This window comes from Micropterus salmoides, unplaced genomic scaffold, assembly GCF_014851395.1.
Source record: "Micropterus salmoides isolate LMB-PRFRI ecotype aquatic unplaced genomic scaffold, ASM1485139v1 Ms_hic_scaffold_17, whole genome shotgun sequence".
Classification (NCBI taxonomy): Eukaryota; Metazoa; Chordata; class Actinopteri; order Centrarchiformes; family Centrarchidae; genus Micropterus; species Micropterus salmoides.
Genome location: NW_024040817.1, coordinates 20,484,669 through 20,600,377, shown reverse-complemented (window position 1 = coordinate 20,600,377; position 115,709 = coordinate 20,484,669). Strand labels below are relative to the sequence as shown.

General features: G+C 40.8%; 7 protein-coding genes and 3 long non-coding RNA genes across 17 annotated transcripts in view; 3 read left to right on the top strand and 7 right to left on the bottom strand.

The window, feature by feature from the left end:
• Nucleotides 1-14,218: 14,218 nt before the first annotated feature.
• On the bottom strand, nt 14,219-16,376 carry si:ch73-345f18.3. 3 transcript variants are annotated; one of them, XM_038725283.1, is made up of 4 exons: nt 16,223-16,376; nt 15,700-15,778; nt 15,332-15,553; nt 14,219-15,224 (listed from the first exon to the last, which is right to left on the bottom strand). In XM_038725283.1, exons 1-4 carry the CDS (start codon nt 16,274-16,276, stop codon nt 14,827-14,829), a joined length of 753 nt encoding a protein of 250 aa, XP_038581211.1. In that variant the 5' UTR covers nt 16,277-16,376; the 3' UTR covers nt 14,219-14,826. The 3 variants fall into 3 exon arrangements, with proteins under 3 accessions (XP_038581211.1, XP_038581212.1, XP_038581213.1); XM_038725284.1 differs by having other exon boundaries at nt 15,703-15,778; XM_038725285.1 differs by having other exon boundaries at nt 15,681-15,778; nt 16,223-16,368.
• A 225-nt stretch (nt 16,377-16,601) lies between these two features.
• klhl7 (kelch-like family member 7) lies at nt 16,602-24,806 on the top strand. 2 transcript variants are annotated; one of them, XM_038725281.1, is made up of 12 exons: nt 16,602-17,180; nt 17,355-17,457; nt 18,200-18,293; nt 18,528-18,652; nt 18,929-19,104; nt 19,406-19,580; nt 19,878-20,020; nt 20,227-20,467; nt 20,663-20,864; nt 21,222-21,319; nt 21,490-21,673; nt 24,122-24,806. In XM_038725281.1, the coding sequence occupies exons 1-12, from the start codon at nt 17,052-17,054 to the stop codon at nt 24,285-24,287; spliced, it is 1,836 nt and encodes a 611-aa protein (XP_038581209.1). In that variant the 5' UTR covers nt 16,602-17,051; the 3' UTR covers nt 24,288-24,806. The 2 variants fall into 2 exon arrangements, with proteins under 2 accessions (XP_038581209.1, XP_038581210.1); XM_038725282.1 differs by lacking the exon at nt 24,122-24,806 and having other exon boundaries at nt 21,222-21,377; nt 21,490-21,663.
• Nucleotides 24,807-25,058: 252 nt separating this feature from the next.
• Nucleotides 25,059-29,759, bottom strand: aste1b (asteroid homolog 1b). 3 transcript variants are annotated; one of them, XM_038724794.1, is made up of 7 exons: nt 29,622-29,759; nt 28,622-28,872; nt 27,999-28,265; nt 26,898-27,883; nt 26,550-26,760; nt 26,255-26,447; nt 25,059-25,912 (listed from the first exon to the last, which is right to left on the bottom strand). In XM_038724794.1, the coding sequence occupies exons 2-7, from the start codon at nt 28,857-28,859 to the stop codon at nt 25,603-25,605; spliced, it is 2,205 nt and encodes a 734-aa protein (XP_038580722.1). In that variant the 5' UTR covers nt 28,860-28,872; nt 29,622-29,759; the 3' UTR covers nt 25,059-25,602. The 3 variants fall into 3 exon arrangements, with proteins under 3 accessions (XP_038580722.1, XP_038580721.1, XP_038580723.1); XM_038724793.1 differs by lacking the exon at nt 29,622-29,759 and adding an exon at nt 29,249-29,326; XM_038724795.1 differs by lacking the exon at nt 29,622-29,759 and adding an exon at nt 28,962-29,242.
• Nucleotides 29,515-38,963, top strand: smarcc1b (SWI/SNF related, matrix associated, actin dependent regulator of chromatin, subfamily c, member 1b). Its single transcript, XM_038724792.1, has 28 exons — nt 29,515-29,771; nt 30,108-30,227; nt 30,535-30,620; nt 31,429-31,510; nt 31,599-31,691; nt 31,888-31,957; nt 32,060-32,129; nt 32,217-32,292; nt 32,912-33,037; nt 33,228-33,310; nt 33,398-33,504; nt 33,597-33,656; nt 33,797-33,825; nt 33,923-34,038; nt 34,132-34,203; nt 34,297-34,410; nt 34,671-34,824; nt 34,939-35,049; nt 35,255-35,314; nt 35,491-35,749; nt 36,327-36,398; nt 36,475-36,521; nt 36,630-36,738; nt 36,823-36,962; nt 37,776-37,910; nt 38,091-38,223; nt 38,411-38,515; nt 38,614-38,963. Exons 1-28 carry the CDS (start codon nt 29,595-29,597, stop codon nt 38,679-38,681), a joined length of 2,874 nt encoding a protein of 957 aa, XP_038580720.1. The 5' UTR covers nt 29,515-29,594; the 3' UTR covers nt 38,682-38,963.
• Nucleotides 38,964-45,318: 6,355 nt separating this feature from the next.
• LOC119906662 lies at nt 45,319-46,914 on the bottom strand. Its single transcript, XR_005445007.1, has 3 exons — nt 46,516-46,914; nt 45,860-45,951; nt 45,319-45,739 (listed from the first exon to the last, which is right to left on the bottom strand). It is a non-coding gene; the product is annotated as an uncharacterized LOC119906662 (long non-coding RNA).
• Nucleotides 46,915-52,388: 5,474 nt separating this feature from the next.
• Nucleotides 52,389-54,409, bottom strand: LOC119906707. The gene is made up of 3 exons (XR_005445010.1): nt 54,270-54,409; nt 53,665-53,854; nt 52,389-53,527 (listed from the first exon to the last, which is right to left on the bottom strand). It is a non-coding gene; the product is annotated as an uncharacterized LOC119906707 (long non-coding RNA).
• Nucleotides 54,410-62,773: 8,364 nt separating this feature from the next.
• LOC119907783 lies at nt 62,774-67,837 on the bottom strand. The gene is made up of 3 exons (XR_005445133.1): nt 67,702-67,837; nt 66,643-66,769; nt 62,774-65,722 (listed from the first exon to the last, which is right to left on the bottom strand). It is a non-coding gene; the product is annotated as an uncharacterized LOC119907783 (long non-coding RNA).
• Nucleotides 67,838-72,153: 4,316 nt separating this feature from the next.
• Nucleotides 72,154-87,892, top strand: LOC119907782 (chondroitin sulfate proteoglycan 5-like). Of its 2 annotated transcripts, none has more exons than XM_038725467.1 (6): nt 72,154-72,843; nt 78,273-79,050; nt 80,125-80,313; nt 80,812-80,890; nt 84,182-84,346; nt 86,666-87,892. In XM_038725467.1, the coding sequence occupies exons 1-6, from the start codon at nt 72,762-72,764 to the stop codon at nt 87,293-87,295; spliced, it is 1,923 nt and encodes a 640-aa protein (XP_038581395.1). In that variant the 5' UTR covers nt 72,154-72,761; the 3' UTR covers nt 87,296-87,892. The 2 variants fall into 2 exon arrangements, with proteins under 2 accessions (XP_038581395.1, XP_038581394.1); XM_038725466.1 differs by having other exon boundaries at nt 72,156-72,843; nt 80,812-80,974.
• A 13,088-nt stretch (nt 87,893-100,980) lies between these two features.
• Nucleotides 100,981-109,648, bottom strand: mrpl3 (mitochondrial ribosomal protein L3). The gene is made up of 10 exons (XM_038725468.1): nt 109,438-109,648; nt 108,055-108,236; nt 107,875-107,966; nt 106,240-106,338; nt 103,950-104,049; nt 103,743-103,803; nt 103,390-103,501; nt 103,183-103,260; nt 102,988-103,065; nt 100,981-101,206 (listed from the first exon to the last, which is right to left on the bottom strand). The coding sequence occupies exons 1-10, from the start codon at nt 109,530-109,532 to the stop codon at nt 101,057-101,059; spliced, it is 1,047 nt and encodes a 348-aa protein (XP_038581396.1). The 5' UTR covers nt 109,533-109,648; the 3' UTR covers nt 100,981-101,056.
• A 2,579-nt stretch (nt 109,649-112,227) lies between these two features.
• The window catches only part of cpne4b (copine IVb), a 20,559-nt gene continuing 17,077 nt past the window's right edge, over nt 112,228-115,709 (bottom strand). For both annotated transcript variants that reach the window (XM_038725170.1, XM_038725169.1), the window contains one exon: nt 112,228-113,179. In XM_038725170.1, coding sequence (XP_038581098.1) covers nt 113,048-113,179 — 132 coding nt within the window. In that variant the 3' untranslated portion in view covers nt 112,228-113,047. The remainder of the gene's footprint in view (nt 113,180-115,709) is intronic.

Sequence of the window (115,709 nt, the reverse complement as noted above, 5' to 3'; positions counted from 1 at the left end):
CCCTCAGATAAATAATGCATGACCACTTGACAGTGACCTCTGGAGCAATGGCTTTTCCAAAATTAATTATCAAGATGGCATTTGACCATGTGTTTATTTGCTTTCATGTTAATAGCAGATGGGAAGCTGGGGTTTTAATCAGTTAATAAATTCCGGGGCTTCTGTGGATATTAAGCAGAAAATCCCCCTCTGAATGTTACAATAACAAAACACTACGTGCACAGTCATAACAAACCTTCGGTCCAATTCCCATTGCTGCTATAGGAAACTGTGCCCAGTCCTCTACTGTATTATAGAAGAAATGTATTATGCATGGCAGTTCACAAACAGAATACTGCATTTGGCACTCCTAAAACCAAAGGACAGTCTTTCCTTGTGTAAAATTTTGCAGAATATTAATCAGGTACATTCTTAAAAAAGATATATATAGAACGACATTTATTATTTTGATACTTAATTCTGGGATTTAGGGATTCTTTATGTAGCTTAGTGCAATTTCTGAGTAACAGACTGAATCTGAGGACTATAAATTGAAGAGCTGTTGTAAAGTGAGCCTGCAATGCCCCCTAATGTTAGCTGGCACAATTACACCCATCCAGGTAAATAAGTTACAAAAGTCTTTACCAGACAGTACACGAACAGATGAGCCATAACATTATGACCACTGACAGCCAGAGGGCTGTTTCACAAAGCCAAGATAGCTCATTAAGCCGGGATTTTCCAGTTGTCCTGGCTGAATTAAGCCTTGACTTGGTTTCATGAAAGCAGTGGCACATAAATTACCATGGTGATGTATTCTGTGCAACCAGGCTTAATCCTGGTGCCTTATCTGTTCAGACAGTGGTCACTCCAATCAGAAAGCAATGTGTTTTTTCAGTTATTCTGTTTTCTTATCTATGTGTTTTGAGTAATTTTTATGAGCCTGCATTACAATACCAAAGGTAGCCTACATACCGGCAATATGTAGGCTACATATTTTATTTATTTCACTTAAGTAAAGCCAGTATGTATCGCTTCATTACAATATACTGTATGGCATTGAAAGGATTTTCTCACATATTCATTACCTTCCCTGGCCACGGAAGAATATGCTACATTACAGAAGAATTCTACCAAATTGCAGGTAACATGAATTACATATTACAAAAACAATTAAGCTACATTTTGCATTCTCAGGTGAATTCTCTTGCACTCCTTGCGTGGCTTTGCAGATGGACTAGGACAATGCTGCAATATTTCCTGATAACATCAATGACTGGTCAGAGACGACATGTCATTATTTTTTAGGTAGATCAATTGCTTTTCGATGTACAGTATTTTTTAACAATAAAGGAGCATTTGTTCCTATCCATGTGTATATATTTTATTTGGCATCGGTGGCACAAAGTTTGTGGTTATTAGGTTTTATAGTTGTATAATCATTCGAAGTTATAGTACCAGTTCACTGGACCAAGTATATAGTGTACTGTTCATTCATGAAACAACAGGGAGAGGACACCACAATGTTTTGACCTTTTTATTTTTCCAGGGAGCACTCATCTAGAAAGAGAAAAAAAAAGAAAAATGTTTAATACATTGTGTGACAGTCATGCTTCCAGTGTGCATTGAAATTATCACTTCTCTTTCAAGTTTCTAGATTTCCAAGTCAGTTTCCTCAGAATCTCTTTTTATCTGCATATCTAGGTACAAGTCTGATTGGAGTTTTGGATTAATTTTTTAAAAGTGTGTATTGTACAGACATATGACAGTTTGTAAAACACATATCAATTATCACAGCAGGAACTTATGAGAAGCCACCTAGGCCAAAATTGAATACTTCGCTTGCACATACATACAGTACAAACTGTCATGCACATACATACACACACACTGTCTGAACATACATACACATACACTAGCACATAAATACTGTCATTCGTAAGTATGCACTTTTATCCCCCGCCAAAAATGTTTAGTAACTTGTCATGACTGTGATTTGAACCTGAAACGTAATGCATGAAAAACAATCTCACAGCCACTGAACCACCAAATGAGAAGAGTTAATCTGCCTTTACCCATTTTGCTGTCAGCACATTACATTGGCATTTACTGATTTAGTTGATGCTTTTATTTGATCAGCTCCCCATCTGTGAGTGGCAGATTCTCCTCACTCACTACAGTGGGCTGTCACAGGAGGTATAGTTGGTCTTTCTGGAACTGAAAATACAGTATTTCCCTCTTCTCAGGGTTAACAAAGTCAGTTGCCAGTAAACCCGCTTTCTGGACTACATCTGCCTAGAGCATCTTCACCTCCACAGAAGCAGCTCCTGTGGAGCTGAGAGGCTGACCTATTAATGTTGAAAGGTCTCCTTACAAGGGTACAGTTTAGGTTACATTCATCTGAAAATATAAAGACACTGAACATCATTAATAATTTGGCAATCACACAGAAATAAGAGTTAGATAGCTAACATCGTTTCAACAACTTATCAAACGGGCAAAAACTTTCCTCTTCCATGTGCATTTAGTCATTTGGCAGTCACTTTTATCTCCCCAAAAATTAATTCATGTCCCCATAATCCCCAGACCTTCTACATTAAGAGCAATGACACAGGAACTGATCGCGGGTCTCTCATGGCAAAGGCAAGAACATTAACCACTGTACTACAGATCTCACCCTCACACTCCTCAAACATATATAATTACTCTTACACACACACATACATACTCACCTCGCGCATATATACATACATACTCAGTTTGCACACAGATACATGCTCACCTTACGCATACATACATACTTACGAATATCAGAATGTATTTATGTGTAAGCATGTACAGTATCTCACAAAAGTGAGACCCCTCACATTTTGTAAATATTTGAGAATATCTTTTCATGTGACAACACTGAAGAAATGACACTTTGCTGCAATGTAAAGTGGTGAGTGTGCAGCTTGTATAACAGTGTAAATTTGACACCCCTAAGTGAAAATGCCCAAATTGGCCCCAGTTAGCCATTTTCCCTCCCAGGTGTCATGTGAGTTGTTAGTGTTACAAGGTCTCAGGTGTGAATGGGGAGCAGGTGTGTTAAATTTGGTTTTATCGCTCTCACACTCCCTCATACTGGTCACTGGAAGGTTCAACATGGCACCTCTTGGCAAATAACTCTGAGGCTCTAAAAAAAGAAAGACCCTGAAACTGAGCTGCAGCACCATGGCCAAGACCATACAGCGGTTCAACAGTACAAGTTCCACTCAGAACAGGCCTCGCCATGGTCGACCAAAGAAGTTAAGTGCACGTGCTCAGCGTCATATCCAGAGGTTGTCTTTGGGAAGTGCTGCCAGCATTACTGCAGAGATTGAAGGGCTGACCGTGTTATGGTCCTGTTACAAATATATGATACAGTATTTTCAATGAACACCACATCCCTGACTTTTTATCTATCCATATGAACAAGAATATTTCTACAAAATTGACATAGGCCTTTCTCCTGCCTCTCTCTCTCCTTCTGACTAGGCCAATAATATACTGTATAGCCAATATTTTCATTTCACTCTTTTCCTGAGTGACATTAACGTTCACCGCTCAATTTAAAGTGTACATCTGTTAATTTGTGAAATTAATAAGAAACCTAACTCTTTCAATGGTAACGTTATAATGATAGTTTCAGTTAACAGCAGTGATATTTCCAGTTTATGCGTTCAGTCTGTCAGAATGCACTGTCCACACTAGGTCAAGCCTGAGTCTTTCTGTTATCCTGGATTTCTAAATTCTGCTTTTGTGAAACAGCCCTCATTTGAAGTGAATAACACTGATTATCTCATTACCATGGCACCTGTCAGTTGGTGTAATGTATTGGTTTAACATATTAGGAAGGGTCTGGGTATCACTGTTCATTTGTAATTCAAAAACAAAAACAAAAAAATGTTATTTGTTTAAAAACAAAATAGGCCTAACCATTTTTGGTGTCAGGCCCTTTTATCGTTTTTCGAACATTCAGCTCAATCTTTGCCACCCCACACCATTACTGACCCGCCGCCAAACCAGTCAGGCTGGAGGATGATGCAGGCAGCAGAACGTTCTCCACGGCGTCTCCAGACTCTGTCACGTCTGTCACATGTGCTCAGTGTGAACCTGCTTTCATCTGTGAAGAGCACAGGGCGCCAGTGGCGAATTTGCCAATCTTGGTGTTCTCTGGCAAACGTCCTGCACGGTGTTGGGCTGTAAGCACAACCCCCACCTGTGGACGTCGGGCCCTCATACCACGCTCATGGAGTCCGTTTCTGACCGTTAGAGCAGACACATGCACATTTGTGGCCTGCTGGAGGTCATTTTGCAGGGCTCTGGCAGTGCTCCTCCTGCTCCTCCTTGCACAAAGGCGGAGCTAGCGGTCCTGCTGCTGGGTTGTTGCCTTCCTATGGCCTCCTCCACGTCTCCTGATGTACTGGCCTGTCTCCTGGTAACGCCTCCATGCTCTGGACACTACGCTGACAGACCCAGCAAACCCTCTTGCCACAGCTCACATTGATGTGCCATCCTGGATGAGCGGCACTATCTGAGCCACTTGTGTGGGTTGTAGACTCCGTCTCATGCTACCACTAGAGTGAAAGCACCGCCAGCATTCAAAAGTGACCAAAACATCAGCCAGGAAGCATAGGAACTGAGAAGTAGTCTGTGGTCACCACCTGCAGAACCACTCCTTTATTGGGGGTGTCTTGCTAATTGCCTATAATTTCCACCTGTTGTCTATTCCATTTGCACAACAGCATGTGAAATTGATTGTCAATCAGTGTTGCTTCCTAAGTGGACAGTTTGATCACAGGAGTGTGATTGACTTGGAGTTACATTGTGATGTTTAAGTGAAGTCTTTTATTTTTTTCAGCAGTGTATTAGCACAGTGGCATCCTGCCTCTACATCTGTCCACTGCAGAGGCAGTATCCACAAACTGGAGAAGTAATTGGTATAAATGAAGTGTTTTAGTATAATGTTATACAATGTTAATGTTAATACATATTTAGGTTGCACTTTATTTGGATAGTCTGCCTACAGATAATTTATAGACTATTTGTAAAATTTCAAATTCAATTTTCTTATTATTCAAGATAAAATTATTTGTCTATTTTCACAAATAAAACCGTGTTATGATCATAATACAACACTGTGGCTAAGGTTTAAGGCTAAGTTCTTTAATCTCTTAGAAACAAACACCTATTTCTGTGAAAAATGCCTAAAATAACATATCCAAAATGAATCAAGAATAACCCCTCAACCATTAGGCATACCCTGGGGCCTAAGCCTACCTGTCTTTCAATCCAAGTGATGTCCCTGGTTTGATTTGAGACAACACAACACTAACACACTAAGCAAGTTAAGTACATAGTGGACGTAGTTTGCATGTTGGTTTACTAAAGGAAGTACCTGAATCGAGATACAGCACGTGTTTAGCGGCTTCTCTTTACTCTGCTTCTGATTGGCTAGTAGTCCATAACTAGGTACCGGGCATGTACACCTCCCAACAAAGATCTCGTAGAAGTGAGATTCATCACTCCATGGCTAAAACGGAGCGTTCAACACACAGGGTGAAAAGACATGCTGCAGCAATGTGCAGTATGACAAAAAACAAACAAGTGGCAAACTTCCGGTCTCCGGGCTGAAGCCAACACGGATGTAGCTGAAACTACAATTAATCGAATGTCCATTTGAGGCTGGCTGCAGAAGGGAGTCAATCTCCATTGCCTCCTGTGTTAAAATGCCCAACTTTATAGCAGAATAAAACATGTTTATAGCCTGGTTTAAAAAATGGTTTTAGTGTATATAGCTTAATTCCCCCTTCATGTCTGCGTTTGGGTCCAATCCCCATTACCTCTGCAAGCCCATACAATTTTTTTATTTTGGATTACTTGGACTCAGCCACTCTCTGTAAGTGTGCTCACTTTTGGTTTATTAAATCATTGAACTGTACCTGTCCAGCCTTTGTGTCCTGCATTTGGGTCCTAAACCTCGTTCATGCATCACCCACCCTAATGAAATCATTTGTTTTATTGCACTTTGTCCATTAGTATATTATTTTGGTTGCATGTCACAATTGAGAAAACACCATAATTAATGATTAAGTGCCCCAGGATGTAATTGTTTATTGTCAACAGTTCAGCTCTGTTTTCAAGCACTGTAACCTGTAGGGAACCTGCATTTTCAGTTTAATACTTACATATTGCAAACCAAAAGGAGAGAACATAATCAAACAGTTGTATTTGTAAACGTAAATAGTTTTATTTATTGGACATTATCAGCCCCAATGCCACAGCTCTTTATTCTGGATTTGCTGTACCTAGCTGACCGTGTTCTCACGAACAACGGCTCACTTTACCGTACACTGTTTCCATGTATGTCTCTAACTGAAACACTTTCTGTGAGAGCGTCCACACAATAAAGAAGGAAGACACGGGTGGTAGTGTTTTCAAAAAGAGTTGCTAAACGCCTTAGTTCACTGATCACTTCACTGAAGGAAGCCATCTCAGTTGTGAGAGGCCCCCCTCATTTGCATAATGAGGCAGAAATGCGTACTACAATGTAAAAAGGGGAGACAAAATTAAATACCTTTTGGGGAAATAAATAGGGTATATGTGTATATTCTAAATTTCAGCATACATATGAAGAAAGAAATGTGTAAAGAGTTTAATGTATGTTTACCTCCACTCAATAAAGTTACTGCTTTAACCCAAACATAAAATACGAGGTAAATCACTCAAAATAACACAGCAGACCTTCTTGTGTTTTTGAAAGAGCACCAGGGTGTTCTCTTTCATTCTGTGTGACTTTGCATAAGATTCACTGTGTGAGATGATTATATGGGGGCATCAGTCTGCTAGATACAGAAAATATACTGGTGCTTTTATAAAGGGAGCAGTACTGCCACTAGGTGATGTGTGTCTTACTTTTCCTTCTGCACTGGTGAAGGTAATCAGCCATCTGACACATTCTGTGTTGTTTCCTGTATAAATGGTGGAATACACACAAACATGCTTTACAAACCAAGGAAATGAAGCAGATCACTGAGCACAAATACAGCTTGCGGAGCATTTTGTGGTCAATCATTATATGGCACATCTGGATCATTCTAAGAAACTATTGTCTGCATGATAAGTACTATAATCAGATGATGATAATAACACTATGTTTGATAAGTTTTCTGTTGATTTTATGTTTAGTTTTTGAATTGTAGTTACTGGTAAATTAGATTTACCAATACATTTTTGCAAGGTAACTGTTAGGATTTGGTTTTGTGCTGTTGCTTTTCCTGTGTTTATTTGATATTGTCATGGTTTGGAGTTTTGTAGTCTAGTTTATTATTTTATTCATTCACTTTAAGTTTTCTTAGTAACTGTCTTTTTGCTCATCCTAGTTCTTAGTCCTGTGCTTAAGTTCATGTTTAGTATTTTCCTGATCTGTGTACTTCTGTGTTTTATCATTATGGTCTGTCTTAGTCCTTAGTCTTATATCTCCATGTTTTAGTGTAGTCTTGTCTCCTGTTTGGTCCCGTCTCTGTCCGTGTCCTGATTTTGCTGTCTTTCCATGTTTTGTGTTTTACTTTGGTAGATCTGTCCTTGTGTGTTCCTGTGAACTTTACTTCCTGTTTTATTTTGGTAATTTTCAGTACCTGGTGTCCTTGTCTAGCTTAGTTTGATTACCTGATGTATCTCAGCTGTGCTTCCCTCCCTGCTTTTTACCAGTATAGGCTATATATTGTCCTCAGTTGTCTTCAGTCTTTATCACATCCTTGTGTTGTCTGTGTTGAGTGTTCTGTCCTGTACCTGTGGATTAATCTGTGGTTTGTACCTTATTCCTTTGTTTTGGATTTTTCCCTATGGATTATGTTTTTTGTTTGGACAATTGCCACTGAGCTCCCAGTGTAAGCCTGTTTAGTTTTGTTAATAAATCTTTGTTGGACTGCAATTCCCTCGCCTCTGTCTGCATTTGGGTCCACCCCTGTTTCCTGCCGCTGCACTCTAATACCCATGACAGTAACAGTGTTTAGAGTGGTGACTTATTTGCATATAAGGTGTCACAAACAATAAAACTAGTTAGTTATTGGCCTTTTGATAGCATTTGATGAAGATGATCATGAGCAAGAATGAAACTCAGTCATTGCATATCAGTTTGCATACCAAGGCACAGAAATTGCACACTGCAAGCTTACAGCATTGTACAAGAATTATATCTTATATCAAAAAGAAATATGTAGATTGTACAGAGCTAATGTATATTTTTGTTAATTAAAAACCTATAAACATTCAGGTAAGCTAATCTTACAGATTCTTGATTTAAACGCCTCTCTATGAGCCATCACTGTGAACTGGCTGGCAACACACTTCAGCCTTAAGGAAGACTAATTCTGCCTTAGGACCACTGCACCTGGAACGGTCGTGGTCTGTGCACAGAGAAACACAGAAAAATGAGTCCCCATTAGTTGTAAAGATCAACTGAATTGCACATGCACACTGAGGAATGAGAGCCAACCAGTTTTGATGCATGTGATGCGACACAAGTAGACCACACAGTGCAAGTGCTCAGACAGCTGATTTCCATCAGGTGGCTCATTGGCTCACAGCAAATGTGAAGTCACTTTACTATGTGAGCAAACTTGAACACCAACATACTTTATACTTTACAGCAACTATAAAGTCAACAACACTGAACTGATGTACGAAAACTGCAACGAGATGAAAAGGGGAAAGACAGTGTCAGGGCGAGAGAGAGAGAGATCACCAGTTCATCATAGTTTATAATAATGGATAAAAACGTTTCATAGAGGACAGCTATATGACGTGGATCTGTCTGTTTGTCACTGTTAACAGACAGTGACACTGCAGTGTAGTTCATAAACTTCACAGCTGCAGCAGAACACTGTTTGAGTGTCTGTCAGTCTGGGCCAAACCAGAAGCCTATTTTCATTCGAGCGGCCTCTCCCAACTTGGACTTATTCTCATTTTTGCTGAAATCTGATTGGCGCAACAGCGCCAATCAAATGAGTTCACCTTCCATCTGTATGAGTTTAATCTCCAAATGTTTTGTCGGGGCTGAAGGTTTGTTTGACAAGTGCAACAGAGACAGGGGCGAAAGAATGTCTATCTCCCTCATTCTCCATTCTTCCTTTTACTTTACTTTACTTTAGCTTTGTTGACAGCTGACTTGAACAACATAAGGTCCAGTGCAGCAGACCTTCCCCCCAGTCGGGCATTCACGCCAAGGATGGTGCATTCAGTACCACAGCCTTACTTGGATTAGTAACTGTAATAATATTACAGTAATCCCTTACACTACTAGCTACTGGGGAAATTAGTAAATGTAAAATGAGTAAAGTAATATTAGTAGGCCTACAGTTCCTGCCGAACTCAGCTAACAGTAGACCTAGCTATGAAATTAGTTTTAATTTAATGTTAGAATATTATACTAATAGAAATATTTATACTCCACAGATTTTGTGCAACTATAATAAAGATTTTTATTAACATATTAAACTCAATCAGCAACAGAAAACTACTTCCTTAAAAGAGAAAACTTGAAACAAGATTTAACTGAAAACACAAGACTGAACACTTATTAGGGAAACCTTTTTAACACCCTCCCTCCTCTGATGGAGTAAACACTAGCCTACAGCTCCACACTGCTATCTGACCCTAACTGGTCCACTGACCCCATAGGTTTCATTTACACTGGGGATGCTGGGGACATGTCCCCACCACATTTTGAAATGGCTGATTTTGTCCCCATCACTTTTTGAAAGCATTTTTTTTTTGCTTTGAAAAAGGTTGCTGACACTTTGCTGTGCCACAAACCAGATTTTGGATGACTATGTGGCCAAGGAACAATCACTGAATAGATTTTCTTATTAGGGATTTTCTCAGATAAATTCATATTGAATGGTGAAATTCCTAAGAGGATTTTATATTCAACACACATTTAACAATAAAGAATTTTCAAGATAATACATTATGATATAGGCCAACACATTAATAAATGAAAGATACAAAAAAAAAGTTTATCTTTATATGAGTGCCATCAAATGCGCCTAGTGCTCCTGTATTGCCGGCTATTTGAATGAACTGTGTTTGCTTCTGTGGGATTACGGGGTGGTGTTTGGAAGTCATGAAACGCGTGACAATGTGTGGAGCTGTAGCATAAGTGCTATAATTGTTTCCATGACTAATCGGCTTATTGATGGTTGTGACGGCCACAATCATCAGCATTGCTGCGTTTGTCCTGTGGCAAATAAACGACGCGCCATCACCACCTTCATTTTAACTGAAAACACATTACTGAGTAAAGTCAGTGGTGAGATGACGTCCCTGACCAACTCGCTGACAAAGATTATGCCTGAGCTGTCCAACCCCGTTTTATAAACTGCGCCTCGTCCAATAATTCAGAAACATTCTTCCTCTCCTGAAAGACCTGTGCATGTCTCTGTCTCCACAGTGCCATCACAAGCCCTACTGGCAGCTCCTAACCGCTTGAGAGACCTCTCGAGCTGTCTTAAATAACTGGGAGAGTTAGCTTTGAGAAATTTGACAACTTGCTTTTATTTTTAATTTTAAAAGTAGGAGTAATAATAATTATCAGCACTTAAGACTAAAATGGCACTTTGAGAAGCTTGATAAATACCGGCCCTGATCCTAGAAAGGCCCCTGCCAAAAGGACTCTGTCACTTCATTACTCAGTGACCTCCACTGACTACCCATGGCCTCCGGAATTAAATTCAAGTCACTAAAATACAGAGGGTAGGGGTTAATAAACTGAGAAAAAAATCATAGATGAAAGTGGCAAAAATCATAGAAGTGGGAACAAAACTCAGAAATTCCTTGAAATTAAAGTCACAAAATATCTTCTGAATACGCCCAATTCACGGCAAAGTCTCGAAGATGCATGATAACAGGAGTGTGGGCTAAATTTATGAGTAAATTTCCTCAATGCTAAATCGGATTGTGAAGTCTAATAGGCTATAACCTTCCACGGCATGCTAAGTACACAGCAGAGGTGTGTGTGTTGCAGCCTTACAAAGTGAAGTTTCTCTCATAAAAGTATGACTATAATATCAGAGAATATTCAAGTTTTTTACTAGATTCATCTTGTATTTTTTTTATTTTAACCCCTCTCCATTTTTTTTTATTACAATAGACCTTATGTGCAGTTGTAGCCTATCTTTACATCTTATTCATACTACACAACATGTTATTCACCGTCGTAGTACCGTTTAACACCAGCAAGGTGGTCAGAGTTTGTGAACCCTGAGTTTGCTTGATGACCCTGAGTTAACTCTGAGTAGGTTCTCTTCGTAGTACAGGCCAGTGGTCCATGATATAAAATATCCACCGTCTCCGCTTCTTTAACGTGATACAAGAACGCCTCTCTTTCTGTGTAAATTGTGAAGATGTAAATTGTGAGCATTATGTCTTCTTCACACAGTGAATAGCTTCCACACCATGTTTTAGCACGTGTGGTTGTGACTATAGCCGGTTAGGCTACTGACTGTGCCACTGTGCACTGACGTGAAACACCGTGAAAGTTTGACGCTGCACAGCCCCGGTCACCGGTCATGGTCAATTGAGCTGAAAACCGGTGTTATAACGATATATGCTGCCTTGTTGAAAAATGCTACCAATATCCCCCTATCAAATAATGCTCCCACTACAGAATAATTTTATATTGCACCCCGCTGCAATGCGCCTCTGGTTTACACAGACATATTTTTAAGTATTTTATTCATTAGCAAGATTGCCCTTACTTATTACTTCAAAAACACCAAAGTACTAAGATGACATAGCGGAAACCAGGCAAGATTTTATTTTGAAGCGCGTGGAGGGCACCAGGCAGTAGGGCATGAGATGGGAGGCTCCAGGCTGCAGCTATACAGTCTTGCCAACGTCACCAACACTAGAGACCCACAAGGTTGTGTCCAGAGTCCATTCCTGTTCACACTATACACCAATGACTGCATTAGAACTCACATGTTACAATATATATCAAGTAGGCTACTCTGATGACGCCATCCTTGGACTTCTCTGTAACAATAACTATTAAGCTATCAAGACAGTTATTTTAATACATAGGCCTAAGTGTTTTTGTTGTATAAATGAATCAGATTATGCTGTAGACCTTCAAGAAACTTTAGGATGACACCTGCCTACTCAGTGTATATAAGGCACCACTATTCTGTACAAGACCAGGTCAGGCAAGCCTGAGTCAGTCAGAGTGACAGAATACTTAAATAAATGAAAAAATCCAATCTCTCATTTTCGGCTCTGAGTAGGCCTATCCCTGGCTCAGCTTCCCCTATGCTGGACCTTCTGCTTGTATTGATAGTACAGCTATACACATGAGAAGAACATCAGCAATAAATATGATTTACATCAATCCATTTTCTAATTCTATGCATAATGTGATTGCCTACCCAGCCCTGCACAAACCCCTGTACCTGTCACTGTTTTCTCTGGTTACATTGACGTTTTCCTCCTGCTGCTCCTTCTGCTTCTCCTGCTGCTTCTGTTATTTCTCCTTCTCCCGCTGCTCCTCCTGTTCATCTTCCTCTTCCTTCTCTCCCTCCTCAGGATGATACATGGCAGGGTCATCATCACGCTGTCTCTCTGCATCCCCACTGACCCTAACAGCTTATGTACAGATACACAGTTTCCTTGCCTATAGAAGGATGTTGTCTTTGTGTGCAAACTGTTGTTTATAAAGAGCATAATAGAGTATAATTTCTCATAGTTGCAACAGTAAAATGTATATATTTCTACCAGTGATAGTAGATGACACTATGAAGGAGATGATATGACAATGGTGATGTCACCTATTAAGGAATTGTTTTGGTGAAAGGTCAAAGTTCAGTCAAAATGTTAACTGTTTAGTTTTCACTGTTGATTTGGGATTTGAGGGAGTGTGATTTCTCATAGTTCTGGATAGACTAGTGAAGATGATGATCTATAGCCTGCAAAGTGTAAAGTATAAAGTATGTTGGTGTTCCAGCTTGCTCACATAGAAAAATGACTTCACCTTTGCTGTGAGCCAATGTGCCACCTGATTGAAATCAGTTGTCTGAGCACTTGCACTGTGTGGTCTACTTATGTCGCACCACATGCATCAAAACTGTCTGGCTCTCATTCCTCTGTGTGCGTGAGATTCAGTTGATCTCTACAACTAAAGGGGACTCATTCTTCTGTGTTTCTCTTCTCTCATTCTTCTGTTGCCAGCCAGTTCATGAGAGGGACGTTTAAAGTTGTCAACAGACTGTGAGGAAGCAAACAACCTGCGGTGCAGCTGGCCTTTGGCCTTGGACTGTTTCCTGCTAATCAGAAATTAGAGTGTTGCCAGAAGTCCAGATTTTCCCTTTGACTTTAGTACATTTATATTAAATAATAAACCAAGCCTTTAAACCTTTTCTGTGATGTGCTATGTTGCCTGTTGCTGAGAATGGTTAGTCAAATCAAGAATCTGTAAGCCCACTGCAAAGTACTGCAATGGCTGTGTTACACTATGTCTGCCATAGTCCAATTTTGTGGATGAAAAGATTGGATCTTTTACTTATGTAGCATTACCATAGTTTAGATACGACCTACTGAATACAAGTAAAACTCTGAAGAATCTATAGCTCTTGTTTTCCTGTTTTTTTTTATGTTGTCCAATGTTTTGAGAATATGAAAGTTTACAGCTCACACAAAAATATACTTTAGTTCTGTACAATCTACATTTTTCTTTTGGTATAATTTAGGATTTATTTCTTGTATAATGCTGTAAGCTTACAGTTTGCAATTTCTGTACCTTGGTGGAAAAAGACTGATATGCAATGACTCTTTTAGTCAGATTTTTGCTCATTCAAGTTTTAAATAATTACCTCCATTAAATGGCATCTTTAGGACAATATGGACTAACTAGTTTTACTGTTCATGACACCTTATTTGTAAATAATATGAAGTCACCATTCTGTAAACACTGTTGCCTTGCAAAAATGTACCGTAATTTGAACTACAAATCAAAAAGTTTACATTCTCTTCATGCTACACACAGAGAACTTAACAGATGTGAAATGTGGTAACATATAAAATAAATAAAGTAAAATACAACACTATATTGGCTAGAGTTATTTATATACACAGAGGCCTAAAGGCTACATACACGTATACAGACACAACATTCAGTAGTACATTTTTTCGGGGGAGAATATAAACAGGAGCAATAAGATGATAATATGGTTTTAATATAAAATTATTTTATTACATAAAAAAGTCTGATATTTGGGAAACACTGTCCTTGACAGCTCGGACACGGTTCAATCCTCCAAGTGCTTGATCCAGAATGAATGTTGATAAGCAGGTGTCTGTTAAGATGTGGGCACAGCAGTCTTTGATTTCAGTTGTTTGGAAAACGTGAGTCCCATTTTGTCCAGACCGAACCTTAAGTAGCAGCCTTAAGTTCAAGATGGGCCAGCATGGCTCCTATCCTGGCTCTCTTTTCTCCCCTCCCCACCCGTTGTGGTGTCTTGTCGGGTTAATCTGGCTGGTGGATCGAGATCTGCTGCTTTTGATCTAAAAATGTTGTCTTCCTTTTCCAATGACTGTATTTCTGTCACAGCTAATTTGTGTTTCAGCAATAAAGCCGAGGGGGAAAAAAATAAATATAAAAGTGTAGTGTTGCCTTGGTTCAGTTTAATTCATATTTAGTTGACAAACTGTTAAAAGGTTTTTATTCAATGTATAGGCTAAATGTTTTTACAGTTGAATAATTTTAGGATGGCTTTAGGCCTACAACATTGACAAAAATTAGGTAGGCTATTCATTTCCTAAAATGTGCATAAACTAGAGTAAAGCGCCTGCTATCTGTGCAACCTCAGTGAGGACTTCCCCTGCCTGATGTCTGTATCTCATCGACAGATCCTTCGCCCTCTTCACTTCCTTTATGTTCTCCTCCAGGTTCTGAGTCAGTCTTCCTTGCTCCTGGTAAGTTGCTGCAACCTCCTTCACTTGCTCAGCCATTTGACCCTTGCTACGGAGCAGCCAGCCAATCAGCTCTTGTAGCGTGGTACCCTTTGAGATGGTGGCCTTGGCACTCTCAGAAGTGCCCTTCACTTCATCCTGAGCTAACTGCAGATGTGGAGGCAGTGGCTCCTCCTCACTTTCCCCCTGTGACCCCACAGGAACCACATTGAGGGAGAAGTCATAACCCTTTATTTTAAGGGAGACCCGGTACTGGGCCTCTGGGGAGAGAGATGGAGATTGAAACAGAGAAACAAAGGAAACTTGATGCAAGGAAAACCTGCTATCACATTGCCCACACTGGCAGGGAGCTGAGTATGTCACTTACCATGCTCATCTCTGATCGTCCCCAAACATTCGGCTAAAGCCAGGGAATCATCGTGGTTACAGCCGTATGTCTGTCGCAGGTTGCGGATGTGTCGGACCATGGCCTCGTAGCGCTCTTGCTGTTCGTTGAAGGCCTCTGCCATGTCAGAAAACCTCTGGTCCAACTCTGGCACACACACTCGTCTCATCACTAGCCTGCCTTTCCGCTTCACAGTATGTACATCTTGGGGTAGACAAAAAATAGTATCACACAACATGCACACACACTGACACACAAAAAAGAATGCATGTAGTTCAACTTCATTCATCATTGTGTCCATTAGACGTGTACACATTTAAGAAACAGACACATTTAGAGAGATGATGTACTACTGTGCGCTGGCCGGTTCTGCCTGGCTGATCCAGCTCTATTCAAGTCAAATGGTCCAGGGTGCAGGAGAGGCTGCCTCTGAAATAGCAGAGTTATTTTCTTTACATAGATATATATATATATATATATATATATATATATATATATATATATATATATATATATATATATATGCCACTTTTCAGAAGACATGAAGTACTAATAAGACGCATGTAATTACTTGGTCATAAACACAAATGTGTCATGTGGTCATTCTGCCTGGCGATCTTATTATTGACCACGCTTTGTATTTGTAAAAGACAATCAAACAATTATCTTAACAAAAGACTGTTACAGGAACTTATTTGTGAGACAACTGCATAGCATGATTCATACATTAACGAGTAGCCTATAGTCCTCTAAGTTTAATTAATAATAGGTTTATCCAGTAATCTCACTGAAGCAGAACCAAGCTTCTCGTCTGAACTCGAGTGAAGCCACTTTATAATCTCATTAACATTTACCTAAAAACTCAAGTCATACCTCGTTGCCGGAGTTTTCACCGGAGAAGCAGCAACAGCAGAGAAAACGTAGCATTTTCTGCAGCTCCGGTGCCTCTCGGTTTTTTTCAGGTCAGTTATTTTTGACAATGAATGTAGTCCGCATTCCACATTACGTCAACGTCATGCGACTGCTGAAAAACCTGTCTTCCTGGTTTATTGCTTTAGGGATTACTGTAAAGAGATATGAGCGTGACAGACGGACAGGTGCACCTACAGGTGAGCCACAGGTAGGTAAACAAAACGCTGCTGTTTTGATTGGAGAAATTCCTTGATATAATAAAATCTGAAATCTGCTCTATAAAGTGATACAAATTACTAAAGTGTTTTGGTCCGAATACCAAAACGTTTTCTCTAAAATCGGTCTAAATGGCATAGGTTAATAAAGGTGTTATGCACTGGAGGTTTATGTGTAATGTGTCAAGTTTGCCGGCCGGCAGAGGGTGAACGCGAGTGTGTCCAACCAGAGGAGGAGCCGTAGAAGAAGAGGGAAACCACAACCCTCTCAGCTAAAGACTTCAGGGTTTCAAAACACACTACCCTAACTTGTTTTAGTACCATTTTAACGCCTGACAGTAAGCTAATTTTTATGAGTTTCTCTGTGAGAGTTTTCAAAGAGAAGCTACCGTCAAACTGGCTAGTTTTTATTTCATAAAGCCACAACAAGCTGCCGGCTGCCGCTGCTACTAGCAAGCCAACTGTCAGTTGCTGAGCGACAACAAAGAGACTGCGGCTGCACACTGCTGTACACTGGCGGAGCTGCAGGTGTTGTGATTTAATTTAACGGAACAGATTACATTAATCGGGCTGACATGACCGGGGTGGCCTCTCCAGAGAAGGCGTCAAGCTCCAAGAAGAAGAGCGAGAGGAAGTGTGCCACTAAAGAGGAGTACAGACAGCTGTCCAGCATCATGGGAGTCATGAACAACCTGAGGAAACAGGTGTGCGTGCGTGCGTGAGTGAGTGAGTGAGAAAACGAATGACAGAATGAAAGAGTGTAACTTCGATGTAAAACAGGGTTTAGCAAGAGGCAGTTACTGTACGTGTGTGTGTGTGTGTGTGTGTGTGTGTGTGTCCCTCTGTCTAGATACTTTCTAACTGTGTGTTTCCTTCAGGGTACTCTCTGTGATGTGACCCTGGTAGTTCAGGGGAAACACTTTCCTGCCCACAGAGTAGTGTTGGCTGCTGCCAGCCACTTCTTCAGCCTCATGTTCACCAGTAAGTGTGGACACCAAAACACATAATCATGGACAGGGCAGACAGCTTGTTTTGTTGTTGTTGTTTTTTTGAGATTTTATTGCTCCCAATGTGTTGCACTTATGTGTGCCTTTCAGAACAAAGATAAATTTAGATACAGCAACATGACACTAAAAAACATAAATAATGGTGTGTTCATGTGATTAGTGAGCTATGGCAGAGGGGAAAAACTTCTTCTAAAACTTGCCCTTTTCTCTCTTGAGTGTCTTGTATCTGAGTTCAGATGGGAGTAGAGTGAAAAATGGGTTGAGCCCAGGTGGACCACTACAGTGAGAACATTGCCTCTGCTGCGATAGTGCTAGTGTGATTTGTAATGGAACTTTATATTTTGGGAGGTCACAGATGCAGAGATGCCAATAAATGACTACCTTTTATTGAAAAGTATCAAAATCTGTACTGCTTTTTAGTACTGAAAGTTGAATAAGAAGCAAAAGGAAACAAGTCAACTGTAATGTAGGACTACAGGTAAAATCTCAGTCCTGTCTTTAAATATTGTGATCATTAATAATTATTATAAGCCAGTATACCATGATTATTTAGTTCGTGAACCAAATTCATGATATATAGGATTACACATGATTGATTGTGCAATGCTCCCTAAACTGTTGCCAGGCACAGCAAGAAAAATGTTTAATTCTGCCATGTGTTGTTTGTATGTTTAGTATTTTCTGTAAAGTCTACCTCTGTTTTTCCTCACCTCCAGCCAGAATGATGGAGTCGATGTCCCATGAGGTGGAGCTCAGGAGTGCTGAGCCTGAGATCATTGAGCTGTTGATTGAATTTATCTACACAGCTCGGTAAGAATCTTGGATAAAAGTAGAGCATAGATCGGGACACAAAAGAGTGGTCATTTATAGGTACAGTGCATCTTAAAGTTTACATATAACACTGTGACCTTCTGGTAATCATGATTGCTTAGAAAAGTTCCTAAACTTTCGATTTAACCATTCTCTTCTAAGTGTTACTTTCACCTAATTTCATCAGAAACACCTCCTTAGTGGTAAAAGTGTGTGTGTATATGTGTGTGCCAGGATCTCGGTGAACAGCAGTAATGTCCAGTCTTTGCTGGATGCAGCCAACCAGTACCAGATTGAGCCTGTGAAGAAGATGTGTGTGGAGTTCCTCAAAGGACAAATTGATGCAACGAACTGCCTCGGTAAGAACAGAAATACAATCAAGTCTATCTCATTTGCTTTTACCCTACAATTTGGTGAGCCCTTTGATCCTATATTTATTGAATCATCACCAACAATTATGAAACAGCCAGAGGGGCTAAACAATTCCAGCTCAGTGAGTTGAACTGGTTCTACCAAAATAAAGAGTTTTTTTGTTTATTTAAGTATTAAAGTCATTTTCCCACCTACAATGTGTTTAGGTCAGGCCTGCCAATCAGTCATTAGATTAAGTGACCCATGTCCTGTCCCCCCTGCAGGTATTTCTGCCCTGTCAGACTGTATGGACTGTCCTGAGCTGAAGGCAGCAGCAGAGGACTTCTTCCAGCTCCACTTCACCGAAGTCTACAAACTGGACGAGTTTCTGCAACTGGACGTTACGGAGCTCACACATCTACTGCACCAGGACAAACTCACTGTCCGTGCAGAGGCCCAGGTACACACGCACACGTTCTTTGAATTTACGCTTCATTTCCTTTCTGCTATAATTTTTAAGAATTGGCTCAAGAAACTGTTGGTAATTTGGAGACACTTTGATGCCTAAATTTGGGGACGTAGCAAAACACCATAGAGACCCTAACAATTTATTAAACATTATGATAAATACTTCTTTTTACATCTTGGATTACCAAATGAATGGGGTTTCATCACATCAGGACAAAGCTTGATTGATGGCTTTGGCTAAAAACAATACCCCCTATAACCTGAATGTTTCCACCTGTTGCCTTTGTGCTTAGATTTATGATGCAGCAGTGCGCTGGCTGAAGTACGATGTGTGTAACAGAAAGCAATATATGGTGGAGGTGTTGGGGTGCGTTCGCTTTCCTCTGGTCTCCAAAACCTTCCTCTCCAAGACTGTGCAGGCTGAGCCCCTCATCCAGGACAACCCACAGTGCCTCAAGATGGTCATCAGTAAGTAGAAGAAGGTAGAGAGGAACACACACAATACTGAGTATATTGTATTCATGTGAAGGAACATTGTTATATTAGTAAAATTTTAAATATTAATAAATAAAAAATGTCCTGTAGATGTGTAACATATGAGCCACCACCACAAAAACTCTTACTTATATATTGTAGATAATTCAGATTCATAAGAGCAAGTTGACATTAAAACTGAATTAGGCTAAGGTCTGCTGGGTTGACATGAGCTCACACATTCACACACACACAAAACAAAAATAAAAACAGCCTGTGCTTTTGTCCCAGGTGGGATGCGCTACCACCTGCTGTCTCTGGAGGATCGTGAGGATCTGGGAGAGAGCAGCCGACCGCGACGCAAGAAGCACGACTACCGCATTGCTCTATTTGGAGGCTCCCAGCCTCAATCCTGCCGCTACTTCAACCCCAAGGTACTAGGCTCCACATGCAAACAGATTTTACCCACAGGGGCAGTAAGCCAGTAAATAGATACTGTACATACTTGTGTTCAATTTTTAAGTGTGAAACTTGTTTATTTGAGGCTCTACAGTATTTTGAACTGCACAGTTCATATTAATTGGATCAGATATTGCACAAACAATGAAATGTTTAAGTGTCAGTCTGGCTTTCCATGCAGGACTCCACCTGGACAGACATCCGCTGCCCCTTCGAGAAGCGCCGAGACGCCACAGCTGTCTTCTGGGACAATGTAGTCTACATCCTGGGTGGCTCCCAGTTATTCCCCATCAAGCGCATGGACTGCTACAACGTCCTGAAGGACAGCTGGTACTCCAAGCTGGGCCCGCCGACGCCTCGCGACAGCCTGGCTGCCTGCGCCGCCCAGGGCAAGATCTACACATCCGGCGGGTCGGAAGTAGGTGAGCACAGCAAGCTGGAAGGGGTGAACTTGCCACCTGGGATTGGAAGAGTTTGTGTATCTACTGACTGGGATGGTTAAATTAAGTTTGGTGTGGTTATTACTTCCATTATGATTTACATGTCAGGAAAGTTATACATCCCACCTCTGACAACATGTAATCACAGTGTTGCGTATTCCACATGTATGCCTGCAGGCAGCTCTGCCCTCGACCTTTTTGAATGCTACGACACAAGAACAGAGTCGTGGCAGGTGAAAACGAGCATGCTGATGGCCCGCTGCAGCCACGGCTCAGTGGAGGCCAACGGGCTCATCTACGTCTGCGGAGGGACGGTGGGCAACAATGTGTCTGGCAGGGTTCTCAACAACTGTGAGGTTTACGACCCCAGCACACAACAGTGAGTTACATAAACATACAGCTCAGAAATGTAATATGAAGGGAAAGACAGTTTCCTTATTGATATGTACTGGCTGACACAGAAGGAACTGCAAAGATGATGTAAAGAAATGTCCTTGTTTACCACTCTGTATATTCATATTGATGTAATAAAGTCACCAGTAAGCTTTTATCAGATTAAGAGGTCAGAGAAATTTCTCTACAAAGGAGCAGGGAGATTTTCATCAACACAGAGGTCACAACTGGAGTTTCAATATCTTTTACCTGACAGTAATCATATGCACATACACAAAAGTGGAACATCACATAATGTTGGTGTCGGTGTTCTCGGTTACACTGGCCATCTTCCTGTCCTCAGATGGAGGGAGCTGTGTGGGATGAGAGAGTCCAGGAAGAACCATGGGCTGGTGGTGGTCAACAACCGGATCTATGCTGTTGGAGGGCAGGGGGCACTGGGTACAAAAAAAATTGATCTTACTATAACCCCTACAGTGATGAAGAATGAGAATGTAATGTAAGAATGAAATAATACAATTGAACATCGTAGCTGTAGCATGTAATAGTAGCAAGAGTGTCCCATATTGCCACAGTATGATACTGTGTTTGTGTTGTTTTTCTTTTTCTAGGTGGACTGGACTCGGTGGAGTACTACGACATTGCCGGTAACGAGTGGCGTGCTGCTTCAGCAATGCCGTGGCGGGGTGTAACGGTGAAGTGTGCAGCGGTCGGCGATGTCATCTATGTGCTGGCGGGGTTCCAAGGTGTGGGGCGGCTCGGACACGTCCTGGAGTACCACACTGATACTGACAGGTTGGTATTGACTAAATATTGCCAAAATAAAACAAATATAGCTGATGTGTTTGTCACTGATATGTAGTCACTGGTGTGAAAAACTGAACCACTGCTTTGACGTTTCGTTAACTTTGTTTGGTCAATACAAATTATTTTGCTCCACTACATCATTAATTGTTGCGGGTGGTTTATTTTGCCAGGTAATCATTACTATTAAATATAATTAGTGCTTGAACCACCAGGATCCTTACTAGTACATTTATTGCTAAAGACAATTGTATGCACCATTTAAGTTGTAGTTCTCTACAGATTCATTAAATAGGACTTCTTGATACAATCCCCGAAGATTCAGCAATGTAGCAGCATGGAGTCTGTCTTGAATATGACCACCAGGTAGAGCCACCATTGCGACACATCATCAGTTGTGAACCCCAACGTCATTGGGTGTTTCGGCCTTTTATCACAAGACACCCTCTGTTGAGGCAGGCCCACCACAGGATATCAGCCCTGGGTGTGTGTCTCATAGATGGCATGTGGTCATTTAGTAGGTACAGTCATTTCAATAAGATTTTGACCAGAGGACCAGAACTGGTCTCAAGTTGGTAGTTACGATCTCGGATGGAACTATGAGTCTCTGACCCAAGTCAGCACGTATTTCCCAGTCCTTGGCTCCATACAGTGGGCCAGGTGTATCTGCCTAGCGTCAGACTGGTCTTACACCCTACCAAGATGTGCTTTAGGTTTGCCGGAGCAGAACACAAAGGGCAGGCTGGGTCCTCTCCCAACCAAAGATTTAGGTTGGTGGGCAGCTGATGTAGCCTTTTGCCACATAGGTTTCTTTACTCCCAGGCCAACCCCCCCTCTACCTTGCTGGACTTGGCCCACAATGTCCCGGTGCTGGAGGGCAGATATTTCCTCAGCTACTGCAGTAGCTGGAGTCCATTTTGGCATGAGTCAGACTGACCTCGTAAATGGTAGTAGGCCACATAAGTCGGGACAGCAGGCCAAACTGGAATCACCATGGGTTTCTCCATGATCGTTGGTATTAACTCACCATTTACTTTAGTCATGTCATCCATATATGCTCTAATTGGAGGAAGCCGCAGTCCACTGTTCAGTTGTTCCCCTCCGACTACCCATTTCGAACGTCAAATGATGAGCTCCATTGCCATGGTGAAGGCCAATGGAGAAATGGTACAGCCTGCCATTATGCCTTACTTCAGGTGCAGCCAGCCGGTGGTGTTATCACCTGTAGTTACGCAGAACTGGAGGTCCTGAAAATTTGCCTTGACCAACTTTGTTAAACACCCTGGGACTTGGAAGAAATTGAATGCTGCCCACAGGGTCTCATGTGGCACTGATCCAAAAGCGTTAGCTAGATCCAGGAATACCACATGGAGGTTTTCCTTCTGCTTCATAGTAGTCTGCATTTGATGCCAGATGATGCTGGCATGTTCCAGATGTCCTGAGAAGCCATGTATTCCTGCTTTCTGCACGGTCGTGTCGATTTATTCATTCCACATCAGAAATGTTGACAGTCTTTGGGCCATGATGCCAAAAAAAGATCTTTCCTTCAACGTTAAGAAAACTGATCTGGCGGAACTGACTAATGGTTGAAGAGTCCTTTTCTCTGGGGATTACTATTCCTCCTGCCCACCGCCATGCTTTAGGTACAATTCCCTTTTCCCAAGCCACCCGTAGCAACCTCCAGATGTGGAACATCTTGGATTGTTCTTGTACACTTTATATAGCATCCCATTGGGTGCTGGGGCTGATGCTGTTCTTGCCTGCTTTCCAATGTTTAACACCTCATTCCAGGTAGGGGGCCTTATATCTATCTGATGCTTTAGTGGGTGGATTGGTGGCATGTCATCAGGAACTGTGACTGGCTTCTGCCTTCGGGCATCGGAATAGGTGTTCCTCAGGTATTCTTCCAGTTCCTTTATTGCCACCCTAAGGAACCCACCCCTCTCCTTATCGAAAAGGCTTTTGACAAGCCTGTATGGATCCGGTGCTGCTGCTGTGTTATATTCTGTTCTGGTCTTCTGAGTCATAGTCATTTCCATTCCTGAGTCCAATACCATGTGGTCTGTCCGTGAGTCTTCTTGCACCCCTGCTCTTGCTGACTCTGGGGGTATACTTCTTGATGTTTTCATAGCATTTGTTGGGTGGGCCCAAATCACTAACTTGTGATGGATCGTGCTGGTATGAGTAGCTAGCCCATGCCAGCCCCGGTGGGGTCTTTTTCTCCTGTAAGCAGTCTCTTCAGGCTGTCACTAAGTCTTTCCCTTGTTGTCAGGTGCCCTTTCATAGCAGTCACTGGTTTCCCAGGTATACAGAAAAATAACAAATTAATGTTGAATTCTGTCAGTAATAAGCACAATGGGAATCCATTAAAAAATTGCTTGTTAAAACTCTGTTCCTGTTCCATGCCGTCTCTAAATCAATTTTCTTCTGTGCGTCCAGATGGGTGACTTGCAACAAGGTGCGAGCGTTTCCTGTCACCAGCTGCTTGATCTGCGTGGTTGACACGTGCGGAGTCAATGAAGACGAAGACATGGACCTCATAGACTCCCACTCACACGCTGCAGCCACTGCCTCTTCATCTGCCTCCACCTCATCATCCTCGTAGGACAAGAGGAAGATTCGGTGCATAGTGAATTGTGACGTTTGATGAGAGAGGTGTGCGTCCTGTGGACTGTGGAGCTGATTTACATGAGTCAAGGCCCGGACAGCTCATACTCATGAATATTCATGTCTGTATTTAGGCAGCAAACTGATTATGTTCTTTAATTATGTGCAGTAGCCAAATTCCTCTTTAACTTTTAGCTGTGCCAGAATTGTAGGTCCTAATGTTCAAGTGCCAGTGGGACGCTGTCCACAAATGATCTGGCAAGGACACTTTTAATGAGAGAGTGTTGTTAGGTTGGATATAAGAAATCCAAACCCCTCCTCCTAAAAAAGTCTAGTCTAATTATTTTATTTAAATTTCTTTGTCCTTATCCTTCTTTCTTTTAAACTTTGTAATGTTGTTTTTGTAGCTTGTGAATTACTTGCTGGTACAGACTGTAGATATACTGCATTTATGCAGTTGGAAGACTTGATTGTGGTGTGTGTGTGTGTGTGTGTGTGTATATATATATATATATATATATATATATATATATATATATATATATATATATATATATATATATATATATATATATATATATATATATATATATATATATATATATATATATATATATATATATATATATATATATATATATATATATAGTGTAAGAGTGCTTTGGTAATGCACTGTAACACAAAGCTGACTTTATAAAGGATGAGTAAACATTTTATTCTCAGATTACAATAAAAACTAGCTGAATGTGATAATAAAAAAAAACATGTCTGTTTGATTCATGAATTTTTTTAATATAGAAAGGCAAGTAAAATCGAGCACCAAATACATAAGCAGTAAGGCAAATATAAAAATTACATAATCATACGTTTGTCATCAAGGTGCCATTAGCTGCCATACATCTCGCTGGTCAACAGAGATGATAAAATAAGACATCTCTACATTCACTGTTTAAATCTTGTGTTGATGTAACAGAATAAAACTGTCAGGCTGAAAACAGTTGCATTAATTACAGTGATCTTAATTTAATAAAAGCTTTCATATATGCTAAAATATGGCAAGCGTGTGCTTTGGGAAAACTGATCTCTGATGTCTTGACATCACTTGACTTGAGACGGCCAGTTAATAATAGTGAGGAAGGTTAAATAGTGTAATACAATTATAAAGGCAGAAGAAGTGGTAAACGTTAAAAGATGTAGTTCTTTACTTCACAATGACTGCAGCATCCCCTGAGGGTGTTTACTAAAACACTGGAATGTCCCCTCTCATTTGGCCCTAAGCAAGTTCTGTATATCGATCTATTCATTTTGCCTCCTCACCAATCATCAAACTCTTCATTGACCATCAGGAAAGCAAACCTGTTGTTTATCTCCCCAGTCCCTCTCCCCCCTCCCCTTGCTCCTCTCCCACCTCCCCCTCTTCCTCTCCTTCCCCGGCCTCCACCTCTCTTCCTCCTCCCTGCTGCTGAAGAGGAGTGATGGGTTTTGGAGCTGCAGTTCCACACGGCTTCCAGCAGCGAGACGTAGAGTTGTCCGGACAAAGAACCCCCGGCCAGGAGGGATTCAGCAGCTCGACCCCCTTTCAGATACTTGATGAGGCCATGCACCAAGGTGCCGCTGTACAACCTGAGACACGCACAGAGAGGGAGGAAGCCAAATTACAAAAATTAAAGAAATTCCACTTATCCACAATGATATCTGCATATACTTTTCAACTTTGGAAACAATTCACTCTCAAACTAAATTCCATCAACGTCTATTGTATTGGACTGGCAGCAGAAATTCTCAAAAGACAGTTGTCTCAAAAGCTCTGCAAATAGAACTAAAACTATCTGCATGATCAGATCCCACTAGGTGAGAAAAGTTGTTACCAAGTGATCGGGAACATGGGTCCCGATCATATAAAGCAAAAAGGCCAAACATTTGTCGGTTCCAGACTCTCTACTCTTTCATGTCCCTGTGCCTTACCACGATAGCTGGGGTTCAGGTAGAGGCAGCAGCAATAGTTGATTGAGACACAGGGTGCTCCAGAGGCAGGCCTGCCATTGGCTGAAACTGTGAGCCACTCCGACATCCAAGCCCCGTCTCTCTCCTGGCCTCACACGTTGTCTATCCAACCCTGCCAACACATGGCGCTCTGCGGCCCAGTTTAGCTGCGGGACTGGGATGATATGCAGCAGTCACAGGTTACTGAGATGCCAAGTATACCTTGTGGAACAAAACAAAAGGTACAACACAACTGTTGTATGTTAGTAGTGGGTACCTCCAGGCTGGTTGTTCCAGGACATCTCTCCATAAACCATGCCCAGCACCAAAGCTTGGAGCTGGGGCCGTGAGGGTGTTGGTATGGCCTCTCGCAGCCAGAAACCTGTCACTGCTACTGCCAGCCTCAGGTGGAGAGGAACAGAAGTCAGGGTGGACTCCTTCATCCCCAAGACTTCGAACAGGACACCAAGACGAACTGCCACAGGAGCCTCGGTAAAATTAAAAGACAACTTGGGGCAAACCTAACCACATGAACTATTTCTTTTAGAAACCATACATTCCTAAATGATATGAACCAAAATTGATGCTATTAGAGACATACTGCATACTTTGTTGTCATGTTTACCTGGCTGAGTGTATCCAGACGTAGGGGGGTTCTGGGGGGATGTGCCTCTACCTGGTTTTTCTTCAAGTTCACATCCAGACGGTCATACTCCTCTACACACACGAGGGCACCTGAGCCCTGAGCCTGCACTGTACCTGCGACGGCTGCGTGTTCAATGTTAAATCCTACATTTACACCCCTACCTCCACCAACCTGAGCACCTCTGTACCCCCTTCCCCCTCGCCCTCTCCCACCTCTCGTACCCTGGCTGATGTTTTCTTGTACCCTCACATCCCGTGCTTGGACATCTTGGCCTCTCTGCAGTAATATTCCATATACAGCCTGGCGTATGAATCTGGCGATGTAGTGGCTGCTGGCTAGCTTGCTGTTCTCCACCTGTGGGAGGAGCAGAACTCTGCGCATCACCATAGCATCTACCACCAAGGGAGCTAACTGTCCCTGCGCTGCAGCCTGCGACAGGCACTCTGGCAGCTGTGCGAGCCCAGAGGTCCACCCTCCAGGAGCTACCTTATCTCCAGAGAACCAGCGAGCCAGAGAGCTTTGAGGGGTGATGTGGTACTCCTGCATACCTGCCCACAGCTGTGAACTGAGCCCACCTATCTGTCCTTTCTTGCCCCTACCGCCTCCACCTCTGCGTTCCTCCCCCATTAGCCTGCTCACCTCCTCCAGGGCCTCCGCTGGACTTGAAAAAGAGGACAGCCAGAGGAGGAGACCCTCAATCCGGGACATGGGTGCTTTCCCTTTACCCCTGCCACCACCTCTCCCTAATGCACTCACATCTAACAGACCCAGAAGTGTGTCAGCATCTTTTGGAGCGCCATAATCATTACCGGTCAGGACGGCACATAAGGGTAGCAACTCCTGGTTCATGCCCCCAAACCAGCGACACAGCCCGTTAGTGGTGTAACACCGAGCCGAGATATAGCGGTGAGAGGCTTTACCGTTAAGGTTGGTCCACTGGAAAAAACTGAGTGGCAGGTAACCACCTAAGATAAGAAAACAAAGCACAAAAACAGTATGTAAAAGACGGCAAAATCAAGCGAGACACTATCACTACCATTCATTACAAAGGTCTTTTTAGATCCTTGCTACTACCCACACCTGGCAGGTCAAAGATATAAAAGTCACTGTCATTGGTCAGAACTGGGCAGTTCCACTGATGAGCTAAACATGCTATTTCCCAATCAGCCTCAGCTGGACACTGGACCAGCGGGACTCCTCTCTGGCTGAGGACCTGAATGAAAACGTCCCTTGTGAGGATGGGGAGAACAGAGCCATTGCAGCCGCGAGACAGACTGTCCGCCTCCCTTATCTTGGACTGCAGACGCTGCCGCAGGGTGGGAAACTTCTTGTCACTGGGATCAATCCCTTTTAACCACACACAAAAGAAAGACAGAAATTAAATGTTTGTGCAGGCTTAAATGAACTTGTTGATCCAAACAAAAAACTTTTTTGTTTAATCTAATTCATTCATCAAAGAACTGTCTACAATGACCAAAATATCTGACTACATTATGTAATAGTTAGAAATCTATGTTATAACATTGAAAAACAAAATTATAAAACAGAGAGAAGAGTCTTGCTTTATAAATAAAAAATTTGGAAGATTTCCTTCTTTGAATTGTATTTTGTATATAAAAGTAAATACTTGGATTAACATCATGAAATTAAGTTTCCTAAAATAAAGGAGCTGAGAGGGCATTCAAATTCTAAAGCATCCTTACCTCCATCCAGTACCACATATGGCTGGATGTTACAGGCTGCCAACGCAGAGAGGAACTGGTTGAGCAGGCAAGTGAAAGCATCATAGTCCCCTCCATGCTGCTGGTCCAAACCGTGGGTAAAATAGAGACGGAAATACAGACTGCAGCCATCAATAACCAGGCGACTGTCCCTGAACTTCACATCTTGTAGAAAGTTTCTGTTCCCCTCCACATAGGTGGTCAGACCCTGGACACCCATAGGATCTCAGAGCCTAAAAAAACATGGAGTGAGAAGATGAATGAGTTACGAGTCACTCACAGAGGTGCTGGTGGAGTTTCAGAGCTTCAGAGTAGTTTATACTGCCTGGTTGGTCGTCTGAGGGTGTGTGGAGTCCAATTATAGAATGCGACGGAAAAGAATCGTAACAAACTCTCAGCCATTGCTGAGTAGACAGTCAGCTGGACTTTGTTTTCCCTTACTGACAGTGTGACTCTGTTAAAAGGTATGTCACAACGGAAATTACTGAAACAAAAAATTCATCTAAACCAAAGGCAAGTGATTGACCGTATTTTAAGTGCATTTTAAAACAATTATTCGAAAGGTAGTTCAGGATTAGAGCATGCAGATATAAATAGTCTGCTACCAACCTATGTCACTTTACTTTATTTCTGTTTTCAGGTCTTGCGCAGTTATTTCCTTGTAATGCTATACTTCAATGTAAAAGTCCTGGTTTGTAAGAAAGGTGTATATTCAATTGTGCAAATAAATAACATTGTTTGGTATTTTAAACATATATTACTGATTTTAAAAAGCACACAACTAAATTAAAAAAAACACATGAAAATGACAGACAGTTAAACATTAAAAAATAGAAAACTCTTATGCTGAAATACTATAATCGCGTTTCTTCTCGCGAGAGAGCAAGAACGCAAACGCTAGCGAGCGCGCTAGCCAGATTTGTTCTCCCGTTTGAGATTAATTTCTTGTTTTATTATGGCTACAATGTCCGGAGGAACAAACCTCGGGATTCTCGGGGCAAGCCAAGCAAACTCCGGAACATCCGCACAACGTAAAAAAGACAGCAGTCCGTCCGCTAGGTTCTGGGAGAGTCCGGATACTTTAGCCCAGCTGGAGGTGGTGCGACAGTGGATCGGAAAGCACTACAAAAAGGTAGTTAGCTGGCTAGGAAGCTAGCTAAGAAGCTAGCCGCCCCCTGCTAACGTTAGCAATCCTGCGGCTCAGACTGTAAACAAACGTCTCATGTTCGATACCGTTACCTTTACATTGGCAAGCAAGATTTGTGTGAAGTTGAGGAGTGCCGTATCTATCTTAATTAAAGATTTAAAAAAGACGAAGTGCAAATGTAGCCAGATCCTAGAGGTTAAAATCCGACCAAATACAATAACGTTATAGTTAAGTTGGTGAGACTGTCGGTAAAATGCATTAGGTTGCATGAAAGTATGATAAAGAATTATGTTCCTCAAAAAATGTGTCTGTGTCTGTCAGTTTGTGCTGGTGGATGCTCCATCATGTCAGGCTCTGGCTGCAGTGACGCTGCAGCTTCTCAAGTTTCAGGAGGAAACCTTTGGCAGACAAGCTGCCAGTCCTGCGCTCACCAAACTGCCTGTGAGTCTTTCTTTTATAAATGTCGTGTATTAATATCTCATCATTTGATTGGTAAAAGTCTATAGAATCTCAAAATGTTCTGATTTATGTGTATTTAGTCTTCTTGTGTTTTGTTTGACAGTGTTATAAATACAATACTACATCACCCAGTTGTGACGTAATTTGAATAATATTCAAATATAATAAATCTCAAGGCTTCTTGTTGTGGTCCTCGTTTGAAAGGGAAAACATTTTTAGGTGAAAATCTGGCAACATGGGTTAAAACATGCAAAACAAACTAAGTGTTGAATTTACAATTTTTCTGCAGGCACAGTGCTTCCTGGATCTGCGACCAGGGGGTGGACTCTGCCACATTCTTGGCACTGCCTACAAGTTCAAAGCTGAGCAAGGCTGGTGAGTTTCAGGCATCTGATGACTTTGGGCCCCATCTTGCACCCGGTGCAAAGCAGCATAAAGTGTCATTTGTGCCTATGGGAGTGTTGGTCTTAAAATGATTTGCATTGCGCATTGCATTGCTATCTTAAAGTCATTTAAACTTAAAGTGATTGCACCATTGACCCCAAAAAAACAGGTCTAAAGTCAACGGTGCAGTATTTCACTGTTTTTTTGTTATATTAGGGGTGCGTTACTCCAATGGTAAGAGAGACGCTGTGCACATCTACGCACCAGGCACAGCAGCGTAAATTCATTTATTTAAAAAATCTCTTGGCATGCCGACAGGATCGGTCAGGATCTAATGCTATTTCATGTTCTGTGTTCTACACATTCAAAAGGTCTCACACACACAGTCCAGGTTCATACAGTGAAACAGTTTGGCGTAAAGCAGCTGTCCTCCTGAAAATCCTGAGCTCCATCAGAGAGTTTAAATTATTTCAGAAGCTAAAAATTGAATTATGTTTTCATTGGTGAATTTCCTCTGTCTCGTCTTGTCACGCTTATACAGGTTTTTTTGTTTTGCTGATTAAATGCCATTCAATCGGTCAATTAATGGTTTTTACAGTATAATGCGCCATTCATTTGTTATTATAATTGCAAAGCGCCAAGGTGCAAGTGCAACTGGCTTTTAAAAGGAATGGGAGATGACACTCTGAATGGTGTTGTGCGTGTTATGTCCAAAACACACCCACGACTAATTCACAGACTAAGTACCCTTTTGAACCATGCGCCTGGCGCACTGATCATTGTTTCCCTCTTTTTAAAGGCGGCGGTTTGACTTGCAGAATCCATCAAGAACTGAAAGGAATGTCGAGATGTTTGGTACCATTGAAAGAGCGCTGATCCAGGTGACAGAGACACACACATTAATACACACACACACATCAGCCCACCAAGAACACACAACTGATGAACTTGTGTTTTGTGTGTCTACAGAACAGCTGTATGTCACAGCCTGTAGTGTATCTGGACGCTACGCTGGATCAGGAGCTGGCTAGCAGACTTACCGATGTTATCACCAAACACCAGGTAAAGTGCTGCAGAATAGAGTTAGAGATGTGCAGACAGAGGGTTAGATGGACTGATGAAAGATAATGAAAGAATACGTTGAAGTATATTGAGACAGATGTGGCTGATTTAGAAAGTAGCAAAAATGAAACCCAGTGCAGCTCTGAAAATGCAGTTACATTTTAGTGCCACCTGTTCATGGTTTGTCGTACCATAGGGTACACTCACTGACGATCGAACGCTCGCCAGTCACCACATCTACCCGTCACCTGCTTCTACAGAGGAAGGTCAGTTAAAGTTTGTGCATTGTGTGTTTGTTATCTTTTTAAATGTCTGGTACTTATTTAACTTGACACCATTTTTTCATACATGTCTTTTTTCTTCTTCAGATGAATGGATGCGTCCTGTCATGCGGAAAGACAAACATGTCTTGGTACACTGGGGCTTGCACCCTGACAGGTAATGCACAAGCACATGCATGCACACATAGATGTTCATACCAAAACATAATGTGTACCTATTGTGTCGTTTCTCACTTTTCAACAGTTATGACAGTTGGCTGTCCTCGAGTGATGTTGAAGGAGAGGTTGAAGAGCCACCACATTCAGAAAAGCCGTGGCGGGTTAGTACAGCAGCATGCATTCAAAGAACAACCACCTATGTATGCTATAACAGTCAACACTTTTTTTTCCAGCTACATTTACTATATTAAGCTACGCATCAATATTTTACACTTCAAAATGTTAGAGTACGCCGATTTAAACATAGTGTCAAATTAACGTTTTTGCTCACCTGCCAAGGTAGCCTGGTAGGAGTCAATTTACTGCAGAGCAGTGCAGTCTCTCACAGTGAGAGAGCTTATTTATCTATCTTATTTTACTTTTTACTTTTTTTAATAGCGCAATTCTTCTGTTTATGTACATGTTTTTATTTCACACTTGCTTTGGCAAGAACGTGAGTTTCCCATGCCAATAAAGCCCCATTAAACTGAATTGAACTGAATTGTATGGTAGTCAGCAGTTTCAGAACAGCAACAGACCATACTCTATATACATTATGGAGGCATTTATATGATATTTCAAACATTCAACAGGTAACTTGACAGGTAAAGCCTTTTGATTGAAGTCAATTTAACTTGCAATTGGTCATATAATGTGGTATGTGGGTGTGTCTGTCCATTTTGGACACTTGATGAAATGAACCACATTAATACTTACTTTGTGTGGGGGTGTGTGCTCCAGGTCCATGCTGGCTGGGTTCTGGACACGGATGTTTTCAACGAGTGGATGAACGAGGAAGATTACTGTGTGGATGAGAGGAATGTACCAATCATTCTCCGCCAGCGTATTCACCTCAGAGACGAACAGGTTTGTTCCAAGCTGTGGGCGACCTTGAGGGCTTGTGAGGGGAAAGGTGTTCTCAATTATAATTACATAGATCTTACCGTTTCCTAGTGGAACATGGAGGCAACCAGGAACCTTTAATTTTTAAAATTTGAAGAGTCTTTATCTGTGATGTTTCAGTTTATGATGCGGAAACTCTACCCTCTTGTTGCAGGACTCCAAATCGACCCCTGCCAAAAAGAGACGACGCTCCCCCTCTCCTCCCTCATCTGAAGGCAGGAAGAAAGGAAAGAAGGGGTAAGAAACAAAAGTTTTAACCTAACAGGAGGGTATACTTTGGCCCTTCAGTGTGCAGTCTCAGCATGGATTCTTGTGTGTGCACAGGAGAAGGCGTGGACAACAGGAGGAAGAGCCAGAAGAGGACTTGACCAAAGACATGGAGGACCCTACCCCTGTTCCTAACATGGAGGAGGTCATACTACCTAAGATTGGTAAAAACACAAAAAAACAGTGACTAGGAAATTGGCACATAAAAGTATATTACCCGTAAACCGTTCTTAATTTCATCTTTTTGCTCTTGTAGTCAACCTGAAGAAAGACAGTGAGAATACTCCTGTCAAAGGAGGGACCATGGCAGATCTGGGTAGGTTTACATGTGCTATATCTAATGTTTAAGAAGAAACGGAGCATGTGTAAATGTTCATTAGAAATTATGAAATACGATTGGTCTTGTGTGTGAATGAACCTGGAGTTTTCTCCGTTCTTTCATTTTTACTTGTTCAGATGAACAGGAGGATGACTTCCCTGGAAGGGTAAATATGATAATTACAGGAGGGTTGGGTAGTCTATATCAATTAGTGTCTTTAGTTTCAGTGTTATTAAATTTACTGTATTTACGTGTGTGTCTAGGAAGATGAGGAGGGGAGAGGGGAGATATCTCGCCTGTCAGAAGGAGAGGATAACATCACAGAACAAACCCATCATATCATAATACCAAGCTACACATCATGGTTCAATTACAACAGGTAAATAAAAAAAACACACACACACATAAACACAAACATACCCAACTTTATAGCCTAACCCCAAAAAAAAACCTTTCAATCCATGCATCCCAGCATTCACTCGATAGAGAAACGTTCATTGCCTGAGTTCTTCAATGGAAAGAATAAGTCCAAATCTCCAGAAATGTGAGTACTGCAGCCATTCAGACTTTACTATTCAATTCTTATCAGATGATGGAGATATCATCTCTAAAAGCATGATCTTTCTCTGCGCTGCAGCTACCTGGCGTACCGTAACTTCATGATCGACACGTACCGGCTCAACCCCCAGGAATACCTCAGTTCAACGTCCTGCAGGCGCAACCTGACTGGAGACGTCTGTGCTGTCATGAGGTATGCATCAGTGTGTGGGTGTTTGTGATCATGCAGTGGCTTCTGCATCTGCTAAATTAGGTGTAGTATGTGGGTGTTCTGATATGAACACGTTAACAAATTAAATCTGTAATGTTGTGAGGGACATGTGGTATGTGGTACTTAATGGGTCTGCAGTTCAAAAGAAGCTTTTATTTAACATGACACATGCTGATTTGTGTGTGTATTAGCGTATTTCCATCTGTAGTATAAGTATAATGAAAAATGTTCCGTGTTTTCAGAGTTCATGCGTTTTTGGAGCAGTGGGGTTTGATTAACTACCAGGTGGATGCAGAGAGCAGACCCCTCCCCATGGGACCCCCGCCCACCCCTCATTTCAACGTATTGGCTGATACACCGACCGGGCTAGCCCCCCTACAACACAAACCCCTGCAGGTAAAACACACACACATAGCACATGATCACAGGTGTATTTGAAATACATGTTTGTATCATCTGGAAAGCCTCCTAATATCTGGAAAGCCTCCTAATGAACTTTTACTCTTGCAGGTGTCAGCCTCACAGCACATGTTGAATTTTCCAGAAAAGAGCAGAGACAAGCCTTCAGACTGCCAGAACTTCGGTCTGCGCAGCGACATCTACGCTAGGAAACATCCTAAGGTCTCACATCGTAACAGTACAAACATACTGAAAACTACATCTTCATTTAAACACCCAATAGTTTGAATCTTGTTTCGTATACATCCTGATTCATTTTTGACATATTTATTTTACTAGTCTCTCATTTTAACAATTTCTGTAATTACACATTTAAAAAGTTGTAAATAGAATTTTTCTAAGATTGTTCTCATGACATCTGTCTCAGGCTAAAGGAGCAAGTGCAGGAAGGGAATGGACAGAGCAGGAGACGCTCTTGCTATTAGAGGTAAGACAGTCACTTCTGTTTTTGGCTTCCTTTCATAGATCTTACACATGAATCATTGCCTTCCTAAAAGGGAAATTGTTTGACTGATTTATGAGAATCTTTTACATAAGTTTTGCAACTTGTTCTGAACCTTCCCTGCTTCCTCTCTGTCTCCTCTTCTCCTGCGTCTCTCTCAGGCCTTAGAAGTCTACAGAGATGACTGGAACAAAGTGTCCGAGCATGTGGGCTCCAGGACGCAGGACGAATGCATCCTACACTTCCTTCGTCTGCCGATTGAAGACCCTTACCTAGAAGACTCTTCAGCCTCCCTCGGCCCACTGGCGTACCAGCCCGTGCCTTTCAGCCAATCAGAAAACCCTGTCATGAGCACCGTAGCCTTTCTGGCATCCGTGGTGGATCCACGGGTAGCATCATCCGCAGCTAAGGCAGCACTGGGTGAGAGGACAGAGAGAGGAGCGTTAATGTATGTGTAGTCTATAGCTGTGTCTCAATTTGGATACTTCAATTAGTATACTAAAAATGGAGTACACTACATGTCAAACTATGTGCTCAAATCAAACATGATCCGTTGAGCAAGTACCGAACCCAACATTTGACGGCTGCTGCTGCTGCTTTTTTAATGGTGAATTGTAACCGGGCGGATCATTTACACCATCATTTGTTTGTTCACTTGACTTCAATTCAATTAAATTAAAAGTGAATAAAAATGAACATACTTTCACAATCGCAACCTCTGCAGCTTCCTCGGCTGCCATTTTCACAAGTTTAGAAATGGGTTTGTGGTCCCTCCCCTTTCACTACGTAGCCAAGATGGCGACCGTTAAGTGTGAGAAGTGTCCAGCATTCTTCACTCAACTTTTGGACCACTATCAGTGTGCCATTCGGGTGCTTAATGCACTCAAAATAGCAAGTGTAAGTAAGGAAGGCTGTGAATTGAGACACGGCTTAGGTTATGGTTCTGAGATAGTAGTGTTTGTGTGTGTGTATAGTGATTCTACATCTTTGTCTTCAGAGGAGTTTTCCCGAGTACAGGAGGACTCCGTGGATAAGATCTCAGAAATGTCCAACCAGCCTGACAAAATAGGTAAGACACACAAATTAATCTAGTTCTCTGTGCTTTGTACAGTGCATCCCTAATTCTGTCTTCCTGTGTCCTTCAGAATCAATGGATTTAGAAAAAATTGAGACAAACTCCACCTCCCTTCAGGTGAAAAAGCAATAAGAGCATAGCGACAGTTTTATTGTATCTACTGGTGCTTTTTGTGGCTTACCCTGTGTGTGTGTGTGTGTGTGTGTGTGTGTGGATCTGTTTTAGGTCCCTGTAAGGATGGATGGACTCAAGGTGGAATCCACTGGAGCCACACTGGAGGGAGAACGAGTCAAAAGAGAAAATGCTGAAATGATGCTAGCAGAGGAGAGAGACGGTATGTAAACATGTACACTATACATATTTGTATGCATCTGGTATGTGATCTGTCCACATTAAAGAAGTTCTCTCTCTGATCCAGGAAGGGGAGATGACGACGAGAGCTTAGGGCGGCGGGAGGGAGACGGGGATGATGGGAGAGTGATGGAGCAGGATCTGGTGGAGGGCAGCGTTACCACGGCAGCAGCAGCCGCTCTAGCCTCAGCTGCCACAAAGGCCAAGGTAAATCCCGCCTTTCCACTCCAAAACGGACCAATCACTGGGATAAAGACAATTCACATGTTATTTTAAATAGAAGAGACTTTTTTTTCTGTTTTTTGTAGGGCTGCAGCTAACGATGATTTTAGTATTCGAAGCTTCGATAGATTATTTCAACGATTCATCGATGCGTCATTTATGAAATAGGCTACTTTTGCTTGGATGTGGCGGCGGCGGCTCGTGCAGACTACACGTCTTTCAGCGTCGGGCGATGGCCGTGCCGTTCCTGGACTTGTTGTTGTTCTCCTACAAAAGAACAAACGCACGAATGTCCATTTTCCACTGCTGGATGTAACCTTATATGTACCGGGAGGACATAACAGTGTTATGAATCTTCTCATCAACTCTTGGCAAGAAAGTATGTAGCAATGAAGTAAATCAGCTGTATCTAAGGTCTCGAGTCTCTGCTTTTCCTAGGAGATGTTCCCGCCCACAATCATAGCCAGCTGCTGTGATGAAAATAGTTCTTGCAACAATATAAACCTGTGGCGAGCATTTCAAATGTGTTTCTATTATGATGTGTAGTTAGGTGAATTGTCGTCCCACCCCTAGTTGCTGATCATTGATAAGTTGGTAGTTTTCATCCATTTAGTCTCTCCATGTCCCTCTTTGCCACGCTCTGTCACACCCAATCTAATCTACCATCCTCTCACCTCCTTTTCTCATCTTCTTCAATGTTTACCTTCTTTTATCTTTACCTCCACTCAATTTCTTCTTATCTATCTCATAGACTTACACCCAGTGCTTTTTGTACTTCTTTGCCTCACTTATTTGTAGCATTTGGCAGCAGTAGAAGAGAGGAAGATCAAGTCCCTGGTGGCTCTGCTGGTAGAGACCCAGATGAAGAAGCTGGAGATCAAGCTGAGGCACTTTGAGGAGCTGGAGACCATCATGGACCGTGAGAAGGAGGCTGTGAGTGAACATAGTATCTGCCCTAAAAAAAGAATAATGAAACCTCTTCATCATCAAACCCATGCGCTGCATAGCTAGTTTTTGCATTTATTCATTTCATTTATATCCAGAAGCAACAGTAACATGCTCAAAAACCAGTCGGTATCATTAATACTTTGTGTCTGTGTGGGTAATGTGCAGCTGGAGCAGCAGCGGCAGCAGCTCCTGTCAGAGAGACAGACCTTTCACACAGAGCAGCTGAAACAGGCAGAGATGAAGGTTCGCCAGCAGAGGGAGCAGCAGGGGCAGCTGGGATACACAGTGCAGCATTCAGGTCTGCATTCATTCTTGCAACTCACTGTACTGAATTAATCCAGTGACATCCATCCATCCATCGTCAACCGCTTATCCTGCGTCCAGGGTCGCGGGAATCCAGTGCCACTCAGTTCTTAATTTCTTTTCTGTTAAATCATTGTTTGTACCTACCCTTTAACATCTATAGTTTTCTTGTTATATTTTAGCCCCGCCTCCTCCTTCAGGCCAGTCCATGCCCAATCGGATGATGCCTGGTGGAGGAAATGCCCAGGCAATGGCCGCTCGACACCCTGGCGCTCCCAATGGCATGTGTGAGTATTCTTTACTGTTTCCATTGGTTACTGATATGTGCTATGTTAGTCTCATTATGTGTGTGTGGTGAAACAAACATCCTGTGTTTCTGCCTCAGACCCGTCCTCGCAGCCTGATGGGATAACACCAGCTCAGCCGGGTGCTCCAGCATCGAGTCACAGCTGAACTGACCAGAAAACAAGACACACAAACATACACACCAGTCCTCCATCAACCAGAACACACAGATAACGATATTCAGGAAGAACTGTTAAGAAAATGAAGTCTGAAAGTCTTCAGTAGCGACATGTTTATAGACTGAAAGACACACAAGCACATAGACACAGTTGATTTGTATTTGGTCAATGGCTCAGTCCGTCTTATATCTGTGAAATATTTGTGCTCTGACGTCAGAGTTGAGAAATCTGAAGATTGAACTCAACTCATTAAAGTTGTTTTACATGAAACTAAAACGTGTCGTATTTTCTAGTTCAGACCTTTTGTATTGTGTCTCTGCATGCTTCTGTCTGTGTGTTTGTTTTGCTTCCAGTAATGGGTGTTTCTTCATGGAACATTTACAATTGCTCAGCAGTTGCACAACAACATTCAACTTAACTTTTCATTTCCCCGTGCCCCTCTGAGAGTGTGAAAACTTTGGAATACCTGGAAGTTCATTGAGGGAATCCAGTTACATTCATTTCTGTTTTCAATTAAATAATTCATATTCACTCAACAACTTTTCTAAAAGCAAATGACATTTGTCTAAGATATGTTGTGTTGCGATACCTCCAAATGTAAAAGTTACATTGTTCCTGGGAAATGACAACAACAAGAAAGATCACTACAAGATTGTCCTCAACGTTACTTGACATCTAAAAGAAATCTCACTGATATAATTTCCTCACATATACAATGGAGTCCTAAGTCGAGAGAGTTAACATAACCCATAACTGTTTATGCTCCAAAAAGGTGCACTTTCTCTTGTTTCTGGCAAGACAAACTTACTTTGAATCTGATAAAGTTAAGGTTGGGAAACGATCTATTAAGCAGAAGCAGAGACACTATACAGGCTGTCTAGTGATAAACATGATGTCACAACTCAAAGTGTGCCCTGCCAAAATGGTAAAGAAGACCATTAAACAGGCTCTGACAAACTCAAAGGTTTAGAGGTATCCTGTTTACACACCTCCAGAATGTTGTCTGTCAGCCTGAGGTGTCATCTGTGAGCACCAACTCCCATTTGCATTTACACTGTCTCAGTAGGCTACCATAGCTTCAATGATGTCTTCAAAATGTTTTAAATGCAGCCGACAGTAAGGATTGTAGATGTATTGCATAGTTATGATTCCACAGATGCTTTAACTCCAAAGGAATGAACTTTTCAGTCACTCTCGTCAGTCACGCTTTTTTCCCCCCTTAAAAAATAATTATTGATTCTTGAAACTGATATTGTGGAAGTGGAACATATTCCGTAGTGACATATAAATATGGATATAAATAGCTTAACTGTATATGTTTGTTTTATTTTATGTTGCCCCATCCTAAAACGTTACGTTCTGCGTGTGTAGCATAAAGGCACTAAGAACTTTTATTTCACAACCTCTGTTGTATAACGATAAATAAATCGCCTTGATCCTTGATGATTGATCTTTAGGCTATGTCCCGTAAGGTCCTGTGTTGGGGTAGTGTTTGCGGTCCGTGTGTTCTCTCCGTCATTCTGTCTCTCGCGGTTGGAGAGGTGTCGGGGAAGGGTGCACCAGTTCCTGCAGTGACAGCCGCTGCAGAACAGTGCAGCTGATTAGCCCCAGTTGGACTCCGGTGAGCTAGACCAATCAGTAATACTGTCTCGTTTTAAGGGTAGGGGATTTTTCAGGGCCCTGTTTCAGAAAGCGGGTTTAGTGAAAACTCTTGAGTAAGTTGAGCCCGAGATGAGGGAAACTCTGGGTTTTCGGTTTCAGAGAGCGAGATCAGATAATCTAGGTCTGTAACCCTGCGAACTTAACCTGCTCGGGAGGAGGATACTTCAACTAACGCTGAGTTTCTTTCTGACTCCTCCCCTCCTGCTGAGCCTGAAGCGGCCGTCTGACATTTCCTCATCCAAAGTGTCGATATCAAAGCCTAGCACATAGCCTATATGAACGCAATGGCGTTTTTAGAAACATCGAAATCACGGTTAAATAGTTTAGGCCTATTAGTTGTTTTTTTTGTTTTTTAACCCAAACATGATCTTGAACATGACAGCTTTTATGATCAATCTGTCATCGATGTATGGACAGAGAGTTATCGTTGGACATCGGAAATTTATCCTCAGCACAGAATAAAATCTATAAGCTACACTGTCCTTTATAACTCAGTGACTCTGGGGACATTAAGGCGGCTGTCAGGTTGGCAACAGTTGCACAAAAACACTTACCATGCGCTGCAGTACTGTTTAAACTGATCTGTATAAAACTGATCAATGAACGGTAACCTTTCATAATGTGGTCGCACAGATTGAACATTCTTATTGTAGTTATCAACTGGATGTGAATATTTCTGAGTGAGGATGACTGGTGCAGCTGAAACAAATAGGCTAGTTTAAAAGTGAGTTTTTCATATCTGCTGATAGTCTGAATGTGTTTTGACAGCATTTCATTTTTTTTTTTTTTTATTTAGAAGGGACCATGTGCAATTAATAACATAAATGTAAACATTTGATGCATTACACCAGAGTTAGCCTTAGGCTAATTTACATCTGCAGTCCCCAAATACAAATAAATACAAATAAATACAAATACATACAATATAAATATCAACATTATTCAAAAGTACACGACATATCAAACATAAAACATCAGACATTGTTTAAGAGCATATATCATGTACTTAATGCCCTTCACTGGCGCACACACACACACACACACACACACACACACACCACAATCACAACATACAATGGTACGCCAACACCCAACCCCTTCTCAACCCTTACGTCAACCCTACAATAAGAAGGTGAATGTGAGTGAAGGAAAAAATTATATTACCCACTGACAAAATGGTGGGTGCATTGTTGTGAAAGTTTTAGATGTTTTTTTAAGTTATCTTTAAAGACCCCAAACAAGTCACAAGTTTTTAAATCATCAAATCATGATCAAGATTTTATTTATGTAACATAGATGTCTAAAACTTCAGTCAGTTTGAACTTAGACACATTTTCCACTGCAAAAAAAATCATTGATAGCCATATAGGCCTAGGCTACTGAGTCGGACTGTCACTTTACAATCACAGGTCCATGAGTAGCCTAAACTATGTAGTAATCTGTTCGATTAATATTTTCATCTTCAGTTATTGCCACGGGCATTTATTCCTGTCAGGTTACAGCTGAATAAACAGGCCTGTAACTATTTAAAATGAATAACAGGCTGTAGGAGAATCCCAGCACTTTATCATTCATTAAGAAAATTCCAGTCTGCTAAATGATGAATGAGCAACGCTGTATAAAATGTAATCGATCCTTCCTCCACTCCTGCGTTTAGAGCCAATCATGGTCCGCGTTGACACGCATTCATATTTCTAGCTACACCCGATTAAAATGGAGGCTCTGCCTTTATTTAGGCTACCCGTTGCCATGGTGAATCGTAGTATCGGAGCTCCATTGATGATGGCTTTTTTTCATCCCCACGCACGCGCTTCCAGCAGGTTCAACATACTCAGAGCTGACTGAACTAATTCTAAACACCTGTTCTGAAACCGGAAACTCGGAGTTTGACAGCTCAGAGTTCAGGTTTATACTCAGAGTTTTGAACCTGCTTTCTGAAACGGGGCCCAGGTGGGCTCTTGCCACAGACAATTGATTGACGTGTAGGCTACTAATCTTGTCTCTTTTTGTTATTTCACAGACGCCCCTTTTTTGTAATAATGATTAGTACCCTACTTTGCCTATCCCCTAATCATCTCCATTGAAGGTCATTTTCCGTTTTGCTGTCTGATCATGATAAATTTCTGTTAAACTTTAACCTGTGTCACCTGCTTGACTTTCCACCCCAGCAATTTAAATCTAACTGTTAGTCCTACATCCACTGAAAGTCCTCAGTAGGCTATCATTCGCCCCAAACACAAAGAAGTCTCTTCAGAAAAGGAGAGGGAAACGGTCAGCATCTCAGTCATGACAATATTTCATGTTATTATATTTCATGTATAATTGTAATAACTTTGGTAATCTTCTGACTTTTTTTATTTAATGCCATCATCAGGTCATACTTTTCATTTGTGCTATAGTGTACACACTGAATACCTGCAAACCATATGACTCAATGTACATGTGCAGCCTCACAGAGCCAATATCTGACTCAAATACTGAAAAAGCTTGAACCTCATGAGAATGTTACTTTGTTTGAATATGCAATGTAAGCACTGTTTTTTTATTGTATTTTTAATGGCAACGCAACCATTAATGCAGCTCAAAAAACAACTTACCTACACACAGAACCCTATATCACCTTGAAGGTAAAATTACTTACGCAATCAAATCCATCCTCAGTTATTTCTCCTAACAATAGTATTCCAGGGCCAGTATCATTCAGATGTGAAGTTTGGTGTTTACCTTTGGCTTTGACTGTCTCAGCTCTTCCTGTTTGGCTGCCTGAAGGGGTGTGGTTCAGCACATTCCAGCAATTCAAAAACAATAACTGAATATCCTAAGTCTGCCATTATCCTGTTTTTACAGTATTGGAGGAAGTACTTACATCCTTTAGCCCACTTATGTAAAAATAGCTGTAGCCAAGTAAAAGTCAGGAATTAACTCTTTAGTAAAAGTACACATGTATTAGCAAAAGAAATTACCCATATTAAAACACTCACATTTCAGAACGATATTATGTAATGTCTCTTTGGATTGTAATTAATGATGAAAAAAGCTGTATGTTTCTTTACATTTCTTTGTTTCTTTAGACAACAAAAGTAAAACGTTTTCTTTTTTTTTTTTCAACAGACCAAAATTTTCTTTTGTGCATCTGCTAAAATACTGGACCTGAACTTTACATGCAAGAATTTATTAATTCACCCACTTTTATATATATTACTTATTTAGCCTATATTCATAAAACAATTGATAAGTGTGATGCAGACTCACAGGACAAAGAGAGAGATTTTATTTTTTTTATTTCATTTATTTGATGAACTATATGAATTTAATTGATTTTTAAAACACAAACGCACACTTTTACTATTTTATTTATTTGATGGGCTGTATGAATTTTATTCATACTGTTAAACACACACACTCATTTACTGGTTTTATTGTTTATTGATTTTTATTTAGACACATTTACTGTTTTATTTATTTAATAAACTGTATGACTTTAATTGTTCTTTTGTATTTTCCTTGATGCTTTGACAATACTGTTCTGATATAAACAAGGGTGTCACTTTGTGTTGAAAAGTGGTGGGGACATGGGGTACAATCAGTAACTTGTTTTTGTTTTTTAGCTTAAGCTTTTTTTGGACAATGCACATTTCTTCTGTATTTCCATTGCATGTTTTCTTAATGTGCAAATAAACCTTTCTAAAGGCATTTTTATTTGTTATTTAACTGCAAGCTATTTCATAATTTCAGAAAGTTTTTTCACAAATTATGCTTTGTGGTGTGGACATGTCCCCAGCATGCCCAGTGTAAATGACACCTGAACTACACTGCAGAAGCCACTTAACAGTGACAGATCTGTGTTATATATGCTCATCTCCTCTAAACGTCTGTATCTGCACTGCATTATAATAAATTATGATGAACTTGTCGTGGGTCACATCTCTCTCTCGTCCAGGTGCTGTCTCTCCCTCTTCATCTCCTTGCAGTTTTCATGCATTAGTTCTGTATTGCTGTAAAGTATGTTGATGTTCAGGTTTACCCACATAGTAGAGAGACTCCAAGTTTGCTGTAAGTAAGAATCTGATTGAAGGCAGGTCTCTGAGTGTGCTTGCATTGCGTGGTCTGTATGTGTGCAGGTATGCTTATGAGATCCAATTGATCTTCAAATGATGGAGACCTTTTCCCTGCTTTTACTAAAATGACTGACGCTAGATACAGATTATTATAGAATTAAAGATGTCTGTGTAGTGTGTGAGTGTATGGTGAAGTTGGTATAGGAAACGTAAAGCAAGGTCTATAAGATCCTGGATACAGCAGGAACCAACAGTGAACTTTCATTCAACAGTCGTGTTCTTGGACTTCAGTCTTGATAGAGCGCAGTTGTTGACCTCACACACCGTGTCAGCGGTGGGGCACTGATATAAAATGAAACACACATCAATAACCAAGACAAGGGTGTCTATATATCCCACAAAATGAAGCTTCAGGTTACAAGTACTGGAACTCAACTGTACTGAATGGCAGAGAGGGCTTTATCAGGTTGAGTCATTTTTAAACAAGATATCACTCAACTCAAAATATGCCCCACTAATACAGAAGACTATTTACTGTAATAGTAACTGAATGTTGGATGTCAGCCCGAGGAAACTGAGGCTAAAACTGTGACAAAGTGGAGATTCATCTGTGAGCTCCAACTCCAGTTTGCATTTAGGCTAAACTTTATCAGCACCACCATAGCTCCATTTATGTATTCAAAATATTTTATATTTTAAGTATCTATGAACTTTTAGTTAAAATAAATATTGTTAATGTCAAAAATGCACTTCAAAACCACAGCCATCTTTGTTTTATTTGCAGAGTGATGACTCCATTGAGGCTTTTGCAGTTAACTCCAGAGGAATAACGTCGTCTGTCAGTTCTGAAATTCTTTGTTCTACAAAAAAGACAAAAAGATGTATGGACACTTGAAACTCGTATTGTGGAATGTAACATGTTTTAATATTTAAATTGATCATTAAATAACAGCTTCAGATTGCTCAGATTGAGTGTGAAGTTTGGTGTTTACTTTCAGTTTGATGTATTTCAACCCTTCCTGTGTGGCTGCCTGAAGGGCTGTGGTTTAGCACATTGCAGCAACTCAAAAACAATAACTGCATATGCTATGTTTGCTATTTAGTGTTCATGGTGTCCTGTTGGTAAATACAGTATAAAGTCACTACTCTGTGAACACTGCTGCCTTGCATAATTTTGCGAGTTAATCTAATTTTACCTCAAATTCAAAAACCAAACTTTCAAAATCAGGGGGAAAAAACATTGTTTTGATTGTAGATTTATGATTCAAGGGTGCTTTTGTGCCGTCATGTCCAGGGGAATGAACCATCAGTTATTTCCTATAAAAAACTAAACAAAAAAAGTACAATAAACCAGATATTGTGGAAGAGTAACATGCTTAAATATTTAAATTCACATTTTAATGTAGTGCATTTTATTTCTTGTTTTAAAGATTGCTGAGCCACTTACTAGCATAGACACACACGGCCACTGCCACGATGAAAAGTGCTATTATCCATAAACCATCTATCACAACGTTTCCAAAAGGTGATAGATATTTTCTGAAAAAGAAGAGAGAAACAATCATCTATACTCAATCAGTATATAATACAATATTTAATTTTATTTATGCCATAACATTTGGTACAGACAGTTCCCCCTTACTTGATATAACTTTAGTGATCATTTGATTTTTCATTTAACACCATCCGGTCGTATTTTCTATTTGTACTTTAGTCAACGACAAAATATCTGCAAAACTAATGACATTTACATCAGTCTCAACATCATTGGTCTTTTGTGTTTTGTACTAATTAGCAAATGTTAGCATGCTAAGACACTGAGCACAGGAAGTTAAACATTATACCTGTAGACTCAGACACGTCTAAATCAGTTTAAATGAGACCATGAAATTACATTCAGTTACATCACTAAACTTATGTGACAGTAATTGAATCGAAGCATGTATGAGTATTGTATACTGCTGTTTGTCTGAATATCCAATGTCATGTAAGTACATTTCCCATTAATGCTGCTTAAAAATAACCTTATTAGTGTCTTTATCACTCAGCTGCCTACAAAAAGAACTAGGTCAATAACACTTAGTTAAAGGTAAAATTACTTACGCAGTCAAAGACGGTGTCTGTTTTGTGTTTTGTTCCCATTTTGTTTTCATCTTTGCCAGGAAATTTGAGTTATCAAGTTGTTCAATAATGCTCCTGATTTTTGAGTTCTCACGGTTGACGTGTATCCTTTGGGGTTTCTGTCTTTCCTGTGTGGCTATAGGCCTACTTGTCAACCCTCCCGATTTTCCTGGGAGACTCGAGTTAGGCATTGCCATCTCCTGGTTTCCTCTCGAGGCAGACAAACTAAGTTGTTCAATAATGCTCCTGATTTGTGAGGCCTCACCAATGTTTTCATGTTTCTGTCTTTCCGGTGCAGCTGTCTGAAAACCTTTGTTATGTGACATTGCAGTGATTCAAAAGCAACTAGCAGACTGCACTCACAGAGTGTAGATCTCAGCCAGATGTGCCTGGAGGCATGTGGGTGGGAAAGAGGGAGTGCAGGTCCCGCCTTTGTAAGGACCCAGAATTACATAGGCTACAAGAATTTAATAATCCACCCACCTTTGAAGTAAATGACTTAGACCATATGGCTAAAAACATTGATAAGTGTGATGCAAACTCAGAGACAGATACATCTATATATTTAGAGAGATGGGTGCGAATATGGACAGAAGCATCAATTGTTTGATCATGAAGCCTAATATTACAATGCAGTTCTGTTTTTTTTTAGTTAGACTTGAATATCTCTTAATAGTGACCAGTGTTGGGCAAGTTACTCAGGAACTGTAATAAGTTACTTTTTACTTATTACTGGGTTATGACCCAGCTCTAAGGCCGCAACAAGGAATGAAGATGCTAGTGTAACTTAAGCATAATCAAATTTATTAAAGCAGTCAACAAAAAGAGTAAAGATTTGGCGTGGAAATCAGAATCAGTAGTGTAGGGAGATGCCTGTGTGCAATGTTTGATACAGTGCATGTTGTCTGTGTGAAAACAAAACAAAGCAGAGCAGCAATGCAGCAGAGCTGGGAGGAAGGTAGAGGAACAAACACCGGCGTCTGGGTTGGCAGGCTTTAATACACGTCACTTCCTGTGTCCTCAAGGTGGCTCTAGAGAACACCTGCTAACTATATGTTGTATACCAGTACATAAAATCTGGACCACAATGAAAAAAAGTCATGTAAATCAAATGATCATTGTCACACATGGCTTACTTCGTGTTGCCAGTAGGTGGCACTATCACTATAACTGAATATTGGCACATGGAAGTGTTCAGGGCAGGACACATCGATGAACACCTTCTAGACAAATCCAACAAAGGTTAAAATGAAGGGCAACTGGACTTGGTTTGAAGCTACTGGAAGACGTTTCGTCCCTTATCCAAAGGACTTCTTTAGTTCTGACTGACTGGCAGGGAAACTCAGCTATTTAACCTCAGTGGGATCGTTGGCCCGGGTCATCGATACCGCTGGTTCGTTAGTGTTCCTTGTTGCTGTGACGACAGTCGTTACATTCGTTAAGACTACCTGTGGCCAAGACTGAACGACCATCGTTGGTATCTTCACCTGAGGCCAATAGGTTACGTTTGTTGAGTTTCCTGGGATAAGTGGTGGCGTAGACCCCCTCCCCTGTTCAATGACGGCTTCTCGACCCTGGTGCAGATGGCTTCCTTGACACCTCTTTCAAACCATCCATCTTCTCTGTCTAAAATGTGCACCTGGTGGTCCTCAAACGAGTGTCCTCTGTCCTTCAGATGTAAGTAGACAGCAGAGTCTTGACCTGAGGAGTTGGCCCTTCTGTGTTGAGCCATGCGTTTGTGTAGTGGTTGTTTAGTCTCCCCAATATACAGGTCTGTGCATTCCTCACTGCATTGGACCGCATACACTAGATTGCTTTTCTTGTGTTTGGGTGTGCGGTCTTTGGGGCGTTTGAGGACCACCAGGTGCACATTTTAGACAGAGAAGATGGATGGTTTGAAAGAGGTGTCAAGGAAGCCATCTACACCAGGGTTGAGAAGCCGTCATTGAACAGGGGAGGGGGTCTACGCCACCACTTATCCCCCACTTACAATGCTGTCCTTTCATCACTTCCCAGGAAACTCAACAAACGTAACCTATTGGCCTCAGGTGAAGATACCAACGATGGTCGTTCAGTCTTGGCCACAGGTAGTCTTAACGACTGTAACGACTGTCGTCACAGCAACAAGGAACACTAACGAACCAGCGGTATCGATGACCCGGGCCAACGATCCCACTGAGGTTAAATAGCTGAGTTTCCCTGCCAGTCAGTCAGAACTGAAGAAGTCCTTTGGATAAGGGACGAAACGTCTTCCAGTAGCTTCAAACCAAGTCCAGTTGCCCTTCATTTTAACCTTTGTTGGATAACTATGACCTGGATGACTGAGAATCTTCATAGACACTTCTAGACAAATGTGATCAACATCAGTTTTTTGCTGTGCAATCTAAAGGCAGTGATGATGAATAGTTGTGCTAAGGGTTGTCCATGGCGTGAAACAGAAAGTTATTGTAATTTTCAGTGTACATGCTCACATCTGTACCAAACTTTACAGTCCCGCCCTGAATAAATCTACAAGCCAATATTCACCCAAAGTCATAGCGCCACCTACTGACGGGGACCTTAGTGGACACAGGAAGTGATGTTCAAGTCCTCTGTGCGCAGTCCCAAGCATGTGACAATTCTGTCTGTGGCTTCTCGTGCAAGAGCCCGTTGCTTGCAGCTTTAATTTATGAATTGAATCCACTTTCCTGGAACAATAATTAACCTTAGGAGTCAACAAACAGCCAAACTGAAAACATTGCAGCCTGTCAAACCAGATGAAGCTATACAGTTAGTATAGGCTATGGATAGGCCTATACAGTATTAAAAAAATAAAAAACAATGAAGGCTCTTACAACTTTTTAACTAATAGCATAGGCTATTCATTCAACAGCAGCAAGGAGTAGGCCTAGCTTATGTTTTTTTCAAAACTTACAGCCTAACAACTGGCTGAAATAAAAAATAAAGCACTCCAGACTTTTTATTAACTAATGTTTTTCTGCACATGCATTTATAATTGCAGTATGCAGTGTTTACTACTTAAGGTCAATCTCTCCCAACAAGTGCACGCATCACTGGCAATAATGGCACCTGCACCAGAGTTTCCATAGCCTAACATTGCTGTGCTGCTTTAGTAGATGCTTCAATTAATTAGATGTAGATTTTTTTTGTGGTTGAAAGCTTTTTGCTGGTCGCACAAAGTTTACGACGTATGTCAATGTTAAAACTGTGACACAATAATGGCAGTACTTACAACTCCCTTGTTCTCCATTCTTCCTTTCGTTTTTTTGGACACTCGACTTGAACAACATAAGGTCCGGCTTCTCGAACTGCCCGTGACCTGCTGCACAATCACACACAACAAGGACAAGAAAACAAGTGACTTCTGGTAACGCAGTAAGGCAGTGTTAGTTGGATTAGTAACTGTATTACTAGTGTTTTGGAAGAAGTAGTACTTTGCAAAGTTATTGGGAAAATAAATAATACATAAAATATGTAATAAATAATATTACACTAATTTGTTACTGTAACTTGTCCTGGTGCTGTTTCTCCTTTTTTCGTTATGGTGAGTGCACTGGGATTCAGAAGCATACAGTGGACAGGTTACACAGGGATGTTTATTGAACAAGAAACAATGTGCTAGTGATGTTTCAAGGGGCAGAGGATGAGAGCTGGCAAGCAGGTGAGACCCAAATCCAAAAAATGATCACTGGACACAGTGTCAGACAGATTTACCCAAGGCAAAAGCGATGACCTGAGGCGGGACAAAAAATCAACATCACACACACAACAACCTGTGTGTGCAGGTACATGTGCGATTAAACTGATCATTACAATGAAAGGGGGCTCGTTCTGTTGTGTTTCTCTGTGCAGTCTGCTGTCCGCTCCAGGCTCAGTGCTCCAGCATATAAAAAGTAATAGGCCTAATTTTTCCAAGCTTTGTCTGAGGGAGACTTTAACTTCTGGTGAATCACATTCTTCATATTTACACTGCTGAACTGATGCTTCTGATGAAGCAGATGCTTGTGCGTAAGTGGGTCAGAAATGTACTTGCTCAAAGTAAGTTTTTTCTTGCCCCTAAACAAAATGTTTTATTAGTATTCTTCAAATAATAAGACTAAATTTAATTGTTGTATTTAATCTTTATAAATAATAGGGTAAATTAATCAGAAATTAAACAAAAAGATGGGATGTGTTAATTAGAATGTTATAGAGGTGGTAGTAAGTGGATTTTGTTATCTTTGGACAGAGCTAAGCTTCCCCGTTTCCAGTTATTGTGCAGAATTAAGCTAACCCACTGCTGGATGTAACCTGTACTGGGTGGACATGAGAGTAGTACCAATCTTGTCATCAACTCTTGGCATTAAAGAAAATGAATATATTTCACCTAAACAGAAAATCATCATCATCATCAATGATCATTGATAAGTTGGTAGTTTTCATCCATTTAGTCTCTCCATGTCTCTCTTTGCCACGCTCTGTCACACCCAATCTAATCTACCCTCCTCTCACCTCCTTATCTTTTTCTCTTTCTCAGTGTTTACCTTCTTTTTATCTTACCTCCATTTATTTTCTTCCTTCTTAACTGTCACATGCACTTAGCACCCAGTTCCTTACTCATTTATGGTGTCTCTTTTATTCTAACTTCCTCCATCTTTGCCTTACGTACTTGCAGCACTTGGCTGCATGTAGAAGAGAGGAAGATCAAGTCCCTGGTGGCTCTGCTGGTGGAGACCCAGATGAAGAAGCTGGAGATCAAGCTGAGGCACTTTGAAGGAGGAAATGCCCAGGCAATGGGCCCTTGCCAACCTCCCAATGGCATGTGTGAGTATTCTTACACATGCCATTACTGCTTCCAGTAATGGGTGTTTCTTCATGGAATTTCAAATTGCCCAGCAGTTCCACATTCCACGTTCCACAACATTAAACTTAAAACGTTTCATTTCCGTGCCCCTCTGAGAGTGTGGAAACCTTGGAATACTTGCCCTATCATTTGGGAATCCAGTTACATTCATTTCTGTTTTTAATTAAATAATTTATATTCACTCAACAACTTTTCTAAAAGCAAATGACACAGGTAGCATTTGTCTAAGATGTGTTGTGTTGCGATATCTCCAAATGTAAAAGCTATGTTGTTCCTGGGAAATGACGACAACAACAGAAAAGATAAACACAAGATGTCCTCAATGTGACTGTAATTTATTGAAAACATCTGAAAGAGATCTCACTGAGATAATAATTTCCTCACATATACAATGGCATATCATTCTACTTCTAACTTGAGGGAGTTATAGTGAGTATAACTGTTTATGCTCCAAAAGGTGGACTTTCTCTTGTTTCTGGCGAGACAAACTTACTTTGAATCTGATAAGGTTAAGGTTGGGAAACGATCTATTAAGCAGAAGCAGTCTTGTTCAGTAGAGGAGGGAATGCTTGTGACCATCCTGAATGATATTAAAGATACATTCAAGGGGTTTTGCATAATTTTTTTTCATCAGCATGTTCCCCAACTGATGAAGCCATTACCTCTTCTTGATGAGGCAGAGTTATCCAATCTAATAAAGGCATTACCTTCCTTTAAATCACCTGGATGGCTTTACAGCAGAGTTCTTGAAATGCTACATGGCTGAACTTATGCACCTGATAATGCAGATGCTCGCAGGAACTTTAAGAGAAGGAAAACTGACACCTTCTTTATCACAGGCCATCATTCCCTTTATTTTTGAAGGATGAGGGTCGATGTGACTGTAAAAGATTCAGACCAATGTAGCCCCTTAAGGATTTATATTCTTGAAATGAAACTATTTGCTTAGACTGTGGTGGAAAATTGTGTATTTTCTTAGAGAAAAATTAACAAATAAAAAAACATTAAAACAAACAGTTGCCTTTGTTATTTATTAAAATGAGAAACGCAAAGCAAGTGCTCCAGGCTAAAGGACACAGCTATGTATATGACAAAGAATGATACATTTACAGCAATGTTTGGGCTTTCACCACACATTAAATTGAACTGAAGTTCAGCCGTTACAATATGCTTGAGCTTTAGATATCGGCACAACCACGAGACCTTCTTCTTAACTAACAGTAACTGAAACTAGACATAGTCTCCTGTCTGGTGGTTACCTTGCAGCTATAGGCACACCTGTTCTCCCCAACAATAAAACAGATTACCAGACTCTGTCATGTGCTTCAGTGGATGTTATACAAGTCATATAGAAAACTTGAAAAATGGGTAATACAAACCGTGCAAATTATATAATAAAATTTGTACAAAATTCCAAACTCTTAGATCATTTGGGGGCAGATGTTTATGACATGGATAGAGTTTCTCTATAATGAACCAGGCAAAAAAGAATACTTCCTTCCTGTTTCACATTTAGGCAGAGACACTAGACAAGTGATATTAGATTAGATTAGATTCATTATTTTCCTTTTCATGAAATTTGTTTCCACCATCTATACCTACATTACCTCACATGAACATACCTAACAACATACTGTGTATCAGTACATTTCATACACAAATTGACAATAAACCAAATATACTTTTTACTTAGCTTATACTTATACTTTTGTTAAATAGTGCTATTGCAGAGGGGATAAAGCTCCTGCTATAGTGAGCCTGTTTCTATGCCAGGGATCTATATCTACAACCTGATGGTAGAGTCAAGAATGTATATACATGATATCACATATCAAAGTGTGCCCTGCCAAAATGGTAAAGAAGACCATTAAACAGGCTCTGACAAACTCAAAGGTTTAGAGGTATCCTGTTTACACACCTCCAGGAATGTTGTCTGTCAGCCTGAGGTGTCATCTGTGAGCACCAACTCCTGTTTGCATTTACACTGTCTCAGTAGGCTACCATAGTTTCAATGATGTCTTCAAAATGTTTTAAATGCAGCCGACAGTAAGGATTGTAGATGTATTGCATAGTTATGATTCCACAGATGCTTTAACTCCAAAGGAATGAACTTTTCAGTCACTCTCGTCGGTCACGCTTTTCTTTTTCCCCCTAAAAAAATAATTATTGATTCTTGAAACTGATATTGTGGAAGTGGAACATGCTTTGATATTTGAACTTGACATTAAAATATAGTGCAGCTTATTAATTTCATAGACAAAGCTGTTGTATAACGATAAATAAATCACCTTGATTCTTGAGCCTTGATCCATGATACATGGTGATTGATCTTTGATACCTGATTTTTTATTCTTGAAATGAGTGTACACTACCGTGCCTATTCCCACCAGCACTGCAGTATTTAATAAAGCAAGAATGGATGTACTCCCACTGAAAGTCCTCAGTATCATTCCCCCCAAACACAAAAAGAACCCTTTTCTGAAAAGGAGAGAGAAACAGTCAGCATCTCAGACATGACAATATTTCATGTTATTCGTATCGTGATGAATTGTAATAACTTGGGTAATCTTCTTTTTATTTAACTCCATCGTCATACTTTTCATTTGTACTATAGTGTACACACAAAACATATGACACATACTAATCAATGTACATGTGCAGCCTCACAGAGCCAATATCTGGCTGTGAGGCTGCACACAGCCTCATATTTTCTGCATATTTTCTAACAATTCTTAAAGCTTGAACCTCATGAGAATGTTACTTTGTTTGAATATCCAATTTAAGCACTGTTTTTTTATTGTATTTTTAATGGCAACGCAACCATTAATGCAGCTCAAAAAACAACTTACCTACACACAGAACCCTATATCACCTTGAAGGTAAAATTACTTACGCAATCAAATCCATCCTCAGTTATTTCTCCTAACAATAGTATTCCAGGGCCAGTATCATTCAGATGTGAAGTTTGGTGTTTACCTTTGGCTTTGACTTTCTCAGCTCTTCCTGTTTGGCTGCCTGAAGGGGTGTGGTTCAGCACATTCCAGCAATTCAAAAACAATAACTGAATATCCTAAGTCTGCCATTAGCCTGTTTTTACAGTGATGGAGGAGGTACTTGCTGTACACCCTTTAACCCACTTACAGTTTTTCTCAGATGTTTTAGTACATTTGTCAGCTCAGAAATGAAATTCTCAAAAATAATTGTTCAACCTCCACATAATCTTGTCACTTGTGCACATCATAAAAGCAATATGTACAATTGTAAGCTGTTTCCTACATTAACAATTGCTTATGTCATGTTGATTGCAAATTATTACAGCCTACTTTATGTAGAATTGGCAGACCCCCATTTAAGTTTATTGCATAAGTCATTACATGTATAATGGTTGAACATGTTGTCAAAGTCAAGGGATAGATAGATAGATAGATAGATAGATAGATAATCTGTCAATCACATTTTCTATACATGTCTATTAGACTTTTTTTGTAAATGTCTCCTGAATTGATGAAGATATGTGTTGTCATGTGGATGAGAATCTGTGACCCGACAGACAGAAACATCATTCAAAGGGGTGTTTCCCATGTTTAAATTTTAATTTTGTAATTTCTACAGTTGTGCTACGCAGTGCTGTAAAACAGTGTTGTCTTCTTTTTTTCTGCATCACAATGACATGCTCTGTCAACAAATTACAGAACAAACACTAAAGGCGTAACTGTAATTCTTGCAATGTATAACTTTATATTGTTGAAATTGATATGCCATATTGATAGTACAGCCTTGTGTATTTTCAATCACTGCCAAAAAAACCTTAGCCATAGTGTACATCAGAAAATATTTACAGACTACAGTGTTACGTTGATAACATGACTAAACATTTTGACTATCTTGTTCGTAAACAATGACACAAGGACTTGTCATTCTGATGGCACTGACAAATTCACTGACCTAAATATTTACTTTTGAGAGATAGACTATGTACTTTGAGCAAGTTAGGGGCTTTAGCAGGTAATCCACTGTGTAGTGCTGTGTGTATGAATTGTTTCAAGAAAAACACTTACTGTTTTGCAAATGTTCAGGATGATTTGAGAAATGTACCAAAGCGACTGAAAAAACTGTAAGTAAAAAATAGCAGTAGCCAATCACGATGTAGAAATGGGTGGCCCATTTCAGAACAATATTATGTAATGTCTTTTTGGATTATAATTAGTGATGCAAAATCAATGTTTCTTTACATTTCAGTTTATTTAGGCAACAAAACTAAAATGTGTTTTTGATTTGACTAAAATATTGGGACCTAACTTACATGCCAGAATTTAGAGAGAGAGAGAGAGAGAGAGAGAGAGAGAGAGAGAGCGGGAGTGTGAATATGGACAGAAGTGTGCGTGTGATATAAAAACTTTCCTAATGTTACTCTGCAGTTCTGCGGTTTATCAGTGATGTGAACTACACTGCAGAAGTCACTTAAAAGTGACAGACAGATAGATAGATCTGTATTATATGTGCTTGTCTCCTCTAAACGTCTCTATTCACATTGCGCTGCATTATAATAAACTATACTGAACTGTCACGTGGGTCACATCTCTCTCTCGTCCAGGTGCTGTCTCTCCTTCTTCAACTCCTTGCAGTTTTCATGCATTAGTTCTGTGTTGCTGTGAAGTATGTTGATGTTCAGGTTTGCCCACATAGTAGAGGGACTTCCAGGCTGCTGTGAGCCAATATCTGTAAGTGAAAATCTTATTGAAGGCCGTATCTGAGTGTGCTTGCACTGCGTGGTTGACATGCAACATTACATGCATCCAAACCGGTTAAGTCTCATTCTTCAAATGGGGGAGACTTTCTCTCTGCTTTTACCAAAATAGAGACTACATATTATTATACAATTACAGATGTCCTTGTAGTGTGTGAGCATATGTCGAGGTTAGTATAGGAAAGGAGAAAGGAAAACGGAAGAAGAGAGAACGTAAAGCAAGGTCTCTGAAATCCTGGATACCACAGGAACCAACAGTGAACTTTCATTCAACAGTTGTGTTCTTGGACTGAAGTCTTTATACAGTGCAGTTATTGGCTCACACAGTATCAGGAATAAAACAATTAAAGGTCCACCAGCGGGGCACCAATACAAATGAAACACACAGCAATGACCAAGACAAGTGGTCCATTAACAGTGGTAGAGAAAATAATGATATGCAATGACTCCTACAGTTTCATTCTTACTCATTTAAGATCAAAATAATCACCTCCATTAAATGGCATCTTTAGGCCAATGTTGACTAACTAGTTCTAATGGCATGATGCCCTACTCTGTGAACACCAGCATCATATTACTGGTTAATTTTGCCAAGAATAAAAACAAAAAAATTTCAAAATCAGAAGAAAATAATAGTTTTGATTGCAGATTTATGTTTCAAGTGATGCTTTTGCCGTCAACTCCAGGGGAATGAACCATCAGTCAGGTATCAGTTATTTCCTATTAAAAACTAAACAAAAAAGTACAGTTAAACTAGATATTGTGGAAGTGTAACATGTTTAAACATTTTTAACATTTTTAACAATTTAATATAGCGCATTCTTTCCTTCTTTTTTTTTTTAAAGATTGTTGAGCCACTTACTAGCGTAGACACACACGGCCACTGCCACAATGAGAAGTGTATTATCCATAAACCGTCTTTAGATACAGAAGGGTTCTCAATCACAACCTTTCCAAAAGGTGATGGCAAATCAAGACTAAGATTTCTTCTAAATGAGAAGAGAAACAGTGATCATCTGTACTCACACAATATATACAGTATATAATACACTATTTCATTTTATTTAAGCCATGACATTTGGTAAAGACAGCTCCCCTGAATTGACATAACTTTATCATTTACCATTGACTTTTCATTTAATACCATCAGGTCATATTTTTTATTTGTCATTTAGTCAAAACTGATAAACACCAGTATGTTATGGTCCTTCTGAGCTTATGTTAGCAAAGAACCACAATGTCCATGTAAAGCCTCACAGAGCCAATAGTGTGGCTGTAGACTCAGACACGTCTAAATCAGTTTAAGACCATGACATGACATTCAGTTACATCACTAAACTTATGTAACAGTAATTGAATCAAAGCATGTATGAGTATTGTATACTGCTGTTTGTTTGAATATCCAATGTCATGTAAGCACTGTTGGCAACCCCCGCATTTCCCATTAATACTGCTTAAAAGTAGCATAACCCCAACCCTAACAATAGCTAACCTTAACCCCTAACCCATATTAGTCTTTTTATCACCTAACCACCTACAATAAGAACTATGTCTATATCAATTAGTTGAAAGTAAAATTACTTACGCAGTCAAAGCTGGTTTTTCAGGCTCATCTTTCATAGCAGTAGTATTCACCTCTGGTTTTGTGTTTTGTTCCCATTTTGTTTTCATCTTTGCCAGGAAATTTGAGTTATCAAGTTGTTCAATAATGCTCCTGATTTTTGAGTTCTCACGGTTGACACATATCTTTTGGGGTTTCTGTCTTTCCTGTGTGGCTATAGGCCTACTTGTCAACCCTCCCGATTTTCCTGGGAGACTCGAGTTAGGCATTGCCATCTCCTGGTTTCCTCTCGAGGCAGACAAACTAAGTTGTTCAATAATGCTCCTGATTTGTGAGGCCTCACCAATGTTTTCATGTTTCTGTCTTTCCGGTGCAGCTGTCTGAAAACCTTTGTTATGTGACATTGCAGTGATTCAAAAGCAACTAGCAGACTGCACTCACAGAGTGTAGATCTCAGCCAGATGTGCCTGGAGGCATGTGGGTGGGAAAGAGGGAGTGCAGGTCCTGCCTTTGTAAGGACCCTGCCCACTTTCTGTCTTTCTTTAGATAGATTCTTTAGATAGATAGATAGATAGATAGATAGATAGATAGATAGATAGATAGATAGATAGATAGATAGATAGGTGCAGGGATTGCTTGTTTTGATACTCTGCAGCAGACACCTGCAGAGGGGGGTTTTCAAACGCAAAGTTCCTTCCTTTTTATTTATTTTAAAAGTTGTAAAGACCCTTTTGTGAAGGTCTACCCGATCAAACTATCAGTAAAATTAATTAATAATAATTTCGCAATTATGTGATCATGAAAAGATGTAAAGATTGTTGAGTGCTTGCGACTGCCTCACAGTGACTGACCTGCTGTAATGCTGCAGCATCTGCCAAGGCTGACTGCAAGGGAGACGCTCACAGAGCTGCACACTGAGAGTTGCAGGTAGAGGAAATAAGATACCAGAATCAAAAACATTTCATGCATTTTTCTGAAATCTAATAGGGCCGTTTATTCTTCACTCTTTACTTTGATGTCAGGAATATTAGAAAAGATTAATGCTAGTTTATTTATTTAGATATATGATTAGATTCTGTTGTGTTTCTCTGTGTGCGAGCTGCTGTCCTAATATTTTTTCCAAGCTTTGTTTGAGGGAGACATTAACTTCTGGTGAATCACATTCTTCAAATGCTACACCGCTGAACTGATGCTTCTGATGATGCAGATGCTTGTGTGCAGGTGGGTCAGAAATCTACTTGCCCAAAGTAAGTTTTTACTTGCTCTTATACAAATTGTTTTATTTATTATTCATGCAGCACACCTGGACACACCACCGGTCACTGAACAGATTTCTGCCTCACTGCCACAAACAACTGTCTCCACCTGCTCGCATATAAAGCTGTCTGCTCCCAGCGCTGTTCCAAAGACTTCTATTCCTGTCATCATCACGCATAGACCAGTAAACCGAAACGTGCACATCCCACACAGAAATAATAGTAATCTTATAAGGATTAGGACAACTGCACCAACTCCAGCACCCAAAACAAACTCATTTAAAATGGCTCTGTTCAATGTGAGATCACATTCAAGTAAGACTTTTATCTTAAATGAAAATCTTGTCTGCAAATCTAGATTTTATGTTTTTAACTGAATCCTGGTTGCAAATGAATGACTATAGCCAGCTAGCTGAACTGTGTCCGCCTCAATATGATTGTTTTAGTCAACCGAGGGTCAGTGGTCGTGGTGGTGGGTTAGTGAGCGTGTATAGGAAAAATTTTAAATGTCATCAAGTACACTGTGATGAATTGAACTCCTTTGAAGTTCTCACTCTTAAACTTGGAGGGCTGCAACCTATCATATTTGTTATAATTTATCGCCCCCCAAAACCGCCTGGAGGATTTTTATCAGAACTTCCTGAATTTTTATCTACTCTCGTTTTAAATTATGACAGAATTGTTCTTTGTGGTGATTTTAATATTCATGTTGATGACCCCAACAATGTTAATGCAACTGACTTTTTAAATATGGCCACTTCTTTCAACTTCAAACAACATGTCAAAGGGCAAACCCATAACTGTGGTCATACACTGGACTTTTTACCCTGGGTGTCAGCATTTCCTCTGTGGAATTGGTGGACATGACCATATCTGACCACAGATGTATTTTTTTAGCTGCGATTCGCCTGTTACTCATGCCGCCTCACCAAGCTCCGTGTGTTCTCGCATCTTTAATGAACAAAGTGTTTCAAAGTTTTGCGCATTCTTTCAGAGCCAAAGCCAACACCTGTCTGATTCCAACACCAACAATCTGGTCGATCACTTCATCATATCTGCTTATCGTCACTAAATATTACTGCTCCTCTAAAGGTTAGGCCTACGTCTAAAGCTAGTAAGCCACCCTGGATAAATGACAGCATTCGCAGCCTAAAAAGGGAATGCAGGAAAGCAGAGCGCAGATGGAAAAAATCCAGTCTCCAAGTCCATTACCTCAGTCTGAAGGATTTATTAATTAACTACAATAACATGGTTAAGGATGCGAGAACACACTATTTTTCTAAACTCATTACTACACATAAACACAATCCCAGGTTTCTGTTTAAGACTGTGGATCAGCTGGTAAACCCCTCCTTGTGCCTCAGCTGGAAGTAATGATGACTGTGAATTGTTTTTATCTTATTTTACCAATAAGGTGGTTTCAATCAGAGCCTCTATTACCCCCGTGGCCTCTTACTTAAAAGTCCCCCTTAACAGCAACAAGAGAATTTTAACCAGTTTTATCCCATTGACTTGTCTGAGCTTTTAAAAACAGTATCACAAATGAGAGTGTCCTCCAGCCCACTTGATGTAATACCTACTTACTGAAAGTAATGGATTGTATTGGGCCCCATTTGATCTCTGTTTTTAACAGCTCCCTATCTACTGGTTGTGTCCCTGATTATTTTAAAACGGCTTGCGTGAACCCACTTTTAAAGAAACCTGGTTTAGATCCCTCCCTCCCCCAAATTTTTAGACCAATTTCAAAACTGCCTTTTATTGCAAAGATTCTTGAAAGAATTGTGTCCAAACAGCTGCTCACTGTACTGGAAAATAACAAAATATTTGAAAAGTTTCAGTCTGGTTTCAGGAAGCACCACAGCACTGAGACTGCCCTGCTTAAAGTCACTAATGACCTATTAATGTCTGCTGATGATGGTATGTGCTCAGTCCTGGTACTCCTGGACCTTAGTGCTGCTTTTGACACCATTCATCACAACATCATGTTAGACAGACTGAGGCACTGGGTGTGAGGTTGCTTTCTTTTTTACAATGGCTAAAATAAAAATTGCTGATTAAAATGATTATCTTGATGTCGTCAGGGAATGCATATAGGAGACATCCTTACAAGGAAGTTACAAGTTTTTAAGTTTACCAAAAATATATAAAATATATACTTTTATCTCTGTCTGCTTGTTTCTGTTTAGTTGTTCCTTCACTGGTATTTTTGTATCTTGTTTCAACCTGCAAATGTCAGCTTGCTATTTCAACAGCTGGAAAACTCCAAGTTCTTCTTTCTTCAGCTGTTTAAGCAAAGATCACCACCAAACTCCTGCAGGTCCTAGTGAAAATGTGTGGTCAGTATTTAGCTTAGTCTGTGTGCTACAAATGTTTTTAAAAGGCACATTTATTTGATTAGATCAGGTCTCTTCAAAGGTTTCGTTAGGTAAAGTTTATTCTTTCCCCTTGTTTGTGGGCCTCTCCAAAATGCATTAGTATGTATTTTATTTGAGAATGGATTCGCCCCATACAAAACATCCCTACCTGAAAGATTTATCAGCTTAAGGCAAACCAATGTCCTGATAACAGTGTGTTTGCAGTGTAGATGGGTGGAAGGTATACATAGATAAGCCTCAGCAGGTTTGTGACACTGCAGACAGCGGGACATGTATGGCCCTTGTGTTGTGTCTATTTTTCATATGGAGCCATTGCCTAAACCCAACAAGTCGGCCATTTTGGATTTAATGGCAATTTACACAATAAGTAGTGGTTCAGAAAATAGTATTTGCATTGATTTGGGTGGAATATGTGGTGTCCGAACAATAATGCTGCGATGATGTGTTGAGAAGAAATCCGCTTGACACTGTTCTTGAACATAAAAGTTTATTAAATCAAGGAGTTCAGCATCAATTACAAGCTCTGCAGCAGCTTGGAGAGTGACCCAGCCCGATGGCCACTCTGTCTCTCTGTACATCAAACATAGCTTATATAGGATGTGTTTAGGTATCTGTTAGGTACCATAGAAGGGTTTGAGTCTGCAAAGTAAAAGGTCAAACCCATAGAAGGGTACAGTACTATTCTGAGGTAACAAAACAAGGGGTTAGAGGTCAAATTCTATAGAAGGGTTCAGTCCCTACATAACCACCAATCACTGCTCTCCCCTTAGGAGGTCACGGACCCTCTGTCCTGCTGCTTCAGTGCTATTTTAAACTGTTATGAGTATATTGGACACCACAAATAAATCTTTAAAACTATTACTACTTGGACAGAAAGTAGTGGCTATTTTGGTGGATTTAGCCACGGAGCAGAGAGAGATAGCTAATATGGACGAGCGGGAGAGGGCGTGAATGTGGATATGAAGTGCATTGCTGACACAGGCTAGCTGTCCCCCCCCTCTCCAGTAATTGTGTTAAATTAAGCTAACCAGCTGCTGGATATAGCCTCATATGCATTTACTGGCAGATGAAAGAGTGGTATCAATCTTCTCATTGACTCTTGGCGAGAAAGCAAATAAGAATATTTTTCCTAAACAGACAAAGGCTACCATATACTGTATGTAGCCATGATGTGAATCAGTTGTATCTAAGGTCTACATACAAGTCTCTGCTTTTTCTGAGAGATTTTCTTGCCCACAATCACCATGATGTGTAACTAGATCAATTGTCTTCCCAAGCTAGTTGCTGATGATTGATTTGGTAGTTTTCTCCCTCCTAGCTATGCTCACCTATATTCTAACCTCCTCTCACCTCATCTTTTTCTCTTCCTCAATATTTTCCTTCTTTTTAGCTTTAAGTAACACCCCCACACTAGTTCCCAATTGACCAACCAGTGTATAAAATAAGCGTACAACAATGTACAAAATATAACCTCCAAATTTATTTGTATAAAATAGACATGCAAAGGGTTAAAACAAGACTGAGGCTAAGATAGTTAAAAAGAGAGTTCAAATGGGGGAAACTGTTAGTTAAACGGAACTGCAGTTCGTCATGGCTGGGTGTGCTCAACTTCGTCTTCCTGCGTGGGCGAAGCTAAACACAACAGGAACGGGTCTGCTGTTGGTCACAGGCTGGTTGGTTGTAGCCTCACTGCTTGGGCCTCTGGTAACTCTACTAAGTAGCGGTGGCGCTACACTGGCAGCTCCCCAGACCACGACCCAGCCGTGTACCACACTCTTGCAAAGAATCAGCAGCCTCAGCACACCCGCACACTGCACACAGGAAACAAACAGAAGACTGTGAACAACATTAGACACATCAGACACTACCACCAGCCCACATAACAAAAGCTACCCCCCAGGGAAGAAGACAGTCAAAATCACTCTGTACCTGCACACAGGAGACAAACAGAAGACTCTTGAGCCCAGTGGGTGGCTGGTTAAATTGTTTGCAGATGGTTGTCATGCCCAAGCACACCTGTCTGCCATTAGTCCATACCCATGCAATTAACCCAAGTGCAAAACCACAACCACCAAATGCACACTCGCTCTAAGTGCTCACCCCTCACACTACCACTGCACTCAAAATTGGCTGATACAGGTCTACCCCGTTACATTTACCTCCAATTTCCTTCCTTCTGAACTGTCCCATGCACTTACTCTCATTTCTTCTAACTTCTTCCATCTTAGCCACATGTATTTGCAGCACTTGGCGGCAGTAGAAGAGAGGAAGATCAAGTCCCTGGTGGCTCTGCTGGTGCAGACCCAGATGAAGAAGCTGGAGATCAAGTTGAAGCACTTTGAGGAGCAGGAGACCATCATTGACCGTGAGAAGGAGGCAGTGAGTGAACATTGCCCAAACCAAGAATAATGAAACCTCTTCATCATCTACTGACTCTGTGTTTGCACATTAAAGTCCCTCTGTGGTATTCACTTAAATTCCTAAACCTAAATTGTCAAAAAGCTTTGATGCTCTAGCTTTTGACATTTGTTTATTTGGTCTATATCCAGAAGCATCCAGAAGTGACACACACACACACACACACACACACACACACACACACACACACACAAAAATCAAACACATTCTAAGAAATGACACACCCACAAATCAGATTAATTTTTTTAGGACACAAAAACAAATGTTTACATGCAATGAAATCTATGCTTTAACACCTAGAGTTTTCTCATTACATTTTAGCCCTGCCCCCTCCTTCAGGCCAGTCCATGCCCAACCGGATGATGTGTGCTGAACCACACCCCTTTAGGCAGACTCTTTCAGATTCATTGTTACTCTCCACCTTATTTCAGTGGTTCAGAATGACATCTGCACTGGTGTGTTCACTGTTCACCGTTACTTTACCTGGTCCGTGCTTGGTCTGTGTCTGTGTTTTGTAACAGAAAACATCTCTCTCTGTGTTTCTCAGCAAAATACTAAAATGGGTTGCCAAATGTACCTGGGCAGCCCGCCCAAGTAAAGTCTATATGTGGGAAACACTGAAGTTGTTTTTTTAGCTGTAAGCCATTTTGGTATGAGTACCATGGTGGTGTTATGATAATCATACTATGAGACTACTATGGTACTGGTTCCATGGTTTCTTTGACAGTACCATAGTACATGTAAGGTTCTGTAGTTTTTTGACAGTAGGCCTACCATGGTGCAAACTAATATGCACATGTGATAAAATAAAGTATAATTCTTTGACTAGGAGGATTTTTTGTGTATACTTAAAGTATCAAAAGTAAAACTACTTGTTAGCTAACACAATGGGCCATGCGCCCCCTTCAGTCAGTTACTATACTTGTGTGGGTACAGTGTACAATACCAATGGGAATAATTATCATGATCCCATAGTTATATTTGAGGAACCAAGGTAAAATCTGAGGTACTGCAGAATGTACCATGGTTATCTCTGAGGTACTGCAGAATGTACCATGGTTGTATCTAAGGTACTGTGGTATGTATCATGGTTATATCTGAGGTACCATGGTACAACTACGGTATACCATTGTATTGAACTATAGTATATAGTGTATGGTAAAGTTTCTTATGACACCACAAGTTTTGATGAGCATCTACTGAAATATTGAGATGTCAATTTGACTGTAATTTATTTAACATCTAAAAAACATTTTCCAAGCTTTAAGGAGAGGGTGGGAAAATATAATAAAGATATTAGCTTCTGGTAAATTGCCAGGGGTTCTTTAAATGCTACATGGCTGAACTTATACACCTGATGATGCAGATGTTTACGGAAGCTTTAAGAAAAGGAGAACTGCTCCCTTCTTTATCACAAGCCATCCATCCATCCATTATCTACTGCTCATCCTGCGTACAGGGTCGCGGGGGTTGGAGCCAATCCCAGCTGACATTGTGCGAAAGGCAGGGTGCACGCTGAACAGGTCGCCAGTTCATCGCAGATCACAAGCCATTATTACCTTATTTTTAGGAAGGATAAGGATCCATATGACTGTTCACATCAATCAGCTTGACATAAATCAGCTTAGATCTATAGAATAGACAAAGTGTTCACATCTCTTATTCGTCCTGATCTGATGGGATTTATTAGTAAAATATCTCATCAGATAACATAAGGTGTCTACTTGATATATTTTGTTCTCTTCAGTAATTGTATACTTCAATTGCATATATTTTATTGGATGCTGAAAAAGCATAAGATTGTGTGCTATAAACATCTATAGGTTACTTTCCAACAGAAGGTGTAGGATGGGAGTCAACACAAAAATGTACTTCAAAACCACAGATTATCAGCCATCTTTGTTTTTATTGTGGAGTTACGATTCCATTGATCTTTTGCAGTCAACTCCAGGGGAATGAACTCATCAGTCAGTTCTTATTTTTCTTGTTCTACAAAGAAAAATAGAAAAGGGGGGGATTATTGACACTTGATACTGATATTGTGAAAGGATATTATGCTTTAAAGGTCATATTATGCTAATCTCCAGGTTCAAAATCTTATTTAGGGGTTGTACCAGAACAGGTTTATAAGGTTTCATTTTCAAAAAACACCATATTTTTTGTCATACTGCGCATTGCTGCAGCTCCTCTTTTCACCCTGTGTGTTGAATGCTTTGTTTTAGCTATGGAGTGATGCATCTTGCCTCTACAAGATCTTTGTTGGAAGGTGCACATGCGCAGTACCGAGTTAAGGACTATTAGCCAGTCCGTAGGAGACACGGCTAATGGTTGAGCTGTATATGTTCCCCTCACCCGCTTAGCAACATAGACAGAAACTCTTGTTTCAGAGTGGTGAGTTATTAATCTGTAAAAGATGCATCTTTCATCCATAAAGTTTTAACTGTGCACTGTCTCTACATCACGGTAACTACTTTATGTCCATTGACTGCCTGGAGGGCAGCTAATGTTTGGAAGGGAAAGGAGAGGCAGCAGGCAGACGTCTTGTCATTGTGTGCTGCAGAGTGTTTTTCGACCAGTGTTTCTGAGGGCATGTCGGACTAGTCACTAGGCAAGCATTATGACGCGCATTTTGCTGTGACGTCACAGAGAACAAAGGGAAAAGGCTGGACTACAAACGAGCTGTATTCAGGCAATTTAGAGCAGTGTTTACTGTGGGAGATGGGAACTCCCTTTGGGCTGGACTTTCACTTTGCAAATCTATTACATGCACAAAAAAGGTATATAACTCATTAAAGGAGAGGGGAAAATCCAAAAAGCATATTATGACCTCTTTAATGTTTAAATTTAACATTTAAATATAGGGCAGTTTATTCCTTACTTTCTTTTGGAGAGACTGGTGAATCACTTACCTTATGTGCAAAGTACAAGGACAATCCCACTATCACCACTGCTGCAGCTGCTACTATGAGTAAACCAGTTGGGGTTAAAGCCAGGCTCGTACATCCGAAACCAGCAGCTGTGCAATAAAGTCCTTCCCTAAAAAAGGTAATGAGAACCAGTCAGCATCTGTACTTAGTGTAGCGTGTCCCCTGAAATTGTTATAACTTTAGTAATCCTCTGACTTTTCATCTTACATCATCATCAGGTTATAGTTTTTATTTGTACTTTAGTAAATGAACAAATATCCCAAAACTAATGACATCTACCTGAACTGTACTTTGTGTTTTGTACTAATCAGCAAATCTTAGTAAGTTGAACATCTTACCTGCTGTAGGTATAATATTACACTGTGGCTGTAGACTAAATCAGTTAAACGAGGCCATGAAATGAAATAAAATAAAATTACAGCACTAAAATGATATAACAACTATTAAAGCTTTAACCTCATGGGAATGTAACTTAGTTTGTTTAAATATCTAATGTATGCACTGTTGGCAACCCACCCTTCTCGGCCACTACGCTCCTTCAACGAACGCCGCCTGGCTCTGCCATCCCTTCACACAAAGCAATCCCAGTCCCGGCATTTCTTATCTGTGACACCACGATGGTGGAACGAGCTACCACACACCATCAGAACAGGCTGTCCCCCTCTAACTTCAAGAAGCTCTTGAAAACTCATCTCTTCTGAGAACACTTCAACACCTCTAACTCTTAACCTCTAACATGCACTTCCAAAGCTCTTCTTCTTTTGTCCCTTTACAGTTATCTTGTATTGATAGCACTTTTTTGTTAACTCTTACTTCTTTCCCTAGGTATTTACACCATTGATGTGATATGTGCTATTAGCTCTTACTAGTATGTATTGTCAATTGTAGATCGTGCTGTATTTGATACTCTGTTGATGCTTGTATGTTATATATGTTTGGATAAAAGCAAATGTAATGCTGCTTAAAAATAAACTCATTGTCTCTTTATCACTCAACCACCTAAAAACAGAACCACCTATTGTTAAAGGTAAAATTACTTACACAACCAAAGCCATCCTCAATTTCTTGTCTCTCGACAGCGGTCAGAACAGTTGTTCAGATTTAATGTGTGTGTGTGTGAGTGATTTTTAAGCTGAAGGCTTGTGTTTGGTTTCAGTTGTGGGCTCACGCCTACCGGAAAGTGTAATTTGTCTGATTACATTCACCAGTGGACCAGGAACGTTAAGACACATTCATAAGCTTTGTCACCACCTAGTGACAACACTGTTGTCTTTCTCAAAGCACCTTAAGTTTATTTGCTGTAGCAGACAAATGCCCCCTATTATCGCCTTACACAGAATAAGGTTCTGGTCAATTAACAGTCTCTAAACTCACAAACTGATGTCTAGGATTCAAAGGTTTTTCCCCTCTGCTGTCTCTGCTGTCCTAACTCTCAGCACGATGCATCAACATAACATTTTAGTTAAAATTACGGCAGAAGATTAAATTGTTATTATAGGAAAAGTAGGATAAAAAAACATTTTTTCAACTGACCTTTTTTGAGCCTCTACTAAAATGTTGAGATTTCAACATGACTGTAATTGAAAACATCTATATTAACAAAAAAGCACACTGAGAATTTCCCCAAATATACAATAATAGTTATCTTCCTCACTACCTCACCTGTGTATTCTGGGAACAGGTGTATCATTCAGAAGTTTTAGTGTTTACTTTCAGTTTTATGTGTCTTAGCCTTTCCTGTACGGCTGCCTGAAGGGGTGCGGTTCAGCACATAGCAACAATTCAAAAACAATAACTGAATGCTGACATTTTTCAGTTTTTAACAGTGGTGGAGGAAGTAAATCCTTTACTTTAGTAAAATAGCAATAGCCTATGACAGTGTAGAAATACTTCATACAAGTAAAAGTAGGACATTTAAAATGTTACTTAAGTAAAAGTACACAACAACTAGCATCAAAATATTACCACAAAGTAAAAGCCTACTCATACATTCATGATATTATGTAACATATTTTTGGATTATAATTATTGATGCATAAATGTGTCGGCAGCTCCGGTTGCCGGCATAACTTTAATGTTGCAGCTGGTAAAGACAGGCCCAATTTCAAATACTTGATATACTGCAGATTAGCTTAATTTAAAGTCATCTCAAGTCAAATCATAAATTATTTGTTAATTGTGTTGATTTTGTTTTGATTATCAGATTCTGCAAAGTAACTAGTAAGTGAAGCTGTCAAATACATGTAGCGGAGTAGAAACATTTTCCTCCAAAAATGTATTTTCGGAGTAGAAGTATAAAGTATCATAAAATGGAATTACTCAAGTTAAGTACCTCAACATTAAGACAGTACTTCAAATGTATTTATATAATATATATATCATTTCCATTGCCAGTTTTTAATCACAAAAGTGCTGACGAGTGGCTCTCCTTATATACATAAGGAGCATAATATAGTATAATTTAGTATAAAGTATAATAATAATAAGTAAAGTATAATACAGTGTTTTATATAAGATGCAGGTTTTGAATACACAAAATATACATTTGTTATGCAAATGCTGTAAGCTTATACGCACTTAATGTGCCTTGGTGGAAAAACCTCACCTCTATTAAATTGCATCTTCAGGTCAGTTTTGACTTACTAGTTATATTGTTCATGATGCCCTATTTGTAAATATAATATAAAGTCAGCATTCTATGTACACTGTTGCTTTGCTGGTAAATATCATTTTAACTAGAATTCAAAAACTAAACATCAACATTCAGGAAAACATTTTTAACATCCTCTGATTATAGTACCTTTCATGAAGTCATGCTCCAGTGGTACCTTATAAAGTGGAATGACCACCACTTCACATAAAGTGATCAGCCAGCTTTGTTTTTGTTAGGTGCTCATGCTTGTGGTTATTTCACCATTTGCACAGGAAATGACGCAGGATGTGCCATTTGTCTGATGACCTTCAGCAGTGCAGTAGGAAAGGTAAGAAACACTTTGTCACCACCCAGTGGCAGCACTGCTCCCTTTGTTAAAGCACCCTGAGTTTGTTTTCTGCATCTATGCAGATTGACGCCCCCTATTGTTATCATCACACCGAAGCTTTTGGTCTATGTTCAACTCTAAACTCTAATAGTGACATGTAGAATTCATAGATTTTTCAACTCCGGTGTCTCCGTTCTCCCAACTCTCAGCAGCATGCAGCAACATAACATCTGAGTTAAAATGAGGACAAGAACAAGATTCTGTTGTTAGCATGTAAAATAAGAGCAGGATATAAATCCTGCCCTAAAACTGAGAGATGTGGGTAGGAAAAGCAAACATGGAGGGGTCTTCAGGGAAAGAGAGAGACTCCAACTAACCAGCCTCAGCTGCAGAACCACCCAGTCAGAGTTATAACCACCCTACCACTGAGGACACCAGCCTCCAGAAGCTCTTCAACGGGGCTCACATGGCAGTCACCCTGCTATATTACCCGCAGTTCCAGGTTCTGCTTCCCTTGCAATTTCATTACATTGAAATTACAGAGCTAAGAATCTGTTTCTAAAACATAACTCTTTGGTGATCTTTTAATAACACAAGAATAGTTTAATAACAGGAAGAAGAACTTTTCCTATCATGGCATTTGAGAGAATTTTGAACATGCAAGTAATTTACTTTGTCTTTACACAGCTAGATGTGAGGTGGTGACACGTCCCGACAGCAGTAACTTCAGTGAGTGGAGGTAAACACACAGATTCACATATTTCTAGTATGCTAAAAATTTGAAATACACAATACACATTCTCTGTCAAGTGCCATCCAGGACTCAAACTGAAATAATCAGAACTTTCATAACATGTAAACATTGTTCTACAAGTAAGCAAATCAATTTTATTTTATTTTTTTACACATTAAGCATTTAGTCTATGCTGATCTTCAGAACTACATACAGAGTGCAACAGTAGGAAATAGTTTGATTCAAGAGATTTCATCATCCAGGCTACAGTAGATGATGAAAAGCTGCTGCTCTGAGAAGACTACACTCTGCTACCTGCTCATCGTTTGCCACACATATTGTATAGACTTTCTGGATGCAGATACAGTTTAATGAGCACCTTTTTCTTTGCCCAAGAGTGGATGCTGCAACATTGGACACACACTCACTGACACACACAGGGAATACACTGGAGGGGATTTGGACATCCTGTCCACCCCTCGCTGTTCAACGCAGGAACAGGATGGAAAAACCGACGTGGCCTGAGCACAACATGCACAAACACATGCACACACAGAACCTGGCGTCGACTACGGTGTGCTATTCTTCCATTCTGGTTCTCAGTAAGATCCATCTGTTCATCCTGCACAAAAAGAAAACAATTCTCCTTTGCTCCCACACAGTCTGAAAACTAACCCAACCTGCCTGCGAAAAAATACCAAATACTGGAATTAAATCAATCGCTATATAGGATGAGCGAGAGTTTAAAGACAGGACATATGTACTGGTGTGTTTTTATCATGCCAGATATGTGTGTGTGTTTGTGCGTATGGGATGGTGCGGATGTAATTTTGTTCTGCTCTGTTTGGCTGTGCATTAGTGAACATTTTTCTGTTTCTCTCTATCTCCACCACTCTTCAGCTCCCTCTCTTCAATGTTCAACCATGTCTGTCCATCCCCTGAATCCCATCACACTCTCTCTCTCTCTCTCCCTCTTGTGACTGTCCCTTTCTCTATATTTCCCTCGCTCACTCTGCCAGCTCCTCAGACAATACCCCACTCTTCTGTCATTGAGAGTGAGGATGTGAGGTATGGACTCAGATTTAGATTTGATGGGTTTTTTTGAACGATAATTGATGGGGAAGAGCGGGACGCTGCACACAGCAGGGGCTGAGATCAATTCACTCGCGATTCAATGAGTAATGAGTGAAAATGCAATTTGTTCAACAGGAACAGAGCAGTTGGTCTTAATTAATTCATCATGTATTTGACATAATCTCATTTAGGAAGAGAGTGGGTAGCCCTTCACAGGCCATTTTGATAGCTGTCTGGGACAGTAAAGGAGACAGGGAAACAGGAAAATGTACAGAGCAGTGATTAAATGTGTTTGGAAGAAATTCTATTAACGCACTTATGGAGCGATAGTGAAATGTGGTGGTGCAAAGGCAGTGTGAAAAGTAGTGGTGGTGGGGAGGGTACAGCACCAGATGCCATTGTCTGGAGTCTATATCACAATATGACAGTAAGAGGATTATCCACCCACAATACACACACACACAGACACAAACACACACACATTGCCCTGACCACCAAAATGTCCCCCCTTTCCACAGGCCTGCCACCATTTAATACATGCCCTGCTCTCCCGAAGTATAATAAGCTATCCATTATTTTCTCTCTCTCACAGACATGCAACACCCAAATAACCTATGACATATAAACACCACGCAGAGAGAGAGAGAGGGACAATTGGACATAATGTTGAAACACACATATCAGCTGCGGTGTAAAATTGAACATATTGACTTTCAGGGACAACAGACGCTGCTTAAATCCCCCACTCAGCCTCATTCAACATCAGCAGGCTGGACACTGACGAGCGTTTACTCGGGTGTGTGTCTGGGTGTGCGTGCTGGCACTTTGACACCCAAACGAACAGTGTGCGCGCGCGCCCTGCTGTGTCTCGCTTTGCCGCTCATCGCCTATAGCCAAAGGAAAAAGGCTTAACGGACCGCGTGCATGCAGGCAGGCAGCGACGAACCCGGCTCATTAAAATCCCGTCTGCAGACCCTCCGCCGGCCGCGCGCAGTAGCCTGCTACCACAGGTCCCCGCGGTGCAACCGACGGACCCCAAAGCGCAGAGTGACACGCGCGCTAAAGGTGTGGAGGAGAGGGCACCAGCTCGGTACAATGGAACCGAACCCAAGCCGTTAAACGGTTCACACACACACATCAGCTGTGACGGAGGCCAAACGTTGGGGTGGATAACGGCGACATGGCGAAAACCAGCAAGATCTGAACTTTGGAGGATCCGCTTTGAGGATTATTGTACAGCCCCACAATCTGACCGGTACAACGAGGGACGGGACCACAGTCTGCATCAGTGTGTCAAACGGATAACCCACGGTATGGCGCGCGCTGACTGTCGTTTGGGAACCTGGCAGGTGCTACTGACCATCTCAATTGTCCTAATCCCCCTGTCTGCTCACGGTAAGCCCACTGCACGACCGGAGTCCCACCCTGTGCGTGTGTGTAGCCTATGTGTGCGTGTGTTTGTGGAAAAAAGCGCGCACGTGAGTGAATCAAATCACACCTCCATAAGGATATGGAAAATGATTGATACAAGTGTCCATGTATGCGGCATGGGAATACAACTGCCATTTAAAATTTGGGCATTTGGTATTCAGTAATCTTTTATTGTCAGCACAGTCTGTAAGCCTGACAGTAACCTGCTGAGCTTTGAAAGGCTGATTTAGAATTCGGTTTTGTATTGGCGCTGATATTTAAATGCATTAATAATGTCACTGGGTTCATTTTTACACACACACACAATTGCATTCAAAAGTCTGTAAATCGCTCGGTGCTGACAAATCCAATGGTTTGATCTGATGTTTTCTGTCTCTCATGCTGAGAATTGCTGTAGGCCTATTGATCCTTAATGACACTGACTGTGGCCAAGCTCATGTCCATTCAGAGTGTGAGGGGGGAAACACCTAGGCTATATAAAGATAACTGACTTGATGTAAACGATATGCGCTCTAGTATTGCAGGCTACATGTAGGCTATATAGAAGGAAGATGGGCCTGTGGATCATCAGAGAGAGACAGAGACATCTGACAGTTCAATGGCCTATGCTGCAGCTGCCACTGGCCGCTGCGGTTCGTGGCCCAGACAAAGGCGGGATTAGGTGCACCGTGGCCAGGCTACAGGGGGCCTATTCACGGTGCTGGAAGGACTGAATTCCTCCAGACATTCAGGGGAAGCCCGAGACAACCGGGTCCGCTACACTACACCGCCCCCTTCGCCTTCTCATTTACTGTCCATCCCTTGAGACGCGGAGGCAGGCGGTGTGGGAACGACAATCTGACACAACCCCTCTGTAATCTGTCTGTCTAGCACGCACGCACGCACGCACACATAGGCGCGCGCATGCGAGTAGTGGAAATGTGTAAAAAAAATTTGGAAACGTAGAAATGAACGCTGCTGCCGCTGCCCAGCAACAGGGTGGCTCGTGCACACAGAGGGTCGCCGGGGTTCACGTGGGCACGCGCTGGTACTCTACCGCCCCCCTCCTTCTCGCCGCATCTCGCGCCCTCAATGTGTAACCAGGCGTTAACGCTGTGACATATTGACCGGTAAATATAAGCCTGTCTCGCGCTTTAAAGCCCAGCGACCACGTGGCTGTCGATATGTGAGTCATTAGGAGGTGTATAGGCGAATTTTCATTCATTTCATTGACCATCTGGAGAGAATATGGAAGTGTGAGATGGTCTATTGTTTTCTCACAATTAGCTACTGAAACAGACCAAGAAAATGGAAAAACAAAATACACCCAGTGGAAAATATATCCGTAATATTATAATAATATTAATTATTAATAAAACTATTAATAACAGGCTACTATAGGTCCAAAGGCTCGCGATGAATCTGAAGGACAGATTAGCTACCTCATTTTTCAGGTAAACCAACTTTAACTCATGGTGCAGCTCATGCACAAAATCTTGCTGTCATAGCAGGTCTGTGATGATAAACGATCCTATAAAACTAGAGCTGCAACTTTTTATAATTGATTAATTTGCCAGTTGTATTTCATTATAATTTCCTAAAACCCAAGTTGACAACTTCAATGTGTTTGTCAATTGAAGTATTTTTTATATAGCCCAATAATTTGCTTTCACATCTAATAATTTCAGCTCTACATCAAACCAGTAAATCAAGCCACACATGCACGCAAACATATAGAAACGCAGATTGTCTGTGAAAGCCTTGTAAAGCATTATGGATGAAATCCAGACTCTTGGGTGCTCTGCCATGTGAGTGTGTGCTCTGTGTTCACGGTCTGAGTGAAAGCATACTGCGAGGTCCATCTGCCCCATAGCCCCAGAAAGCTGATGACATGTCACAATAGATCAGATCATCAGCATCTCCTTGACTTTATTCACATACACACACACACACACACACAGAAGCAGAGGAAGAATACTCTTTATAGTTTAGGAAAACTAAAATGCATGCTGGTTAATGGGTTGATGTTCTTTTATACAGTCTTTGGTTGCATGTTGACTAATTAGAGGTGTCAACAATGAATAAGAGATACACTCAGAGCAGCTGGACACACATAGCAGTGCAACATTTTACAATTAATGCAGTTTGATTGTGTGTTTGATTGAAGTTTGTGATTTTGAATTTAAATTACACGTTGTGCCCTGTGTATTAACTGGATCCACCACTGACTGTGAATATAGTGGTTGTCGTAAACATCGTTCTCGTATAGTAAAGTGCCCATACACAGCTTTATCAATGTGAATGTGGGTAGTTACAAATTTGAACTAGTTGTGTCTCCATCCAACAACGGGGTGCAGGACAGCTACCCATAATTACCACAGAGTCCTGCTGGTAAGGTAAAGGCTGCTGGGAGTCTGCGCTCTAGCCAATCACAGTGAACTCAGGTAAAACTTGTTACCATGGTGACATTCTCAGCTTTATGCCAGAGGTGAAGAGCTGAGCAGCAGTTAAAGGCACAAATCACACCATTTCTAAGACGGAAATCAAATTTCTAAGCAGGGGCTCATTCGTGCATTCATTTTGCCCGTCTTGCTCTTGTAATCTCTTCATGTTCCCTTTTGCTCTTGTAATCGTTATTATAAGACTGCCAGCTGCTAACACGATGATGCATCTAAGTCTCGGCAGGGAACAAATTGGCAGATTGAACCTTTTTAATTGAAATTTGAATCTGTTCTGTAATCAGTTTGAACTGCTGGAGCATCTCTTTGACAAACTGTGAAGCATTCGAGTTCATGCCACCTCAAGTTTTTCCCAGAGATGGAGTTGGCACATCAACACTTACTGACTGGCTGGCTGATTGATTGAAAAACAAGAGAGCAAAGAGAGTGAACACTGGATTCTCTGTTTCCACTGCAACTCCCTCGCTCCGCTCCTCCTTTCAACATGGCACCTCTTTACATCTCACCATAGCAACTGTGGTGTGTGTGTGTGTGTGTGTGTGTGTGAGGTGAATCTCATGGTTCCTCAGCCACCACGCGTCTTCGTGACTCGAGGCACGTTCAGATGGTTTTAGTATTAGCTCTGAAGTGCCAGACACTGAAAGCAGTGATCTCATTGGACACGGGGATTTCAGTGTGGCAGTGGGAGAGAAGCTGTCCAGCCAAGTATTTGGTTGCATTTGGCCGCAGATGTACCAGGCCAGTGGAAAAGTGTGAAGAAGTGGTTTCTTGAAATTCAGTTAACTGTGGGAACATTAGCCTACCACCAGTGCAAGAAGAATATTCCCAAAACTCTGCAGCAGCAGGGTCTTCTTTCTTTCCTTCTTTCTTTCTTGTTCCCTTTGGTTTCCTCTTAAAATTATAGTTTGACATTTTTGGGAAATGCACAGATTTACTTTTATGCCAAGAGTTACTGTACATCATCTTAGCTTAGCTTAGCAAAAAGAGTGGAAACAGCTAAACCAGCTTTATCCAGAGGTAACTAAATCCACTTACCAGCACCTCTAAACTTCCAAAATTATCTTTAGATGGTGCTGGTAAGAAGAATTTGTTACTTTTGGACAGAGCCAGACTATCTGTTTATCTGTTTCCAGTGTTTGTGCCAAGCTAAGCTAACCTGCTGCCGGTATCTTCACATTTAGCATACAGACAGTCAGAGTGGTATCAATATATTCATCTGACTCTCAGCAAGAAAGTGAATAAACATATTTTCCAAATGTTAATTTATTCCACACTGTCAGACAGTATATATTCTCTCAGCTTTCAACTCTTTCCAACTCTTGATTGAAGCCATGTGATTTTACATTTGCATACAAACCCAAACCCATGCTTTTATGGCTGCACCATTGCGTCAAATGCAAATCTTTCCCAAAATTCAGCCAGAGAAGTTGAGTATTTTTGGAAACATTTGGATCTCCACTTGAATCTAAAATACTTCTGTGAGTTTGAACAATGTCTGGCTGCACAGCTTGACTTTGTGATGACCGGCCCATCGTAGCCCGCTGCATGTTAATAGGTTATAAGAATTCCTGTCCATCTGTACCGCTCTGTCCACTCTCTTGTCGTTCTCTGTCTCTCTGCCTCTGCCTATGTGTATGTGCATCTTTCTCTGTAGATTGCCAAGTACAGGAGAAGTGCCTGACCTGTCAGCCTCTAACCTATTGCTCTAAATCCTAATCTAATCCTCACTCAGTCTCGGTCACCAGAGCGCATTAGTCAGTCACTCAATGTGCCAAATCCTTCATCGCCATAGTCTGATTACACGGCAATCTTCAGCTCTTGTTCTGATTTCTTTGACAATTAATCACTTAGGTCTTAAACATGAGGGTTGTTGTTTTGGGGTTTTTTTTGCTGAGCCTGACTTTTCCACAAATCAGCTCTCTAGTGAAAACAAATTTTTATTGTGTCTAATTCAGCAGAAATTATGGTGAATGATATGGTGGCATAACAGTGTTCCCCGACAAAACTAGCCTGGTACAGCCTTAAGGCATCTCTGCAGAATACTTTAGGGATCCATTTCAATTATTAATGCTTCTGCCTCATCCTTGGTCCACAATCTTTATCAAACAAAACACAGTCAATACCTTGAGGTTAGCTCAAATCTTGTGTATACAAGCCTTTGTTTGTCATGTGTGGGACACACTCCTACACTTGTCTGTCATTGATGCAATAGGCTATTAACAATAAGATTATGTTAAAAGGGGAATTAATCAACTTTACACATATAACAGTCACTTTTTCTGTCATGTGGCTTACTACTCAGCCTGTGAAAACAGCTGTATGATGTTTTCAGTGGCTCTGGAAATGTGCTTTCTTATTGAGAGTTAGGCTAGATGAGAAGATTGATATGATCGTCATATCTGTCCATTCAGTAGCTACAACGACTCACCACTCACAAAGACCAGAAATAAGAGGAAACAGCTAGCTTGGCTCACTCCAAAAGTAACAAAATCTGCCAATGAGGATTAGGTGAGCTCTAGAGGTGCTGGTAGGTGCATTTCATTACTTTTAGACACGGTCAGACAAGCTGTTTCCTATTGTTTCCCACCTTAAGCTAAGCTAACAGGTGACTGGCTGTAGCTTCATATTGAATGGACAATGAGAGTCCATTGTCTGAGAATGGTATCCATCTTCTCTTCTCATCTAACTTATAGCGAATAAGCATGTTTTCAAAAATATTGATCCATTTCTTTAAAGACATGGGTGTTAACCAGGAAGCTAAGGGGTCTGATAAAAAGACACAATGGAGTTGAATAATGGGAAGCATAGCGTCAAGGGTTTTTGGAACTCAAAAGTCAGGATATCTCGACCTTTGGTTTTGACCATTCTTTCTTTAATCTGACTGCAAGTCCCCCAACTTTATAGAAGTGCCATACTGCATTGCCTCTTTAATGCCTTTTTGTGTCTGACTGACAGGGAGGCATTCACTGACCAGGCGCCATCATCACCACAACCAATCATTTGTCAATAAGGAGGCTTTGAACACCAGGATGGTGCTCAGTGATGACTCGGCAGAGAGAGAGCACTTGATTGGAACAGGCCTCGGGCTCGGGGCCAAACTCCCACTCAGCTCCACCAAACATCACCATTCTCATAAACATGCCCACCTAGACTTGGTAGAGGAGGACCCACCTGTGGGGGAGGAGCTCACTGCCGGAGGGGCGGGTCCAGACCAGCCCGCAAACCCTATGTCCGATGACGTCATCACCGTGGAGTTTCACAGCCCTGCGCCGGATATTGTGCCCTCTGATGTTGCTCTGGATTGGGCCAAAGCCCCAAAACCCCAGAAGCAAAAAGCAGGAGACCCTACTGCATGGACACTTTCTGACTTTTACGACTACCTGTCCCCTGACAACGACGTCTCAGCATTAGATACGACTCCTGAACCTGAGCCCACCGTGTCACCCCCAGCTGACATGGAGGACGAGAATCCACTCCTGGCTGGTTCTCCTGCTGTTCCTAACAATGTGAAGCCTAACATGGATAGTGGACCCTCCTTAACAGCTCCTCCCATGCCAGGGCTGAACAAGGATGATGGGTTAGGCTTAGGTGGCGCCATGGGCACTGACGGCTGCAGGCTGGGCTTTGTGCGCTCTGGACCTGGGGTGTGTGTGTCTCAGTGTGACATTGAACCCAATTTCTGCTTCAATGGAGGAGTGTGCACCGTGGTGGCAGGAATGGGAGCTTTCTGCAGGTGAGAAAAACACACTTAAACTGCACTGATTGGCTTGTTGTCATTGGCTAAACTGTAAGGGGGATTACACAGTCTTCCTTTTTCTTATCAACTTTAGTAATGAAGAATGAGGAAATGTCCGTTTTGTATAGCATTTACAAGCTGGCACTGACTTTTTAGTGGACAACTGGTACATATGCATATTTACAGTATGAGTGGCAGCAGGGGTGTTTGGGGAGGTCGTTCGGTGCTGTAACATTCAGTTTTTAATTTGTCCTGTTGGGACGATTCCCAATATGTTCCCTCTCCAACACAAAAGAAAAGATTTAGGACACTTCAGACAAGAGTAGTGAAACACAGACACGCACATAGATACAAGGATGGCTTAATGTGTCATGAGGGTTCGTCAAGATCACAGCAGGGTCGCCAGAGGATTAGCTCAGTTTTGGAGGCAGGGGGTAACGAGTGTGTGTGTTTGCGGGTGTGCTCATAGGCTGGTGGCAGCTGATGCACACACAGTATGCAGACATAGAAAGTATCAGGATGATGACAATGTAGTAGCGTCTGGGAGGAACACATATAAATAAAAACATGTTCACCACGCCTTGATAGCACCATATGTCCTGTGTAAGCTTGTAGGTAAACTGTTGCTCATCTCATCAGACCTGCTGAGTAGTACACACACACACACACACACACACACACACACACACGGACACACACACACTTCAAACAAACGTTCAAACACTTGCAAAGAGAAGGACAGGAATATGGAAAAGAGACAGACACATGCACGCAGGTATCCTGATACTTTGATCCCATTAAAGGCTAGGCTGCATGCCAAATCCCTGCTTGGCAGGACAGACCTCAGGACACCATGTCATCAGCTCAGAGTACCATTTTACACTGTTTTTACTTTGGCTTACATGCTGTGGCTATAAATATGGTAAATACACTAGTGCAGTGAGTACACACTCCTATTAAACCTCTTGGCCTTTAGGTTTTGGCAGGTCAGGAGAGAGGAAAATTGATGCCAAGCGCTGTTACATTGATCCAAAAGGCCAATATTGCTACTTTGTGTCTCTTTGCATCCAGGTGCAATGTGCAGGACTACATCTGGAACAAAGGCACGCGCTGCGATTGGGCGGTCACAGAGTTCCAGGTGATGTGTGTGGTGGTGGGCGTGGCCTCCCTGGTGCTCATCCTCCTCTTCATGATCATAGTGTTCTTTGCCAAGAGACTGCACCGCCTCAAGAATGAGAACAGGCGCCTTCGCAAACGCAGGTGTGTGTGTGTGTGTGTGTGTGTGTGTGTGTGTGTGAGTGTGACCGGGAGGTGAGAATGTAAAAATATGAGGCGTGTGTCAGTCTAACTCCTGTGAGATTTTACAATCTAATGAAATCAAATGATGAAGAGAGCATAGCAAGAGAGAAAGTGAGGGAGAGAGGGGAGAATGGAGCTAAATGGAGACGAAGACAAGCAGTGAACCATGAGAAATCTAATCAAATCAAATTTGATTTTATAGTCACAAGCCACAGTTTAGTCTTTAGGGTTGATCTAATTCCCTTTAGTATCCACTGAATTATCTCTTATTTCTTAGACTATGATGATACATTTTTGTGTGTGATGTGTGTGTGTCTACTAAAGGTTTTAACCCCAGTTTCGCACTGTGCAGAGCACTGTAGATAAATGTGGACCTGGAGAGATACAAATGCACAGAATAAAAAAAAACATTTTAACTGCAAATATTTATCACACAAATCTCTTTTTTCCCTCCTGCAGTAAGTACCGCGCACAGAGCAGCGAGCCACAGACGGATGGCCTCTCAGTTTCCACAACAGCCGACGGCTCGCAGCCAAACGTAAGGAAACTGTGTGACACCCCTCCGCCCGCTCCCCAAGCTCACACTCACAACCTGGCGTACTATGACAACATTATCTGTCAGGTACGCCCCAAATCTCCCAGTGTTTATTCTCCTTTTTCTCTCCCTCTGTTCATCTTCTTCGTGTTTCTGTTCCATCACATGCATCTGCGATTTCTTTTTTCTGTAATAACCTCCATCTGTTTTCCTCTTTGTTCATGATATCCTCTCCTGTGTTATTTCAGCTTACATAGTGATTTAATCCTTGTATCTGTCTGGGTTTTTCTTTCTCTGTGCATGGCCATCTATGTGTTGTGATCCACAGTACTAACACCCAGCTCCCAAGGGCGTAGGTTTTGTTTCAACATTGGAGGGGACACATATTAAGCAGGGGTCTTTTGAACCTCCCCCACAACATTTTGAGCATCAGACACTTCACTTCCTGCATTCTGGTGAATTTTTCTGTACAAATCTCTACCTTTTCTGCATCAATCTTTACTTATGTAAAGGGAAATAAAATTCAGGTGACAATTAAAAATTTTAAAATATAATGTAATATAATGCAGTAAGGCTCGCTGTATTGCTTTCAAATATGTTGCCCCTGTAGAAGAACTTGTCTTATTTAATATCATTCCCACTGAGTCAACACACATGTAGGCATGATTTTGCCTTCCCTCCTCTTTTGTGTCTTTTGTAAGCTTTGTAAATGACCTTTTCACATCAATGATAAATAAATCCCTAATTTTTGTAATATAATATTTTGAGAAGAAAATCAAAATTGAATGATAATAAAGTCATAATACTCTTTTAATCTACCTGCACTATACTCCGCTGTACATTGGTCTACATTATCGCTCTGCTGATATGGTACTATGCCCTTCAGATCATCTGACACACACAGAAACCCATTTGGGATTGTACTGGATGATACAACTGCGCTTCATTTTCTCATAATATTATGACTTAATTCTCGAAAATCTCAGATTACTATGATTTTTTTGTGGCCCAAATACTCCATCGTAGTTGACAGGCTACAATTTCTGCCTTTTTCTTTGTTATTCTCTTTCTAATTTGCGACTGACTGTTAACTGTTTGTACTCCAAATACACTGACAAGACACTGAGAGACAGTTTATATTTAAATCTTTTGATAATAATTATTGCTAGGGACAATTCATTATCTAGTCGCTGGATATTTAATATCCCAAACACAAAACCTAATACTACGCCCTTGACAACCACTAACTTCTCATTGGGATTTCCAGTAACACTTGTGAATGCACAGTATGTGTGTGTTTAATGCTTTTCACATTCACCGATCCCCTCAGAGGCCATCAACAACCAGCTACACCTGGGAATATAAACCCAAAAACCCTTATAACCACTTCCAGGTAAGCAGAGTGGAAACGTCCACATTGCCTGCAGCAGTTTCCCTCCCTGGCTTTGCTTTGACCTTACCCACTGTGCAACCACTAGATGCCAGATTTTGGCTCTCCTTTTTGCTGCAAACCTCACCTCCCCAAACGCTTCCTGCATCTCAACTTGTATCAGCTGTGTAGCACATAGTCTGTAGGTAAAATGATTAATCACCTCCTGCAATGTTTCCTGCAGCCAGTTGTTCAGAGGTGTTACGTAGTCACCGCTGTGTGATTAAAGAGTAAGTTCCCACATTTGCTGCCTCTCTTACCTGTGCCTTTGCAGCTTCCTGAGAAGCTCAATAAGGAAACCGAGCCTCCATTTTGTTCCTCGCTTCGCTCTTGTGCCCATAAAGCTCAGACAGACCGCCATTTTATAGTCCCTGTGAGCAGGTCTCCCCTTTTCCACCCAATTCTCTTCCAAAGGTTGTGCATGTAGTGCGTCTATAAAGTGAATTTCATTCTGTAGCAGCATGGGGAGGCGGGGATTGTGTTTGCAGGCAGATTTATGTGTGCCCCTGTTTGGTATTCATCAATCATACTTGTCTACTGGGTTACTATGCTAAAAGGGTATATAAGGTTACTAAGGCATGGTTAAAATTTTAATCTCAATAAACAATGATGTAACAGAGATAGACAGCCTATAAAGTCTATGAGATCGACAGAACAAAAGCATTTTGCTCCCATGACTTTAAGCTTTTTGAGCTTGTTGTCTCTGGTGTGAAAGAGTGTTTAGTGATTTTTGTCCAGCAGTAGCCAGTGTGACTGATCGATGCTCTACTTACTGCCCGTTGTGCCTATGACCTTCATATGTCTGTAAAATGCCAATGTCAATCAATGGTTGAACATTTACTAACTGTACACAGGCACAGTAGTTTTGTGGTCAGACGAACACAGCTCTTTCGCTGATAATTGCATGCATTTACTGCATTTAACACAGATGCACTATGCAAACACAAGCACACACTGGTGGATTTCCAAAATCATCTATTCGTTTTACTCCATTACCCATACTTGGCTGGGCTAAATGAAGTGAACAAATTGTGACTTGCTTTTTTTATATATATATATGCCACCGCTCTCAGAACTCTGCTGGCATTTCAATGCAGTGGTTATAGATGACACTATGCTATGCTCTAAATGTCAGGTCTAGAGGCTAAGTCCTGCAGGCAGATGGTCTGCAATGCAGTGTTTTCAATACCAGAGGTCCGATTGGTATTTTTTTAAATGCTTAGACATGAAAATAAGCATACAGATCCAGTATCAGTCCCTACAGTGACCCGTATCAGTTCAAGAATGATCATCTCTAAAATGGGGAAGCGAGTTCTTGGAGATATCTGCATGACATTACTGAATTGCATATTTTTGTTACTTTTAAGTAGTCAAAAGTGCTTGGAAGTTTGACTTGCCCAATGTCCCTGCAATGTTTTTGTTATTTATTGTTCCACTATTATCTAGGAGGATGCAGACTCCCGTGTGCATCCTCCACCTGGAGTAGCCAGCCTGTTATTTTCACTGTTTGGGTAGTAGTTTACCTGTGAGAGTGAAATGCACCACAGATGTTCATGGAATCCTGCTATGTTGTGCATGTTTTGTTGAACGCTGCATTGACTAGAGCAAATATATATTTGATACACATGAAATTATATAATAACATATCAATGGTAAAGCTATTTTCCATTTTCTTCAAGGGAGCTTGGGCACAAAGAGAGAACCATTTAAGTGCAGAGACAGGTGCACAGACATACAAACATGAGGAGCTGATGCACTCTAAGGTTGCAGAACATCTATTTACCGGTGTCTTCCTGCGTGTGTATATCAAGGTGTGTTTGTACATGTAAGAGGCATGTATAAAATGTCACAAACTCTGCCCACAGGATGAGCCTCAGAAGCAGGAGGACCAAGCAAAGTCCCCACAACCCAAGGAAGAGGGGTCAATGAACATCCTCAACTCCCATTCCCCCAAACACGAAAACAACCGCCCAACCTCTGTCGTCCATGACCACGGCCACACCCCTAACAACACAGAGGAGAATGCTGAGGTAAACATGCACCAGAACAACCTGGTATAATATCACCATCTGTCAGAGTGTGCTGCTGGAGAATCAGACCAAAATATTAAATGTGCACACAAACAACAGCAACATTGTGATAGGCTAACATTGTTTACACCTTGAAAAGTGCTTATTGTGTGTTTAACAGTCCAATCAGGCCTATATTCTAAAAAAAAGCACAACATGAATTTAAGGATACATATTGAGAAGCACAATAGTCATGTTTACAAGGCTGCCATGCCGATGCTGATCATATAGTGGTGCCGCTGCCTACTTTCTTTCCTCTATCAACCTCTTACGCTGGACTAAAATCTCTGGCTTGGACCAACTAATGACTGACTTTTCTCTCTACTGATGCCCTGCCTTGGTCTTCGGCCAATGAACTCTTGCTCCTTCATTGTCTCCTCTCCTGTTTCCCCCAACCCCTCCCCTCACCTCTGCCTGCCCCGCCTTAGTGTCTCTCTCTCTCTGCCCGCATGCATTGGTGTTATCAGCGAAAAGTGTCTGAAAACGTAATATTTGCAAAAGAAGTAAGTGGAAAAAAAGTGAATCTGTATTTGCGAACTATTCATATTTGACATTGCTAATAAGTGGATATGTCTAGATTACATGAGGTCAAAGTAAATGCTTGGAGTTGATATTTGATTCTATATACATATATTACACACGCTGTGTCTTGGTTTTCAATGTGATTTATAATACTTTAATGTACTTGAGGTTCTTTTGTACTTTTTTGGGTATATATGGAGGATTATAGTTCACAGTTGTTGGAATAAATCTTTTTAATTTTATCCAGCTTGTCCCCGTGTGTTGCTGTGAGCTCTACATTTCCCCCAGTTTCTCTCTTTCTCTGCATGTCTGCACATGATGAAGCTAACTGCCTGACTGCTCCCAAGCTAATAATAACTGAATGCACGGCTGACCCTGCTTTTGTGCTACAGTAGGCTGCTCACAGATTAAACTACACAAACACTGGTGACTGTGTGCCCATTCAGCACCACGGACAGCTCTCCCAAAGTCTATACCCCTTCTGTCTTTGAGTTTTCATTGATAAGAAACAGACATGGATGTAGAAATATCTGCTCGGAGCTTTCTTTTTGTATTCCTTTGTCTGTACTTTATTACTAGGCAATATTTGTTGTGTTCAACTTCACCTTTAATCTTTACTGTAACACTCACATTTTATATGCGTTCACAGTTATGGCCCGTATTAATTTCTATCCAAACTTACAATCCATTTCTCCAATTATCTGTAGATTTTAAATTTTTCACATTCTTAAATAAGTATAATTTGTTTTCCTGTTTTATTTACATGTCTAATGCTGATCATTTGTACTTGTCATCTGTCCTGTGTCCATGGGTGGATTACTTATCATCAGGCACAGGCCCACAGAGGCCCCAAAGCCAAAACTCTGTTACTGTTTTTATCATTTGGTGTTGAAAAGTCACAGACCGCAGTCAAAAGTAGAGATGTCCTTATCACATTCTTTTTTCCTGATGTGTTTTGACATTAAAATTTGTAGCTCTGCTTCAAGTGACCAGTATTAGAGGTTTCTTTAAAATGGCTTCCTGTAACATTTGTTTCAGAATGCTAAATTGTCCATGGACTTGTGTCAGTGAGGATAGAACAAAATGCTGATGTTCAGGAACTGTTTTCAACCTTTATCAGAACCTCAGAGATCAAGGATCAAGGTCATTTTTTTTATCATTATACAACATAAGGTTGTACAGCAAAAGAGGCTATAATCAATATTTTTGTATTAACATTGAATCACTTGACTGCTCTTATGTGAAATGAGCTGTTTGTAGCTGTTGTTGAACCTACAGAGACCTGTCACCCGATTCTGCAGTTCCTCTCAGCTCTAAAGAGCTTTGTAGCATGTTTCAGCTCATTGTTTTGGTCTTATAGCCCCAGCTTTACTGTTTTTGGTTCACTCTCAGCACTCTCATAGCATAGTGGTACATTTTGTAGCTATACTGAATTTAGTGTAACCTAAAAACACAGTTAAAAGGGGAGTGACTTTTTATAATAACGTTCACCCAGATTTCCAGATGTTTTCTAACAACTTTGTCATATTAACTTAAAAGGAAACAATATGTCAATGTTCACAGCTCGTTGCCACTGCCCCCAAGTGGCTTATAAATGTTGTTGCAGATTTAAGACGTCATGTTTGTGGCCAGGGGCCTTATGTCTCATAATTCATCCATGCCTGTATTTCTTTGTATATTTTTATTTTTATTATTTTTGCCTTTGTGACTGTCCCTGCATTGTTGCATCCTTCTCTACTTACCGTATTTCCACATCAGGATGGAGTGACTATTGGCCTGGAAGTGCTCCTCCCCAAAGACGCCAAGCTCCATGCAGAGACCAGCCCGCCCCTTCAGTATGACGTCTTCCTCTACAAGGTTGCCGGCAATGGAGACTCCGCCTCTCCCAGCCATGCCCCTCCCACTCATAGCGCCAACTCTTACTCCTCCTGTCATCCAATGCCCAAATCGCCCAAAACACCTAAAACACCCAAGTCGCCCAAGGTGCATAAGTCATACAAATCACCCAAACACCTACCCGGAAACCGTGAACCCTTGTCTGGGAGGCACTCCTCACCTGGCCGTAACTCGTCACCTGGTCGCCACCCATCACAGAGTCGTCACTCTGCGCCTGGGTGCTATTCTTCCCCCACCTGCCATCCGTCCTCCCACCAATCTCCCTCCCACTACAAATGCATGCCCACTTCCTCCTCCACCCCACCTCAGTTACGCAGGCCCAGAGGTCGGTCACAAGCTCACGGCTCAGAGCACTCAGGCACTGGGAGAGAGTACCAGAGTGGACACATTCGTCCATCCCCCTCCTCCCCTCACCTCACCCAGCCTCCTCCATCACCATCAAGGGTGAAGTACAGCCCTGTAAGCACCCGGTCCCTGCCACCACTCTCCTGACCGGGCCACCAGCCTGCATCCATACATTCAAACGCACAATCTGTCATAATCTAATCCATCCAACAATGTGTCCATCATGGCTCTAACTCTTTTATTAGTGATTTATAGATAATTTATCCATCCATCTATCATCCATCTGTGCACCCTGCCTCCCCACATTTATACCCAGGGGACGAACACGTCATCTGGTCTCGGTCCATGGAGCCAGAAAACTAGAACTGGGACAACTCTGCATACACCACACTCTCTCAAACAATACATGGATGCATCAAAATGCACACATAAAACACTGCGTAGTCTCTGCAGCCATACATTCACACCCTGATGTAAATAACAACCTCTCAAAGCTCAGGTTATTGCTCACACAAGCACAAAATGAACCACTACATGTGAACACGCTCTCCTAGCATGGTGCCAACGTCAGCAACTGCTGAGGACATAGTTCATAAAGGTCTCATAGAGGTCTACTACATTAGCCTTAGTGTTATCAATGGTTTATATAAATCTTTTGCTATTCACGTATGTAAGATTATTTCATGTTTTCACAGGCTTTTATAGTATGTTTTTCATGTTTCTAATCCTCAATAAATACATAATACAACAAAACGTGCAGTATTGTGTTCTAAAGATGGAGAGAGCTAAGAGGAACAAAGACTCAAAGAGACAGCAAGCCTAAGAGAAGAAAGAGGATTTTCCTCTTGTGTTGCCAAGCTGAGTGTTCAAATACATGTAAGGGACTCTGCCGCCACCTTGTGGACCCAGCAAACACTGCAACATGAACAGGGAAACTAAGACCCCTCCTAAATATGGAGCTCCATACAGTTCAGGTTTAAAATCCTCAGTGGAATAATATATAAAAGCAGAAAATGGGTAAAATCCCACATGATAATTCTGTAACCTTTTTAATGGCCTTTGTGTCTATTTTGTCCGATCTGTCTGTGACAGTAAAGTAAAAACCATAGTGTGTCAAGTAAGGCTGTAACATTAAAGGAAAACCCTTAAATGTGAAGAAAGGCAAGTCTTATTTCTTAGGAATGCAACTTTTCATCAGTAAGGAGAATAATGTGCTTTTTTTCCTTCACTAATTAGCAATCCCTTTTTGCAGTCCAAAATAATGTCAAATTGTTTTTTGTTGATAGTTTATGTTACTAAATGGAGTACAACAAAAGTTAAAATAAAATATTAGAAATCCTGTTTGGTATCTCAGAAAATTAGAATATTGTGAAAAGGTTCAATATTGAAGACACCTGGTGCCACATTCTAATCAGCTAATTAACTCAAAACACCTGCAAAGGCCTTTAAATGGTCTCTCAGTCTAGTTCTGTAGGCTACACAATCATGGGGAAGACTGCTGACTTGACAGCTGTCCAAAAGACGACCATTGACACCTTGCACAGGGAGGGCAAGACACAAAAGGTCATTGCTAAAGAGGCTGGCTGTTCACAGAGCTCTGTATCCAAGCACATTAATAGAGAGGCGAAGGGAAGGAAAAGATGTGGTAGAAAAAAAGTGTACAAGCAATAGGGATAACCGCACCCTGGAGAGGATTGTGAAACAAAACCCATTCAAAAATGTGGGGGAGATTCACAAAGAGTGGACTGCAGCTGGAGTCAGTGCTTCAAGAACCACCACGCACAGACGAATGCAAGACATGGGTTTCAGCTGTCGCATTCCTTGTGTCAAGCCACTCTTGAACAAGACACAGCGTCAGAAGCGTCTCGCCTGGGCTAAAGACAAAAAGGACTGGACTGCTGCTGAGTGGTCCAAAGTTATGTTCTCTGATGAAAGTAAATTTTGCATTTCCTTTTGAAATCAAGGTCCCAGAGTCTGGAGGAAGAGAGGAGAGGCACAGAATCCACGTTGCTTGAAGTCCAGTGTAAAGTTTCCACAGTCAGTGATGGTTTGGGGTGCCATGTCATCTGCTGGTGTTGGTCCACTGTGTTTTCTGAGGTCCAAGGTCAACCAGTACCTGGTTTAAGGACCATGGTATCCCTGTTCTTAGTTGGCCAGCAAACTCGCCTGACCTTAACCCTATAGAAAATCTATTGGGTATTGTGAAGAGGAAGATGTGATACACTAGACCTAACAATGCAGAAGAGCTGAAGGCTACTATCAGAGCAACCTGAGCTCTCATAACACCTGAGCAGTGCCACAAACTGATCGACTCCATGCCACGCCGCATTGTAATTAGTAATTCAGGCAAAAGGAGCCCCAACTAAGTATTGAGTGCTGTACATGCTCATACTTTTCATGTTCATACTTTTCAGTTGGCCAACATTTCTAAAAATCCTTTTTTTTGTATTGGTCTTAAGTAATATTCTAATTTTTGGAAATACTGAATCATCACAATTAAATGAAATAAACATTTGAAATATATCAGTCTGTGTGGAATGAATGAGTGAATATAATATCTAAGTTTCACTTTTTGAATGGAATTACTGAAATAAATCAACTTTTTGATGATATTCTAATTATATGACCAGCACCTGTATATCCAAAGCTAAGTTTGCCTAGTGACAAACAATGTTTAGTTAGAAATGGCATTGAAGAGTGAGAACCACCCCAGCATCTAAATTGACCAAAATGACATCTGCAGGTAAGTTTTTCAGTTGCTTAATGTGCTGCACCTGACTAGTTAATGAGCTATCTGATGTGAGCAATGAACTTTTCCGGTTGAACGTGTGTGTTTAGTCACTCATTTAACAAACTAAACTGCAGGATAAGATGTTTGTAGTGTGTTTGATAAGAAGTAGGTTTGTGCCTCTCATGCATCTTTTTGTACAACACAAGAATAAAAGTAATGCATTATTTTCTACGCATAGAATAATAATTTAAAGTAACATCATCATACAACTGATGATTCAAATTTTTATTTTACCTTTATCTTGTATAAGCTATGCAAAGACATGTACTTTCTACCATCTTAGTTCAGATTAGGAAAAAGAGGTGCAAATTGTAATTATGTTCACAGACAGAATGTGTTTTTTTTCATCTGGGTAGTATTTGAAGATTGTGGAAACACCTTCAGAACAGGAGTGAAAGTTGTTAAAAGACCCCTGTGGGACCCTATCATGAAACCAAACACATAAAATATACATATTTATGTTCTAATTTTCCTCAAAGGAGAGCACAAGTGGTTTATAGAACAGATATGCTGTAGCAGCAAAAAACATGCAATTAAATTCAGGTGGACTTTGAAACATGAAAACACACTTACCAACTGTTACTGATTAAACAGTATCCAGTTCAGACACAGAATGGAGAGAATGTGTTATTCTCTTTGAATGCCTTTATATGCTGCTAGTGTCTCCTGCACTGTTTCTCGTGTTGTAACTGTATTATTTATGATGTGAGGGGCAGTGCTTTTATCAGTTTGATGTTCACAACGTGGATCGGCTTAGCAGGCACTTCTGTTTCTTTAGGCAATTCAAATTAAACCTCTACATATTGCCCACAATGTGACCTCCTCCTCCACGGTGGTTAACAGCTGTAGGCTGCAGTGGCTCAGCTCTTTTGTTCTCTGACTTTTTCCTGGATGAAAAGCACCTTCCCCTTCCAGTTGAAACAGGCGAAGGTGAAGTTATCCTTCCTGCTGTTCTCATTCATCAGAAATAGGCTGTGTTGACATGAAAACAGTTACTGACAGGTTTTAAAGTGGAGTGTCTGTATCTCTCGGTAGCACTCAACTCCACTGAAAGCTCACAAGCTCTCCTGGTGTGCTTCACCTGCAAGGTGCTTACAGTGTGTCCTCAGTATGTCCTCAGTTGTCAGGGTTTTTTTTAGCTGTTGAGCATTGAGAAAGTTTCTCTACAAGGACCCAGAAAGATCAGTGGTTTGATTTTATGGTGAACCTGAAAGTAAAACAGCCCTTACTTGGATATAGGATTATGTTTTTCTGGAAATCGTGTTTCTACATGAGTGCATGAAAGAATATAAAGATTTGACTCAACCTTTTTCTTACAATTTAGCTGCAGTAAAAGAAATGACACACATCTGTGGGTCTGTAGATGACCTGGTCCTCCTTTAAATCCATGTATACTCATGTATGATAGAATAAATAACATCATAAATTTACAGAACTTAACATTAAAAAGTTGGTGGTTAATGGTAAAGGTAATAAGCTATTTAAATAACACCAAGAGTAATTTAACACCAGCTGAAAATCTTAGTTTTCGCTGACCTCTAGTGGTTTTGACATCACCGTTGGGTGTGGTTTCAGATGCAACAGAGGACACTTCTGGCCACACCCAACGATATGGTGTGAAACAGGCTTAAAACTTTTAGTCAGAGAAGGCAGAAAAACACTGCATTTTATCCTGGTGTTAAGTTGCTATTTAATAAGCCTCCAACGATGTGTCTTGTAGACACTATAGTACATTGCATTATTGAAATGCTTTACAGAAAAGTAGGAACCATGAGCAGACAGTAAAATGAACTACATAGATAAACTACATAACAAACCTAAAATACTTAAAGCACATTGCAGAAGATAAATGGTTTGAGCAAATAGTACAAATAATACAAAAAAATACAGGAAATAGGCTACCACATTCTTGCTGCCAGTAAAGGCATTTTTTTTCCTCAGAGGAGAATCTTGCAGTCTCTACAAGTCCAGCAACACACTAAAGTAAGACCACAAACTCTGGTCCTGTTATCTTAGCAGGGTGTATGTGTGGGGGTCAATCTAGCAATGATTTCTCTGCCCGACTTGATTAGAGTGCACGTCAAAGGAGACCTTTTTTCCGGATTTTGTCCTGTAAAGAGGTCAGTTGAAGGAGCAGTACTGTCTGCTTGAACTATTGGCTCATTTAAAAATAACCTGTAAAATATTTGGAACAAAGGTGAAATCATCCACAAAAATGTCATACATGTTCACAATTCGGTGAGCTGAGAGATTTGTCATAGATAGTTTCTGTCCACATCCACAGTTTTGTGAGTGAGTGTGTGTGTGTGTGTGTGTGTGTGTGTGTGTGTGTGTGTGTGCAGCTCCTGTATGAACCACTGAGCGGCAGCGTCGTCCCACAGTCCCGGCATGCACTGCTACTGTGGATACAGATACTGTAAGACCCCCTGGCACTTTGAAACCGCTGATCTGCATCTTCATTAGCATTCACTCTGTGTCCACTGAGGGAACGGGTGCTGATTCAACATGATGCTGTGATAATTGATATTGTTATCAAGTAGATATCTGGGTGATCTCTGATGATCTCAGATGTATTTAAAGCTCTGCAGGGGATGAGAGCTGGGATAGGTGTGTGTGTGTGTGTGTGTGTGTGTGTGTGTGTGTGTGTGTGTGTGTGTGTGCGTGCGTGCGTGTGTGTGTGTTTGCAAGAACTACTAGAGTGCATTGCCTGTTAGCGGCTTCATTACTGCTATAAAGTATTTTTGCTGACTCAAAACAGATGTAATTTTCCCTTACTTGCTCCCACTGTGCCTTCCCTTCTTTCTGTAATATATGCACACACACACAACACACACAAGTCTCCTTGAGATGCTTTCAGAGCAGATGAAGGTTTTTATAATTAGTGGAATACCCACACAGTGCTGTGAACTGACTGCAACACCGTATTCAACTTCATCATTTTTGACAAAGCTTTGATTCGTCAGTTTGTTTACTTTCCGGCAGCAAAGAAAAGATTGTGCCTAATGTAGAGTACAGACAGAGTTGATGTATATATTCTTCACCTTCAATAGATATATTAACTCTATATTTGTATATAACATGTTTTTTTTAAATGATACTTTAAGAGACCCCCCTACTCACTGTCTCCCTCTCTTTTTGTGTTGTTGCATTTGTGCCTGCTCTTCTCTGTGAGTCTGGCAAAATGGCTTTCTATTCAAGAGTGAGAAATGTCATCACTTTGTGGTGCGTGCGTGGGTGTGTGCAAGAGAAGTGATATCGTAAAGGATCATTTCACCCAAATCATAAAAAAATATATCTTCCCACGTATACACACACTGGTATCTAACGATGCAAATAGTTTGGGTTTTATTTGTCTTTATTTGATCAAAATGTCACTTTTCTTTTATGCTTTGAGCAGCACAAAGAAAACTGTATTCCTCTCCTTTGTTTTTGAGTTGTGACAGAAGTCTGGGCAGCACATAGAGATATAGACCTAGATCTCAACAGTTAAAACAATCTGCATACCTAGATAACACTATGTTTCTTATATTCATGTATTTGTGTGATTTAAGTGGACTGAAGTCATATTCTATATTTTTTTATTGCCATCAAGTCCCACAAAAAGACCAAAGGCAACAATGAATTGATCCTGCTAATAAGTAGCCTGATATATCATCTATTTTGAGTTAAATCCCACATACACCATCCAGTTGCCTGAATGCTCACTAATACACCAAATCTGTATTAATCCACATTTGAAAATGAGTAACATTATAGCTCAGCCATCTTTAGAAATGAAGCATATACTTGTTATGCGTTTCTGAAGACATACGTCTTCACTAGGAACAACCTGCGAGCCACAGACCGAGTAGGGAAGGGAAGTAGGAAAGTACTGAGACATGGACAAAGACAAAAGTATAGAATATCACTAGCGTAATCGTTTAAGACACATTTAACCCCCCCAGCACACAGATAATGTAACCAAGTGTCAAAGGTCAGTGAGAAAAGATCAATTAACCCTCACTTCATCCTTCAGTCTTATCCTCCTCCTCCTCTCTACTGCTTCTTCTCCTTTTGCCGCTGTCGTTTTGTTTTTTTCACCTGCAGTAAGGTCCCTCTCTCCCTCTCTTTACCCCCTTTCCGTCAGCCTCCCCCCTTGGCTTCCATATTGATTTACTCGACATCCCGTGGTCACATTCTTGTGGCGCTGGTTTCCGGCTGAAAACCGCTGACATTTACCTCCCAGTCACAACACGGCTCATTTAGACCCGACAAAAATAGTGCACGCTTTTACAGTATGCTGACGCTGTGTAGGATGATTGCAGATATTTTGAACATTGCATAGTCTAATGACCCACTTTTCTATTTCTGAGAAGTGAGTCAAAGGCCTGAGTGCATTTAGTAAGTTCTAAACAAAACTATTAACATGTTGGACGATCTTTGATCCCGAACTTTCCCTTCACCTTGTTCCCATTTCTCCTACCAACTCCACTTTTTCTTACATCTGTTGGTCCTTGTTACCATGGAGATACCTCGGATCCACGGTGGGCTTTAATTGAGGAGAAAGAATACGAGACAGAAAGATACAATGAAAGGTAATGAGAACGACAGACTTTGTCAGGTCAAATAAGTAGAGGCACAGTGCATACACACACACACACACACACATAGAAAATATATCTGAGGGCAGGATAGGAACACCTGTGGAGAGGAAGGTGGGGACCCAAAGGCTGCACCCTGCTCTCACCCAGTGGTGCTGGCAGGAAGGAACCCAAATTTACCAACGTGGGTGGGAGGCTTCACTCACACACACGCACGTACGCACACACACGCGTGCTCATGAGACGCAGGTGTGCACAACTGGGAAGGGCTCACCACAGCAGGACCACCGGCAGTGAAGCTTAGAGGGATGCGCGGCGACAGCCGAGCATATGAAGTTAATAGCGGGGTTCTTCTCTCTGTCCCCATTTAGTCCTTAAAAATGCCTCTTACTGCATTAGAAAATATACTAGACATAAATATAAATATCTATACTTAGGAATCACTTACTTCCCATGGGGTTGTGAAAGCTTGAAGAAATGTATGTACATAATTTAAAGATTTGAGTCACTCGTGTAGCTTTTTCCTCTCAAAATAATGTGCCATGACAGAAAGAAAACATTATGCAACGCATGATGCAGTGCAAAAGCCTGAGTCAGAACAATCAATTCACAAGTGACTCCATTTTAGACTGTGATTGTATTCAGTCTAACAAAAATAACCTAATATTCTCTTTCTGGTGAAAAGATTAATTCAATTTATTCCTTGTGTTAACTGACTTGAGAGCTTATATAAACACTTTATAATATCATTGCCCACTGATACTGAAATTGGTGTGAAATTGCATTAATAATCTCTCATTTCCCTCTTCTCTCCTGTTTAGTGACTCGCTACCATCACTGCTCGAGTTATGACCGGCTGTCTGGCTGAGGGAGTTAATGTGTTCAAGAGCCAGCTGTCCCTCAAATAACACACTCAATAATTCATATTGCAAGGAACACACACTCACAGACTGATCTCTCTGTGTGTGCGTGTGTTGAGATGCAGGTCAGTTCAACACTTTTTGTGTAAACTCGGCAAGGAAGTAGCAACATAAGTGCTGACGAGTCTTCACCGCAGAATCTTTGCTTGCTAAGGAGGCAATAAAAGAATGTGTGTGTGTGTGTGAGAGAGAGACAGAGATGGTCACAGAAGGTGTGTGTGGAAAGGAATAGGAGAGAGGCTGTGTGTGTGTATGTCCTCTTTACTAATGGAAATCAGATCTCTCATGTGTTGAGCCAGCAGAAGTAGAGCAGTAGATCCATCATGTCAGTCTGGGGTCAAACTCACAGGCCGACCTTCACTCAGACACTCCAAGTAATTTACCCAAAATGGTTAGATTCAGCCAAAACTTGGCAATCTCTTTAATTAGCAAATGCAAATGCATTTAGGGATTAGATATCAGACAGCTCACAGATAAGAAAGCAGGCTGGTGGGAGCAGTAAAATATCTAGATTTGCAAATGTGTGTTTTCCACTGACTTGAGTTGAGTTGAGGTGACTTGAGTGGGCCGCCACACAGAGGCTAGCTTGGGCGTGTTTGTCTTTAAAGCAACATTATGTAAGGTGTGTTTTTTGTGTGATTTGTCACCCCTACCTTTTCATTGTGGGCAGCTGTACGTGTGCATTTGTAATGATTACATTACAAAAACAGGCAAGTCGCGAACTTTGCTAACACAACCAAAAATCAAGCGAAAACACAAGCCATTGCAATGTTACTTACTAGTAATAATACAATATCATAGGTGTCATTTACGCAGGCATGTCCCCATCACTTTTTGAAATAGCTGATGTTGTCCCTACCACTTATTGAAAGCATTTGTTAAAAATGTTCTGAAAAATAGCTTGCAACAACAAATGTTAAATAACAAATGTAAGTGCTATAAGAAAGTTTTTTTGGCACAATAAGAAAACATGCAATGCAATATCCTATAGAAAAAACAGATCTGCATTGTCCAAAATTACTTAAGCAAAAAAAACAAAACAATTTACTGATTACTGCATTATATTCCATTATATTTTTCTATTCTGAATTGTCACCTGAATTTTGTGTTCCCCTTTATATAAATAAAGACATTTCCACCATAAATTGGTGCAGAAAATGTGTCCAGAATGCAGGAAATTAAGTGTTTAAGGTTGAAAATCTTCTGGGGGATGGCCCCAAAGTCATATATTTCATCAATGAATATTTCTTTTAAATAGAATTAAAATATCTTCTAGTCGTGTTGTCGTGACCCCAATATTCTGCATTGTCATTTCTCATGGGCTGTGCTTTGTCACACTCTAATCTGGCTATAACGGGGTAGACCTGTATCGGCCTGATTTTGAGTACAGTGATAGTGTGATGGGTGAACAACTAGAGTGTGTGTGTGCGTGTGTGTGTGTGTGTGTGTGTGTGTGTGTGTGTGGTCTTCACATGGGTTGATTGCATGGGGATGGGCTGATGGTAGACAGGTGTGCTTGGGCGTGACCTTCAATCTGCAGTCATTTAACCAGCCACACAGTAGGTTCAGTGAGTTTTCTGCTTGTCTCCTGGGTACAATGTGTGGGTGTGCTGAGAGTGCTGCTGGCATCCAAGATAGTGTGGAACATGGCTAGGTCGGAATCTGGAGAGTTGCATGGTACAGAGCAACCGCCACTTAGTGGAGTTACCAGAGGCCCCAGGCAGTGAGGAGGCCACAGGAGACCAGTCCATGGCGTGTTTGGCTTCGCCACACGCAGGGAACAGAAGTTGAGCACACCCAGCCACAAATATTGTATTTTTTGACCCTCAGCTCCCCCCATTGAGCTGACATTTAGCTTTCTTTGCTTCGACCTTGATTTTAACCTTTGTCTTTTTTGTCTCTCTCTCGTGGACATTTTGAGCCCTTTATAGACCCTTTTCGTAAGTCCGCATTTCTGCAGACTTTGGCTGAGGGAATTGCCCACAGTTCATAGCGGTATGACGTTAAACACGGGGGTTACCAGGGGAAGCCCAGAAGCGAGAGAAGTATCACGGCAAATCCGCCTACGACCTACGCTGATGTTAAAATTGTTGAAAGTTTTCTTAACTTAAGACGGTGCATAGAACATGAAGTCAGAGGAATGCAATCACCTTATTACACACTTAGTTAATTCAACAATTTATTTTAGTTTTTTGCTTAAAGAGGTGGTATTATGCTTTTTGGCTTTTCCCCTCTCCTTTATTGAGTTGTGTCTTTTTTGTGTATGTAACAGGTTTGCAAAGTGAAAAAGCCCAAAGTCCAGCCCAAAGGGAGTTCCCCTCTTCTGCTCTGAACCGCTTGAAAACAGCTCGTTTGTAGTCCAGCACTTCACTTCCTTTACTTGTGACATCACAATGAAAACGCGTCATAAAGCTTGCCACGCAGCTTGCGGGGGTCAGGCACGCCCTCAAACCAGGCTAGTCTGAGCGGAGGCCCTTTGGCACGACTCGCCTTTGTTTGGTTTTCCATTGTAGAAATGTTGTACCTGTACCTGCTTCCAGGTACTTTTTTTCGTATCACCTCACCTCATTCGAGGTTCCAAGCGAGCTGAGGGGATACTAAAATGTAATGTGAAAACATGACAGACAGCTGATTGGTCAGAGAGAATATTCACTATTCACTGCATCATTGCGCGCGCCTGACAGAGGCCAGCAACAGAAAGTTTTATATTTTACAGTTTTCGTATGTAATTCCATAATTAAATCCACTAATGAGAAGTTTTGAAGTGAGTAATCAGCTGTGTAGATTTCGAATATTGAAAGTTTTACGAGAAGTGATGAAAAATGCTTGAATATTTTCGGAGTTGAGGAGCTTGAAGTGGCTGCGGGGGAAGTCTGCGCCAACCCACGTAAGGAGCATGAGGCCGGCCAGCCGCCCGCTCACAGAGCCCTCTGCTCACACAGACCGCTGCAGCAACAACAGCAGAGGAAAACACAGCTGGAAGGTTTTCATACCGCTCATCTGTCTTTACATTCTGAGGAATGTTGAAACATTTTAACTTAAATCAAGAGAAAGCTGTGTGTATTGCTAGTGTGTGTGTCGCATTGAACATTACGTCGCGATGACAACAAGCTACGTACTATCTCTGGGTACTGCCTGCAATGGAAAATGGAGCAGGGCCGAGCAGAGTCGAGTCTATCAATTTGCGCTATGGTAGCAGAGAACGTCAGAACACCGGCAACAGTTCAACGTTTAGTCCTGATGGAAAGATGTGGAACAATGATGTTGTGGACTTGTGAGTAACTTCTACCATCTGCTAGGTTACGGTCGCAGTCTGAAGCGGCTTTGATTTGGATCACACCAGAGCCCTATAAAGGGCTATTAAAGGGATCACACTACCTTGTTTCTAACGACCCGCCCTTCTCTGCTTCTGATTGGCTAGTAGTCCTTACCTGGGAACTACGCATGTGCAACTCTCAACAAAGATGCATCACTCTGTAGATCAAGAGCGGAGCGTACAACACATTGGGTGAAAAGAGGAGCTGCAGTATGTGAAAAATATGGTGTTTTCTGAAAATTAAACCATGTAAACCTGTTCTTGTACAACCCCTAATTAAGTTTCTGAACCTGAAAATGAGCATAATACCAGCTCTTTAATGATGCTATTTGACAAACAATAGCGTATTGATTAATTACAAATATATTGACATTTAGGCTACCTCTCCTCCACTCTGTAGGGCGAGAGCATGCAGGACTTAAAAATAAGGCAAAAACATAAAATAAAAAGTGTGCAACATGTTTCAGCGTCGCCAAGGTAACGTGATAAAGTGGCAAAGGGCTGTCCCGTTCCTGTTTACAGCATTTTGAGCCCTTGTAGCCTCTTAAACTCAATCACTTTCCAAGTGACGTCTGTAAAGTCTGTGAGGGTTCAGGGCTTAGGGTTTAGGGGGGACATTGGGATTGGGCCAAAGTGACAGAACAGCCCCAGTGAGAAGAGCAGAAAAGAAACCGCAAATCTCTCGTGAAATAACCCAGACTGTTGGCAGAAAAGTCTGTGTTAATGTACAAACCCCATTCATTTTAATAAGCTAACTGCAAAGACAGATTTCACAGCCTTTAAGTGACAGTTTGCAAAGCTGCAGTCTGGAAGTGAGACTCGTGCAAGTAAATCTGAAGGCCAGGTGAAATATATTGGCCTTATTAGTGTTTGAAAGCACTGTAGAAGGGTAGACCAGTGCTTCCAGTCTAGCATATCAAAGCACATTTATTGATCCCTCTAAATATTATCCCATTCTATAGATGCTGTACTTGAATCTATCAAAAAGAACATTTTTTCGGTCAATTAGGTCATAAGTTCATTGTGTGGATTACCATGTTGAAAACTGACTAAGCTATTGATCTTCTAACACACACACCAGGCTGGAGTTCAACGTCTTCTTTCTGCTCTGCTGCTTTAACAGCAATCCCCCACCCGCACCACCTCACTCTCTCTCCCCTCAAGTCCACCCCCACAAGAGCCTGATGATGTGCAAGCTCCACAGAGCAGGACTTTCAAACGATATCATTACCATTTCAAAGAACCTGCTGCCTTATGGGCCCAAGCTGTGGCATGTTATATGGAGCAGGACATTGTTTGCCACAAACTGAATCATCCCCTTACATCTTTTTTATTTATCTAATGATAGCAACAACTCTACGTTATGCATTTCTGAGTCTGCCGTTTGTGTGTTGCTTCAATTAGAGCAAAGGCGTCGATACTGTGTGCGTATCTGCAGTTGTTACAAGGCATCCTGTGAGGCATCACTGCCACTGTCAAAAAGCCTTGTTTTTGTGCTGTCAATTACATGGCAGATATAGAGCAGAGACCAAACAGAGAGGGACTGAATCACATGCAGGCCTATGAGGATACATTTTCGAGGACATGATTCTCATTTGATTATTTATTGCCCAACACGGTGAGGAGGGGATCTGTCAGCCCCTCCAGCTTGAGGTTTTCTCATTTAAATACCGTTCAAACACAAACACACGCATACAGGCTTAAACGCCCAGCGGTCCCTTCTGCAACATTAATGTCCTCATTTATCCTCTTATGCACAAATGTCAACCTTTGTCAGCCTCCATCCCCATCCTCTTCCCCTTTAGTCGCCCTCAACACCTTCACCAACTCTCCACCCTGCTTGTTTCTACTCTTTTGTATTTGCCTTCTACCACATTCATTCCTCCACCCCTGCATATATACCCATTCCCTCCTCTGAATTCATTCCCCACTACTCCACTATTTTCTGCAACTCACTGTCTCCAGCTCACCCCCTCCTCCTATCCCGTGTCCTGCATAGATATTGCACATTTCTCCACAATATCTGCCTCTCTTGTTTTGTTTCATTGTCTTTTCTCTCGCTCTCTCTCTTACTGCTTGGGGATCCTCAATTGACATCATCACTCCTACAGTTACCATGGTTTCAGGGGAAAGGGACTGTAATAACTGTTTGGATCAAATAGACAAAGCTTGGTGCTGTTGTATCTCACAAAAAAAGGGGCTGAAGACATTCAAAGGAATTATTCTTTATTACAGAATCCAGACTAGTTTGTGGGTTTAGGTGAACATGTGACGTGTGTGTGTGTGTGTGTGTGTGTGTTGTCAGGTCAGTGTTAATGATGGCTCTGTGTGAATGAACAAGTTGTCGTCGTACAGGTCTTCATCCAGGTCGCCTTCCTCTTCGGTGAAGTAGGTAGGGAACGGAGGGTTGAGCAGGGTGGAGCTCCTGGTTGGCAGTATGGTATCTCTTAGCTGAACACACAAAAACACTTATTGTAATAGCTGTGCTGAAACAATTAAGTGACAGAAAATGTGTTTCTAGGTGCCAACAGTTCTGAAAATAGTTGGCATTAAATCATTTATCAAGCAAAAATGCCAAGAATTTGCAATTTCCACTTTTCAAATGTGACGATTTCCTTTTTTTGTGTTTGTTTGTGTGTTTTATTTCTTTTTGATTAGAATATCTTTGGGTTTTGGACTGTTGGTCGAACAAAACAAGCCCTTTGGAAATCTCACTTTGAGAACTGGATGTTATCTTACAGACATTTGCCTCCATTAAAGTATTTACATCCATAAAAGTATTTAGATCAAATTAGCAACTTTTTAAAACTTTTTTCTATCATGCCATCCTCCTTCAGAAACAGAATAACATCACACTGAATTCAGATAAACATGAGGGATTCCCAGGAAAAAGCATGCATGTAATCCAGCGCATTTTAAATGTTCACACTTTAACTTGTATATCGAACAGCCGACTGCTGCTTCACACTGAAAGCGTTCAGCTGGCAAAATGCGGGCTGGCTTTAATTGTGAAGCAGCCACAGGAAACGCAATATATTTGTCACAGAGGTTAGTTCTGACCGCAAGCGTTCATCAAAAGTGCATCTGCAAAAAAATACATTTTTTTTGTCAGCAGATCATCCTTAATATTTGCAAGAGACGAACATGAAGGAGTAGCCACAGTGAGCTGTAAGATAGGCTGCAACAATTTTACTGCGCCCTTCTGCCGTGTGCAGCATAAAACAAGATTGTGGTTGGAATTTTATTGATTATAACAACCCTGAGCTGCTCTTCTGTTGTATTTCTGACAAACTAGCTGCTCCAAAAGTGCTGTGAACCGCACTTACTGCCGTTACCACAGTAACCACAGTAGTTGCCAAATCAACCAGGAATGAAATGTTAAGGATTTTGTTTTTAACAATAATTTAAAATATTTGGGAAACTACTAATAAAGCTAGTGAAGTTACATTTTATTGAAACAAAAATATTTAGGTTAGCAAGATCAGTGTTTTAGTGTTTTCACATGATTTATATTCATTCATTCACTCAACATCCCCCTAACCATACACATCCCAGCGGGCCCCTGACCCCTTGTCTGAGAACCACTGGTTGGCCATAAAAAAAATACATCAATAATGAAAATTATTAATTGCTGTACCTTGTACCCCTAGTCTTAATTGTAATCAATAAAACATAGCTGTTCCTCATTTCCATAGAGACATTTAGGCTACACAGAATAATAAAAACAAACAATAACGAACAAACATTATTAACCTGCAATCTAGTGGATCCGGGTGCATTTGTGTGTGTATGTGTGTGTGCGCGCGCGTAAGACGGCTGAGCTGGGTGAAATGCAATGCACATTTGTATTCATTATTGCTTGTCTGCAAAACAAATAATAGGCGTGTGTGTCCGAGCACGCACGCACATGCACGCACACACACACACACACACACACACACACACACACACACACACACACACACACACACACACAGCACAACATGCTGAGTATTGAGATAGATGCTGTGGATATTACCAACATTATTGATGTGCACACTCCCATTCCCTCACAGAAAGAACACACACCCCCCTGAACCAGCACAGTGTCAATGAAGATACATCACACTGTGTTGCTGGTGCGATGGCGTTTTACAGGTGCAAGGTCACTTGTCTTTGTCAGAACACTAAGCATGCTGGGGTTGACCTTACACTCCACTCCAAGTGTGTGTGTGTGTGTGTGTGATTTTTACCTTCAGTAAGCAGTTCCTGTGGCCGGGGACAGAGCCGTGAACATACAGCACATTATACTTGGTATTGACCCTCCATATCTGCAAGAGAGAGACGGAGCGGATGCAGATGAGGGAATATTGAATTGAAATTGCAGTCAAGGACAAACAAGTTCAAAACCCTGCCTGTGTCTGTGTTCCCCTTGTGAAAGGTTGTACCTTCAGTCCATAAGCTGTGACGTAGATGTTGCCCATCATGCCGGGCATCTTTTTCCCTTTGAAAACTTTGGCTGGATCCTAGACGCAGATGATGAACGACACACACACTCACATTATTATGTGGATTATAAGCCAACTGTTCATGTCTGGCATGGATGAGAAGAATCTTGCACTGTGTGTGTGTGTGTGTGTGTGTGTGTCTCTTACCCCTCCAGGTCCAGACGCTCCTGGTCTGCGATGAGTTTTGGTTTGGCCGTGGGTGGCTGGCTGACCTTTGAACCCATATCGCTTCATTACGCCTTGAAAACCCTTGCCAATGCTACAAACAATACACAAGAAAATGAATGTTTGCACACGCATATTATCAGATTACATTTATTGTTGACTTGTTGCCTCAGAGGATAATGATACAGAAAGAGTAGTTTGCACTTTCTTGCAAAGTCAATAACTGATCCATCTCCAAAACACGATGCTGAAGCTGAGAGAGGGCAAGAAGAAGGAAAGGAAGGCAAGAGGAGAGAACGCCAGTGAGTAGGGAAAGCTGGCAGAGATGAACTTACGATTTGGCTGTGACGTCCACGTACTGGCCTGGACGGAAATGTGCTGCATACAGAGGAGTGCCTGAAGACACCACAATGATTACATTACAAAATCTGTACAAAACTTGCTTTGCTGGCCACCATAAGATATTAAGAGTCCAGCATATGATAGGGATAGTGTTGTGGATGAGTATCACTTTAATCGTACACTCACAGGCGTGCGCATACCTGGCTTGATGATGGCGTTGTCGGTGACTTTGAACGTGGTGACTTTCTGTTTGGGAGGCACCCCTGCGTTCCTGAACATCTCCATATCTGTTTCAGACCTCTGTCAGTCAGGGATGAAAGGAGTGAGAAATAAAGCATTAAAACAAGTACGAGCAGTGAGCAGCAGTTGGACTTTGGCATTTTAAAATTAATCGTGGGACTGTATGGGAGCCAAACACACATTCACACAGGCATACGCGCATACGCGCACGCACAAACACACACTTGGCAGCAAGTGTCTCTGACATTTGCTTTCACTCGGCTCGCTCTCATCTCAGCCCCTTCAGTCACTCTAAACTCGCTCTCTCCCCTTCTGTTGACTGAAAATCAGCCTGCCAAAGCTTCACACTCCGACAAACTCTGCCTTAGACTAAAGAGTAATATGGTTGTGTGAGAGGGATTCAAAACAACTCTGCATTTGACAAGTGAAACCCTGACACCAGCCCATCAAGAATCTATCACGACTCCCGAAAAATTACACTTTGATTTATTCAGCGTTGCTTTTTTGTTTTTACCTTAAAAAGATGGATGCACCATGTTAAAAGGACAAATTCCCCATCATACATACTAACAGGCTATTTTAACAAAAAAAAAAATCTTTTAAGTCTACGCTTTCTGAGATGGTAGAAATTTTCAGAGTAAGCTGACGAGCCATTGTTGCCATCTGTCACCTCAGGTTTCGGTGTTTGTGTTATAGAGTTCTGATACGCAGTTTGAGGCAGTGATGGGACCTTAAGAGTTTATTACAAGCATGAAAAACACTTTTCAAATGTGCCCTTCCCATTGTTAGTGGGACATAGCAGCAATGAAATCTATTGAATCACATTTTTTTTAATACACCTTAGATTGAATATAGTCATTGATGGTTAGTGGGTGAGAGTAATTTCCTGACTATGGGTCTGTATTCATAAAAAAAGGGAGAAGAAGGGAGGCTTGATATGAGCTGGATGCTACAGGGAAATTATAAAATTTAGTTATGTTTCCATAAAGCTGCCATACTGATTTGATTTTTTGCATGATTATGAATTGTAGCCACAGCTACAGCTAAAATGAGAAGAAATGTGTTCCTGGCTGACGAGTTGTGGCTCCTCTGCAGGTATTACAAGCATAGCGATTAGAATGATATTATATTCTCAAACAATACAGTTCAGTACAAATTAAACAGTTCAACAAATCATTGGTTTACGAACCATTTATGATTAAAGTAATTACCTTTGTTAAGTAATTGTCTAAAATGCTGAGATTCTTATCAGATGTTTATTTAATAAATATTTTGTTTTTCAAACAAAGTTTTTTTTGTGCGTGTAGTCAAAATCATGATGTAAAAATGTTGACATTGCTCAGCCCTTGTGTAAACACACAACATAGCTTTGCTGAAGCATACAAATAGGCTTTGTGACAGTTAAAAAAAAAAAGAATTACAGTTTTTTGATTAATGTTGGCAATTCCTCATGCAATTGCAAGGAAAAATAAATAAGCACAAAATTAAATTACATTTTCTGTGGTGGGACAGCTGCTGATTATAAATAGCCTACTGCTGCACCATTACTGAACACAAAAATGTTTTCTCATTAAAAAAAGTAATTTAAAAAAATCTAAATTTTAAAACATTTTATTTTGCTTAAAGCAGGATTACGTGGCTTTGGAGAGAAGAATTAAAACAATCTTCCTTTTACAGATGAAAAGGTGAATTCAGAAGCAATTAAATGTACCATTGCTGAATTCAATACACTCTGGGGTTTTGCTGCCCCAGCCTTGGTCTGGCATGACCAGTATGACCACTTGCTTATGGTGGCTACTGTTAAAACTGCAAAACTGTGCTAACAGTGCTATTTTAGGTAACAACATAAAATGTAAACACATCCAATTTCCATCCATCCATCGCCAACCGCTTATCCTGCGTACAGGGTCGCGGGGGGGGCTGCAGCCAATCCCAGCTGCCATCGGGCGAAAGGCGGGGTACACCCTGGACAGGTCGCCAATCCATTGCAGGGCCACACATAGACAAACAACCAGTCACGCTCACACTCACACCTAAGGACAATTTAGGGTTACCAATCAACCTAGTCCGCATATTTTTGGACGGTGGGAGGAAGCTGGGAGCACCCAGAGAGAACCCACGCAGACGCGGGGAGAACATGCAAACTCCACACAGAAAGGCCTGAAACGACCAAGGTTCACATTCAATTTCACAGCTAAAATAAAAAACCTTCCACACATATTTTTTTATGATATTACTGCTATTTCTTACATGGAATGGTGATACGTTTTTCCCTCCTACCACAAGGGCAGCACTGTGTCCATCATATTCTTCCTTGGACAGGTACTTTATTACATGGCAGTCCTGCACCTAAAAAAAAACAAAGCAGGCTACATTAATGATAGTTAAAGTCGGATTCTGTATATTCTAATTAATGTTTTACTGCTGTACTTTTACCTTGCATTTACTGTTTTATTGTTGTATTTTTACCCTGTAAAGCACCTTGGTCAACCTTGGTTGTTTTAAGTGTGCTATACAAATGATATTGATATTCATTTATCGGTTGATCCCTAACCCGACAATGCCACCTGTTTCTATTCTGACCTATAACGTACATAAATACAACATTAGATGAAAGTCCCTGCTGTAAACATGTTAATGCTCTGCTCCCTTTCTCTTCAGTTCTCTTTTCCCCACACATACACCTCAGCTGCAAAGACACCTGCTTCCCCTGCCTCTTCCTGCCTCTCTCTCCCTGTATGTGTCTTCTCTGTTGACTTTCTCCACCCGCGATTCAATTTTCAGCAGCAGGTGCGCCGCATGTGGAGGAGGCTTGTTTATGACGTAGCCTACCAAAATGAAACCAACAGTGTAGCTAACGAATAACTGCACTGGTGTGTTCACTGTTACTTTACCTGGTCCGTGCTTGTAAAATATCCACCATGTCGTGACTTGTAATAGATAACATCTCTCTCTGCGTTTCTCTGCAAATTGCTAAAATGGATTGCCAAATATAACTGGGCAGCCCGCCCAAGTAAAGTCTATATATGGAAAACACTAAACTCACAGAACCTGACAATCACTATATTTTGGCCAAATACAATACAACATTGCAGGCATTTTGCAATACATGACACATTGTAAGAAAATCAGAAGTGGATGAAAGAGGAGGAAAGTTTAGCCAAAAGTTTAACTTCCTTTTACAAAGCAACAATCAAACCTGTACTGTATTTATTCACTGCATTATGATTTTCAGTTTCACTTCAGATAAAACATGCACCGGAATGCCTAAGTGGTGGGAGAACCTTCACCCTGAGGAAGTCAATTTAAATGTTGTACTTTTCATCTAGCGGAGACGGTGTCTGTATCAGCTGAAAAGAAAAACAGGACTAAATGTTACAAAGTTAATTGGCAGATGGGGATAGACGTTTGTGTATGGCCTTGCATCTGACATCAAGTGGCATGATGACTAAATTAAAATTGTCCAACTGTTAACATTTTACTGAAATTGAAATAGGAGTTTGTTATGCTACCCACTCCAGTGCGTCATTATCAATGAACAGTAGAGTGAACACACACGGCCACGGCTTGCTTTCAATTTACTTCACTGACAGATTAGCCGATGAGATTAAAACGTGAGCTGAATAAACCTGACATCAAATATCTCCTGTTTACACCTTGCTGTTTGGGAGGAGTAGCTTGCTAAGGAACACTGAGGCTTTTCCAATGCATAATCAAAACCTGCAGTTGCTCAATATTTGCTCTCCCTCACTCCCCAGAACATTATTGGACTTCTTTTCAGATCTGCTGGTCATTTCAGTATGGACAACAACCATAAACACAAATGCCTGGTTTTGATGCAAAGTTAAGGCACAACGGAAAACACAACAGATGTGATTGTGGTACCTGTAACATGGTGACTACATGTCTTTCTCCTGTTTTTGTCCAGATGGGAGCCATCCCTATCTTCACGGCAACTAGCCCAACTCTTCGACTACCTGGAAAGAGTTGAAAATACGTTTAAAATGCGAGCAAACAGGAAGAGAACTGATGATGTACACAGCTCTCACTAATCATGACACCTACCCTCTGTCCACTCATGTCGCTGCCAGGGCTCATCCTTGAGTGGGTTGAGCTTTTCAGTTGTTTGTCTCCTGTATTCCTCTGCCATGCTCTTCCTCATGTACTCCTGGTTCTCCTCTGTGAGGTGTTCATCAAACCATGTTGTGGTCTTTACTGTCCTAACACAACCCACCAAATGGGCAGGACTGCAAGAAAAAAGAAAAAAAAGGACTTGACTAATAACGGGCAGACACCTATTCACAACTGTGTTCAATTAAGTACCACATAGCATACAGTATGCAATTATTTACTTTAGGGCTACAACTAACTTATTATTATTGTGTCTTGTTGATTAATGTTACAAAACATTTACCAATAAATTATTTTGTCAATAAAAGATCATAATAGTTAAATAGTCCAAGGTGACGACTTTGGATAGCTTATTTTAGCTTATTATAGCTTAAACAGCCCCAAATTCAAACATATTCAGTTTACAGAGCTAGGCGCAGCACATTTATACATTGTAGAAGCTGGGACATGGCATTATAGCTGATAGAATTAAATGACTAATTAATTTGATAAATTAATTGATTAAACCACTCTTAAAATGTTTGCTCCAGCGCTACTTTCTGTATTCCTTAGCACTGAAATTTGCTTGGCTGCTTCAGATTGCATGTTACTCTGTCATCCTAAGTGTACTAAGTTGAACACATTACTTATCAGTCTGCGGCTGCAGAGTCACTGCAGCGTCATAAAGGATGAGTATGCAGCAGGTCCACACATTCACACGGACAGTTTGGGCATTTAAGTGTATAAATGTCACTGCTGCTGAATGAGGAGTCAATAGAAATAAAAAAGTTACAAAGAACTGAATGAACCCTGGTGAAAAAGTCTGCCCACGTCTGCTTGCAGACGGCTTTCAGCAGATTACTCATTTATTACTGTACTGACTGGGACCACCAGTTTTGTCCTCCTAACAGTCTCCACATTAATCATTACGTAACATTATTTATGTGGCTAGAACAATAAATCTCAGTGTTTCCATACAGCGTAATCACTGCGCAAATTCTCCGGTGAACCTTTAACCTATGCCAAACAATTACACACATTTCGAGAAACCGTAAATATGTGCAATTAAATGGTAAGATACGTCAGTAAATACCAACTCTAAGTCACTAGGAAGCAGGGGCAATTAAGCTAGCTTTAACGTTACTTTTCATGAGAAAATTACAACATTGGCAAATGTATTAGCACATAACAGGCCCAAGTGAAAACAGCAAGGACGGTGCAGAATTAATTGAAAACTATACTGCTATTTCGCCACAGCAACCTAGTTTAGCTAAGCTAACGTTGCATGCTGAAGTAAACTTCAGTTATATTAGCACAACTAGCCTTAGCATTAGCTACCTTTCTGCTGCTGCTCGGAGAGAAATGAGTCGACTTCCCCGCTGAAGAAGAAACCGACAGCTCCACGCCGCCATTGCGTTCTTTACTATATACATTTACACATAAATATTAAAAAAACTACACACAAACTAAAAGGTCATGTAGTCTCACAACATCACAACCATGCCTGTTCTAAATGTCACCCTGGATATTTCCGGTACGGGACAAAAACAGTTCCGCAACACTGAGACTCATGTCAAAGGTTCCGCACAAACGCCAGTCAGTATTTTGTTTACAACATTTAATACATTGTTGACCTTGGAAACAGCTATTGACAAAAAAATTTCACTTTAAGGTCCGTTTATTTCTAGAGTTTTCAGTCATATTACCTGATCTTAGTTAACAAATTGAGTTTGCCCCATTTTCATGGAAATGTTGATGTTTAAAATATCAATTCTGAGCAGTATAGCATGATAAATAATATTTTAATAAAAATATAAATAAAAACAAGTCCCATTGATTTGAGGCTTATTTCTGATGACCCTCTGATTCATAACAATACACTGTGTTATTTATTCTTGTTATTATTGTCTCATTGTCTCGTTTAACTGCATTAAACATAAACAGTAGCCTATAGCTTTAGATAATGATGTGAGGTACATAGACAAGGCAAGGCAATTTTATTTCTATAGGACATTTCAACAACAAGGTAATTCAAAGTGCTTTACATAAAACAAAGCAACATAGGGAAATATAAAAAGCCATTGAATTAAAAGAGCTAAATAAAAACAGGACAGTAAAAGTTACAGTGTAAAGCAAGAAAATAATCTACAGCCTTAAATTTGATTTACTAAAAGGCTGCAGTAAAAAGAAAAGTCTTGATTTAATAAGAACAGAGAGTTTCAGCAGATCTGCAGTTTTCTGGGAGTTTGTTCCAGATATATGGAGCATAAAAACTGAACGCTCCTTCTCCATGTTTAGTTTTGACTCTGGGGAGAGAAAGCAGACCTGTCCAGCAGATGACCTGAGGCCTCTGGATGGTTCATAACGTAGCAGAATATCAGAAATATAGTTTGGCCCGAAACAATTTAGTGCTTTATAAAGCAACAGCAATATTTTGAAATCAATTAAAAATCAATTATTTATTATTGAACAGAACAGAATAGAAGGCACAGGTTTCTCCCAGCCTTTATACAACCGATTCTCTCAGACCAAGCCTCTCAGTCTCTTTCAGTGTTACTTTTCTGATGTGGTTGGTCTCTCAAACAGATATCAGGAGGCTCATGTGTTGAATACTGATCTGACTGTCAGAGACTGAGGCACGTATGGAGTGTATTCTCATGACAGTCCAACTTTGGTTTGCCCTAATTGACTACATGGAGATTAGTGAAATAATGCATTCTTGCATTTTAATGTCTGTATGGGAGATGCAGAAAGAGAGAAAGAGGGATGTTGTGGAGGAAAGTGTCTGTGAGCCAACTGGCAGTTTGAAGTATTGTGGAGTGCTGGTTCATTCAACAACAAGGCAGGGCACTCCATGAGAGACACAGAGAGAGAGAGAGAGAGAGAGAGAGAGAGAGAGAGAGAGAGATGCATGATGTCTAACCTCAGTGGATGTCTGCATATACAAATAGTCTGCATATTCAGTGGCAGAGAGACAGAAGCTCAGAGGGCAGAGAAAAAACCCAACTAATAGGTTGTCACCTGCTCATTCTTTGTTATTCTAGATTATACCTTCACACTGCACAAATACTAAGGTGTTTTTCTTACTTAGTTTTCGTGTTGTTTTGCATTAATTCCTCAGAGAATTAACCTTACCTGAGCCGTAATCACTACATGCCCGCCCAATCTTGTAACTTTGACTAACAATTTTTTATTTAAAATGTAATGGTTTACCTTGTGGAGGCCAGCCTGGTGCCCTCAAAGGGGAGGTAAGTCCCCCTTTTCTGACTGTGTGAACACATTCAACATACAATTGACACGTGACTGTTTTTAATATCTATGTGTTGAATTGATGTAAAAATATAATGGTTCAGGCCCTACATGTTTTTGAAACATTGGCTGTCTCACTTTTTTGTGTGAGCAGTGTCAGAGACACTGTCTTTGACACTGCTCACTTTCTCTCCTCTCTCTCTCTGTTTGAAATGCTGTCTGTAATAAATAGTTTAAATACTTTACTACAAACACAGTCAAACACACACAAACACACATCACATACAAACAAATTTTGAAGGTAAAAATGTCAAAAGGTATGCCACAAATGCAACAATATTTTTATTAATAATAAAGAATAATTTCTGATTTACCAGAATTTCTGCTTAAACTCAACTCATAAGGTGGCCCATTTTAACTTAAATAAATGGCCCATTTTATCTAACTTGTTAAGGTAAATTGCACCGGTAACTAAAAATGCTTTTTATTTTTTTTTTTTAAATCTGGATTATTTAACAAAATATCATAATTTTATCTGACAGAGGCCATCAAGACATGTGTTATGAATCATAATTTTTAAATGTCAATTTGTTTTTTACTGATTTATCAACCTTGAGAAGTAAAATTTGATATGGCCACTCACCATGCTTTTTGATGGCATTGTCTCAAAATGAGTCATTGCCTCGCTCCCCTTAGCAACCTCAGACCAATACAATCATTTGCTAAATGTCAAGTGGCAACAGTTTGAACTTCTTTGCAGTCATTGGATGTCTTTTAAAGAGCTAGGACACTCAAACCTTAAACTGCCCATTTTACCGGATGCCCCAGTTTAGCTGAGTTCAACCTACACATTCATATAGATATCAAATCACACTAAAATGAAAACCAAAATGACTTTATTATAATCAACATGCAGAATACAGAAAAAAACAGTTTTCAGCTCACAGATGAGTGTCTACCACAGACGCTTTGCTATCCTCCCAAAACTCTTTACAATGTAAGAAGGTTATTAAGAAATTATTACAATTTTTCAGTTGTTCGTTTCCATTTAGCAAAATCTCAAACAAATCTGTAGAAAAGAACCCGAAACACCCAAGACAACCCTGAATGTCACTCAAATGACAGAGATACTTTATTTCATAACTAGCAAGCGGCTACTGGAGATTGGATATTAGCAGGAGCTGAATTATGCATGCATTTATGCAGTACACTAACAGGGATGCTACCATTCCCATAAATAACATTTGCAATGCTAATTTTAATCATTTCCAGCTATGCAATCACATATTTTGACTTCCCTACCCTCAGATATTTGGTCTTTACTTGCTAGTTATCTAAATAAGGTAGGAGTGTCATTTCTTTGGGTGTGCTATGGTCTGCATGCTGGTCCAGAAGACTGCTCTTATTTCTATAAACATCTTTCAGATATACAGTAGATATTAATAATTTTACAGGTGATGCCATTGTGGCCAAACATGCAATAGTCATCAATGGAGTAGTTCAAATTGTTTCACCAGAACGAGCTAATTCTCTGAGCTAGACTACTGTATGTAGTATGGTTATGTGTACATGTTTGTTTGTATGTGTATATGTGCTTGTGCTTTTGTATTATGTATTATACAGTACATAAAGTATATATATGATATATATATATGTGTGTGGGTGTGTAGTTGAGAGTATGTTTCCATGTATTCCATTGTCAGGGGCTGAAGGCTCTTGTGGATTCGTAGTCTGACATACACTTGGGTTTGATGCCTTTAGCGTTGTAGTAATCCACCACCTGGTTAGGGACTTCTGCCAAAACACTCTTAGCCAGTGCGGCCGGGGAGGCCTGGAAACACAAAGACAGACAGAGAGAGAGAGGAGGAGGAGAGAGGTCACAAATACACACACATCTCCAGCCATGCGTGATTCTAGGATGCCAGAATTTACTGTTGAGCATGATGCTGTCAAAGGTCAAGACCAGTAAGACTGATGTGATCAGACAAGCTTATTTGTAACTTCAAAACCTCCCCGCTTTCACCTTTTTGTCCTGTAGTACCATAGCTTGGGCACTATTTGCTCAAAGAGAAAAATGCATCAGATCCTGTCTATTCATTAAAAAAAAAAATGCATAGACAATGCAAACAGTAAATTTCATGTACATTAAATGTTGGTACAGTTTGTGTTATATGAGTTAATAATAGAGAGAAATCCTGTTGCATTTGATCATATTTGCTATTATATGATAAATATAAAACTCCAATGTTGGTCAGTTGACAAGCTTTGTGGTAACTTAAGTTAAGGTTCAAGAAACCCTTTCAAAACATTCATGGAAGAGGAATATTTTCCTAGCAGGAACAAATGCAGCCAAAAAAGAGACATTTTGTGTTGTAAACCTGCATACTGAATTATAGAAACCCTGTGGATTAACACTTTACTTTATTTTAAATCTGAGCCTTTCGTAGCCAGGATGCATGCTGAGAGAAATCAAGACCATTCAAGCCTTTCAGTTGATTCCAGTTAAAGTTAAATATGTGTTATAATCATCTCGGTGTTTTTAATTTATTGTATTGTGATCTATTATGTCCTCTAGATTTCAGAGAAGGCTTAAATATTTCAACAATGGGATTATTATTTTTCCATATGACTTTTCTCTTGTTTTCTTTTTTTGCTATACATGCAATAAATTAATTAAAAACAGCAGGTCACAAGAAAATCAATAGGATAATCCATAGGATGATGGTAGAATGCATGGTTATCTAGTTTAAAATAAGGCAGATTTATGTTAGTTTATAAAAAACAATTTTATTCCATCTAAGGACATGAGGAGTGATAATGAAAGCAATGAATAAATGGGAACCTGCTCCTTCTAAATGTACAGTAAAAGTATGAAATATTCAGATAACGTGGAAACACTTAAAGCCACATTTATGTTCAGTACAGAAAAGAAGAGAAAAAACATTCCTATGCATACATATACGCACACACACACATAATTCTGCACACACAGGCCAGCCACTTGTCTGCATGCACACACATGCGCTCACACCGCACACCCTTCTGAATCCTCAAAGTCAGAGTGTCTGTCGTACTCCGTCTCACTTAATTCCCCGAGACAATGCATCATCAAAGTGCACCCACCCCGACACCCCCCCTCTCATTTCCACCCTCCGTCCTGCTCTCTCTCCTCTGCTCCTATCTACCTGTTATCCCCCACTCTGCCTGTCACACAGCAACTCCGTCCTGCTAATCCCTTCTGAAAAGAAACGACAGAGCAGAAAATCACCTCCCCACCTCTGTCACACACTCCCTCGCTCCCTTTTGTCTTTAGCTCCAGTCTCCTGTTGACCCCCCTCCAACACCACCGCCACCGCCGCTGTCTCTCTCCCTGCACCTTCCTCATTGCTTTCCCCCAGATTTATTCTTCACTAGTCCTGCCTGACTGTCACACTATCTCTATCTACTTTTGGGTAAACTTTATGTTTCTACTCCTTCCTACATTTGCTGAGCCCCCCACCCCCTTTTCTGCTTATCTTGATGTAATTGGTTGATTTCTCAACCTGTCACAGACCAGACTCACCATAACAGATCCAGCCAAACAGACCCTGTCAAAGACAAAATTAATGTCACCAGTGCCATACACACACACAGAGCTGATAGCTGATGTGTTCTGACGAGCACACCAAGTATATTACGCCCACATACTCACACTCGTTACCCCCTGACTACAGCCTTTCTTACCACCCACCCAAGACACACACACACACACACACACACACACACACACACACAGAGCAACTGTTGAAGTAGAACTTTTTAAATGCAATTACTCTGGGGTAGACCAAGCAACAGGATTTTCTGTGTCCTTATCGTCACAGAACGCAGAGTACTGAAATCAAGGTTTAAAAATTGGTACTAAAAGCTCGATCGGATTCTTGCCTTAACTGTGATCACATATTTTCTCTAGATTTTGGGTCAGCAATTAAGTTCAACTATGGGCCAGTATTTTCAACATGTTCATTGGGGAGTCAGTGTTTTACAGGCTCAATATGTTTAGTTTGTTCATTTCTTATACAGTTATTCATTTAATACAAAAATTGATGCATTGGTTTGTTTTAGGATTGTATCCAATTTTCCCCATTAGTCTGGTTATACCAGACCAAGAAAGGCTTTATCAGTAAAATGTGAAATACGGTATTTATTGTGAATTACATGCGCTGCGTGTTTACATTGTTATCTGCAGTATATTTGTGAAAACTCATGTAAAAGTTCTGATATGAATTCTAAAAGTGAAATCTTCAGCTTTTGTTATAGGGCCACATATTTTGATTAACACTGCTCTATATCATAATTTTGCTGGTTTAGACTGAAGACAAAGA

What these genes read in the sequence shown, in the direction of transcription:
- LOC119907782 (XM_038725466.1), top strand. Translation starts at nt 72,762, where the DNA reads ATGGCGCGCGCTGACTGTCGTTTGGGAACCTGGCAGGTGCTACTGACC. An exon ending in AGGCGCCTTCGCAAACGCAG is followed by an intron (nt 80,314 to 80,811) that starts GTGTGTGTGTGT and finishes TCCCTCCTGCAG; the next exon opens with TAAGTACCGCGCACAGAGCA. An exon ending in ACACAGAGGAGAATGCTGAG is followed by an intron (nt 84,347 to 86,665) that starts GTAAACATGCAC and finishes TTTCCACATCAG; the next exon opens with GATGGAGTGACTATTGGCCT.
- klhl7 (XM_038725281.1), top strand. Translation starts at nt 17,052, where the DNA reads ATGACCGGGGTGGCCTCTCCAGAGAAGGCGTCAAGCTCCAAGAAGAAG. An exon ending in GAATTTATCTACACAGCTCG is followed by an intron (nt 18,294 to 18,527) that starts GTAAGAATCTTG and finishes TGTGTGTGCCAG; the next exon opens with GATCTCGGTGAACAGCAGTA. An exon ending in CTGTCCGTGCAGAGGCCCAG is followed by an intron (nt 19,105 to 19,405) that starts GTACACACGCAC and finishes CTTTGTGCTTAG; the next exon opens with ATTTATGATGCAGCAGTGCG.
- si:ch73-345f18.3 (XM_038725283.1), bottom strand. Translation starts at nt 16,276, where the DNA reads ATGCTACGTTTTCTCTGCTGTTGCTGCTTCTCCGGTGAAAACTCCGGC. An exon ending in GTGAAAACTCCGGCAACGAG is followed by an intron (nt 15,779 to 16,222) that starts GTATGACTTGAG and finishes CTGCTATTTCAG; the next exon opens with AGGCAGCCTCTCCTGCACCC. An exon ending in GAACCGGCCAGCGCACAGTA is followed by an intron (nt 15,554 to 15,699) that starts GTACATCATCTC and finishes GTCTACCCCAAG; the next exon opens with ATGTACATACTGTGAAGCGG.
- smarcc1b (XM_038724792.1), top strand. Translation starts at nt 29,595, where the DNA reads ATGGCTACAATGTCCGGAGGAACAAACCTCGGGATTCTCGGGGCAAGC. An exon ending in TTGAAAGAGCGCTGATCCAG is followed by an intron (nt 31,511 to 31,598) that starts GTGACAGAGACA and finishes GTGTGTCTACAG; the next exon opens with AACAGCTGTATGTCACAGCC. An exon ending in ATACACAGTGCAGCATTCAG is followed by an intron (nt 38,224 to 38,410) that starts GTCTGCATTCAT and finishes GTTATATTTTAG; the next exon opens with CCCCGCCTCCTCCTTCAGGC.
- mrpl3 (XM_038725468.1), bottom strand. Translation starts at nt 109,532, where the DNA reads ATGTATATAGTAAAGAACGCAATGGCGGCGTGGAGCTGTCGGTTTCTT. An exon ending in GCGACATGAGTGGACAGAGG is followed by an intron (nt 107,967 to 108,054) that starts GTAGGTGTCATG and finishes AACTCTTTCCAG; the next exon opens with GTAGTCGAAGAGTTGGGCTA. An exon ending in GTGGACGTCACAGCCAAATC is followed by an intron (nt 103,502 to 103,742) that starts GTAAGTTCATCT and finishes TATTGTTTGTAG; the next exon opens with CATTGGCAAGGGTTTTCAAG.
- aste1b (XM_038724794.1), bottom strand. Translation starts at nt 28,859, where the DNA reads ATGGGTGTCCAGGGTCTGACCACCTATGTGGAGGGGAACAGAAACTTT. An exon ending in CTGGAACAACCAGCCTGGAG is followed by an intron (nt 26,448 to 26,549) that starts GTACCCACTACT and finishes ATATCATCCCAG; the next exon opens with TCCCGCAGCTAAACTGGGCC. An exon ending in CCTGAACCCCAGCTATCGTG is followed by an intron (nt 25,913 to 26,254) that starts GTAAGGCACAGG and finishes TGCGTGTCTCAG; the next exon opens with GTTGTACAGCGGCACCTTGG.